The 121,896-nt window shown below is 50.8% G+C and overlaps 21 protein-coding genes and 13 pseudogenes across 21 annotated transcripts; 16 read left to right on the top strand and 18 right to left on the bottom strand.

Moving 5' to 3' along the window:
* Positions 1-3,292: 3,292 nt before the first annotated feature.
* Positions 3,293-3,739, bottom strand: SAPIO_CDS2446 (annotated as a pseudogene; the record flags this gene model as incomplete).
* A 7,346-nt stretch (positions 3,740-11,085) lies between these two features.
* SAPIO_CDS2445 (uncharacterized protein) lies at positions 11,086-13,167 on the bottom strand (the record flags this gene model as incomplete). Its single annotated transcript, XM_016785461.1, has 4 exons — positions 11,086-11,293; positions 11,620-11,756; positions 12,715-12,822; positions 12,892-13,167. The coding sequence occupies 4 exons, from the start codon at positions 13,165-13,167 to the stop codon at positions 11,086-11,088; spliced, it is 729 nt and encodes a 242-aa protein (XP_016644837.1).
* Positions 13,168-14,524: 1,357 nt separating this feature from the next.
* SAPIO_CDS2444 lies at positions 14,525-15,367 on the bottom strand (annotated as a pseudogene; the record flags this gene model as incomplete).
* Positions 15,368-15,886: 519 nt separating this feature from the next.
* On the bottom strand, positions 15,887-16,228 carry SAPIO_CDS2443 (annotated as a pseudogene; the record flags this gene model as incomplete).
* Positions 16,229-17,697: 1,469 nt separating this feature from the next.
* On the bottom strand, positions 17,698-18,968 carry SAPIO_CDS2442 (uncharacterized protein; the record flags this gene model as incomplete). Its single annotated transcript, XM_016785460.1, has 2 exons — positions 17,698-17,997; positions 18,198-18,968. The coding sequence occupies 2 exons, from the start codon at positions 18,966-18,968 to the stop codon at positions 17,698-17,700; spliced, it is 1,071 nt and encodes a 356-aa protein (XP_016644836.1).
* Positions 18,969-20,719: 1,751 nt separating this feature from the next.
* On the top strand, positions 20,720-21,559 carry SAPIO_CDS2441 (annotated as a pseudogene; the record flags this gene model as incomplete).
* A 1,250-nt stretch (positions 21,560-22,809) lies between these two features.
* On the top strand, positions 22,810-24,246 carry SAPIO_CDS2440 (annotated as a pseudogene; the record flags this gene model as incomplete).
* Positions 24,247-25,595: 1,349 nt separating this feature from the next.
* On the top strand, positions 25,596-27,188 carry SAPIO_CDS2439 (annotated as a pseudogene; the record flags this gene model as incomplete).
* A 541-nt stretch (positions 27,189-27,729) lies between these two features.
* Positions 27,730-29,034, bottom strand: SAPIO_CDS2438 (annotated as a pseudogene; the record flags this gene model as incomplete).
* A 1,361-nt stretch (positions 29,035-30,395) lies between these two features.
* On the top strand, positions 30,396-31,504 carry SAPIO_CDS2437 (Uncharacterized protein; the record flags this gene model as incomplete). The annotated part of the gene is made up of 4 exons (XM_016785459.1): positions 30,396-30,701; positions 30,758-30,878; positions 30,959-31,264; positions 31,323-31,504. 4 exons carry the CDS (start codon positions 30,396-30,398, stop codon positions 31,502-31,504), a joined length of 915 nt encoding a protein of 304 aa, XP_016644835.1.
* A 5,561-nt stretch (positions 31,505-37,065) lies between these two features.
* On the bottom strand, positions 37,066-38,621 carry SAPIO_CDS2436 (uncharacterized protein; the record flags this gene model as incomplete). Its single annotated transcript, XM_016785458.1, has 4 exons — positions 37,066-37,213; positions 37,324-37,499; positions 37,654-38,083; positions 38,191-38,621. 4 exons carry the CDS (start codon positions 38,619-38,621, stop codon positions 37,066-37,068), a joined length of 1,185 nt encoding a protein of 394 aa, XP_016644834.1.
* A 1,603-nt stretch (positions 38,622-40,224) lies between these two features.
* Positions 40,225-42,090, top strand: SAPIO_CDS2435 (uncharacterized protein; the record flags this gene model as incomplete). The annotated part of the gene is made up of 2 exons (XM_016785457.1): positions 40,225-40,402; positions 40,880-42,090. The coding sequence occupies 2 exons, from the start codon at positions 40,225-40,227 to the stop codon at positions 42,088-42,090; spliced, it is 1,389 nt and encodes a 462-aa protein (XP_016644833.1).
* A 352-nt stretch (positions 42,091-42,442) lies between these two features.
* SAPIO_CDS2434 (Pea pathogenicity protein 2) lies at positions 42,443-43,189 on the bottom strand (the record flags this gene model as incomplete). The annotated part of the gene is made up of 2 exons (XM_016785456.1): positions 42,443-42,989; positions 43,062-43,189. The coding sequence occupies 2 exons, from the start codon at positions 43,187-43,189 to the stop codon at positions 42,443-42,445; spliced, it is 675 nt and encodes a 224-aa protein (XP_016644832.1).
* Positions 43,190-44,445: 1,256 nt separating this feature from the next.
* Positions 44,446-46,131, bottom strand: SAPIO_CDS2433 (putative Cytochrome P450 oxidoreductase; the record flags this gene model as incomplete). Its single annotated transcript, XM_016785455.1, has 4 exons — positions 44,446-45,162; positions 45,275-45,377; positions 45,458-45,717; positions 45,814-46,131. The coding sequence occupies 4 exons, from the start codon at positions 46,129-46,131 to the stop codon at positions 44,446-44,448; spliced, it is 1,398 nt and encodes a 465-aa protein (XP_016644831.1).
* Positions 46,132-46,543: 412 nt separating this feature from the next.
* Positions 46,544-49,108, bottom strand: SAPIO_CDS2432 (uncharacterized protein; the record flags this gene model as incomplete). The annotated part of the gene is made up of 7 exons (XM_016785454.1): positions 46,544-47,184; positions 47,253-47,445; positions 47,524-47,607; positions 47,670-47,887; positions 47,944-47,977; positions 48,043-48,826; positions 48,924-49,108. The coding sequence occupies 7 exons, from the start codon at positions 49,106-49,108 to the stop codon at positions 46,544-46,546; spliced, it is 2,139 nt and encodes a 712-aa protein (XP_016644830.1).
* Positions 49,109-49,608: 500 nt separating this feature from the next.
* SAPIO_CDS2431 (uncharacterized protein) lies at positions 49,609-51,495 on the top strand (the record flags this gene model as incomplete). The annotated part of the gene is made up of 5 exons (XM_016785453.1): positions 49,609-49,832; positions 49,929-50,016; positions 50,100-50,729; positions 50,831-51,115; positions 51,178-51,495. The coding sequence occupies 5 exons, from the start codon at positions 49,609-49,611 to the stop codon at positions 51,493-51,495; spliced, it is 1,545 nt and encodes a 514-aa protein (XP_016644829.1).
* Positions 51,496-54,385: 2,890 nt separating this feature from the next.
* On the top strand, positions 54,386-56,852 carry SAPIO_CDS2430 (Beta-glucosidase; the record flags this gene model as incomplete). The annotated part of the gene is made up of 2 exons (XM_016785452.1): positions 54,386-54,602; positions 54,739-56,852. 2 exons carry the CDS (start codon positions 54,386-54,388, stop codon positions 56,850-56,852), a joined length of 2,331 nt encoding a protein of 776 aa, XP_016644828.1.
* A 333-nt stretch (positions 56,853-57,185) lies between these two features.
* Positions 57,186-59,129, bottom strand: SAPIO_CDS2429 (annotated as a pseudogene; the record flags this gene model as incomplete).
* Positions 59,130-60,942: 1,813 nt separating this feature from the next.
* SAPIO_CDS2428 lies at positions 60,943-62,589 on the bottom strand (annotated as a pseudogene; the record flags this gene model as incomplete).
* A 925-nt stretch (positions 62,590-63,514) lies between these two features.
* SAPIO_CDS2427 (uncharacterized protein) lies at positions 63,515-65,468 on the top strand (the record flags this gene model as incomplete). The annotated part of the gene is made up of 6 exons (XM_016785451.1): positions 63,515-63,710; positions 63,805-64,306; positions 64,379-64,500; positions 64,652-64,959; positions 65,039-65,270; positions 65,353-65,468. The coding sequence occupies 6 exons, from the start codon at positions 63,515-63,517 to the stop codon at positions 65,466-65,468; spliced, it is 1,476 nt and encodes a 491-aa protein (XP_016644827.1).
* Positions 65,469-66,062: 594 nt separating this feature from the next.
* On the bottom strand, positions 66,063-66,872 carry SAPIO_CDS2426 (annotated as a pseudogene; the record flags this gene model as incomplete).
* A 660-nt stretch (positions 66,873-67,532) lies between these two features.
* SAPIO_CDS2425 (uncharacterized protein) lies at positions 67,533-69,671 on the top strand (the record flags this gene model as incomplete). The annotated part of the gene is made up of 3 exons (XM_016785450.1): positions 67,533-67,889; positions 68,063-68,300; positions 68,950-69,671. The coding sequence occupies 3 exons, from the start codon at positions 67,533-67,535 to the stop codon at positions 69,669-69,671; spliced, it is 1,317 nt and encodes a 438-aa protein (XP_016644826.1).
* Positions 69,672-73,407: 3,736 nt separating this feature from the next.
* SAPIO_CDS2424 (uncharacterized protein) lies at positions 73,408-76,116 on the top strand (the record flags this gene model as incomplete). The annotated part of the gene is made up of 6 exons (XM_016785449.1): positions 73,408-73,831; positions 73,887-74,146; positions 74,373-75,009; positions 75,073-75,197; positions 75,268-75,385; positions 75,857-76,116. The coding sequence occupies 6 exons, from the start codon at positions 73,408-73,410 to the stop codon at positions 76,114-76,116; spliced, it is 1,824 nt and encodes a 607-aa protein (XP_016644825.1).
* A 589-nt stretch (positions 76,117-76,705) lies between these two features.
* Positions 76,706-78,704, bottom strand: SAPIO_CDS2423 (Oxidoreductase; the record flags this gene model as incomplete). The annotated part of the gene is made up of 6 exons (XM_016785448.1): positions 76,706-77,526; positions 77,587-77,946; positions 78,003-78,098; positions 78,158-78,287; positions 78,357-78,629; positions 78,693-78,704. The coding sequence occupies 6 exons, from the start codon at positions 78,702-78,704 to the stop codon at positions 76,706-76,708; spliced, it is 1,692 nt and encodes a 563-aa protein (XP_016644824.1).
* A 3,610-nt stretch (positions 78,705-82,314) lies between these two features.
* On the top strand, positions 82,315-83,106 carry SAPIO_CDS2422 (annotated as a pseudogene; the record flags this gene model as incomplete).
* A 4,362-nt stretch (positions 83,107-87,468) lies between these two features.
* On the top strand, positions 87,469-88,762 carry SAPIO_CDS2421 (uncharacterized protein; the record flags this gene model as incomplete). Its single annotated transcript, XM_016785447.1, has 2 exons — positions 87,469-87,477; positions 87,593-88,762. The coding sequence occupies 2 exons, from the start codon at positions 87,469-87,471 to the stop codon at positions 88,760-88,762; spliced, it is 1,179 nt and encodes a 392-aa protein (XP_016644823.1).
* A 1,983-nt stretch (positions 88,763-90,745) lies between these two features.
* On the top strand, positions 90,746-92,804 carry SAPIO_CDS2420 (uncharacterized protein; the record flags this gene model as incomplete). Its single annotated transcript, XM_016785446.1, has 7 exons — positions 90,746-90,919; positions 91,071-91,211; positions 91,325-91,595; positions 91,672-91,979; positions 92,042-92,191; positions 92,250-92,634; positions 92,689-92,804. The coding sequence occupies 7 exons, from the start codon at positions 90,746-90,748 to the stop codon at positions 92,802-92,804; spliced, it is 1,545 nt and encodes a 514-aa protein (XP_016644822.1).
* Positions 92,805-93,196: 392 nt separating this feature from the next.
* SAPIO_CDS2419 (uncharacterized protein) lies at positions 93,197-94,650 on the bottom strand (the record flags this gene model as incomplete). The annotated part of the gene is made up of 5 exons (XM_016785445.1): positions 93,197-93,516; positions 93,581-93,642; positions 93,729-93,846; positions 93,922-94,303; positions 94,429-94,650. 5 exons carry the CDS (start codon positions 94,648-94,650, stop codon positions 93,197-93,199), a joined length of 1,104 nt encoding a protein of 367 aa, XP_016644821.1.
* A 2,699-nt stretch (positions 94,651-97,349) lies between these two features.
* Positions 97,350-99,450, bottom strand: SAPIO_CDS2418 (1-alkyl-2-acetylglycerophosphocholine esterase; the record flags this gene model as incomplete). The annotated part of the gene is made up of 3 exons (XM_016785444.1): positions 97,350-97,387; positions 97,603-99,291; positions 99,357-99,450. The coding sequence occupies 3 exons, from the start codon at positions 99,448-99,450 to the stop codon at positions 97,350-97,352; spliced, it is 1,821 nt and encodes a 606-aa protein (XP_016644820.1).
* A 3,310-nt stretch (positions 99,451-102,760) lies between these two features.
* Positions 102,761-104,065, top strand: SAPIO_CDS2417 (Ribonuclease T2-like protein; the record flags this gene model as incomplete). The annotated part of the gene is made up of 2 exons (XM_016785443.1): positions 102,761-102,999; positions 103,078-104,065. The coding sequence occupies 2 exons, from the start codon at positions 102,761-102,763 to the stop codon at positions 104,063-104,065; spliced, it is 1,227 nt and encodes a 408-aa protein (XP_016644819.1).
* Positions 104,066-104,873: 808 nt separating this feature from the next.
* SAPIO_CDS2416 (uncharacterized protein) lies at positions 104,874-105,770 on the top strand (the record flags this gene model as incomplete). Its single annotated transcript, XM_016785442.1, has 5 exons — positions 104,874-104,912; positions 104,998-105,072; positions 105,142-105,235; positions 105,306-105,319; positions 105,387-105,770. 5 exons carry the CDS (start codon positions 104,874-104,876, stop codon positions 105,768-105,770), a joined length of 606 nt encoding a protein of 201 aa, XP_016644818.1.
* A 5,389-nt stretch (positions 105,771-111,159) lies between these two features.
* SAPIO_CDS2415 lies at positions 111,160-112,998 on the bottom strand (annotated as a pseudogene; the record flags this gene model as incomplete).
* Positions 112,999-113,612: 614 nt separating this feature from the next.
* On the top strand, positions 113,613-115,571 carry SAPIO_CDS2414 (annotated as a pseudogene; the record flags this gene model as incomplete).
* Positions 115,572-120,635: 5,064 nt separating this feature from the next.
* SAPIO_CDS2413 (uncharacterized protein) lies at positions 120,636-121,855 on the bottom strand (the record flags this gene model as incomplete). Its single annotated transcript, XM_016785441.1, has 8 exons — positions 120,636-120,658; positions 120,715-120,784; positions 120,850-120,930; positions 121,007-121,177; positions 121,378-121,412; positions 121,475-121,604; positions 121,664-121,701; positions 121,759-121,855. The coding sequence occupies 8 exons, from the start codon at positions 121,853-121,855 to the stop codon at positions 120,636-120,638; spliced, it is 645 nt and encodes a 214-aa protein (XP_016644817.1).
* Between the last annotated feature and the right edge of the window lie 41 nt (positions 121,856-121,896).

Below are 121,896 nucleotides of genomic sequence, written 5' to 3'. Positions count from 1 at the left end.
AGTTTCAAAACTTCATAGCATGAAGCACTAATTGATGGTCAGTCTAATCTAGTCGGAGAAACATTCTCCATGGCCCCAGATTCTCAGACCGGTATATGAAATATAAGGACCTCATAATCCTTTAGAACTCTCATAGTGCCGTTCGGGCCAATCACATGCATTGACAGTGGCTTGCTCGACAAGTCAAATCTAATACTCAGCCAAATGTCGACTCTGTCACCCGCGCTATTCCACCTGACATGAGCGCTGCCACGTCGACTCCAACCTCCAATCAGGACCCTTGCATCCATTTTCGGGAACAAGTCAACCCGCAGCTTGAATTCCAAGACTTCCCAGCCGGCTTTGGCTGGCCGAATGCCGCAAACCTCGGCCGTAAACTCGTACAATGGTGCGCACCCCCATGCGTAGCAGTCTGACCGCTGGTTCACATCATCTTCCACCTACATAGTCAAGCCGTGCTTTAACTGCTTTCTCCACGGTTCCCAGAAGACGTGAAAAAGGTCACTGTAAACGTTAATCATCGACATTGCACGGAGTATGTAAAAGGACATGGCTATTAAAGCTTTAGTAAACTTTAGAGGTGTCAGTTGCGAGCCGTTGATGTCGCCATTTATTGAAAACGATGCTTTCCGTGCTGGAGATGGCGATTCAAGGCATTGCAGCAGTATTCTGCTTGCCTCGCCTTCCTTTGTAGCACCGCACAGAACAGCCCAGATCTAAGTGTGCTGGCTATAATCCGTGTTGGGGTTTGCGCCCGAGAGAAGCCCGTCAGTGAAGAACTGGCCGTCAAAGCAACGCTCTCTCACAGCCTGGATAAGCTTCTCGGCTCTATCGTAGTACTCATTGCAGAATTGAGGTCGTCCGACAACTCTACAAAGATTTTCAAAGCGTTTTAGTATATAGGCATATAGGAAATTCATAAATATTTATACGCCTGTCCGCGTGCCTGCTGGTGGAGTTCCCATTGGCTGCCATTCAGGGGTCCAGTCAACGAAATTCCAGTATGTAGTTTCCCGCGAGACTGTCACCAGGTCCAAGTTTCCATCAATTTGTCAGCGAAAGGTCTCCAGTACGGCGTCACAAACCAGGATAAACTGACGAACAAATCTACTATCTGCATAGAACTCGTAATAGTCTGTAACTATACAGATCCAGTACAAAGAGAAGGTCGGAATGATTTGGCATTGATAGGATGGGGCTCGGCTTTCGATCAGTCCAAATATAGGTCGAAATAAGTTGTAAAACTAGACTATCACCTACCGGGCCATTTTATCATCATTAGAGACCATGTATGTGAATAGTGCAGAGCTCCGGGTATCCATGGCATATTACAACTGCTCGTAGAATGGACAATCCTCATAACAATCATACATACAGTTCTGGAGAGTCTTGATGCTTGTAGTCCAGAGAGAGTTATAGCGGCCGTCATCGTCGGACATTTTCAGGTCGAAATGAGCGCTAGGACTTAGAGTAGATACCACACTTCCACAAGATCAATAGTGTTAAACATCAATATAGCTGTAGGAGAGACATAAATATCTAACAACAGGAATCTCAGAGTGCAAAGGTAAAATAGAGCAAAAACAATTTCTTCAGTAGAGCCCTTATAATAGCGTAGAGTAGCCGCAGACTTCACATCTTCAACACCACCGAAGACGTACTCATCCTGGGGACCGAAGAGACTCTTGGCTGTGTCACAACGGTTTCCCTTGACATAAGAAAATGGGGTTGATATTGGCTTGTCCTCAAAGCATTCCGAATAGGTAACTTGCAGGATGCTGCCTCCTCGTAAGGGTCTCCTGAATCAGAAAGTAAGAAAAGCTGTTAAAAGGTAGCTTGCTTCTAGATCTAAATAATGTGAAGTCCCTGGCTACAATCGAACAGCGCAGCTGGATCGTCCATCTTCCGGACCTAGTAGAGCCTGCTACCACTCCTCTATACTTAATGTGCTTCTTACATTATACAGAGCAACGAAGTGATTCGGTTGGTGTTGAAGTTGTGGTATTATCTGAGGTGACAGGTTCCAAGGCAGAGCAAGCCCAAAGGAACTGGGAAATTTGAGGCGCTTCAAGGGAATCTAGCATAAACCCTCCGATCCCTCCGAGTTGTTGTTCACCATCTTATAAACATTTAAAAAAGTATCCTCAGCCTGATCCGTACACAAGTAGGAGGTATTGTCCAACGCCACTTCCCAGCTTTCATCAGTTTGGAAGTATTCAGCACATTTATCTTGCTTGCAATTATCTAAGATGCATATAAGAAGACCTAGAAAGGGAAGTCTCACAAAACTTAGCGCACATTACATGGCATAATAAAATCACATAACTCTGATAGCGATATAATTCACGCCCGCCGATAAGTAAGGCTACACATCGAGCTCATCATAAAACCATAGATTCTCATCGCCTTTAGCAGGCCCATAGTTGACAAATTCCCCATTAATATATAATTTATACCTTGTATCAGCGGTAATTTAAATAGAGATAGGAGTGCGCGGGATATTCTCAAGAATGAAAGACTTTCGAAAATGGACAAAGGCTCCAGCACAAGCCTCCCCTTGATCAATCCAGTCAGGGTGCCAAATCCAGATACTATCAAGCAGCGAAGACTTTATATCTATGTTAGCAGTTCAAACATCTCAGTAAATGAAGTATTTTAAATAACGCGGGCATAAGACAGACAGAGGAGAGATGTTCATACTGAGCTGAGGCATTCCCTGTTCATCCCCTGAGGGCTTGCTTTTTATATCACCTAATCCTGATGGTCCACGTCACTACAAAGTACGTAGACAACCTGTCTCGGTGTAAACATGGCCAAGAGTAAATCAAATTACAACAACAGGACGGGGATATACATTAAAAGTAGAAAAATTAGTCACAGCTAATATTTAATACTCTATCCTCTTTCAGTCTATGTTTCTTCCTACCGATTTGAGTCAATAGTGCACGACAACGTCTACTCTCAGAACAAGATTCTAGACCTCGAATTAGATACAGAACAGGTCTTTCCTAACTAGGAGATCAAGCCAACCCTCACCCAGCAGCCAGAGCCCAGGCTTAGCCCAGCCCAACACGATAGGTGCATACTAGCGCCGCCCTTAACCCAATAGAACTTATTAAATAGCAAAGTAGGCTGGCTTTTTAGTGTAGTTGGCCCACCAGAGATACGGGTCACCAAAACCGGGAACGCCGTCCCACACCCAGGAGAAACAATCATAGAACCCCCACAGCGTAACGCCAATGCACTTCTCAGTATTTAAGCATACATCGACTGTGTCCGCGTAAATATTTACCTACAACTGCGTCTGCTCCGGGCTATTGGGCATGTCAATAAAAACATCGAGCTCAGTATAAGCTACCTCAATATCAAGCTCCATGAACCAAGCAAGGTTTTCAATCTGCTGTTTGTATGTTGGGGCCTGGATAACGGGGAAATAGGCCTGCAGGCCGATACCATCTATCCTCACCCCTCGAGACTTCAGTTGTCGCACGAGATCTGTTACCGCCAGTGACTTTTCGTTTCGAAACTCGATACCGTAGTTGTTGTAGTAGAGCTTCGCCTTAGGGTCATGCTTAGCGGCCAGCTTAAAGGCAATATCAATATATTCAGGTCCAATAGCATCTAGCCAGATCGTCTGGCGGAGATTACCCGTATCGTGATCAATGGCCTCATTAACGACATCCCAGGCGTAACAGCGTCCACAGTAATGTGTCATCACTTTTTCAATATAGTCCTCCATGATTTAGAGGAGTTCTTCGCAACTCCATATTCCCGAAGTCAACCATTCTGGCAGACCATTATGCCAGATTAGATTGTGGCAGCATACTAAGTAACCTTGAGAATGTGACCAGTCCACCATCTTATCCCCATTCGTAAAATTGTAGACACCGCGTTCGGGCTGGACCGCATCGAACTGGGGAAGTCATTAGCTAGATCCTAAACTCACAACCGATTGCATTCTCTAATGTTCTATTCAGCCCTGAGCCTGTCAAGGTTCCAAACGCCATAAAGACCTACTTTCAGAAAGTTTTCTAGCGTGATTTGACCCCACTCCATGCGGTTAGAGACAATGCTGATATACTCCATCTCATTAAAGTATTTGGGGTCAGTGGCTATACTAAAGTACTTCTTCCCGCATGCACAGATAAGTGAGTTAAGACCGTACTTGCCAGGAGCCGCCCCTGCTAACGCTAGTATTACTAGACATAATATAGTAGGGAAGATTAAAGTAGAAAGGTTAGTAATCTTTATTGTTGCTATTACTGTTGCTGTAGTCAAAGAGGTTAATGCAATACAAAAGTAACAAAAGACTGGACTTACAGACGCCCTAGCCATGTTTATATAGGCATATTAAATACATCTATTAGCTTTAAAAGCACTCTCAACCTATAAATAAATACTAAAAGATGTCCCCAAAACATGGTAGCATCGGGTTCCTACCCCAGATTATCTACGTTTCGGTCTATAAACCTTGAGTGGAGCTGATATATTGAAATGTGCCCTAGTGTTTTACCAAAATCTAGACCGATTGTAATATGATAGGAGGGGCACTTCGGCTATTAAATTACCAAGAGGCGCGATAAAAGATACGCCCGGTAGCAACAATACCGACTGGCTTGCAAATCCTTCCGATACTAGTATTGCGAATAGCCCCGAAGCACCGAAAGGCAACAGTTGTCCATTTAAGCCCGCATACCTTCACCTTAGGAGAATCCTGCCCGACATTCCGCTTTCATTCTTCATAGCTCTCATCCTATAGCATGTCTAAGGTCTCGGGACTCGGCCCGTCGGATTTACATCTTATATTCTACTACCTATTTCCTACTACACGATCTTTAGAATATAAGCACTATTCACAGTTAAGCAACAGTACAATAAGTTATTCTCTTCAGTAGTCAATTCAAGTACTCTTGCTCTCCAGCACTTGTCTATGCATTACGGACTATTAACGCTGAGAGATTGCCTCACTGTTTCCGAGAACCAAATGGGAGCGCAGTCTAATATAATAGAAAGGACAGCCTACAAATAGGTACGAGTTTACATAATTCAGTTATGCCTTATTTGACTACTCCGAGTAAACCCCGCAAGGTCGGTCGAGTTTGTTCGATTACCCAAATAGGTCATCAAGATATAAACACGGAGTACTAAATTAAATATAGAAGGAAAATTATATAAATCTACAAGCACTACTTATATCTATCTAGTCAATATTTTCCTTGCTTCACAAGGCAGGTAGACCTAGGACACCATACTCGAACAATTATCAAGTATTACAGGGTCACCAATAAGATCTCGGTTACTAACTATTATTATATTAAAAATAATCGACAAAGGAGAGAAGAATAAGGAAAGAGAAAATGAGGCGGATTCATAAAATCCAGGTTTTTTTTCTTTATCTCCGAGATACCCTCATTCAATTGTCCAAGGCATGTTAGAGTTGCAGAGGTACAGTATTAGGCCCTCAAAGCTACCCTCATACTCTCCCTTAATCTACCCATTTCCCAAGAACAACTACATATAGCTGTCCATATACTTAGTATAGTAGTGTTCCTATCTTAGCGTCTTGATCATCTTCAAAAGTAGACAGACTAATAATATATAAAGTCAGCACAGGATACTCATTTGGCATGAACTTTATTTTTAACCTACCAAGCCTCCCCAGACAAGGACTTTCCCATCATATGTATTATTCTTGTACCAGCTGGGACATGGCTCGGGGAAGACACTCGTTCCCATCCAAGAATCAATATACTCATTCAATTAGTTCACGACACCCTCTCAAATATTTAGAGTTTTGATCTGATTACTCTGCATCTTCTTAGTAGTCTATATAATGTACTCTATCTCTATCTCGAGGCACAGGAGTACCATCCCGTTCGCGAGATTGCCACGCGGCCCATTCACAACAAAGTAGTTTGGGAACCCTGGAGCGGCCATACTAAGGTAGCACTTTAGCATCAGGGACTAGGTGTCCCTAATATTCTAGCTATTACAACTAGTAAGTTCGAAGTATAAGGTCCATACTACATCATAGCTAGTCCCTGCACTATATAGATATGAACCCCAAAAACTAGTTAACTTAATTTGATAACAATCAACCTCGTACTCGCTCCGAGTCTCAGGTCTCCACAGAGCTAGACACTAAAAAGGTTTCAAATCATGCCAATAGTAAAGCTAACTCTCCACAGAGCACCGGCGGTCAATATTACTAGATTACGCCCCTGCGATAGTGCCTCCACACTCCAATTCAATTTCAATTCCTACATAGCCCATTAAAAACCCCTTCTCTCAACTTACCCCCACCAATTTTCCCATCATTATCTCCCATTAGACCTAGAAGACGCATTGAGGAGCTAAGGACACTGAGAAATACGAGGCATTGCAGATCTTTAGTTAGCCTGGAGGGTCCCAGCACCAGATCTTTACTTTTTGTCCCCAACTATACCTCAGTAGAAACCGAAATCATCTTCCTGCTCATAAGCAAAATCGCCATTCCCTGACTGCATCTTCCTACTCAACCAGATACACTAGTTACTCTACCCACTACAGCCTAGCAACTACTCTAGCATACTCTCACCAGTCCTAATCCTAAGACCAAAAGAGGCATTTACACTATAGCTAATAATACCCGAGCAAATAAAAAAACTACCTATCACATAAGCTACTATACTTATAACATTATTTTTACTTCCCTAAACCACAACATCAGCAAAGTTATACCTCAGCAGCCTTCTCAATATACCACACAGCCACAGTATTTCGTCGTATTTCGTCTTTGCATCCCAGAATGCACCTTGGCTTCATCGGTTTAGGGACTATAGGCGCCCCTATAGCCTTAAACCTCTATCGGAAATTTCTAGTAACAGTCTAGAATCAGAGCCCTTCAAAATACTTAGCTTTAACAAAAGCAGGCACCACAGTCAGCAAAAATCCGTCAAAGTTAATTGAAAAGTCCAACATCATTTTCACTATACTCTTTAACAAATCTGCAATTCGATCCATACTTAACAACAATATCTAAAGAGCACTTCAGGGGAAAACACTAGTCAACACAAGCTCTATATCTATCAGCTTTAGTCATTCACTCGCAGCTCTGGTCTACCAGGCAGATAGTAATTTTATCAAGATGCTAGTTAGTAGTAGTTGCGATCCTGCTGAGAAGAGGCAACTCATTAGCATAGTTACTAGTAATCCTACTATTACTGAGCACATCAAGCCCTTTGTAGAACCGATAACCAGCACCACCATATACTATAGCCCTATTGGACAGGCCCTTAAGACTAAGTATACAGTCAACCTCTTTCTAATTACTATAACAGCTAGCATAGCTAAGTCCATAAACCTCACCCAAGCCTAGGGGTTAAACCTTAAGGCATTTAGATAGGTACTCAATAGCAGCCCTCTAGCTTCTACCTACTCTAAGCTTAAGTTAGTAAAGATATTAGAAGATAATTAGTCTACACAAACAGCTATTAAGGACTATTACAACAGTACTCAGCTCATCAGGGCAGCAGCAGATAAGGCAAACATTAGTATACCACTTATACAACTCTACAGTTCTCTATATAAACAGGCATATGAGTCTAGTCTTAGTAAGGAGGATATGATTGCTATTAGAAAGTTGTTCTCAGACCCTATACCCTCTAAGCAGTAGTATAGTTATAAGGGAGGCAAGCTAGTATAAGATCAGAAACTAATTAAATCGCTATGGTAAGTGCAGGCTATTAAGGAGTTCAAAGTGGTAGTAAATTAGACACTATAATAGAGGCCCGGGGAGAACTTCCTGTTAATTTATACAGATGGGGAGTTTCAGGAACTCTACCTGTAGGCTCGCTCGGAGTATCAGTTTCCATATCAAATAATATCAACACCAAAGAGATAGCATTTCCTCAACCAGGGTGTAAAAAGAATACCTTAGACAAGCAGCAGTATTTCTTCAGCCATTTAGGGATATTAATAATAGAAGACTAAGTCAACTCTTGATTGAGTTCACTCCCTTCATAAATCCATCAGGTCAGGTATACTAGGGAGTTCAGTATCTATCTCTACTCTCTTATATTTTTATAAAGTATTCACATACATCTATAAGTTCAGTAGTAATAAGTACCTAATACTCTTAAATTCGCCCAAGACCTTGTCTTAGGGAAGTTCTACATAATGACGACAGACAGGATATTTATCAACACTCCAATAATAACAATGATAACATCAACAGAGACAGGCATAGAGGGCGCTCATGGGCAGAAGTTCGATGTCGATGGAGGCAAAGGAGTATAGTTTGAGAAGGTCCTGGAGACGCCATTGCTTACTTCCCTTTCACATAATATATATTATATTGTTGCAAATTCTAGCCCTTGTGAGTCCCATGCCATATACCAACAAGAATATACAAGGGGGCTCACCACCAAGTGAGCTATTCCGATGGCAAATCCTGGCTGCGGAGTAAGCTAATCATCGCTATAGTACTCTGAGAGTTCAAAGGTGTCTCGAGAATGGCTGGTTGACTTGATAGCACCAGCGCAAGTTCTGGCCATCAACCAATATCAACACCGGCAAGCCATATAACATCAAGCCAACCAGGTCTGTCCTCGACCCACTTCCCTAATTGGGCGCAAATTCTAGCCTTAACCGGGGGTGTTGGTTGAAATAAAACACACCGTCATCAATGACATCCACTCCATCGAGTTCACATTGACTATATATACACGCAGTATCTTATTACACGGGTATATAATTTACTACCTTTCACACTACAAGGGTAACGAGCAGAAAACTCTTCAACCACCCAGCCATACCCGCCCCTCGCGAGATCCCGCAATCGGAATAGGAGTTTTACAGGACTCAGATATCTATTCTGTATCAAACTGAGAAAAAGACGATGAAGGAGGTTGTGAAACTCATGGAAGAGAATTACGGATTCCGTGATACGTCGGTTATAATACCCCTCCCGAGCTTCATCAAGAGTCAAGTTCTAGCCTCATAGCAGCCCGTCGCAATATACGCGGCATTTCGGGAAATGGGGAATGAAGAAGAATTCGACTCGCGAGGAATGGGAATTTGTTGGTCTCCAAGTCCAGAAACGTAAGCTGGAGGGGAGGGATACCGAAGTCCTGATCAATGGCTGCTTGATTTCAGCGAATTAGCTGAGGAATGAGTCCACGAGATACGCCAGCCAGTTATCCAGGGCTGGCGAAAAGTCGGGTAGGCTTTTCATTTGTCCCCGCTAAATTCACTCGTTGTATCACGCATGCTCACGCCCTATTTCTGTCAAAGGTGATGCCGCAATTGCTCCAGTTGTTGTCATCGCTCGGACGCCAACTCCGGGACCACCAACTGGGGTCCATCGTCTTAATATACTATGGTTTCAGTTCCAGGACCTACTAGAATCATTCAATAGGCCACAAAGCAGGATTTCATTACTAAATATCGACTCGGAGGCTGACCAAGGATAGTTGGACACTTAAGTCCCCTAAGCGTTTCTTCTTTTACGAGTATCCCGTCTGGCCCGATAGGTATGACGATAGGGGCTAGTATCATGGACTTTTCCGATGCCCTATCCTCGTCAACACGAATGGATGCGGTCACTAGTACTTTCGGCTATGCGGTCCACGGAATGGCCCAACCTTTTTTAGCCCGTGGCCAACTCTTCGATGGGAGCCAGGTGTTGTCTAGTCCAAGCCCAGCTATGGTGTTGTCGTCGGAAGAAGCTATCCGAGAAGCTAGACAGCTTTTCAGTGAATGCTTAGGGGAGAGGATGGTCGATCTCGACGACTCAGTGCACAAGTCACGACTTCCGTCCGATCTAGATAACATTACGATTGAGAAAGATAAAGGAGAAGTCGGCCGACACATCCGAGACTTCTACGCCAATTCTGGCTGCTCTGAGGCTTTCCGGTTGCTCGGCTATACGGTATACCTCTCCACTAATAATCTCCTTTCCGATGAGAGGCTTGACAAGGTAGTTGCGTGGTTGCTAAGGAGCGAAAGATTCTGGGCTCTCGGCTACTTCGTTAACATCAAGAGCCCAACGACGGAAACACATAGCAGAACTGCTAATCGACCACGGCGCGGATGTGAACGCTGTATGCAAGCCATCATACTACAACTACTCATTTTTCATCCCAGCACTCCAACATGCCACGAGAGCGGGTAACATCGAAATGGTTCAAGTTCTTTTAGAGGCAGGAGCAGATGTGAACGGCTTTCCGGGAAACATGTACTTCTCTCTGTGATTGGGGTGTACCCAGGCCGACAGCAGCGGGTCTGTGGGTGTTGGCGATCCGGACCCAGATGATGAGGATATGTTCTATGGGTGGGGCGAGAGAGGCAACCACCTTGCCACCGCACTGCAAGAGGCAGTATTGCTTAAAAACATAACCCTAGTCCGGTTGTTCCTAGATCTAAGAACTGACGTTAATGTTATGGAATCTAAAGGAACGGCGTTGCAGATTGCTGCTGGCGGCCCCAAGAAACTCAACATGGTAAGACTTTCGCCACGAAGCGCAACACATGTGAGTAGCCCCCCCCCCCCCCCCCCCCCCCCCCCCCCCCCCTACGGGGGAGGCTACACTGCTCTGCTGGCAGCAGCCAAATCGGGTAACGAGCTTCTCGTGAAGGTCTTGCTTGATGCTGGAGCTTATGTCAACTCCCGTCCCGCTCTCAGAGGCGGTCGAACCCCTCTTCAGGCAGCCGTCGAGTCCTGTGACATCGACCTAGTTCGCCTTCTTGTCAACGCCGGTAGCGACGTCAATGCAAGACCAGTTTTCAAGTATGGTAGAACTTGCCTTGAAATCGCATGTAAAAATGGGAATGCCGACATGGTCGACCTTCTTTTAGAACTAGGCGCCGATGTTAACGGCCCGGCTTTCAATGGATACACTCCTTTGCAGGTGGCAATTAGCTTCAGGACGTGTGCTCTCTCACGGCAGAACGCCGACGCGACGTCGATAAGCCACTCGAAAAAGGTGCAGATGTCAACGCTCTCGGTGGACTTTGTACGCTCAGTCATGCAATCGAGTACGAAGACTATAAACTAGTCCAACTGCTCCTTAAAAGTGGGGCCGATCCCAACGGCGAAAGGGCTTATTATTCATGGCCTCTAAGAAAGGCGCTGGTGCAGAAGGCGAGGAAAATCAGCGACCACACGTTGAAGTGGCGGCCCATTTCCTGCTTCTGGCCCAGCATGGCGAGGCGGGCTTCATCGTCGTTCTGCGGCTTCTCGACATTGAGGTCCATTTTGCCAAGGTTGTCGTAGTTGTGTTGGAATACTCGGATTTGCGTTGCCGGGGAGTTACTAAGAGAGTAAACAGCCGTGCAAGCCTAACGACAGGCAACGCGGGCAAAGGAGGCGAGTTCTCTGCAGACCCAGAATCAACGGGAGGACCGGCGGTCAACGTACTATACCCCGTTTCACAGCAGATGTTATTTTCGGGCGATATCAAGGACCCATCATAATGGTTATCGGTGGATGGGCGTATCGAACCCCGGTGAGGATGAGCCAATCAGGGAATTATCCAACAGCAACAACAACAATGCACGTTACCGAGATAGCAGCGTTGCGAGCGATGCCACCACCTGGGGAAGTGGAGACAGCAAGGCGCATGGTCAGGTAGATCTCACAATTCTGATGCTCTTATTGGCGTGGCGTATCTGGGGAAATGGCCTAGACTCGAGTCGGGAGACGGCTGTGTGCTCTCTGCCGTGAGGGAGGGCGAGTAAAGGAGACGAATCCAGTTGTTCATTCCGACATTTCCGAGCTACGTTTCAGGGTGTATTTTGTACCATTTGGGGGCTAAGCAAGGTATGGATGATAGTATCAAAGACGCCACGAGACATGCCATAAGATGCGTGAGGTTTACTCGTGGTGTTATTAGAGCACGTGCCATTTGGCGCCTTGATGAGGAGGTTGCTTGCACCTGGTGAGAACACCGTTGTAATACCTAAGGACGGCGCTGCAAATTTACGCCTCAACCGAGCTGCCATCCCTCCTCTGCACATAGGCCTTAAGTTTTGGCTCCAGAATTACATCGCTGCACTTCTTGATCCTGCAACTCCACTTTACTCGTGGGATCGTGGGTAGCACTGATCTACGTGGAACCAAATGCAGTAAAGTGAAAAGCAAACCTCAGGTTCTTGCTCATCTTTGTGGACCTCATCCGAACCTCATCTCGAAAAGAAAAAAATTATGACGGGAGCCGACCAAGTTAAGTGATGCAGCCGCATTTCCTCAAGTCCGGAGCAACGATACAATCCTGTTCGAGCTCCAGAGGCACTGGGAGGCCGGTTCCGCATTCGCGCAGGAGATCCCTCATTTCGAAATGGAACCTTCCCCCACAGCGAGGCGCATACGTCCTCACTCCTTCCCCACCGCGTCCACTGTTCAGCATCCGACGATGATAACCTCCATCTGAAATTCTACTTCTTCTGGGACATCACGCCGTTCAGCTGAGACCGCATCCCACCGGCATCGTATTCCATGCAAGAACTACTGGCATATTTTACGATTAAACCCTCATCACGGGCCTGAAAGAGCTCCTAATATTAGGTTCTTAATTTCCACTAGTCTAAATCTTTGCCACCCTACGGGAAGTGCTAATTTTATACCATATATGCAACTCTAGGCCGAACTATATCACGTCGAGCCTCCAGCTAGTTAGGTAAGTACGCCTGGACAGTGATTACTAGGCGCAGACTGGGGAAGACAAGACCCTTCACTGTAATACCAGTCCATGCGGGTCTAGTTGCTTTGAGGTATTTCCGAGCAATAGGCACAACAATACCGGCGATTCCTTGGCCATCCTTCTCAACCTCGTATGTAGTCATCTAGTTTTCCAGCTTACCGAGTCAGTTCTCTGTCCAAGTGCGGGGAATCCTCCCACACAAACAACTTACCGAGTAGACGTGCTCCCAGGCATCGTCACCTAGACCGGCCGCTTTCAGAGCCCTCTCGACATGGTCAAAAGCTTCCGCGACTTCCTCGGCCAAGTCTGACGGAACAGTTCCATCGTCCCTAACTCCCACTTGGCCACCAATAATCACGGTCCGCGTGTTGGCGGGAACGATGACGGCGTGGCTAAGGCCGAACTGGGCGGCGGCTTGCTCACCGGGGCCAGGCCAGTTGCGGAACTTGAAGCCGTGCGTTGTGAGCTTCGATTCCAGGCTCGTCATGTTGAAGCAGAGGCCACTATGTCTGCAGATAAATTTGTCTCGGTGATAGAGAAGACTAGAATATAGCTCTCTTGCGAATTTAGCTTCCAATGGCTTTGGCCTGTGCTACATATATTTATAGTAAAACCCGGGAGCACTAGCCGCACCGACGGAGTGGGACGGGTGCGGGAAATTACTCGATTAGCTATGGTAGATGGATCATGGGTCCTAGAAATTTGAGTGATGTGCGACCCATCCTGCAGGCCTTCGCCACTTCCTTGAATCCTGCAGGAAACTTCAGCGTTCTTTATAAGAGAGAATCTTATCCTGCTGGTTTGCGAAAGTATAACGCTCCCTTGTCCCTCCCTAATGTCAGTATTTGCTCGATCTAGATAGCCCACCTGGTTGAGAAGGTACGTATTCTTCCGCCAAGAAGGGTTGGACCGGGACTTCCGATCTCCGCAGCCAAGAAACCGCCCTGTCCATTCCACGACATATTGTAGCGGAAGCAGGTTAGGAATTCCGAGGTTATTAGTAATAATTATATCACAAGCCTACCGCGACTCACTCTAGTTTTATTCAGCTTGTAGATATGTAGACGGGCTTTCATTTACTAACTAGGAGCTTCGTGGGGTCAAGGGATTAGACTTGTTTGCCCGAGCTCATTTGACTAGGGTTCCTGGAGGTTTTCCCTTCACACTAATCTATTTGTAAGATACCCACGAACTATACGAGCATCCTTCAAAGTAGCGTGAATCATTTAGTCCATGGCCTGTTGATGGCCGACTGCCCATCCCCCATGATAAGACGAACACTTGAGAGCATTTTCTCAGCTGTCCTTATCAAAGCTATCAAGTTCCCAACTCCAGCGCCCTGAATCAAAACGGCAAGCCGTTAGTATGACTGCGCACGAAACTCCTCTCTGAAAGGACACTCGCGCACCCTATGCAATATCTCCTAAAAGTCCCCTGGGCGGCTTCCTCATCTACGTCTCGATCAATGAGCTCATACAAGGCAAAGCGCGTCTCCTCGGTATGGGAGGATCTTCGGGCATAAATCGCAGGCTCTGAGTTCTCGGCCCGATTTGAACACGTTCTATAGGGTATATCGATGATTCCTCCTTCCAGTACTTACAAGAACTAGCCTGGCATCTAGCCCAACGTTATTATGGACGAAGAGGCGAAGCTCCCGAACAACGAGTTGACCTCTATCAACTTGTTTATGCTTTCTGGTGGGTCGGATACATACAAGGGCCTTAATTCCCTAATTTCCGCATTTTCTTAAGATCCATCACTTGTATTAGGAGCACCTATTTGTCTTCTAATATTCAATGTTCATTTAGCCGGAAAAGTATATATTCCGACAGGCTTTCAGTGATTCATTCACCAACCTCAAAGGCTAGATCAGGAAGAATATGAATGCTTCGAGGACTGTCCTCGTTTCCAACAAGTCTAAGGCTAATATACCGCTCGTGGCGGGGGGTCACACTGAGAGACACCTGCTGTTTACCTTGTTTTGAACCTGCGTGAGCGACCCAACGCCATACTTTTACTTCAGAACCATTCTCTACTGCAGGCCCATGAATGCCGTTGTAAACTTTGCTAATCGAGGAAAATTCGTCTCCGGGTACAGACGCCACGATCTGAGAGACGCCCACGACGTGAGAAGGGTGATTCGTATATGAGGGCGCGGTCTCAGTTGCTTTTCCGCGGTTGGGTACCCGCAGATGCCGTGGAGTGATATCAAGGCACCAAAAAGGAGCGGTGCCGGGCCAAAGAGGAGCCTTTGAAGCATCCAGTACGGAGCTGATGGCCCACTTTAACTCTACCCCATCCGGCCGAATACGGCCGCCTGGAACTGGGTCGTGGTATCTGAATCCTGTCTCCGAGTTTGCATCCTCAACCCGTTTCTGCACGGCAGAAAATTCCTTCACATCGGCAAGTGTGTAGGCCCAGTCGACGATGGCACCCTCCTTTAAGGATCCCCACCGATGCTCCTTTCGACGTTCTGGGTCGAGGCCGTCCCGAAAGGCAATGAACTCGATATAACTTCCGTCAGAAAAGATGACGAGTTTGTTCACCGTACGGCCGTCGGCGTGAGAGCCACCTTCGATGACTGTGAGGGAGTTTTCCAAGATCTCGGGTAGCTCTTGGAGGGATTTGTAGGATACCAAGATAACGACATGGTCAAGAATGGGAAGAATACGGGACTCGGGTAACATCTTAATATGTAATACGTGAAGGTAAGCCTTATCGGTCTAGGTGGGATGGAAGCGGTCGGAATGCTTGAGACATATTGCATCGTAAGGTTTGCTGTAGAAACCTGCCCTATAAACTATGGGATGTGGCTCTTAGTCACATGGCCTGTTACCCCTCTTTGCCACGCCATTGAAATTGATGATTTCGTGACCGAGATCCGCTGTCTTGGAGTATTTTTGAGGCTCACCAGCCCAATAGAATTCATTCGTTATCCGTTGCTGGCATTTAATATGAACTACACTGTGGTCGATATGAGACTGACGAGTGAGTGATGGTAATAGGTTGTAGAAAAACTTACACCACTACGTTCGGAACAGCAGGACACGCAGTATTGAAATGATGCCTTCTTATAATTGCCTAAGTACCTAATACAAATTCCATGCCTTTGTTGACTTGCTGGGAACGAACGAATTCCTTCTCTCCCCATCTCCTCTCCTCACACTGCTTCCTGATCATTGCGGCGGCTCCAATTGCCGAGTATGTTAATATCGGCGGCGAGAAGCGGCGTAAGATGAGAAGTCATCGAGGAAGTCCTTCCATCTTGCCGTCACGGGGTGCACCTCGTCGAGTTCGCTTTGTCTGAAGAGTAGTATGGAGCCGGGTGCCGGCACTCCACCATTCATGCCGACAAACTCCCTGGCGCGCTGGAGGTCGATTTCGGCAAACGAGAGATTTGGGTATTCGGTGGAAACGATGTTGAAGATGGATCGGTCGTTGGCATCACCTTCATATCGTGGAACAGTGGCCTTTAGGACGACGAAGGGCCTCGCACTGACAAAATTGTGCAGCTCGGAGATGGTGTTCAAGGGCTGGACGCGAGACATGGTTGCTTCTGGGTTGGGTGGGGGTGTGGATGCGGTCGGATTTTCTATTGCGGAAGTGATACTTGGTGGTTCTGGGAATGAGATTGACTAGAGAGATGCCTCTTGGGAGATAAATGTCGATGAAAACCTGAGCAGGGTATCGAGGATTTATAGACCGAAACTCGAGATACCGGTCGGGCGCTTGGCGCCAAAAAGGCGCCGGGGCGTTTGTTTGGGCTCGCATCCTAAAGGCCAGAACAGGGCGGGTCGATACTTGGCATGATTGGGCGTAAATTGCGGCCAGCCCACAGCAAAACAAAGCTGTCAAGTCAAACACGTCGCCTCAGCTGCGCTGTCTGCCCTGCAATCGATGCCCAACACTTGAGTTCATGGATCAGATCTGTTGATTCATCATGCAGAGAGTTTGTGAGGCGACAAAGTAATGGCGCCCACTGGAGCTGGCGAAGGGCGAATCCCTTGAGCTGACGCGATAGCTTACGACTTGACAGATGGGCATAAACAATGAATAAAAGCCATATCATAACAAAATCATTAGATGTCGCGTGCCCTTCGGGCTAGAGACAGCCCAATGGCCAGAGGAGACAACATCCCTGATCGGCCTAAATCATGAATGTCGCACCCCAACCAACCAAACACCAAGGCAAGACAGACGGATAGAGTCACGCAACAAGATGGCCAATTAAAACAGGCACATACACTCATACTCAAAATTGTTCCAGGAAACAGAGTGTCCTGATCTGGTATTCCAATCCAAGGCGTGCTCGATTTGCCACTCAAGTCCTGAGATAAACCCAACATAGAACAGCGAGCACAACTCATGCCAGCGCTTCTGCAACAATGCCGTGGATCCTTCCCTTTTTTTAGATCTCTACTTTCTAGACTTGCTGGCGGAAAGACACATCATCTCCAGTCTTTATCATAAGTTTCCACTGGCCTGACAACGGTTATGCTTGGTAGAATGTGAGGCCCTCGTAGACCGAATTCAGTGCTGTTATTAGCTCGCATTGCTCCATATTATCACCTCGCCCCTAGGAGAGAAAACTGACTGGCTAAGAAAATCCCTCAGAGATGGGCTCGCTATTATGGACCGGGGTTAGTGACTCGCTTAGACGTCGGTTATTATCCTCTGATCTTCCAGGCTCGGTAAGTCGAAGTAAAGCGGCGTAAGACCGCCTAGATAGAGCCATGGATGAGCTTTCCTCTAGAACTTGGGAACACTAAGATCGAATTTCTCTACGTCCTGGCCCCGGAGGCAAGTAAAACTCACCTCAGGCACCTTGCGCGTCGATTCGACCGCCTCCTCGCTCCATCCCCACACAGTAGCAGTCAACGCGATTATCATCCCGCGATCTAGATCTAAGCGGTCTAAACGACGTGGCTAGCCTTCCCAAGCAAGAATTAGATGATGCGCAGGATGCACTGGAGGTACATCTTCGGCAACCCCATGGACAGCCTGCAATGCGCGCAGTTCAGCCACTCGCGTGGGCAGGACGGACTGGGAAGGTGATAAATCCTCTCTGGGCGACGATTTCAGCCCTGAAAGCGCTCCCTTCGCGGAGGAACTGGAGCTTCATCGCACTTTCTACCGTAAAGAGTTTTGCACCGATGGTTTTAAGTTCGTCCCGGAGACCTGCGCGGCGAATAGTGGAAAGCCGGACGGGGATCCGGTCGTTTGAATGTGTCAGTTGAGCGGCCAAGCTTGAGATATCCTCCTGGCAGTTAGTGCGAAGCCTGGCCAACATTTCGTTAAGTGGGCAGGTAAACTTGAGCTGGTTCGACATTACTGGTATTCCGGGTTAAAAAGAAGCTCACCAAGCTGTACAAGTCGTTCATCGAAAGCTTGTAGGGCTACAGAGCAGGGAACTAATCAATCGATTCTAGAGTATACAATCTGAAACTCAGGGGTTTGGAGTCCATGATCGCCGTGGCCATGAGGGCTGGTTGACCCATCGTGACCAACAGTACGTACCGAAGCATTCTCCATTTCTGCAAATGCCTCGACTTGCTCATCGTTTGCGTGCATCCTCCTCGTAGTCTCATCTTCCTTCTCCCTGAACCGAACCCCATCACTAAAAACTTGTATACGGCCTTTAGATTCTTGACGTAGCCTCTCCAGCCAGACCTCGGGAACATTCCCTTCAAAGCTGACCCATCTCAGGCTAGGCTGTCGAGCAACTTCCTCCAGCCAATTGGGCCATGCATAATGCTTTAAAATGAATGAGTCTCTCAATTCTTCCTCGCCATTCTGACGTCGCGTTTCCGCGGCCGGTAGCTCGCGTTCCACCTTCTCCCGGAACTCGTTCCTATGAAACTCAATATCCAGGTGATCGACGTTGGGGCTACGTTTAAGAAGGTTGAATAGGAAAAGTTCCCACGAGGGGGAGATGAAGTCGGGATTCTCGACGGCGACAACCATTGAGACACGGCGCAGTCGTTCGAATCGCAAAGTGCCGTGGCACTTGATGCCGGTGCGTGTGCCGGAGCCCTTGGTTGACTCGTGGACGATGATCTCGCTGAAGGCGACAGGGCTCATTTCCATGTACATCTTCTTGCAGGTGCACATGACTGGCGGTAGGGGTTGTTCGTATGTTCGGAAGAGAACTTCGGGGTATTGAGTGATTTCCGTCATCAAAAGATCGTTCTCATCCGGGGGGGCGAGGGCAAATCTCTGGATCTTCTCGCGGATCTCCGCAGGGAGGCGGAAGAAAAGAGACTCTGTCTGGGGGTGCATGGCCACCATGATGGAGAATATATAGTGATAGTGATGGTGATGGCGATGGCTGTCAACAAGATGTAGAGGAGACTCCTTGGATGCATACAGGAGAAGATTTTGCCGTTTTGAGGTTCATTTGGCCAGGTAGACAGCATCCCACCGCATCGTTGGGTGAGTGGAGCCGAACCTGAGCCGAGCCTGGGCAGTGCTGAATTTGTGCTGAGCAAAAGCGGGGTTATATTACAGAGTGTGCACATGTGGCCCGTAAATTGTAAGAAATTGACCAAGTGCGACAGGTGGTGTTGAAATGTCGTATAACATCATCTTGAGGCCCCCGGCATACCGACTATTTTAGAAGGAAAACTTTAATAGGTGACCGCTCCCTTGCCTATCAGGTAGTTCCGAAGTTGCTCGACATGAAAACGCAGTTAGGAAGGGGGGAAATAAATACTTTTAAAGTATAGTAGTTAACACTACAAAGCCATAGTATTCAAGTTCTGGGCTCCTTGTTAAAGTAGAACGCTTTTTAAGTCCTTAGTAAAGTTAGTAAGATTTAATAAGATATTAGAGCTATTTTATGGAGCGTGAGGGGGGTAGGAGAAGCACGGATATTTCAGCCTCTTCCTTCTTTCCCTAAGATGCACTAACAGTACCACAGGGGACCACGGGGCCGCATTGCTCTAATGCTGGCGCAGTCGAAGTGTCTTTGGCGGCCGGATATCTCTATACTTCAACCGGTCTCATCTCTCTCGTATTGCATTGCTGCCAACTTTTTCTGATCAACAGAGTCAGTAAAGACTTGCCGGCCGTTGAGACCAGGACCGAACCCTTCTCCCAGATTTTGTTCACAATGGTAATTTATACCAGCATAGCGGTAGGTCAAATGCGGGGAGGGGGGAGGATGGTCTAGGCCAATGGCATGTGGCTAATTCTGACACTTCCTAGTTGTGCAATGGTATGGACGAGAGCCTGCCTCCCCAACGCAGCTACTTGTCACGCATGGCGCCTGTTGAACTATCCCCCAGCGATCAAAGACGGCATGTTTGGCAAATTGGCAGCTGTGACACTGATGAGCAACGACACCAAGAACATGGCTTACTACGGGGATCTTTTCTAGGAGTTGTTGTCGCAGGTATTGGTTTGCGTCGGAATGTACATGTTAGTCGGGGAACCAGGGTGCGTAATGCATATTTGCGCGATCAACGCCGCCAGGGGGATTATTAATAGCGACAGAAGCAGCGGCACCGCGCTCCTGGTGTTGACGGCCCCCGGTGATGGACCCGGATGACGGCAAGAAGCCGCTACTGCTCGAATATGGGGAGTGGAAAATGGACCCTGTCTACTTGTACATAGTAATGGTCTCAGATCTGGTGCAACTTCTCCCCGTTAACCTACGAACTTATACCGGACCGTGACTCTTCCAGTGGCTACTATTGTCAGTTCAATATTACATCCGGGGTCATACAAAGAAGCTGGACAGGCGCAAAGCTGAAACTTTTTACGTTATCGATAACATAAAATGTGGAGACATTGTGGATTCTTGATCACGAGTCTATGCAGGTGAAATTAGACGCCCGAAGAGGTTGAATGGCTTTTTGATTTTTAGATTTGCCTTCCTCCCCGCTTCAGCTGCGGCGAAGTTTGATCGCGAAAAATCTTCTCGCCACCGCCCCGATAACATAAATCAATCGCTTGATATCTTCGACTTTACTCCCATCTCAGAATATATAGCAGCATCTATCCCGTAGCAGAAAAGTCTTCCACTTTCATTATTCACCATGCCGTCGACCTCAGGCCCACCCTCCGCGATCGTCTTCTATGACATCGCCATGCGTCCCCCAACAGAGAAAACCTGCTGCTCGCCAAACCCCTGGAAAACCCGGCTAGCACTCAACTTCAAAGGTCTTCCATACTCGACGTCGTGGGTGCCTTTACCCGACGTTGCGAAAGTCCGCCGCGGTCTCAAGGTACCGGCCTGTCGCAAGTTTGCCGATGGGACCGACTTCTTTACCCTGCCTATTATCGAGGATCCCGCCACGAATTCCTTTGTAGGGGACTCCTTCGATATCGCGGTCTACCTCCAGAAAACGTATCCTAACTCGGGCGCGGGCGACCTTTTCCCCCCTCAGACGCTCAACTACGTCCTTCCCAATGACTTTGCAATGCTCATACCATTGTCGGATTGCCGCGGTGGTGAGTATCCTGAATACTCCAAGTTCAATGTGAATGTCGACGCCACCTTCACCGCATATGTACAGCTTACGACCCATGGATTTCCATTCGATCCAGCTACTGCCGAGACCAGTAAGGCGGAATTTGTCCGGCGTGCGGGTGTTACGTGCTGGGACGACTTTGCCTTGGTTGGCGAGAAGCGAGACAAACTGAAGGATTCGTTCCGGAATACGCTGGGTGGCCTGGCTGAGCTCTTCTTGAGGGATACCAGTGGTCCCTTTCTACTCGGGACAAGGGCTAGCTATGCAGACATGATCGTTGGTGCGTGGTTGCGGATGATGCGCGTGACCCTACCGGAAAGTGAATGGGAGGAGCTGGCAAGCTGGCACAAGGGTGTCTTTGGGCGGTTGCATGATGCATTGGAGGTATATGCAGAGGTGAAGTAGGGTGCTTGGTCAAAAAAGGATATCTAGCTTTAACCACAAAGGCAACTGAACGACGAAGATCCAACTTGTTGATGGTGAAGATGCGAAATAAATTGTCGGACGATATCTCAGTCAAAATGACACATTGGCCTACTTACGGCTCGGCTAAATGAATGCAAAAAGATCCTCCTAGTATCCAAACCAGCGTCACTTTGCATAAGCAGCCTTGTTTAGCCACTGCGCTCAGCTGCCTTTACGCAATGACAGCGCCAACGTGACTGCGTATTATGGATTACGTTGTTGGAGATATCCTTTTTGCCTTGATCTTTTGGGCAGCAAGGGACCGTCTTCCTCCACTTTCTGATTAACGACAAACAAGATCGCTCACTCTAATTTTGCTTTCTTTGTCTCCGAGGAACCAACCGGCACTCACGAGAACCGCCGTGATCCAAAGATAGCAAAATGCAAGGGACGACAGCGCAAGGGAGGATAAGGGGCAATATTGTAAGGGGCAGCAGTGCAAGGGACAATATCTATTTCACTTTCAGCTTCTTGACGCTCCCATGACTCACGTCAAACAAACGTTTCAATATCACCTTCAGCGACGTCAACGTTCGACGGTTGACAGTCCCGAAATAGTTAATCCACTTCCATGCTCATCCTCTTAATCGCCGACAAGTTCAGGACCCCAACCTCCACTGTCTCTGACGTATCGATGACCTCAACAGTCCAATTAATGTTGCGGGCAACGACAATGGACAGGGTTAGCGCGTGGGGTAAAAGCTATTAACTCCGGCGGGGGCGGAAGTAAGCCCGCGATGATACCTCGGCAATCTGTCTCGGCAAGGGACCCTGTGCTCGTCGGGGTGGTCGTTCTCGGCCGAAAATCATTTCCCGTTGAGGTATCTCGCACGACTGATGACTATGGCGGAAAGGGATTTCAATGGGGGATACTATCGTATTGGCAAGGTATATTCTATTCCTGCTGCTGCCCCCAAGTCGACGATCCAATCTTTGAGGAGGCAGGGAGCCGACGACATCGACGATGCCCTTCACACGTTCTGCTCCACAACAGATATATATATGGACAGGGGTCCGTCACGGCCGAAGTCGGTTCGGGCCAAGCATTTGGAGCATGCGCTAGCGTCGGCGGGCATCAACTGATTACTCAACGCTACGGAACTTTTTTTCTGATTCTTGCTCTTTTTCTCATTCGATTTTTCTTGTTCTTTTTTCCCTTTTCCTGTCGTTTCGCTCCTGACGTCGTGAACATGTTCCGCCAGGACAAAGACAAGCGAAACTCGGATGTCGAAAGTGAACATACACAGGTAGCCGCCGTATCCGGCGAGCTTTTGGAGAACTCACCTGAAGCCGGCAAAAAGGGTGACGAACCCCCCAACGGCGGATACGGATGGGTTTGCGCTATCAGTTGCGCCGTCGTCAATGCACATACCTGGGGCCTCAATTCGAGTTATGGTGTCTTCCTTGCCCACTACCTTCGAACAGACACCTACCCGGGAGCGACCTCTCTGGAATTCGCTTTCATCGGGTCTCTCAGCATCGCCTGCGCGCTCCTCATCTCCCCCATCGCCACCGTTGCAGTCGGCAAAGTCGGCACAAAACCCACTCTTTTCCTTGGCGTCGCCCTCGAAACCGCAAGTCTCATCTGCGCAAGCTTAGCCAAGAAAATATGGCATCTCTTTCTTACCCAGGGCATTCTCTTCGGCCTCGGTATGGGCTTCATCTTCGTGCCTAGTGTCGCCATCGTGCCGCAATGGTTTACGACCCGCAGATCCTTGGCCAACGGAGTGGCGGCAGCGGGATCGGGATTGGGTGGTCTGGTCTACTCTCTCGCCAGCGGAGCCATGATTGAAAACCTAGGCGTCCAATGGGCCTACAGGATTCTCGGTATTATCGTTTTTGTGGTAAACGTCATCTGCACCATCTTAATAAAAGATCGCAACAAGATTATCGGCTCCCGCCAGGCGCCGTTCGACACCGCTCTTTTCAAGCGAACGGAATACATTCTTCTCCTCGGTTACGGGTGGTTCAGCATGCTTGGCTACGTCGTGCTCATATTCAGCCTGGCAAACTACGCCAACAGCATCGGACTATCTTCTTCCCATGCCTCGCTAGCAAGCGCCATATTCAACTTGGGCCAAGGCTTGGGTCGCCCTTTCATCGGCTATTTCAGTGACAGGACGGGTCGTATCAACATGGCCTGCTTGACGACGTTTATGGCAGCGACCTTCGTATTTGCCATTTGGGTCCCCGCCAAAAACCTGGGCGTGTTGCTATTGTTCACCGTTGTTGGAGGCGCCGTTGGAGGCACATATTGGGCCACTGTCGCACCTGTCACGGCTGAGGTTGTCGGCTTGCGCGACGTTCCAGCGGCGCTCAACCTCACGTGGCTCATCATTGCCCTCCCGTGCGCTTTCAGTGAGCCGATAGCGCTTGAGATCGTTGCCGGCACGAATAAATACATCGGTGCTCAAGTTTTCACCGGCTTCATGTATATTGTTGCCGGGTTGTCCCTGTTTATCTTGCGTGGGTGGAAGATTGAAGAAGTTGCGGCAGTCGTCCGAACCACAGCGCCAGATTGTGCCGAGACCGCGAGATCCGAAGAGATCCGAAGTGGCCACCACCCTGTCGAACGAATTTCGTGGGAGAGAATACTGGCTAAGTGCTGGAGGCCATCCCGTGTCTGATTGCGAGCGAGCCTCGTCTGGGGAGCTCGGAGCGTAGGAACAACTAACCACTAGTGTCCCGACACGAGAGCTGAAGAGTGTTTGAAAAGAACTACATGGTGTTAATAGAATGGCAATATATACTTAGTTCCAATGCCAGTTTATACTGCCTGTCCCGGAAGATGACTGCTCTGAGTATTTTATGTAACTTCTAGACAGAGGAAGGCAGGCAAACAGGTCCGAAGGCAGATAAACAGGCAATAATATCGCCGAATAACCCAGTTTCTGCCTTGCAATTATCCGAGTACTACGCCAAGTTAATAACATGAAGCTAACCCTGGTAATCTTTTCTGTCCAAATAACCAAATCATACTGATCGAAGGCTGGATGTCCCTTTGGTTCCGTTCAGAACAACGATCAATACTCGTCCTAGATGTTACAGCAATGGGAAGGGACCCTAGCTGCTGAGCAAGTAGCCTTCGCTGAAGATCTAGACGCAATCTTCTAGAAGGAGTATCGAGCATGACGCGAACACCGCCGAATCCAAATTTGAACGACTGACCCTGGCTTGTTGAAGATACAACCCACAGATGGGATCTAACGAGCATGCGCTTTTTCAGAGTTTGCAAGGGCAACCGTTTGTGCTCGCCGTGCTTTTTTCGAATTCCACCTCTCAACTAGCTTAGTACCCGCGTTCGTGTCGCATTATGGGGTATGTCTCGTGGCGAAGTTATGTGTATAATGGCTACTTATGTACCTGTCCTGGGAGAGAGCTCAATACTTGACTGTGCATTCATTTTCTGGGACGTCAATTTGAGCCCCCTGCTGTTAGGTGAGCGCCGAATCGATCACCCGAGTTTCTCAAACGCATGTGGCTTCACATCGAATGGCCAGCGGCATCTCCACGAGAGCGGAACCACGCTTAATTCTGAGATAGGCTGGGAAAGCAAAGTCCCCGAGAGGAATTCGAGGTTTAATTAGAAAAATATCCGGGAATAGATATCCTGAGAGCAATCTGTGCAATCTGTTCCCCCGAGTTAGGAAAACATGCTACGGATTATACGCAACGTCTAGATTGTATTAGAAATGTAACTCCTTCCAACTTTTCCAAATAAAGATTTAGCGTGGACAGGAACTTTGCCCAAGCCCATTCTTCTTTGAGTATCTCATATCATCCGCACGGAGCGGGAAATCCGATATTCCTCTGCCAGCGGAAACCTTGGCCGCTTTGTGTCGGCAGATCGAGCGGGGAAAGCAAGGCCACCCCTCCCTCGTGAAGCCATCTCTATATTAGGCGGAGATAAGATGCGACATTTGACAGGAGCGAGCATCTTTTACTCCTAAGAAAACCAACCCCTAAAGCTAATATCATGTCCTCGTCTTCGCCCACGAACTCCTACGATGCGGTCATCATCGGCGCCGGCCACAACGGACTCACTGCCGCTGCCTACCTAGCTAAGGCAGGGCGATCTGTCCTTGTTCTGGAGCGACTGGAATCTACGGGAGGCGCTGCCGTCAGTGCCTTCGCGTTTGACGGGATCGATGCTCGGCTCTCGCGCTACTCGTATCTTGTCAGTTTGATGCCGAGTAAAGTTATCGACGACCTTGGGTTAGATATCGAGTTGGCGCAACGTCGCTACTCATCGTATACGCCAGTTCCCGGGCACCCTGACGGTGCGGGGCTGCTCATTGACCGCGTCGACAAGGAAGCAACTCGCGCGTCCTTTAAGCGCATCGGTGCCGAGACAGATGCTGACGCACTGGAGAGCTTCTATCGTGATACAACGCGTTTGGCCCGGGCTTTGTGGCCTACCGTCACAGAGCCTCTCCTTAAGCGAAGCGAAGTTAAAGCGCGACTGAATGACGACAATTTGTGGAATGCCATTTTCGAGCGCCCGATTGGAGATTTTATCCAGGATAGGTTATCTGACGATGTCGTACGCGGGGTTGCCGTCACTGATGCTTTCATCGGAACGTTTGCAAGCGCTGATGACCCTGCCTTGCATCAGAATCGGTGTTTCCTGTATCATGTCATTGGTGGTGGCACCGGGGACTGGAACATTCCAATCGGTGGTATGGGCAACGTGACCAAGAAACTTGACGAAGCGGCACGCGCTGCCGGTGCTCGTATCATTACTGGGGCTGAGGTGACATCCATCGAGTTTGATGGCACCGTCCATTACAAAGTGGATGATCAGCAACACATCGCTCTCGGCGGTTATATAATTTCCAATGTCGCACCTTTCGTGTTGGACCAGCTTCTCGGAAAGCCGGAGGCTCAGCTTGCACGGCCCGAGGGAAGCCAAGTGAAGGTCAATCTGCTTCTATCACGACTGCCGAAGCTACGCGACAGCTCCACCTCGCCGGAGGCCGCATTCGGCGGAACGTTCCACATCAACGAGCGATACAGCCAATTCTCCGAAGCTTACAAGCAAGCACTAGGTGGCAAGATCCCCGAGATCCTGCCCTGCGAGATCTACTGCCATTCTCTTACCGACCCATCTATCCTTGGATCTGACTTGGTGGCGTCCGGAGCGCAAACTCTCACCGTCTTCGGCCTGCATGTCCCCGACAGACTCATTACAACTGAAAACAATGACAAGCAACGCGTACGACTTCAGAAAGCGGTGATAAACTCGATAAACTCTGTGCTCGCCGAGCCGATCGAAGAGGTGCTCATGACGGATGCCCATGGCAATCCCTGTATCGAAACCAAGACCACACTCGACATCGAGCGGGCCCTCAACATGCCTGGGGGCAACATCTTCCACGGACCGTTGTCATGGCCATTTGTCGAGGATGAAACCCCATTGGAGACACCTGCACAACGTTGGGGCGTAGCAACCGAGCATGGGGAGCGCATTCTATTGTGCGGCTCTGGTGCTGTGCGAGGCGGCGGGGTGAGCTGCATCGGTGGGCACAACGCAGCGATGGCTGTGTTGGAAGCCAGTGTGTCTCGTTGATCCAATCTTAGAGGTTTTGTTTGTTTTACGGTTTGCCTTCCATCCCTGTGCGTCTTTACTTTATAATGCATCTCGTATGTGAAATTAATTCCCGGAAAATTCATCTTAAACTTGTTTCTTAACCGCAATTGATACAAATTAGTAGTACTGTCGAGGAAAACGTTTACCTTCGTCGTGATTCCATTTCCTGTCCCCAAGGACCTTGCCGAGTTCCCAATGAAAAGTCACGTGATACTAATAGCTAAAATCACGGGACTCGAAGGTCATTTGGAAGAGACGAACTTCTGGGGGGTGAAGATCTTGAATATTTCACCGCCTTGTGCCAGTCTACCCCTTCGCATATATCTCTCCCTCTGAAAGCATATCGACTCCGATCTCATCACTCTGTAGTTGCCTCTTTTGTCTGCAACTAACATGGTAAGAAATTTGCTTATTAAAACTTCCTTCCCGGCCTCCTCCGCATTGCACATTCGCTCCTTCAGACATGGCCAGAGATGCCTCCCGCCTGACACCGTCACCCCCACCCCCCCAGTGCCATCGCCTACGAATGCAACTTGCACCCAGTACAAGGTGCTGCCGGCTCTTCGCTCTGATAGATCTCTGGTCTCGGTTCGCCGGACACGTTCAAGAAACCGACCGCTCCTTTGTCTAACCGAAACATAGCGTGATCCACCAGGGTGTATGTGCCAGGGACAACCAATTTCATGTCGAGGATAGTTGCAGCACCCGGTGGGACGGTCACGGTCTGTAGAAAGCGACCAGGAGGGCTGAGGACGTCGCCGTCACGATATACATTCTTAAAGTGTGTACCAATAACGTGGAAGGAGCTCGTCAAGTTCGGCCCAGCATTCCCAAAGAACAACCTCACAGACTCGCCCGTGCGGGCCTTGAGTGGTCGCTCCCTCGTTAGGGCAGCTTCACTACCATTGAAGACGACAACGTTTGGCTCTTCGCGCATCCCATTCGGATATGAAAATTCCACCAGTGTCGACCGTCTTCCGTCTTCCAGCACCTCTGGTGGTTCGTGATAAAACTCGCTCTGCATAACATAGTACTCCCGGTCCACTGGAGGAAGATCCCCTTCCGCTGGCTGTACGTATATGAGACCATACATGCCGTTTGCTATGTGCACAGGCACTGGTGCAGCAGCGCAGTGATACACGTACAGTCCAGGGCAGAGCAGCTTGAACCTTGCTTTCTTCGTCTCGTTCTCCTTTGCTGTAGTCAGTGCAGCCCCTCCTCCAGGCCCCGTGAATGCGTGGCAGTCGATATTATGTGGGTTTCCCGTTCGATCTTCATTTGTGAGTGTTAGATCCACCACGTCGCCGACTCGGGCTCGGATGAAAGGTCCAGGAACAGTATCGTTGAATGTCCACTGCTCATACTTGTACTGGTTCGTGAGTTGTGCTACCTTGGTAGTGGTTCGAAGCGGGACCCTTAGGAGGACGGGGTGGTCCCTGGTAATCCGTGGTGGGACACTCGGGGCGCTTGTCAGTATTGCGTCCTCTTTCGGGAGTGTTGACAGCTCCAGTGACTCTTCACCGATGGCCTCGTAGATGTCTTTTGGCGATTGACTATCCCCGGCGGATCCCATGGGCAGAAGGGACACTGAGCATTTGGAACATGGCTTCTCTGTATTCTTTGTCGCTGAGTCTGGCGCATTGGCGTCTCCATACACACCTCCATCCATGCGAATCGAGGCTTTGTTTACGCCATACAGGAGCGCGCCGATGGCTGCAGATGCCGAGAAGAATAGGAGTAAGGGGTTAGTCAATCTAGAGTTGGAAGCGTACGTCCATATTCCACCTGTTGGAGTCAACCTGGGGCCGCGATACTGGAAATGCATCTGCCGTGGTGGCGTAGTATGGAAGCTCTTCGAGACAAAACGTTGACCACTACCTAAAGCGGCCCGGGAATTGACAACTGCTGCAAGTCTCCGGCATGAGACCCGCGAGACGCGAGAACATCTCACAGCCGCACTAGTTGTCAAGGAAGAAGGGATGCTCAATAAAAATACCATTGTTCTTATGCCGTGTAAGGGATGAAAACTTAGAACAGTTGATAGAGGAAAGACAGGGTTTCACGGGAAAAAAATGGCCATGACGCCCTGTCAAGGACGTTCTTATATGCTAACTAACCGCAGGGTGGAGGCTGCTTGCTTTCGTCTATGTCCGGCCCGTTGGGCATTATTCATCATTCGTGCTGAAGTCGGGCCACTAGGACGTACCATGAGGGGTACCCCGGGCCGTACCCCGGGCCAAGGAGACCCCCCACAATTTCTCGACAGTCCATGATGTCGCCCGCAGCGCTGCCTCGGATCAATATCCGGCCATTTGTGGGCTGTACATGGGCTGACACGAAGGCCATACCTGCCCAGGCAGAGCTTTTTTCTCTTTTTTTTTTTTTTTTTTTTTTTTTTTTTTTTTCTCGATCGATATATCCTTAAGCAGAGAAAGCATACACGTGAACGAGGTTCTATCACTTCGATGGAGGGTTGATGTATCAAGCCCAACGGCTCGGCATGGAGGCCGAGCTGCCCAGTTGGCAGAATGACGCACTGAATGTCACTTTATTACGTCTCTGTTCACTTCGTATTGGCCGTTGAAATGATCAAGTGAGTAGATGTATTACCGTGTATCGCTGCATCGCCCCTTCCGAAGTGACTGGTCGCATCGGCGTTACTAACGGCAAATCCAACTAGTCTCATACACTCCGCAAGGTCGTAGTGATAGGAATGGAACTTCTCCGAAGTCTAATACATTACATGGTTGGATGGCAGCAGTTTCCTGTCATGAGATATCTCCCGATCAGATATCTGTCACCTCTGTCACCTCTGTCACCGCTCTCTCTTATGGCATGTTTAGAATGGCGAATTCTATCCTTTCTATCGGTCGGGTTATGGTACTACGCATCTAGATGGTATGATGGTGAGATGTTGGAAGGACCGCGGGATACGCCCTAGACTAGAAGTGATTCCGTTATTACTGAAAAAATCATGTTGTCCTTCGGGTCGAGGTGGTCAGGTAGCTGCTATTAGTGATCCCCGTGCATCTGACCGTGAGAAAGGGGATGAAATAAAATTTACTTAAGGTCTTGAGCGGACCGGACTTGCAGGACTTCATCCAAGCGAGAAGTTTTTCATCTGATCGAAACTGCTTGATCTCATGTGTTGAAATTCTGTCACCAGAAAAATCACTCATCGGAAAAATGGTTAATCCTACCTTGGTAAACGTCGTTAACATCGTGCCGTACACGCCGGCTGAGGCTATCGAGCTTGTCTCGAGGGCTGGCGTGAAAAAGGGGAACATGCGGGCCGACCTTGTGTTCCTTTCTGCCATCTCCGCGGGTTGTCTCCTAAGCTTCGGAGGCGCTGCATCTTTCGTTGCCAGTACGGCACCGTGGTTCCAGGAAAATGCGCCCGGGTTGATGAGGGTGACGGGTGCTCTGGTTTTCCCCGTCGGATTCGTCATGGTCGTGTTGACCAGTGCGGATCTGTTTACGGCGTCGAACATGGTAAGTTTAAAGTTTAGGCCGTAGCACCAAGACCGTTGCTTACCGTCCATCACTAGTTCACAACAGTTGCGGTCCTGCATCATCGACTGCCGGCGTGGAAGATGCTCCTCCACTGGTGTCTATGCTTTTGGGGAAATCTGGTAGGATCCCTATTCATGGCGGTCGTCATTTTTGGATGTAAGAGCCTTCAATCTCTCGTCCCTGAAGCCACGCTGGACATGAGAAATATGATAATGTTCTAAATGAGGGAAATATAGACGGCGGAGTCTTTGATGCTGCTCCGTTTCGAGAGAATGTCATCGCTTTCGCGACCAAGAAACAGATCACGCCTGATATGCATCAGATATTTCTGCGTGGCATTGGTTGCAACTGGCTTGTCTGTCTTTCCTGCTACTTGGGCCTACAGGCCAAAGACTTCCAATCGAAAATTATCGGTATGTGGTGTCCCATCTTTACGTTTGTCTCCCTTGGGCTCGACCATGTCATCGCAAATATGTTCTTTATCCCTCTCGGGATCTGGCTGCACACTCCCGGCCTATCGGTTGGCTTGTATATCTGGAAAGGTTTGTGTTTTCCTTACCATGGGTACTGTACACGAGCGAATTATTGACTCATTTCCAGGCATCATTCCTGCGGCACTCGGCAATATCATCGGCGGCTCATTGTTCTGTGGTGGATACTACTGGTATCTACACCTCTTCAGGGAAGCCCCAGTGCTTGTTGACGGCAAGGACTATGGGGACTCTATGCATAAGTTGAGTCTGGAAGAGAAGGGATCAAGTCATGGCCGGAGCGAAGTGTAGCAGGACAATTCAGAAAATGCGTTTTTCCGCGGTGGAGAGCGGAGGTTTTGGTGATCATAAATACTGTTCAAATTGATATAGTTTTCAAAAGGAAACGATATTTTACGCGACTGAAAGAATTATTTTCAGTCTACTCGCCTTGGGGACCGCGCCGAATAGCCGAATAGTCACTCACGCTGCAGGGCTGTCTGACAACTAACCTCGGGGCCGTGAGCAATCTCTCGTGCGCGCGCGCCATGGTTCGATCATCATCGCAGATTGTGGAGCTATCATCAGTGTCGGCCGACTGTCGGCAGTAGCGTAGACCCCAGGTGCAGCATGCCTCTGAGGACGTTCAGGCACCATTAATTGCGCGAAGAGAGAACATTTAAAAGCCGGGTAGCAAATGCGATACATTGACCATGCAACAAAAGGGCCTCGGGACAATTTTCGTATTGTCTAGTCTGAGCGTCGACTGGATCGGGGGCAAACAAATGCAGACGGCCTGATTAATTACCCGCAGAAATGGTCTCAAGGCGTGGGGAAAGGTTCTATTTAAATCCCGAGCACCTCTTTGGATAATGACTTGCACGTACGCAATGGATGCGACGTCGGGGACATTCGTGCATATCCGTCTGCGCTCTCCCGCCCATCGTTCCCGCTTATCGTCAGGTCTTTGCAGAACGCTTCTTGTTGTGATGTGTGTGCGTGCGTGGGGATACGCCAAGCAGATCAACGGCAGTTGGAGATATGTGCATGTTGTCATTAGAATACGGCAGATGTTATGGCAGAAGAAGATCGCCGGCATGTTATGGCCCGTCGCTGTGGAATCAAATCCCACGGAAAGCAATCCGACGGCGCCTACTGGCCAGATTCGGAGGGTGGACTTCTCCCTCCCGGATAGATCGGGAGCAACAGATTTGAGTTGGTTAATTGTTGGCAAGCGCGTCAATGTATGGGACTTTTTCTTGGCGGTCCCGGCCCAGCTTGGGATGGATGTGCTTTCTGAAGAGGTTAACTCATTTTTCAACACCTAGTCGTCGGACATTTTTGATAATCACCGAAGGGTGATACCCGATTTTGTCAAATTTATTATATGGTGAGACTCTCGGCCAGCAATGGTGTGAGCGCCTTGAGTCCGTCGTGATATTTATTTTTTTCTCTGTACCTTTTAAGAATTGCTTGGTTACTATCCCGAGATGGTTACTTCTCATACAAGAGAATAGTGTACTACACCTTCTAAAAATGGTAGATGCTCTTATCTCAAGAGACTGGTTCAGATGAAAGCGCCGAACGCTAGTATTCCCATACTCTGTATTCGATGTTTAGAGGAAACGAAGGTTTCAATGTACTTTTAGGCATTCCAAGTAATGCTAAACAACGAGGCCAAAACCTGGTCGGCGTTGCCTTCGAAGGAGACTCTTCAGGTTCGCTTCAATATTCGTTCATCCTCACTAGAGGCAAAGATCATGTCCATTATCGAATACTACGGTAAGCGTTGCCTTTATCATTTTCCTGTATGGATTACATCAACACTGAGACAGGAGACGTCTGGTATATGTATTCATACAATCATGGAACCTCATGATAGGCCAACGGAGTTTCTTAGTCTGGCCACAGAAGTAGGCATAAGACTGCCATCCCAGGCAGTTAAAGTCGTCCCCAGAGTTTTGGTTTTAGTTATCGAGCAGCCTCAACCAATAGCAGTTTCTCTCGCGGCGGAGAGATCGAGCGGGTGACTACTAAAATCAAGTGACTCCACTCAGGAGTGGTGTATGAAGTACTCCGTAGTGGCATTCTGAATGTCTAACCCCTCTGGATGCACTTGAAATAAACCGGTATCGGCCTTGACTTACTTAGTATCAGAGTTCCGGCTTCACCGATTCGAGGGTCGGGATGGAGCTGGCATACAGGGACTAGGGATTCAGACACTCTCCTTACTAGGCCGCCACAATCGGACGTTTCCCAATCTCATCATTCGATAAATGGAGTCTGGCAAAGGATGCTAGGGTGCCTAACGCGTGAGTAACTTGATCGTGCTATTAGTGGAGTGTCGAGCGAAATATCGCCAGAACGTGCTAACTGATTGGCGAGGATTACAATGACGCAAGGGCTTCGCGTTTAGCATCTCCGCGGAACTACCCCCATCGATGACGCAAGTCGTTGCTTGGGAAAAGCTAGCGAAAGGTATTTTCAGGTTGAATTAAGAGGTGAGTACGGTTAACTCCCAGGAAGATACCGACGTGGGATGAGTGTACCAGGCTATGGGTGAGCGGGCAAAGCTGTCCGGGTTCATGAAACTCGCGGGTCTCAAGTCGTCAAATTAATAAAGCCAGCCGGGGGCGAGTGGAATGACGGCATGGCATCGTCACATCTTCCGAGCATTTTATTCAGAGGACTGGAACGCTCTTTCAATTGCCAAATGGCTGTGGCCTCTCATCCTGGATACTGTCACTGCATTCTTTCATAGACGTGGTACTGTAAGTCTTGAGATGAGAGGAAATAATGAATGTAGCCTCTTAGCGATGAGTCGGGTGTGGTATTCGCAGTGCCATGAACTAGTCATCACTTGACATCTGAACAGCTAGATATAACACGTCCCTACCCAAGCCCCGTGTAATCTAGCAGGTCGCTTCTGGGGGTCCATGTAGCAAGGTGATGAATGGATCACGGAGCTTAGTGGCCTTGTTTCCGAGAACCTGAGAACAACGTGATACTGTTCATAGAGGTGACCATTATAATATCGTAACGCATTTTGATAGCTAATAACTCTTTCTCTAGCACCGCCTGAATCACTTAAACTTATAAAGATGCTTCACTCCTGACGATATATAACGCATTTCCGCGTAGTAGAACCACTTTAGAGATGTGACCCGGAGTGGTTATTCTGGTACAGTCTGCTACGATAGTCACAGGGTCTCTCAGTAGGCATGAGAAATGAAGGTTGAACTTGCTTATTATCCGACTAATTGATGAGAGGTCGTGGAGAGTGGAGTATTTAGGATATCTCCTGCACGCCGCAATCCAAGTCTAATAAACGGGCTCCACCATTTATGAACCCGATGAAGTCCAGCCCCAGGCTTGCTGGTTCCAAATAGTGACTGAAAGAACAAGGGGCATCTCATAAGGCCACCTTCCCGTTCGCCCAAGCTCGCCTCTGGGATCCTACATATAATTTCAATGGCGGAGTTATTCCCAAGATCTTTCCGACGTCTATGGAATAAGAGCTTCTCCCTACGAGCCAAATTGAGGTAAGTCAATGATGCACACTATATGTGATATTTGAGTAGACCGATGCAAATTTCGAGCCTACAAGAGCACGAGATATGTGGAGTTCTATCGAAATTGGCTGGTACTTCGAAGTTAAATTTTTTTTTTCGGGACCAACCTAAGATGTTGAATCTCTTTCATAAACGATTCTGAACGGCTCACATCGCTGGAGGACACATGATCAGTCGATGTGACATAGCGCTTCGTTTCTTCCTGTTATATTGACCTCGCCCGATGTTGCTAAATTGGCCCCTGTGCCTGTGTGCGAGAACACATGTTATCACGCGGCCCGATACATCATTGAGACAACATTCGCCAAGGGAATAAACCTCCTTGGTTGACGACAGTTATACTTGACTATGCCGGAACCAGATAGTATAAGCGACGGCACTCGTTTCCGTTTCCATCCACATACGCAACATCGCCTTTATCTTTATAAACTTGGAACTCTCGGAACCCGTTGTCCGCCTCACTAGATCACAGTTGTTAATATCCGTGGGTCGGTTGAAGTTTCTTCTATAAGCTTGCCCTCGGATGAGCATTTCTTGACGTACCCGACGTTGCTGCCTTCCTGCCACTCGGCAGCATCACTGTGCAATCTCCACGACAATGTTCCATGCGACCCAGGGAAGGAGCACTCTAGAGGACCCGAAGCCCAATCATACTCGCCTGCAGGGATCGGCAGACATGTATCCCCGGGACCTGGGTTCGCGTTGCAACTATCCGAATTCGGGCAATACTGGAGAAAAGCGGTCAGCTACGAGAACGATGATAATTTGATGGTATGAGAGAACACCAAGCGAGGGATGGATGTATGCCAGCGAGGGCTGTTGCTAGTAGGATCAAGGGGACCGCTTACATTTGCTGCTGAATAATTCCCGCAGTCAACAAAGATAAATCCCTCCTCCCTTTTCGCGAGTTGGGCGGGCTGCAGCTCCACTGGATTTGCAATCGGACTTGTGACCGCCCCACGCAGGAGGATCATCGCTGCAAGGAGCTGTTCAGCTCGGGGAAGCATCGTGTCAATAGTGGTTTTCAAGTATCAAGAAGTTAACTCGATAGTGCGGGATAACATGACAGTTCGGGGGGACACGCGGTGGTTATCGAAGCCTCCTGCGGAGCAGTGCCAACTTTATATTGCAAGATGTCGAACGGAAAGGAGTACCTACTGTACCCCTCTTCGCCGAAGGTCAACTAGATCTGCCATAGTACTAATCACAAGATTCGAGGCACCAGTTCGTGCCGGACGATATCGCCTAGTCGAAGGATTCATTAGGCAAATGTGAGAGCGTGTTCTCGAAACTCACGCATGCTGTTTAACGGCCTCTCAAGAATGAGTGGGTAAATACTTACGCGCGTATGTGGTTCTTGGTAGGACTCTATGCAGTATTAGTTCGTAGAGTGTTTCGATTGAGGGCGGGGATCCCTTGCTGTAGCTCAATAGATGTGAGAATGACTCAACCGAGAACTGCATTTACTGTATGGTAAATTGATCATCGACTTACAACTCTCACCCAGAACAATTTGCCTTACTTAGCCTGTTGTTCGTGAGTTACTCTAGACGGAATACTCCTAAGGATGCAAGTAATATAGGCATGCCGCTACAACCCGCACTCCATCAAAGGATCGCAGGCCGTCCCTGACCTCAATCAGGTGAACACGCGTTGCAGTTACACCCGAAGGTTTCCCCGCTCGGGGATCTGACGTGCATATATGAGATGACGATGTGATTATTCTATTTTTTTAACAAAGAAATTTTCGGCCGTAAACTACTAACGATGCTGACCACGGCATCGCACACTGGAGGCTCGATGCCGGTGTTCCGGAATAGTTGAATGACATGGGCGGCAACTCACCTCCGGTTAGCACAGGGCCGTGACTGGTACACTTGTTTCGCGAAGTTATTCACCCAGCCGAGGCCGGTATTCTCATTCATGGGATTGTCACTCATGTCCAACACGCGGATACTGACGCTCTCGACAGGATCTTCTTTACCTTCACCGACATTCCCATTCTTGGGCGGCATTATGGAGATGGAAGCTCGATCGCGAGTCGAGGCACCGCGATGGGGACACCCAGCGTGCTCTCTGCCCGGCTAAGGTAACTTTCCGAGGCCATGTAGTTATCGAAACCCGCGGTATCCAAAGTCTCCTTCCTCCCATCCAGGGACTCGCCTGATTCTCCGGATATGAAATGGAATGGAATACAACGAAGTACAGCGAGTTTCAGCAGTGTCCTGACCGATTCTAAGTTAGCATTGCAGGGTGAGGCGTAAGCATCTACCAAAGGGAAGCCAACAGCGACGTGTATGATCATGTCCATGGTGATGAGAAAGAAAGATCGGAGAGGCCAAGATGTGTCTCTAAAAGATCTCCCGAATCGAGCCTGATCTCAATGAGCTCCTCTTCGGCCACCTTGCTGTCTGTCTTCTTCTCATCGTCGGTGACAGGATTAGTATTGCTGAAAATGTGGATCGCTCCCACCTTGTTAGAGGCGGCCAGGGAATCTACTAGTTTCCGTTTCAGAAAGCCCGTCGCTCCTGTGAGAAGGACGTTGACGGGAGGACGCACAGTATTGCTTGATGGTACGGATGCAACAGATTGTTGGTGTGAGTTAGAAGGTCTTCGAAGTATTCTTTCTGCAAATGGGTCTTCTCTTCCCAATCAACCACGTCGGAAGCCGCCACTGCAGAAGTCTCGATCTTGGCTGCCAGGTCAATCAACGAAACAATACCGCCAAGCGAATGCTAATGAGCGTTTGAAGTTTGATAGGTAAAAGGGAATTGCCACCCAGCTCGAAGAAGCTGGTGTCGCTTTCCACCTGGATGGTGCCGGTTACGTTGTTGAATTCAGAGTCAATAATATCCTTCCGGACCTGCAACAATCCACCTTCAGTCTCACTGAGCACTTTTTCAGCTCGGCCACGTCACTAGCCACCCGGGGTAGGGTGAGATTGGAGGCGTTCCGATCCGTCTTGCCGTGAGCGTCCGTCGGCATCTGCTCGAAAGGCACGAAGAGAGCCGGGACCAGGTAAAGAGGCAGAGATAAAATGAAACGCAGCTGCCGTAGGAATGCCTTCTGTGTGGCCCCACCAGGATAGAAATCATTGCGGACGAACTGAGCGTGAGCAACCAGAAGATGGCTCTCCCAGAGACACCACAGCCTTACGAAGCGCGTCCTCAGCCGCTGCGATGGTGGCATTTCAGTCTCCTGGAGATCGACCCGCATACCACGCATCTTGATCATGATGTCTCCGGCCACGCGGCCTATGAAAACGAGGCTCCCGTCACTCTGTAGCCGGCCCACGTCACCTGTTCGGTAGACGACGCGACTGTGGTTTGCTGAGTTGGCGATCCTTGTATTTCCAGCGGCTGATGGAGGGGAGTCGTGCGTTCCTGATGAATTATTTTTTCGCTTAGCTTGTCGTCGTTCAGGTACCCGGCAGCAACACTTGGGCCATCGATGACAATTTGGCCCGCTGCACCCTGAGGCAAGAGGTCAAGATTATGGTCCACGATGAAGACGGAGTCGCCCGGCAAAAGAAAGCCTGCAGGTATCACCGCTGCCTCGCTACTGTGACTATCGTTTCTGCTGTCGTCGGCATCATTGGGATTCCCATCATCGCTACTGGCAGAGTTGTTTTCTGCCAGTCGAACTTCGGCTTTGGTGCAGGTGATAGTCTCTGCTGGCCCGTATGAGTTGTAAAGCTTAAGTTCGGGAAGCTCGAGTTCGCGGAGAGTCTGCGCCAGAGAAGGTGGTAGGACTTCCCTGCCCGCCCAAGCAAACTTCCAGTTCAAGGCCTTCACCAGACTACCACTGCCGTGGGCTAGCCAGCTGGCATATTCGGAGGGCGTTGCACGCGTAGACATGATGCCCTCTGTATCTATGATCCGCGATGGCTGATGGATCGCTTCGGTTCTGTTTCGACACCACTAAACGGTGCCAGCATTGGAAAGAGTCATGGTGATTTAGTCTAGTGAGAAGTTGAAGGTCAAGTCGCCCTGCTGTAGGACTTTTGCAGACGCTACGTGGTATTGTTTGGTCAAGCCCTCGAAAGTACTTTTGTTGCAAGATGACGCCCTTCAGTACGCCTGTTGTCCCACTGGTGAAGAGAACCGCCGCAGCAACTGTGCCCTTCGCTTTCGTAGCTGTAAAGTCCACTCTATTATTTCTTAGACCAGACACATTAATAACCTTGGCTGGGTAATTTAACTCGGGGGTTTTAGATTCGGTGGCGCCACGGCGAAGGATGGAAGAGGGTCGAGCAGCACTAGGAATCACTGCCAATCGGGACAGAGACTCGGTGACACGGAAATCCGGCGGTGTGTAAGTTGCTCCAAAGTGCCAGATTGCTAGAAGAGAACAAATCCAGTCCACCGTCGGTTCCTGGAAGACAGCGATCCGGGAGCCTTCTCGTAATATTCCAGTATTGATCAAGGCATTACTAATGTGCTACACGCGATGTTGCATTTTCTCATATGTGGGGGAATGGCCGCTATCGTCCTTGATGGCGTCAAGATTGGGGTTCCGAGAAGCGATTTCGGTTACGCGATGAGAGGCACTCTCCGGCCATTCCAAAACGTAGCTAGGCCCTAAAGGTAGGCATATAAAATATCCCATGCCAGTCAAATTTACCAGTCTGGTCTTATAGCCTGGATGTGGACTCACCGCGGCCTAACTTCTTTGCTCTTTCAACGAAAGATTTCGTTGGAGAATAAGGCTTCAAAAAATTGACATAGCAATGGGTCACGTCCGCGTCCCCTGGAGAACCCGAGAGTTGTCTGTTATCTTGGTTCTCGCACATCCCCAGAGTGAAGAGTGCCACGTACATGGTGCCGCGAAACAAGGCGGATGTGGCACTGCATGTCGCCCGCGCATCGTCGATAGAAGTAGGTCGGTTGGCGACTACTGAGTTATTAACTGTTGTGTCACCCATCGTGATATTTTTACTCTGTTCTTGGACCTTGCGGATAAGATTGAGCTATCGGATTTTCAATCGAGGTACGGCACGGATGGCGCGGTTCTTGACTTGGGAAAGTTGCAGAGGTGAGAGACACGACTGATTCGAGAGCGGTGCGGCGTACAGCATATGCCCATGTCTGACCGATATCTTTCCAGTTTGGTCCTTGGCCCGGCTTCTCCGCGAAGACGGCGCATGCGGTTATGAAGGAGAAGACGAACCGGCATTTCCCCGAGCCCGCATTACAAAAAAAGACTAGCCAAGCCTCGCTCGCGGACATCCCGGCGACCGGGATGGAGATGATTTCGGTAGTAGAGCTGGGCACAACGCCACTGGTTTTTAAGATCATAATGGGTGAGCATAGAATTCTGTAATCTACGTCGCTTCAGCTCGTCATCTTTACAATATTTCTTGAATAATTCCCATTGCTTCAAAGCGCGAACATCATCGTGTGCCGGCAAAACCGAAAGAAGGAAAGGAAAAAACCAAAAAGGGAAAAAAAGAAGACAAGAATGGGCAACCTGACAGAAACCACGCCGGGCGTCGTGCAGGCCGCTGTCCAGTATCTCAAGTCCAACACGCTGCTAGCCGTAACCTCTTCGGTGACCTTTTCGGCACTGCTCCTGATAGTCATCAGCTACCTGCATACTTCGAAACGGCCAGACGCAAAGCTTCTCCCAGGACCCAAGGGTGAGTTGTTCGCAGCAAATATCTTAGACCACACCCTATCGGGGCGGGGCCTTCCGTGTTTCTTATGGAGCCTCTTCAAATATTGCATTAAACTACTCCTGCTTGTCGTTCCCTTTCACTTACTCGGCTCTATACACAGGATACCCACTACTCGGCAATCTGCCCGACATACCCGACAAACATTCCTGGGTACAGTTCAAGCGGTGGGCAGACGAGTATGGTCCCATCTATCGATTGAGACTTGGAAATCGAAATCACGTCGTACTGTCGACGGAGAAAGTCGCCAATGAGCTACTACGAGAGCGTGGAAATTATTATTCTTCGAGGGAGCAGACGCCAATGGCCGCGGAGCTGCTGTCAGACAATCTCCGCCCTCTACTTCTGCCCTATAATGGTATTAAGCCCCGCTAATTCCTTAAATTTCTCTCGGGAGTGTCGTGCTTCCAATCATGGTCTAATACTGCGCTTTTTTCACAGATCGTTGGCGGCGCACGCGAAAGTTCATGCACCAGCTTACCATGCCTGCTGCGGCAACTTCCTATGAGCCCGCCCAGCTGCTCGAATCGACCCGCGTAGTCTACAACCTGCTTAAAGACCCGACGACCTACGAACATGTGTTTGAGCAGTACTCAGGCGGGCTCATCTTCCGCATCGGCTACGGCAAGAGAATCGTCACGGGCGAGGAAGACGCCCTTCGTCGTATCATACAGGTCAACCGTAACCTCGAACGCATCGCGTCCCCCGGATCCTACCTCGTCGACACAGTCCCTATGCTTAAATACTTGCCTGCATGGCTCGCGCCATTCAAGGCGGAAGCCGCGCGGTTGCATTCAGAAGAACTCTCCCTCTTCCGCGAGCTGCTCGACGAAGTCCGCCAGAGGGTACGCAACGGCACAGCGGCATCTTGCTTCGCCAGCCAGCTCGTTGTCCAGCAGGAGAAATTCGGGCTTAGCGATGACGAGGGTGCCTATGTAGTAGGGACCATGTTCGAGGCAGGCAGCGGTACTACTGCTGCCGTGATGATGAGCTTCTGTCTTGCTATGACACTGTATCCCCAGTGGCAGAGTCTCGTCTGGGAAGAGGTCGACCGCATATGCGGCGACAGAATGCCGGATTTCCAGGATATTCCTGAGATGCCGGCGGTGCGGGCTGTGATCAAGGAGGTGCTACGCTGGCGCCCTGTAACTGCAGGCGGCGTGCCGCACCTGCTGACCCGTGATGATGTCTATAGCGGGTTCTTCCTCCCAGAAGGCTCAATTGTGCATGCAAACCAGTGGGCCATCCACCGCGAGAAAGCCCTCTATCCCGACCCAGAGATATTCAATCCTAACCGCTGGTTGTTGCCGGAGTATCCCACTTACCGCGAGCCTCTATCCAAGTTTCCGAACCTACAGAACTATTCCGCCTTCGGGTTCGGTCGCCGCATCTGTCCCGGCATGAACATCGCAGAAAGGTCACTGCATATCTTGACAGCTCGGATATTATGGGCGGGCCGGTTCTCGAAGAAGAAAGGCCCTGATGGAGCGGAGATGGATGTACCAGACTATGACTACGGGTCGGGGTTCAATACACAGCCGAAGCCGTTCCCGTTTAGTTTTGTAGCGAGGAGCCCTGAGAGGATGAAGGCCGTGGAGGAATCATGGGAGAAGGCCCGGGCGGAGGATCCGCTAAGGGGGGATGGAGATTGACGGTAGCGAAGTCAGGGGTTGAAGGGAGGGAGGGCTTGGATGATTGGTTCGTAGGTCTGAATTGCAAACTGGAAGTTAAACGAGAAGCACCATTATACGTGTCGCGAAGTGAAGCCCAGTAGTCGTAGGACTTTCTATTATAGCAGAAATATTATTGCGATTGTGCGCGGTGCAGGGTTACCAACACCTTCCCACTACAAGCCGAGTCACTGATGAGGCGGAAGCAGGGCAAACACACTTCCCGCCGCTTCTACAACTATCGAGCAGACAACGGTAGATAGACGCAACATTGTACCAAATTTGCTAGAGACAAAAGCCTATAGGTAGTTAACGTTCATCCCGATACTCCCCATTACACATGGATATTTTCCCCGTCGAGCCACTGTTTGGCCTGCCAATACAGCCTATCATGCTCTGGCCCGCGATACCCAGGCATGGGAAGGGGCTTGAACCCCGGGATAGTCTGCATCTGACAATACGATAGGAACCGATAACCCTCGGGCAGGGACTGCAAAACGGCATCGTCCAGAGCGGGCACCTTGCGCGGGTCGACGGGGATCAACTTGTCCTTCTCGTAAAAGTGGCGCACGAAACATGCACCCCAGTGGTCGGCGCGCTTCTCGAAGAACATGCAGAAGCGGCAGTCGGCCTCAGCATCGACCTCGCAGCCGTCGATGACGAAGCGTTGGGTTATGGTAGCCTTCATTTTGGCGATGGCGCGGGCGCCCGCGATGTCGACGGTGGTGCCGTGCACGCGGTGCATGATGTGGCTGCCCTCGTCCATTCCGTCCTGCGAGAGCTTGATGAAGTCTTCGAGGGCTGTGCGGCCCGTCCAGGTCGTGTACACGAAGGCGCCCGGGTGGAAGATGGAGCGGAAGTTTTCCCACTCGAAGTGGTCCCTATTCCATGCTTTAGCAAGTTTCCTTGGGGAAACTCGGAGAAAATGGGGATGGTCGTGCGGGACTTGGCACCTGTAACATGGCCATCCTTCGGCCAATTCGCGGATTTTGAACCGCTCTAGAGCTAGGTTGTCGGGGCCATTATTGCGGGCGGCGTGGTCGGGGCGAGAGCCCTGTGGGTTCGAGTGAAAGTCTGGCATGCTGGGCGGCATGGGCGGAAGGAAGAGTGCTTGAAGACTCGAGGGTGCGCAGATCCAGGCATTCAGTCTTCATGGCAGGTGACATCGTTTGATATGCAAGACTGGGCAGGTCGGCTGATATAGTATCGAGCTCATGTGCCCCAGGGAGCGGTTCCAAGCTAGCGTCGGGATTTCCCCGACGGCTAGGATCAGAACAGAAGCAGGGAGGCCCACACAGTAGCGTTATCTCCCCCCCTTCTCCCCCCTCCCCCCCGGCATTTTGAAGGGGCACATCTCTTGACCAGACTCGTTTCCCCGCAGACGATGATCAATTTCAACCGAGGTGCTAGACTAGATAATTTTCGTATCCTTCCACAAGAAGTTAGGGTTATACTATTGATTAGACAAGGCATCCGGTTAACCGTCACAGCTTTGGAAGTGAGGCGGAGTACAGGTGATGGAGGATCGGGCGGGAGTGTAGGCGAGATTTCCATTTGATATTCTAGCTAGTGGGCTATGAACTATTTCCATAGGCTATACTACATAGTACTATGTTTTCAAAATAAACTATTGAACTAACTTCCGAAGCGTCAACTCCAACGCGGAATACATATTATCAGGATTAGGATTGTAGCAAGCACCATCTGCCGTCGAACCGGCGCCTCGGATGCGGATGTACAGTCCTCGATAATACTGTGTACGTGGATTGATATTAAATTCCGGATAATGAAATCGCTGTCTTACCGTGATTCTGTGAATTGATTACCTGCACCTGGATGCCTGCGTAATCTACCTTTGTTCCTCAAACACGGTCTAGCATTTGCAAGATTCAGATGTCAGATACAAAATACAGAACTGGTGTTCAATGTTGGCCAATTAGTGGTTTTACCCGTTCGTTAGACCTATTGATCGGCCATCATTTACCAAAGCACCGTAATCTCCCAAGCGCCGACAAGCCTTTAAAAGAACATATATGCTCCGCGACCCGGCCTCTTCCGTACAAACACGTTCAAGCCAGTCTGTTTTACAAACCAAAAATCGTTAAGTTCCCACGAGGCGGTGGGATCCGCAAGCTCGAACTTTTTCCGTCACCGTTGGTTAGCCGCGTAGGACAAGCTAAAAGCAGGGGTTGGGTGCGGACTCATGTCGTAGAACGGGTAGCGACTCACCTCGAAAGCCCATAGGAGTTGTGGAACAAGCTTCGACATTTCTAGCATAGATATGTGCCTGCCAATACACGTCCGTGCCCCAGCGCCAAACTGTGATAGCAACTGTCGTTAGTACGAGATGCTATCGACACTGACGAAGGACAGAGAGGAGAGAAGAGGGGGGAGATTATCCAATCCTACAGCCAAAAATGATCTATCCATGGCCTTCAGGGTCTCCGTGTCGGCCTCCAGCCACCTCTCGGGTCTGAACTCGTCGGCATCCTGGCCATACACCTCCTTATTCCGATGCAGGACCCACGGGTTGATGCCCACAATGGTCCCCTCCGGCAGATGAGCACCGGAAATGGTAAACCCCCCCTGAGGCACATAGCGTTCCAAAAGCATACCGACAGCTGGGTGGATACGCATTGCTTCCTTCAGCACCGCCTGCAAGTAGGGCAAGGTCCTGGACTCGGCAAAAGTGATAGGCTCCCGCACGCAGTTCCTGTCGCCGACGGCGGTGTCGATCTCAGCCACGAGCTTGCGCAGCATGGCCGGGTTCTTGAGCAGGTAGTAAAAGGCCGACCGGAGAGATATGGCGGTGGTGTCGCTGCCTGCGAACACGTTCGTGACGCTGTACGAGGTGACCTGGCGATCGTCCACGAGGCCAGGGTGCTCTTCCTTCGCCTTGAGGAACGCGCTTAGGAAGTCATGTCGATCGACGGGGGTGGCGAGCCGTTCGTTGACCAGGTCGAGCGTAAACCGGACGACGTGGTTCGAGGGCATTATGCGCCGCGCGATGGGGCTTTTGACCAGGAGTTTGTCGAGGATCGGGATTTGGCCGCACTGGGAGCGTCTTTCGTCAGTATCACCACGAGTGGGTAAGCGATCCCCCCCCCCCCCCCCCCCCCCCGGCCGGGGGGCCCGGGGGCGGGAGTTTCTTGTTTCCCCAACTTACCCAAGCGAAGTAGTTCAGGCGCCATTCGAGATCTTCGATGATGCCGCCCACGTCGCTCCCCGTCTCGAGGAATCCAAGGCGCTTGCTAAACGTCATTTCTCCGCTACAACACAACATATTAACGGAATGAACAAAAAGACTCAGGAAATGACTTTATGTGACAACGGAGGAAAGTGGCTATACATGACATCGAACGCGTAATACTGCAGCCATGTCCCCAAATCGCAGACATTCCTCGGCTCAGCAAACAGTTCATTGAGCCGTCTCACAAAGACCTTAGACGTCGTGTCGACGAAGGGCTCGTACTGGAGCAGGCTCGTCATGCTGTAGGCGTTGGCGACCGGCCGCCGGATGGCGGCGTGGAAGCCCTCGTGGAGGGTGTTGAATAGATTCTGGAGCGGCTTTCCCTGGTTTAGGTTCTGCTGGACTTCGTAAAAGTGTGTCTATTATCATTCTCGCACATTGGCCAGTTTCCCTGTAAGAATTATTCATGTTGCGACTGACGACAAGAGTTCTTTTTTTTGGACTTGAGCTCGAACCTTTTGGAAGCCGGATTTCAGGCCGTAGATGATTCGCACCGCATCCGGATCCGCGACGGAAACGGCATTGGGACCGATCCGAACAAGATTCGAACGATACTTTCGATGTAGCCCGAGGAGCGTGTCGTAGTGATGTCCCCGGGCCACGTTCACAAGCCGCCAGAGATTCGTGAAAGAGGCAATAAAGGGCCCTGGTAGACTTCGCAATCCGGGTTTGTACCGGGTCCAGAAGCTGCTTCCTACTAGGTAAACTAGGAGGAGGACGGTGACGGAGCCCACGATAGGGATGTCGGACACGTGACAGGCGTTTAGGATCATTTTTGTCATTGTTCTTCACTGTTGGGTAGCACTGGAAGGCGACGGCAACGTGCGGCAAGGAGATATAGCATGGTATTATGGTATGTTGTGCGGAGTAGTTGGGTTTTAGCCCTTGGCTAACACCGGGGAGTTAGGGCGTAATCGAACCCTGGAATTTGGGGAGGTCCTGAGAGCGGAGGTCCCGAGAGCGGGGAGATTCCGAGAGGGGTACGGAACGCAACGGCAGTCTTCGAGACGGCAGTCTGCATGTGCACACTGTCAATTCGGCTGTCCTCCCCGCTTTAATACTTTACCCTTTTCATCTCTCTAAACACTCTACGAGTGTCATGGGGCAAACGATTATCGGTAAGATGTCACTTCCACACTACTCATCTTAAGACTCCTCCCACCAGTGCACTTCCCCAGACTGGAGCTAAAAGGAGTCGGTGTTAAAAAGCGTACCGAGATCGGCACTAAATAACTCGTCTCCAGACACCCTCGTAGATAATTTCAGGACATCCTCAGCGGATTGATCCTTGAACGCGTCACCAAATATTTCAGAAGACAAAGAGAGGTCTGCTGGAAGGCCAAAATACCGAGCATCAACTTCGCACTTCTCGGTGATCCCTCGATCCTGAGGGGGAGGCGGTTGCCGGCTCATGGGCGTTCTGTTAGGCGCAGAATTCGACAATCTAATACCCGGGTCTAGCGCGTGGCCCAGTCTCGCGAGCACGGCTTTAACGAGCGGTACGCATTTCCTCGACGGCTCCGAATCTATAGCCTCGAATACCTCGATGCTGCGGTAGCAGACCTGAAGGTAACCGTCGGCTTCGTGCTCCGGGCACTCGCAGATGCGCATGAGCAGGAAGAGCGTCGCCGACAGGCAGTAGTAACAATAATACGCCCAACGCTGCATGCTCGTGTCCTCGGTGAGAACGTGATGAATGAGCATGACGTTGTCCTGAGCTGCGCCCAGGCAGATGGGGACAGACATGTTGGAGGAACGAGGAGACGACACGGTGGAAAATTTGCGGAACAAGGGCCGATGCAAGAAAGTCATGAGGTGGTTGAAGTCTGGCGGGGTTTGTCAGTATTATTAACGCGTTAAGCAAATCAGAGGATAAGAAAGGATGGCCACTTACGAACTTCCACACTTTGGCGTTGGCGTTTCACCCATTTCGTCGCCACCCAGGCGTGTTCGTTGTAGCGCCCCAAGTCCCGGCCGAACTTGAGGTGTAGCGGGAGAGCCTCCCGCCAGGCACTCAGCTCGACATGTAGGTTCATGAGCCGTCCTTCAAACCCTTGTGTGCCGGGATTATCACCGATGGATGAAACCTAGAGAGTGAAGGAGAGGGGCGGAGGGAATTTAGTCTTAGACCTTGATTATTTCCGCATCGGATCACTTTCACTTACTAGGTTGATAACTTTTCGCATGATGGTGCTAAATTTTGCCATGACAGTGATGAAGGTGACCCGACTGACGCCGGTAGAAAAATCCTTGTGTCGTCATTAGCACCCCTTATGGCAAAAGCGGCCAAAGAGCACATGATATCGCATACTGGAGGATCTCTCGGGAATGGAGCTTTCGCATCCGCTTCTTGTATTGATGTCGGTCGCCCCGAGTCCAGGCACTGCTCGGCCTCGACGCCGTAGAGCATCCACCAGCTCCTCAAACCCGCTTGGGCGTGGGCGTGGCTCCCGGAGACTTGTTGGCGACATCTATGAAGACCGATCGAGTAGGCGAATCGGATAGCGAGGCCAATATAGTTATAAGCTACTACGCATAGTTAGAAAGAAGCAGAGATACACATTTGTAGTGGAGCTATCACCTACAATTCGGTTTTATTGCGTGCTGAGCATAGCAGCCCTTAGAAAAACTTTGTCAGCTCCGTCGCGCACCAAACAGGGGAAATGCAGGATAACAAGCCTCACTATGAACAGCGCGGCCTGCACTGTCTCAACGCTAACAGCGTCAAAGAGCCTTCCCAGCAGATCCTGCGCTCTGGAGAAATAGCTCGCCGCCGACTCGGCATTGTCCGAGCCCGAGTCAGAATACAACGCTCCCATGGCTAGGACGGAGTAGATCAGGCATTCGGCCTGTCGGGCAGCCACACATTCTACATCCGCTGGCGGGGCGGTCCAGAATTGCCGATACGCCGCCATGAAAACGTCGACGTCAAGAACGGGCAAGTAATCGTGGATGGTGTTAAAAAAGCTCTGGACGTGGCCATCCGCCACATCTTTCCTTAGTTGCCACCGGTTACCCGGCTGCCAGGCGGCGGGAACGAAGTCGTTATGCTCGAAGAGGCCCTCGAGGTCGACCTCTAGGCCCCTGGTCGTGGTGCGGGACTTCTTGAGCAGGGTTTGGAACCCGCGGTGCTCCCCCTCGAATTCCCTGAGTCTGTTGTCCAAACTCCGCGCGAGGGCCAGGATGGACGTGCTGCCGTAAAACTCCACCGAGCCAGTGGAGGTGTTGAGAGTCGTGACGGCGTCGAATTGAATTTCAGCCTGATGTATCTGCGTTGAGCCGTCGAAACTCAACGACCCAGCCGCATCAGGGATGGTAATGGTGGGTTTTTTTCGTTGACTGTCGCTAATGACCAGATTCTCCTCGCCAACCCAGGGTGAGGTTGATACGCTGGAGGGAAGTGCGCTGAACACAATGCGTTCAAGTTCGAGTAGCCTCTTGTTGAACTCGTCAAACTCTCTATGCAAACTAGTATATAATCTGTGTCAGGTTCTCCCCTATTACGCATCTCCAGCTTCATGGTAATCAGGCGCTAGTAGGCAGTCGCGATGATATCAAAACGTACCCAGTTAACCTATCCGTAGATGTCGATGAGTCGTAATAGCAGTGATGATTGCCGCGAATGCATGATTTGCAAGGAAGCGCCCCGTCGCACTTGGACTTGCGCGCACGACACGGATTACAGGCCTCTACCGTCTTCTTACGCTGGCTCGCCGGCGCGAGGAGTTTCCGCGGTTCAGACGTGGACATTGATCTTTTTTGGCACAGGCTTATGGTTGTCGCGAAAGGTTAGCAGCTGCACACTCACTGTCTGTGGAGTAAGGACATGGCAAGGACACGCCAAGGGGGTGTGAAGATAATAGAAGGGACATGTCGGCCCCGGATTTTGATTAGGGTCGACGGTTGGCCCCCCGCGTTTACCCCATATTTACCCCGCAAAAATATGTCGGCAACAAAACCAAGTTTGCATCGGACTAGCGCCGAACCCCCCAATCGGCATCTCCGCGCCGGGATGAAGCTTAGATGTTCTGTTTCGGCACTCGTCGAGTAGCATTGAAAGTGGAAGACGGTTGGCTGCCAGAGCATCCTACCGTGATAGAAATAAAATAACGACCACTTCGCCAGCCTCTTTATATCTTTCGTGAGATGCATGCAGCGGTTCTCCTGTCGCCCTTTTTGTTTTCCTTCTCCAACACCTGGCAACCAGTCTGATTGTCTAGCTCGAGCCTCGGCTTTTTTTATTAATCAAAATGGCGCAGAGCGATATTGCCCAGGACACCAAAAAAACCCGCGATAGCTGTGAACATGTCGAAAAGACTGTCCTCGTGGACCACCACAAAAAAGCGGAAGCTTTCATCACCCTCGAGAACCTGCCGCCTCTCGATCCGGCTGTAGAGAAGTCGCTAAATAGAAAGCTGGACATCTGGATCATGCCTCTGCTCACGCTCAACTTCATGTTTGCATTTATTGATAGGTACGCCTTGTTTTCCCATTGTGATGACCTGCTTGGGAGGTCGGTGACCCTATGCGGCAGTATTAGCTTAATACCCAACCTCTCTCTCACTATTAGGGCGAACCTCGGGAATACCAAGATTATCGGTTTGGAGAAGGATCTTGGCATGCAGGGCTACGATTTCAACTGGGCGTCGACGGCTTTTGTGAGTCCTCGTGGCCATTAACGGCGCCCATGAAACTTCTTATCGCGCCGACAAGGCTAACAAGGTATATTCCCTCATCTTAGTATTTTACGTATATTCTTGTGGAGTTACCCTCCAACATGGTCCTGAAGAGGGTTGGAGCGAAAATCTTCCTCCCCGGCCTCTGTTTCATCTTCGGCATCATCACCATTTCCACCGCCTTCATTCAAAACTTCCAAAGCATAGTCGCCATGCGTTTGCTCCTCGGCCTCGCGGAGGGCGGACTGCTCCCCGGCTACGCTTTTTATCTCTCATGCCTCTACCCACGCTACGAGCTTGGCGGCCGCATCGCGGGGATGATGACGTCGTCCCTCTCCTCCGGATTCGTCGGCGGCTTTTTGGCCCTCGCCTTCGGTAATCTTGCGCCATTGGCAAATGGTAGGCTCCACACGTGGCGCAACGTCTACTTTTTCGAGGGAATCATCTCCCTCGTCCTCGCCGTGGTGTCCTTCATTATTTTCCCCAACGGCATCGACGACGCCTGGTTCTTGACCAAGGCGGAGAAGGAGGTTGGCCGCGAACGTCTGAGGCGCCAGGAGTTGGCCGAACATTCGCCGAAAATCAACAAGAGACATATAAAGCAGGGCGTGTTTAACCTGGGCAACTGGATGGCCGCTGGTGTCTACGCAATAATAAACGTGCCTGTGCAGGCGTGCATCCTATTCCTCCCCACGGTGCGCTCCCCCGCCCCCTACCCCGTCTCCAGTTGCACGACCAACCAGATCCCCAGCATCGTCATAGCTATTAGAAGGCCTAATCTTAACATATTGTACAGATCATCCATGCCATGGGATACACATCTAGTAGGGCCCAAATCATGTCTGGTGCCCCATTCCTCGTGGGTACCGTTACCCTGGCCGTTCAGGGCTACCTCTCGGACAGGTTCCGTCGTCGAGGATTAATCGTACTTGTCTTCATGCCCTTCATGGCGCTATGCTTCATGCTGCTCCTCATCTTCACCCTGAGCGGACCCGAGCTTCTGAAGCGCACGGAGCTCCGATACATGGCTTTATTCTTGGGCGTTTCTTTGGGCACTTGTGGAGGGCCGATTTGCTTAGCTGTATGTATCCCATTTTCCTTGCTCTTCGCTTTCCGCTAACGTTCGCTGTCTCTCCTCTCAAGTGGGCAACCAACAACACCCCCAACCCGGGTGTACGTGCGGTGTCCACGGCGCTCATCGTCGGCGTCGGCACGGCCGGCGCATTCATTGCATCCTGGACATACACTAACAAGGAAGCCCCCCTGTACGTCACGGGACACTCGATCAACATGGGTTTCTCAACCGTCGCCATCGGCATCGTCATTCTCTACTGGTGGTATTGTAGCTGGGAGAACCGTCAGCGTGACCTAGGCCGGCGAGACCATCGCCTGATCAATCTAACGCAGGAGGAAATTGATGACCTTGGTCATCGGCATCCCAACTTCCGATATGCTTCTTAAAGTGTATGTTGATGGCGTGCTGTGGCAACAGAGCGTATGCTCCTACGTTCCTCTTTCGCTTCTCTCGCATGACTCGGGCCGTAGTCGTGTCAAGTTGGATGGCCTGTATAGTAATACTCCTAAAGAGTTGAAAAGTCGTTTGTTTATTAACTGGCCAGGCTAGACGACCCTTGTAACTGGTGTCGGGAGCATATTACTAGCTTATCCACTTCTGGGTTTCTGCTTTAGAACTTCTCCGTCCCCACAGAGGATTTTTAGATGTGGGTGCTGCTGAAACGAAGCGGTGGTTTCGTAACGTGGCGTGGGTCGAGGAAAGGTCAATTCTCTGCTCTTCACCCATCTCAGCTAAGAAGCCGTGGACAGTTTAGGCGTAGGCAACGCGGCCTATAAGGCACCCCTGTCTCCTCACCTCATTGTTCATAATAACGCGCATCATGGTTTCCCTCATCCACGAACCGAGCCGAGATCTTTCGAGAAATGCAAACCTACATTTTTTGTCATTCGTAAAAGAGGCTCTCGGCATCCTCCCCTACCCTTTCCGCGCTCAATGACGAACGTCCTCCACAAGACAGCCTTCATCGTCCTCCTCGGTGTCTCTGCTAGCGTGGCCTGCCCCACAGTTTGCCTTGCGGCCAAGAATCCCATCATCAGCCCCCTTTCTTCCGCCGATCCGATCTAGAAGTAGGACCCACACTACTCCCTCAACCCGTCGGGGAACCCTGTGACCCAGGATGACTGCATCAGGCGCATTCCCATGAGCAAGATTCTGCCCGAGCTCCTTGAAAAAGAGGGTAACTTGGCCTTTGAATTTTTCCGTGGCGTTTGGAGTGGACGGAGTTAGTGTCGATCTACTGTACAATGCTCTCCCCCTCACGCGACGTGCATACCAACTGTTGATACGGGTAGGTTTTGCAATTAAGCGCATGTGCTTGGCGCGTAGGTGGCAAGTTCCTAAGATAGACGGGGTCCTGGAGGTTGTTGAAGTACTTTAATTATTTAGATGCCCAACTTTGCATATCAAGACAACGTCACAGCTATTTGCAAAATGATGCACGAAAGCTAATCATAACGTACCGTCCCAACACTCATAGGGAGTGAGAACGCCGGCCGCATTACACCCCTTCACTAACCTAGGCTGGACATTTGACATTTCTTGGCCTAGATCGAGTGATCGAGCCCCGCGCGTCGCCTGCCGGCCTCGCCTGTATTGAGCCGGCACTAGAACGCCATGACTATAGATAAGATAACGATCACGATCGGGAACAAAGCTATAAGTAGGTCCCAAGCATCTTTCCTGGAGCTCTGAAGGGAAGTTTTATTCGCTTTTGCGACCGCTCGGCGTAGTCCCCGAAGGGTTCGACCTGCGCGAAGGTGAATGCGGGGAAGAAAATGGCAAAAGGTGCAGAAAGCGTATTAACTTGACCAACAGCGTATGATATAAATCGATAAATTCAACCATTCAATTCAATTCCAGTCCCTGAGCCGGACTTCTCAAGTCTGAGTTCAACTCCCGTTGCCAACTAACTCTTTACCTCCTCGAATCCTATCCTTCCTTCTTTCGCAGCATTTCTGCTCATACCGGGTGGGAATTTACGAAATACCATGGCCCATTTCCCTCCTGGAGCTTTCTGTAGGAGTACAGTTTCTCTTTCTCTTTCTCTTTCTCTTTCTATGGAGTTCACACGGAACAACCTTGGAAACAGTCTCGGCAGTCGATTCAAGCGGACATGCCCTACAGATGATCTCAATCATGCCATCGAGGCTATGACTAGAGCAGTAGATGCCATACCTCAAGATCACCCAAATCGCGTTGGCCAACTAAGAAACTTTAGTGGATTGTTCCACAATGAAGTGGACTGGCTCTATGGATTACCTTAATCGTTTCATCGACGCTGCCTCGGCATCCGGCTCTCGCGATGCGTACGGCGTACACGAATCACAAACTACTCGGGAAAGTAGCTTGGCAAGCATATCGAGACTGTTTCTCCCCGTCACCCGAAATTCGACGACTTCGTCCTGTGGCCCGGTCGGACATGGGTCAACGACACAAATTCGATAGTCCCAAGCGCGTATACTCACTTCGACACCGAACAGCCACACGACAAATGCGACATCGATTATGATAAGCTTGACGGGTCTTCCGGCGCCCGCATATGGGTATTGATGGGCTAAGCCACCGTTGAGAGCACAGCCGCGGAATAGAAGGAGATGAGGAGTCGTGGGCTGTGCGAGGAGGAGTTCGCCACCTTCGCCAAAGAGACTTCTTCAAATAGGGCGGGGAAGGGAAACCGAAGCCCTCGGAACTGTTGTGGATCATAATTTGGTCCCGTGGCCTACAGCTCGGTGATGGTGAAAGCAATTGCCGAATTCAGCTCGATCTACTGTGGTGTGCTAATGTCCGACAATGCGGGGTGCAGAATCCCGGGATGAGGGCAGTTGTGGTCTGCCCTGACTGACTACGCCAATTTGGGGAACCCCGGCCGATCCGACCGATAGCCGAAGATGTCTATTCCAGATGTGTACATTCCCGCGTTGAGGAGGTGACTTTTTTGGTAATTGCACTCTTTGGGACATTAGGGCCGGCCCCACTAAGGTGGATGTTTGGATAGCGTGCTACGATGCAACAAAGGCGATGAAGAAGTGTTCCCCGAAGGCTTGGATATGGCATTGAGGCGAATTAGGAGTTCTATAAAGCTAAAAGGGCTCAAGCTCGCTACGTCATAGAGACGTTGTAAACTTTGGACTCGTGTAAGCGAAAAAGCCAACCCTCGTTCACGTGGGCATCATCAGTAGCTTTCAAGAAACCCTCAGGATCGGCCGTGTTAACATGACTGCCCTACAACGTGTAGGGTGCGCCGGATTGGCGATCTGGCTACATATCACCAGCACGATGGCAGCCGCCGTTAATCCCCGTGATGTGGCTCCATACTTGAATCCTTCCCTCCCTCCCCCGGAGCGTGCTGCCGATCTCTTGGATCGCATGACCTGGGAAGAGAAGATTGGCCAGTTAGGTGGAGTGAGGAGAGCCTTCGGTACATCTACGGGGAAGCCAACGTTTAACAGGTCATCGTTTGAGACGGTACACGCTACCCAGAACGGCCAGGTCGGTGCGTCAGTATCTGTTCCTCTAATTAACTCAAATGAAACTAGGAAGGCACATACCCTTCCAATCGTGTCTATTAACCTTGTCATCGAAATGCGGCGAAAAGACTGCCAGCAATAGCTAACCAACGAATGTTCCAGGCTACGGTCCCCAAGCGAATTGGGCCCACGATCTACTGCCAATGATGAACGGCCTGCGGGCCGAGCAGCTTAATTCTTCGCGTCTCGGCATCCCGTATATCGTGATAGCTGATTCGGTGAATGGATTATGGTTTTCCGGTGGCACACTTTTCCCCGGTACAGTATCCATGGCCTCGTCATGGAATCTCCCACTCTACGGCGATGTTGTCGCCGCCATTCGCGACGAAAATCTTGCCATGGGCGTGAATTGGGTTCTTTCCCCCGAAGTGGACATAACTAGGGACCCTCGGAATGGCCGCAATGGCGAGATGTATGGTGAGGATACCTATCTCGTTGGTGAGTTCGCAACGCGCTACGTCCAGACGATGCAGGAAAAGGACGATGGTGGCTGGGTCAAAATCGCCACCACCATCAAGCACTTTGTTTTCGGCGCAGGCAGTGGCGGCGTCAACCGTGCTAGCATGGAAGGTGGTATCAACCACATCCTCAACGATCTCGCACCTCCTTACCGCAAGGTTATCCCGGAAGCTCAGCCCATGTCACTGATGGCATCTTACTCGACTGTTGACGGAGTGCCCATGTCTATCAACAAGTATCTCCTCCAGGATGTCCTTCGCAGTATCCTTGGTTTTGAAGGCCTTATCATGTCAGATGCCAATGCCATCGAGTATCTATTCACAGAGGCCAAAGTGGCCTCCTCACGAGAGGACGCTGCGTTGAAAGCGTTGGCCGCGGGGCTAGAGCACGAGCTACACCCAGGCGGTCACGGCCTGTTCTCGGATTTGATAGACCCTGCGCACGGAGGCGACCCGTCCATTGCGTCTCTGGTTAACGAGTCGGTCCGAGCATTTCTTGAAATCAAATTTGCAACTGGCATGTTCGATCGGCCTTTGCCAACCGTCGAGAATATGAAAGCCACTCTCCGTAACAAGCGCCACTTGGGGCTCAATCGGAACATTACGCGCGAGTCGCTCGTCATGCTCAAGAACGACGGTTTCCTTCCGATCAGCCGCGACCAAATATCATCATCAGAGGGCAAGATTGCTGTCATCGGGCCCTATGCTGATATTATTAATGCCGGTAACTACGCCCCGGCTGACCCTCTTGACCGACGTTACGGCGATTCGATTCGCCGCAGCTTTGAAAGGGAGCTGGGGAGAGACAAGATTGTCTACGCCAAGGGGACTAGCACCATCCTTCCGAATTACGATGACGATGGATCCGCAGATGATGAGGCTATCGCCGAAGCCGTTGACGTAGCCAAGGGCGCCGATCTGGCCGTCATCGTGCTCGGCTCGGGCTTCGGCAACTTCGATACCAGCTTCATCAATAACGACCGCACGGATACCGAGGGCTTTGCACACGCGGATCTCGGATTCCCGGGGAAACAACAGCACCTTCTAGACGCCGTCCTTGACACCGGTGTACCGACTGTCCTCATTATGAATTCGGGCCAGACTTTCGTCATAAACGACTCTACCATGTCGCGTTGCCGCGCCATCTTCCACGCCTGGCTGGCGGGAGAGTTCACTGGAGACGCCGTTGTCGAGACGCTGCTGGGCCAAGTTAATCCCAGCGGTAAACTCACCGTCACGATGCCTCAACACAACGGGGCTTTCCCGGCCGCATACGATTTTCTGCCCTCGGACGCAGTCGGCGGGTTCGGAGGAGCGACTCTTTATGACTGGCACTGGCCACAGCTGACGCGCAAGGCGCCGCTCGCCTTCGGGTTCGGGTTGAGCTATACGACGTTCAACTTCTCTAGGGCTTCGATCTCGACACAACAACAACGCAGGGGGAACGATACCAGTGCCGTGTCGGTTTCCGTAACCGTCACTAACTCGGGGGACGTCGCTGGGAAGGAGGTCGTTCAGTTGTATTACCGTCCTCAGCACACCATCATCGAGTTCCCTGTGATGAAGCTGATTCGGTTTGTCAAAATCACACTAGAGCCGGGTGAGTCGAAGGAGGTTGTCCTCAACACGGTTCCTATCAAGGAATTAGGTTATTTCGTGAACGGCAAGTGGAATGTAGACCGAGGCAATTACTCTTTCTGGGTGGGCAGCAGCTCTAGAGGGGAAGATTTGACATGTCTCGACGTCTATATATTCTAAACCTAAGAAAGTTCGAGCCTGGGATGTGAGGCTCCGGCGTTTACGTGTCTCCCCGTGTCCACCAGCATCCGCCAGCAATAGCTCAACGTGGATGCAAGTGGGAAGAGAGCTCTCTCCTTCTACGGTTGTCCTACATGGAATATATTGAATATAGTTATAAAACATGTATGACTCATTTATTGATGACGCATTTCAGCTGTAAAAGGGGGGGGGGGCAAGTGTGCACATATGCCAGCAGTGCGAGAGGGATGGAACTAACTCATTGTTCTCAAAATTCCACCTAAATGTGATACAATGTATTACATCTTGTACAAAGGAGATCAACTCGTGATGCTAAGGTAGACTACCATCGGCGTCAAAAAGCCAGTCCCAGTCCTGTGGACCCCACCAGGCAAACATTGACTGTTGGGTTTCCCCAGACAACCCTGCCATGAAGTCCGTCTCTTGGTAGGTCGTTGTGGAGGGAGTGCCGGTGAATTCCCATTCTTGGATAGTACCCACGTTAATACCAGAAAAGGTCATGCTGTCCGTTTCAACTGCAGTTTTGAGGCCGCCGTCAATCCTCCTGGAGCTGAGTTCTGTCGCCAGCGGCTGTTGCAAATCTAATTTGTCGCCAATAGATTGAGCCGGCGCAGCGTTTGCCGGAATAGGCGCACCACCCCCTTGCCTCGACGAGTCATCTGGGTGTTTTTGTTCCTGCACTCGTTCTGGTCGGTGGATCTGGATGGGAATGGAAGGCGATGTGGCAGTAATTCCCGGCCGATCATTGTCCATAGCCCCGTCGTTTTCGTCATCCGTGTCATTGCTCGAAAAATCGGCTCTACGGAGTAGACTATGAATCGCCAACCTCTGGCGGGCCTGAACTGCCATCGAAAGCTGTTTTTCCGGAGAATGGCCTTCGTCTTGTTGTTGTGTTAGGCCGTCCTCCGGTCTTTCGGGTGACGATAATACTGCATGCGTGGACAGGGTGCCATGGGACGGCTGTCGGCCCTGATTTGAATACAAAGAATAATACTGGGCGCCACCACTTATGTCTCGCTGCTGTTCCGAGAATACCTTCAATGACCGTTCTAGTTCCTGGATGATGGGTGCAACTAGGGCAGAAGATGGGAAAAAGCGTTTTAGGGCAGCAAGGCATAAATCTCCGCGGCTGGCGGCGAATCCGGGAGCAGGGCGGGAGGAACTCCTGCCGAAGCGGGAGATGAACAAGATGAGACGTGTAGCGTGATACGCACATATTGCGGTGTCGAACTCGAGCAAGTGGTGTTCCGTGCTGTGCTGGTTCAGGGACGTGATGATTTGTATGATGCGCATCGCATGTTGCAGACACTGTTCCTCGGCAGCAACCACGGCAAACTCGGAAACTCCATTTAGTACCGGGGCAGGGGCAGCTTCGGGGTATCCAGCGAGTAGGAGGCGGTTAAGGTCACAGTGAGCTTGATGCCATGAAACGTGAGCAAGCACGCGTCTTGGGAGCCATCGATCTCGGCTGGAGTCAACCAAGCCCGCGGTAGCAAAGTTCGTCAGGATGTCACCCCCTGGAAGAGTGTCCGGTGGCTCAACGGTGGAGAGGGTGTGCGCGTGGTGATGAAGGAGGTCGCCAAGGGATGGGAGCTCATTCTCGACAAGAGCGACGCTCCGAGTCAGTTTCATAATATCCCTTCGAGCCGATTCGAGCTGCATAAGCAGCCTATAGGCACCTCCCTCCTCACTAGAGACGTTCCCGTCACCCTCCTTGTGGTTAGCGACCTCGTCGCCAGACTCTTCCCCTGGTCTAGGGATAGGAGCGAAGCTCTCTTCGGCGTGCGGAAAGTCGATATATATGACTTCCAGGGGAAACAGATCAAATTCCGCGAGACCAGAAGAGAAGTATCTCTCAACAATTTTTAGAGACCAGAGAATGCGCCGGCGGGCCTCGCGCGCGACGGGGTCCAGGTCTGGCCGCTCGTGATTCAGACGCATGGCGGCAGCAAAGCGAGCCGCGGTGGCTGTAAGCATGAATGCTCGCTGGAAACATCCGGTTTCCATACGATGATGAATGATCAAGAGCAATGTCTGCAAGCGGGGAATGTTTGGGCTTTCTAAATTCACCCAGACACTCTGCTCGGCGGCTTGTACCCAGGAGGCGGTCGTCGCTGCCGGCAACGAAATGTCATTTCCGCTCCCCAAGTGCAAGGTGGTTATGGCGCAGATCGCCGAGACCAGGTCACCATAGAGGCGGCCATTACCGCAGCGCCTCTTAGTAGTTTGGGGGTGGAGAAAAGAATACGAAGGCATGGGGTAGATCCTATCAAAGAAAATGTCGACGAGACGTAACTGAAGCTCGTGAAGGCTATTCCCGGAAATTTTACTCGTACCAGTGCCTGAGCAGGAATGGCCCGATCTTTCCAGACGTAAACTTGAAGGTTGTGGTGAATACGGATCAGAGGCCAGAGCCATGGGCGATGGCGCTGAGGGCGGTACAGTAGGAGTCTCCGGACTCGACTTTGCGGCTTCACCAGGACAGGAATAACTAGGTATCCGGTCTTTACTCTGGTCGGTATCGTCGCGGGGGACTTGATTACCTCGTTTTGGGGGCAGGTAAACACACTCGCTTCCACGTTGGCGGCAACTCGTACAGGATGGCCGAGTCGCGGAGCACCTGGTCTTCTTCTCCCGGCAAGCAGCACACGCGCGTAATCCACGGAGCCGCCTAGGCCTGCCTGTGACCTGTGAGAAGGCGGTAACTGACTCGATCTGCACTTCTGAAGGCGTAATGGGAGTGTCACGGTCGTCCACATTCACCGTAGCCGACATAGGAGTCGAGAGTGAACACGGGAAACCTAGTCGCCTGCAATTGGAACAGATGCCTCGCCGCTTATCACAGCGGACCTTGAACGGGTCAATCATTAGCAAAGAGGACAGTCCAACGATTCGGATGTCATGGGACATCTAGCTTTGTACCTTGCGCCATCGACATTGAGCACATGTTTGCGCCCCATTGGCCAAACCGGTCGACTTGAAGCACCCGATAAAATATTGACCATCCATAATGAAGCCGACGGAGGTCAGTCGATGAAAGTTGCTAGATCAACTCCATGCACCGACGGAGTGTTAACGAGCTGCCTCGGACAAGGGGGGAGCAGGATGCGGAAATGGTTCTGTGGGAATGGGAAAGGAGGGCGAGGTGGAGAAGAGCAATTTACTGACGCTTCTACAGAGCTAGCCGGAACAGTCCTAGTTACCCCAAATACTCAAAAATGTATCTCATTTTGGGGAGGTCAAAGGGTCTGTCCAGGTGGGGAACAGAACCTGGGTTTTGTGGGGTTTGTGGGGGACTGGCTGGGGACATCCGGCAACAGACGGTCCCCAAATCGCGTCACCCCAACCTCCATGGCTCGATAAACTACAACTATCGAGGATCTGAAATGTGAAGTCATGGTCCAAGCCCCTGTCAGAACTCCAATACAAACGAGTATGTGTTTTACACACGGGGCTAATTCCTATTCTGAAATGGGTTTTCCTAATCCTAGTCAAATGCCGTACCAATTTAGCGTTTCAAACCCTCGGGGAGGTGTAATTTTCGGGGAGTAAATCAAGGATAACACATTATAACGCGACCCAAAGATGTCGCCCAAGTGCTGATAGGCACAACGGCCCTAACACATTTTTTTTCTCCATTTCATTTAGGACATAGGCGGCGGTGGTGCCTATTTCTTGAATGAAATGAGGCCTCGTATTCAGGCACCCGAGATGTGGATAAAACGGCGAAGCCCATGGGCCAAGCAAGGCGCGGCCTTGGCTCGAAGATGTTGTACAAGACATGTCGCCATTCGGGAAACATCACGGGATCAATTGATGCTGACACTGAAACTAGTGCGCTCGGTATATTCTCGACGATTTCACCGCTCTTCTAGTGACCCACCACTTTTGCAGGAGGCTCATTGTAATTTAGGAATATTGATGTCTTTTTTTGCTCAAAATAAAATAAAATGCCCGAGACCGTGGAGTAGTTTAGCCATACGCCCCGAGGTTAGGCTCTACTACATTGTATACGGACTCTAATCTATCCTCCCCGCTAATAATTCCCAGAGTCTCCATTCACCCTGGTCTAGGTTGCAGAAGCCTCTCGCCTAATGCCGTTCTGAGCGTTGTTTTTAACGCCATTGGGGATCTTCGCACTCGGTCCGGTAAGCCTGAGATGAATAGGGTCATCGCCGATCTGCTCCATCTTATCCTCGAGGAGCTTTTTCATCTTCTGCGCGACTTCCTGATAGTTTGGGTCCTCATAGACATTAAACAGCTCGAGTGGATCCTGTTGGCAGTCAAATAATTCCCATTCCTTCTCTTCCTCCAGGGTAGGGTCTTCCGCGCTGCCGGGCCTCGCTCCGGCCATGCCGAGAGCCTCGTTATACCAGTAAATGAGTTTGTATCGGTGGTCGCGCACGCCGTAATGAGCATATGCTTGGTGGATGATGTCGTTGTGCATCCAGTACCGATGGTAGGCGACCTGCTGCCAATCATCGGGTGTTTGTGCCCGAAATAGAGGCCGCATCGAAACTCCTTGCATATAGTTAGGAATCTTCAAGCCCGCAAAGTCTAGGAAAGTCGGCGAAAAGTCCACATTACACGCGATATCGTCGCAGATGGTTCCGGGGGCGATCTCGGCAGGGTATCGCACGAGGAACGGCATCTGGAAAGATTCCTCGTACATAAACCGCTTATCAAACCAGCCATGCTCACCGAGGAAGAAGCCCTGGTCTGACGTGTAGATCACTAACGTGTTCTCCGCAAGGCCCTCCTTGTCGAGATATTCAAGCATCCTACCCATGTTATCGTCGACTGACTGGATGACGCGGAGGTACCGCTGCATATAGCGCTGGAACTTGAACGCGGATAGCTCGGCCTCGGAAGTGAAGGTGAACGCGGCACCAGTATCCTTGTCGATAAGCTTGATATTCGGATCCGTGGGTACTTTGCGCTGCGCGGATCCCGACTCCTGAGTCACACGCGTGCCGACACGGTTGCCACCGTCTGGCTGTACGAGCCCCAAGTCTTGATACGTGAGGTCTTCCGCCACCCGCATCTTGGCCACTCGGGCCGCCTTGGCCCTGTTCTTGTAGTCGTCGTTGTACGTCTCAGGGACCCGGATTGGCTTATCGGCGTAGAGCTGCTTGTGCTTGTCGTCGCACTCCCAAGACCTGTGGGGAGCCTTATGGTGGCACATGATGAAAAAAGGCTTGCCTGAATCTTTCGTCTGGGTGATCCAGTCTAGGCACTTGTCCGTGATAATATCTGTAACGTATCCGCTTTCATTTTTCGAGACGGAGGGTCCGTTCGGATCCGACTTTGACATCTCGATGAACTCGGGATCCCAGTAGTCCCCCTGACCTGGCAGAACCGACCAATAGTCAAAGCCGGTGGGCTCATGCCCTTTGCCCTCGCCAAGATGCCACTTTCCCACCATGGCCGTGCGGTAGCCGCCCGTTCGCAGGTGTTTCGCTACATTAGGGAGTTTTTGGTTGATGTGGTCGTCGAGGGTCATGACACCGTTAACGTGGTTGTACGTGCCAGTCAAAATGGCCGCTCGCGAAGGAGTGCAGATCGAGTTCGTTACATAGCAGTGGTTGAACTTCATGCCTTCCTTCGCCAGCCTATCGAGATTTGGCGTCTGGTTTATGCCGGCCCCGTAGCAACTAATGGCTTTCGAGGCATGGTCATCAGCCATGACGAACAGAATATTGGGTCGTGAGGCCATGTTGGTAAACAAGGCGGAATGATGTCGCAGGAGAAGTTCCGCTTCGGTGTTTTCTCAAGGAGAAAAAGAGGGAGGGAAAAAAAAAAGAGGGGGGGGGGGGGGGGGGGGGGGGGAGGAGGGGGGCTTCGTGTTGATTCGCACCAAGAACGATTTTGACAAGGCGTTGGAGAAAGGAGAAAGGGTCACGATGAATTCTTGGCAGAATTAAGGGAGATGGAGAGAAGAAGAGAGGACATGCACACTGCTGGACTCATGGCTTGCGGCTTTCCCTCGGCTCGGCTTATAAAGCTTGGATGCATTATGACATGTAGGGAATCCTCGCGCCTGATCGAGCGTCGGCGTCGTGCGGCATGATTAGAAAGACCATCTTATTCGCAAACGACTTCTGGGTTCCATCGCCTTTGAAGCCATGCTTGGCTAGCTAGAGTGCGTGTGGAGGTCGTGGACTCGGCTGTCGGACTCGCTTAACCATCAGTGGACAGGGCTTCAAGGTTTTTCACCCTCAGCACCCGCCGCGTGCAGATGATTGGTGGGTTTCATCTCCGTGTTAAGCCCCAGCCTTCGGCAGTCGGCCGGGACTTCTATACTCGGACTAGTTCGGCCATAAATTACGCTAGATCTTTTTCCCGACACAGAAAACCCAGTTTGCCTCCAGGAAACTACCCCCGCCCGATCCAAATTACCCACGGGGTAGCTTACCTTTCGTTGGCAAGCTCGGCATTCAAGTCCCAAGCATGGTTTCGTTACCACGAAATGCAGCTTTGTTCGAGCCCCCAGAAGATGAGGCGGGGCGTTGATTGCTTTGAAGACATGAACGCGTGATCAGCTCTCCTTCCCTATTATATATAACCTTGCCTTTTACCAACTTCGCTATTACCCGGCATTGCCATATCCTCGAATGCTGCGCTCTAACTCCTGAGACAAAATGTCGAAGACATTAGGAACCTTCCGAGCGGTGTACCTCGTAGCCCTTTGCTGCGTAGGCTCGTTCTTATTTGCCTATGATACAGGTATTATCGGCGGCATTCTCACGTTTAAAAGTTTTCAGAGAGATTTCCGTTACACAGAGGATCAGAGGGCGACCGTTGGATCTAACTCCACAAGTCTCCTTCAAGCTGGAGGTACGTCGACCAACCCGGGAAGATGGTCTTTGAAGGGGCACTCGGCCCCTTTTCTATCACAATAAGCCTACTAACGACTTGTGCCACGCTACAGCTTTCTTCGCTTGTTTCTTCATTTGGCCCTTCACTGCCAAGTACGGTCGTCGATGGTCCCTCATCCTCGCCTCCGCCATCTTCAATGTCGGCGCGGTCATTCAGACCATAAATACACACTCGCTCGCTGCTTTCTACGTCGCCCGCGTCATCAGCGGTATTGGTGTCGGAATGGCCACTGTTATTGTTCCCATGTACTCCGCAGAGATGGCACCAAAGCACATCCGCGGCATGCTTGGCAGCATGTTCCAATTCTTCTTTACAATGGGCGTGATGACTTCATACTGGATAGACTACGCCTCAGACCTCCATATTGCCGACAATAACAGCGCACAGTGGCAGGTGCCTGTCAGTATTCAACTTGTCCCCGGCGCCATCCTTGGCTTCGGCATGCTACTAACCAAAGAGAGCACGAGATGGCTGGCGAAGAAAGGTCGACGTGAGGAGGCCTTGGCCTCGCTGGCATGGGTCCGAGGAGGGGACAGCCCCGAAGTACAGGAAGAGTCAGTTTTTGTTTATGCTCAGCGATCAATACCGATGGAGGTACCCCCATGAAAGACTAACTTGGTCTGCAGGTTTGTGGAGATCATCGCCAGCATTGAAGAAGAAAATCGCATCAAATCAGGCATCACATGGAAGGAGCTTCTCGAACCTATCAACAGATACCGCCTGTTCCTCATTATTGCTCTGCAGATTGGTACGCACTCATGATTAAAAGACTCCTCTAGAGCCTGCAGGTCTAATACACTCTAGGTGTCCAACTTACCGGCAACACTTCAATGGCGTACTGTATGCCTTCCCCCTCTCCTCTTCTCTCTCGACAGCGTCGGTCTAATTTAGTATCGCAGATGCTCCTCAAATCTTTTCCCTGGTTGGCGCTAGTCAAGATAAGCTTCTCCTCACCGGCTTCTTTGGCCTGGTCAAGGTGGTAGCTTGCTTGTTCTTCCTCCTCTTCCTTGTTGAGCGCATAGGCCGCCGTGGGTCTCTCCTGGCGGGTGCATTTCTCATGGGAGCCTACATGCTCATCGTGGCGATTTTGACGGTCAAATTCCCCCCGGACCCGGATGCTGGACTCACACCCGCCTCTATTGCTTCCTTGACCATGATCTACCTGGAAGCCATGAGCTATAACATTTCATGGGGTCCCGTACCTTGGGTAAGTACAGACCCTGTCCGCCGCCGCCTCGAGGACGACCGCTTCAGAATTTTTCTAACTTTGGTCCGCTGCTCTACAGGTATACATGGGTGAGATTTTCCCAACACGTATTCGTGAAGCTGGTATCGCCATCGGAACCTCGACGCAGTGGCTGTTCAACTTTGTCTTCTCCCAGGCAACACCCCATGCCGTCAAGAACCTAGGGTGGAGGACTTTCCTGATGTTCTCCATTTTCAACTGGGCGCTTGCGGTTTTCGTCTGGTTCTTTATTAAGGAGACAAAAGGAAAATCCCTTGAAGAAATGGAAGATCGTGAGTTCCACCCCACTTCTGGGCCTCTTTGCAGTGGGGCTACGCTTTCTGCTCTGTGCTATGGTACTAATGGATACTTCAGTGTTCGCTCAGAGTCTCGGCGTTCACAGGGATACCGAGGCTACAATAGCCGAGGCTCAGTTGAAGAAAGGAGGCGAGGATTTGCGAGTTTCGCAGGTTGAGGAGAAGCCGAACTGAGCCTTTTATTGATTGAATGCATCCCTCTTTCGTGACTGGGTCGTGGTCTCCATGTACAGCGGATTTAGCAGGACCGAACGATGACACTTTCACGAATCAGCCCCCGGAGTTTAACCGGAAAAGGGGCTTGACATCCATGATCCGAACAATCCGATATCAATAGAGATGGACTACAATTTGTATCTATAGTACTCGAGTTTCCGTAGAAAAACGAAGAGCGTAGTTTCGACTCTAGAATCACCAAAGAGGACGGACGGCAATTGATTAATATCCGGAGGAAGGATTAGATGGAGCGGCCTGTCCTTGACAAGGTCATGGCACGAGCAGTAGTAGCATTGCAGAGGTGAAGCGGTCTGGGTCCTGTTCTGGATATGTATGTCTCCGGCGGTCCTGACAAGACAGGGCACGCTAGACACCATAGAAGATAGAAGGGCGCCTGGACGGAGCCTATGTACTCCTGAAGTTGGAGAAATAAGCTACTGTCATTATGAAGCCTAAGTGTAATAAGCCGTAAGTTAGTGGGGAAGTAGGTGTTTATGTGTGGGTGGATTGAAATTATGGTGTAGGTCTTAGGGGGCCTAATTCTGCATGTCGTTAAATTTCGCGACATTCTCTGCCAAAGACAAGTTCCTTCGCTATCGCTCCCTCCCTATTTTCCAACTCGTCCCACCAGGGCAGCTCCTGGAACCTCCTATACCAGTCCGCAAGCGGTTTCAGCTTCTCATCCTCTAAGATCTCCCACCCGTAAGACAGCTCCGTATACCGGCATAGAGCGGCCAAGGAGAAGTCAACTAGTCCAGGCCCGTTAATACCCGGCGTCAGCCAGCCCGTGATATCCAGGCTGCCCTCAGCCCACCCTTGCACCTTGCCAAAGGCTACGACCATGGTCGCCAATCCATTGCGCGCGGCACTGAGACTGCGGTCTTCGTTCTTCAGTCCTGACCAGAAGGCCGTTTGCGGAATAGCGTGTTTCATGTAGACGGCTCCATGGGCAAATCCATCGTTGATCGCAAGTAAACGGTCGTTCATGCGTGCGCGGTCGAGTGCGGATTTCGGCTGCATATCTGGCCCGGAATTGGCGTAGACTTCGTCAAGATAGCACATAATTGCGGTACTCTCGTGGATCCATTTTTCATCTCCGGTTGTTAGGTCGGCGACCCTGAGACAAGGCGTGCTAGTACCGGGCTTAAGTGTGTCTTGGGCGGGGTTGAATATCCATCGAGCTCCCGACCCCGACAAGTTAGGTTCCATGAAGACAATTCGCAGGTTGGGCTCGGTTGTCCTTCCGGCTAGCAGGTCGGCTGGGGAGCGGACGAGGCCTTTGGAGAGGAGGAGGTAGTCAATGCGGCGTGGGAACATGCCTTCCACCCATAGCCAAAGAGTATGTTGATACCTGACGGACATAGTTGGCTCACGGAGATGAAGCTTTTCTGAATACGGGATTTTTGCGAAGATATTGTTTGGAAGACTTATGCATGGTCATCTAGTGGAGAGAACGGAGGTAGTCACCACTCTTATATGCAGTTTTCGGTGACTTGTACCCCGGCTCGCTAAAGGAGGGCGTCTTAAATGTCTCCGAGATCCAGTTTCCTCGCCTTCCTATTGGAGACGCCGGAGCCTTTTCAAATGTCACCGCGCCAACCCCCACCAGCCAATAGACGTTGTAACCGTAGCGAATGAATGGAATGAGTTGTCGGCTGTGCTGCAATCCTAACACTAGCCCACTGACTGGTATCAAGCAGATACAACTGGTGAAAGGGTTATAGGTTATCTGTTATAAAGTAAATTATAAGGCAGTCAAGCAGTATTCACAAGATATCAATAAGAAGTGCGTATTCAAGGGCTTGGTAGACGTCGATCTCCAGCCGTCGATTTTCCGCATGACCCTGGACTCGGCTACCGAGGTGTTGTTGGGTCGCTCCTTTAAGTCGCAGCTAGAGGCAGCTGGCTCTCCATCGCGGCGTTTCGTGGAAGCGTGCGTTTGCCTACGCGTAGCTCAAGATCCACGCTCGCTACCTCATGGATAGAGACCTGACGAAGCCATTAGGTTTGTTGCTGAGATTCATGAATCCCACCATCTGGAAGGAGTTCGACACGTCATGCGAGACGGTGCATCGCATTGTCGATGAGATTGTTGCCGAGTTCTTATTGTCCCTGGATCACAAGGCGCTTCATGAATCAGGCGAAGAGAGATACGAAAAGCAGGATCGAAACGATGACGACCCAGAGCCCAACAATTGCAAGAAGTACGTCTTTCTTGAGGAGTTGGCGAAGGAGACTCGCAATCTGATCGAGCTGCGCGACGAGACTCTCAACGTGCTCGTAGCGGGTCGGGACGGCCTCGCTATTAAGCATCGCCCTTTTCGTTCTGGATCAACGGCCCGGTATCTGGGACAGCGTGCGGATGGAGGTCATCAAGACGTTCAGAGACAGCCTGCCGGAGAACAAACCTCTGCGAAACATCAGAAAAATGAGAAACCTACGAAGCGAATCTAAGTCCTCTTTGTTTGTCTATGCTTAAATTGTGATTGGAAATCCGGTCAAGGAGTATTTCGACAGGATCTAAACTGATCCTTCCTGCGATTGCATCTCAGGTTTACGCCTCTGGCCTCCAGTTCCGCGAAACTCCCGCAAGGCGAACACAAACACGAATCTGCCATGAGGCGGCAGCCCAGACGGGCAGTCCCCAGTGTTCACCCGAGCTGGCCAGTCTGTCAACTACCATGTGTACTCCATGCATCGACTCACATCCATCTTTGGCGAAGACGGCCACGTCTTCCGTCCGGACCTCTGAGACGATCCAAGCCTTCGGCCCGGATGGGGCTACATCCCGTAAGTTGACTCCTCCCAAAGCCGGCGACATAGCAAACCACGCGGCTGAAGGAAGGATTTTCTGACTAGATGTCTCTGTTTGTTTACAGCTTAAATGGTGGGCCGCGCACCTGCCCGGGGCAGCAATTCGCTCTGACCGAGGCTGCTTATGTCCTCACTCGTCTGATGCAAAGTGTAGAGTCCATTGAGCGACACGTTTTCGAGATAGAGTGGGCCGAGCATTTGGCTCTGGTCACAAAGGGTCGCAATGGTGTAAAGGTTGCCCTGAAAATGACCGACGAGAATTACCATGACTCGTGATCACCGATAAAGGCCCCGTTACAATTGTAATTAGCGAAAAATGCAAAACTGTGTATGATAATATTCACAAATGGAATAGGGTAAACGAAGGTACATCAGACTTGGTATGAGATATCCCGTGACTTGGCATTCCAACGTACCGAGGTATTAGGTAACAACAACCGATGTTACGTCAACACAAAGCTACACAGGAGAAGCACCACCAAAAACCAGCCCAGACCATCCTAAACCCTTAAATCCTCCCCGTTTTCAATTTTTCCAAACTGCTCCTGTTTCTAGTCGATCTACAACTAGGCAATACCTGCGCAAGTCCCAAGGTCTCCTGGTCTCAGAAAAGTCGGGATGTTAGGAAAGTTGCAATTTATTCAGCCTCCATATCACCCCCTCATTGGGGCCAAATTCCGCGTCCTCGAGACGACTCAGGAAAACTTCAAGTATGCCGAAGCGGCGCTCAACAAATCAGCCATGGACGCTGGTTACAGACTCTGTATCTTCCGGAAATATCCCAATAGCACCGATCCGAGCCGGGTCACTTTTTGCTGCAGCAAGGGCGGCGCATACAAGCCTTCCAGAGGACGTGAGGTAAACGAGGACGACCCTCCCAAGAAGAAGAGGAAGACATCCACCAAAAAGACCAGCTGCCCCTTCCAGATCGCTCTCAGGAGAGTATGTACTGCTTGGGTTGTCGAGGGCATCAGAGGTCATGAGGCGCACAACCATCCAATGGTTGATGCCTCGGCTATCCCGGAGTATAGGACGGCAATTGTCAAGAGCAGGGAGGAGCAGATTATCAGGTTTGGGAACGAGAAGAGGCCACCAAGAGAGATTTTGGAATTCTTGAGGGATGAGGATGAGGCTTTCAAGAAGGTCAATGCTCAAGACATCTCAAACTTTCTTGCCGCCTACCGCCGCCAGGCAAATGCTACGGATGAGGATACTAGAGACAAGGATTCCGGGGATGGGGCGAGGGATGGGAATGCAAGGGATGAGGGTGCAAGGAATCAGGACATGAGGGATGAGGAGACTCAGGAGAACAAAGAGGTGGCAGACCCTCCAAAGGAGGGGGCTTAATGAATTTGGTGGTGGGCCTGGGTGATTTGGGGTGAAGGATAGTGATTTTGGGACGGGGGTTATTGGGTGAATGATTCATGTAGTGCCTTCATGTAGTGCTTTCGCTTGGAGCGGTATCAACATTGTTGTTTTCGATCTCTTTAGAGACGAGGTTTAGCGCAGGGCGTTCCAGACAATTGGTGACTACGGCTTGAAGCTTGAGGCCCAGCATTACTCTGACATGGTCCCTCTCAACGAAGTGTCCTTCGTCGATACCACCTGCGCGTGACACAACCTCGTGAGAGAATTAATCTCGTCCGCCATAGTCACGGTCACTCTTCTCGATAGCAGCCAGACTCATTTTTTGACTTCGGGTCGGGTGGTACGTCGTTGATCGGCATGGCTTTGGGGGTGGCTGACATTTAGTAGAATGTCCGAACTTTCTACCGTTGAGGCGTGTCACTCTTTCTAACGACGCATACAGTAGAGGAGGCGAGCAGCGGTCTACCCAGCTGACACCGACTAAATCGAGCTCCAGCCTGAGATGAAAGCAGGGCTAATGATTAAGTACATACTTGCTCGGATATTATTATGTACTGACGCAATGCGAAGGAAATTGCAAGCCTCGCCCCGTAGTTATATCAACGGATTACTCCGTGTATTCAAGTGCTTCGCGTCAGAGACGAGCCATACAATCCACCCACCCCAACCTCCGGAACTCCAGCCGCTCCACGCGATTCCTTGAACAATCTATCATGACAGAGCCTAGAACCACTGCATGATGTCTTCCCCTCCTAAGCCTGTTCGGGGCTTCGAGACTCTTCAAATCCATGCGGGGTACGGGAGAGCCTATTCAACCACTGTGATGAGCCTAGGAGACGGAAGAAGCTAACCATTTGGAAGGCAGACCCCGCAACCAATTCGAGTGCCGTTCCCATCTATGCCACCACTGTTCACGTACCCCAACTCGATAATATCACAATTTTTTGGCTTCTAACTGACAGGAACGTTATTGTAGAGCTACACGTTCAATGACTCTGCTCACGGGGCGAGACTATTCGCGCTCACAGAGTTTGGCAACATCTATAGCGGTGTCATGAACGTAAGTCGGAAGAAGTTCCAGGTGTGTACTGGGAGTCATTGAGGTTTCCTCGGTCTTGGGTCTATCTTGGTCTTCTCTTTTTCTTCTTCTTCTGATTGCAAATTGTCCCTCCTAAAGCCGACTGTCGCATCTTCAAGAAGCGAATCGCAGCTCCGGAAGGCAGCGTCACGGCGCTCGCCGCTTCATCTGGTCATGCCGCATAAATCATGACGATCCTGACCCTCGCTCGGGCCGGTGACAATATTATATCAATGTCGACCCTTTATAGCGGTACCTATAACTAATTTAAGGTGTTGATGCCCCGATTTGGCATCACGATCAAGTTCATTTATCCTGGCGCGATAGTCCCGAAGACTATGAGGCCGCAATCGATGACAGGACTAAAGCTATATACCTAGAGTCTATTGGCAATCTCAGTAATAGTGTGTCGGATTTCGAGCCATTGCAGAAGTTGCGCACCGTCATGGAATCTATTTGATTGTAAGTCGAAAATTAGATATCCGCCTGGCGGGACGGGGTGGCGGTAGTAACTCATTTGTGATAACAAGGCCGATAATACGTTCGGTGCTGGTGGATACTTCCTCCGATCGATCGAACACGGCGCTGACATAGTGGTTCATTCGGCAGCCAAGTGGATTGGCCGCCACGGAACTGCCATGGGCGGCGTCATCGTCGACACGTTCGCTATATTCCTACCCCAAGAGCACAATAGCTATCGTCACGGACACAGGCAAGAACTGAATCCTCACTAACAATATCTCGCCTCTTCTTCAAGAAGCTGCCGGCTTGAATGGGGTAAGAATGTAGCTAGGTTCCCGGATATTGTCGAGCCTGCCCCAGGCTGCCATGGACTCAAATTTGGGAGACCTCACCTTCATCGTCCGAGCACGGATTGAAATCCTCCGCGACGTGGGGGCCTGACTCAATCCATTTGGCGCCCAACAGGTTATCCTGGGTCTGGAGACCCTCAGCCTACGCGCCGAAAGTCATGCTTCAAATGTGCTGGCCCTTGCGCGTTTCCTTGAGGCATCCCCTCATGTGAGCTGGTATGCAACCTACAAGGCATTCCGGATCATTCTCGTATCCAGGCTTTCTGGCCTCCGCCAGCACAGAAGCGTGGCTGACCCTACCCCCCCGTGGAATAATAGGGTTTCGTATCCTGGACTGGAGAACCACCCAAGTCACTAGGTCTGCAGCGGCCGTGGCTTTGTCGTGCCAGCCACCGATATTGATCTGGAAGATGTGCTGTTTACGAAAGTAATGCCTTTGGCGTCGTGGCAATGGTACAATCATTTGGAAGCCTCTTGATCCCCGCGCGAGGCCTTATGATAAACGTTTCGCCAGCATCGGCAGCTGTGCCTTACGTTTTTGGATCCGTATACGCGAGTAGCAAGGCCACCACACTAGCAAACTATTCCCGTATATTACGGCAGGAACTTCGGCCTCTCGGCGCCCGCCGTGCGCAGTAACATGGGCAATGTAGACGTGATTAAGGGTTTCCTTCCGGAGGATAGTCTGTACGCCCCAGTCCAGCACTTGTACGAGGCACGCCGTGGTTATTCAAAGAAGACGGCGGGTCCCATTCCTGCGGAGGTTTTTGCCCGCAGGTTGGTGGGAATCGTGCTTAGTCCTGAGGTACCACTATTTTGGAGGACATGGTTCGGACGTCATGATTGGATCTGGCTTGGTGGTATGGCACTTCTACTTTACTGGGCTACGTTTCTGGGCGAATGGCTTTTAGACTGGAGTTCTTGGAGGAGATTAGGGCTACGTGAGCTGGAAGAAATGGTCATAAAATTCGCAGCTTGGAAGTAGGTGGTGCATCGGGAAGGCAAACACAGAAGCGTCCACACGAGATTCCTTGGAAGCAAATATATTGAACGGCCCTTGATTCTCCTAGGCTACCCCTGTCCTTGGAATGGGTTTTATACGTCGCCAGGCGCCCCGGCTGAATTAATGGCTAGTTATAGCAGGCATCCACAACCCCAATACCAGCTGCACCCACCTAATCTACCAAGAGCCAGTGTTGGGATCGTAAGAGTCAGCACCTTTACCCGTCTCACAGGATCCCTGGGCACATTTGTCTTTCGGAATCATCAATAGAACCTGTGGCATTGCCTCTGTCGGATGGCCTGATGTAATAAAAATACTCGATAAATTATAAGCAACTCGACGCGGGCTACCGAGGTACGGTACACCCAAACTCTCGGGTTCTCACCACCTGCCGTCGTCAGTTTCGTTCGTTTGGCTTTGGCCGGCCCCATGGCCGTCTTGGCGTGAGCGCTGCGCCGCATCCAAATAACGTAATTTCCGCAACTATTACCCCTATCAGCGGCTCATCTCAACGCCGATCCGGAACGAGATACGGCTAGGACGCGTATAGCCAAGACCAGATTCTGCCTCACTCGACCATAAGTATTTACAGGTCGAATGGATGAGAATAGTGTATCAGCCCTAGATATTGACCCGTCACCGCATAGACATCATTGCATTGCACTCCATCCTGGCAATCCTAGATTTCCGATCCTTCCGTTCAAGACGTATATATCAAGCACAGTCAGTAGATTATTTTAAAGATTAGCATCCTTTTCCCCTTCAGAATACCATCAATTTACCATCATTCTTCCTGCGTCTAGTAAACAGTTATCGACCGTCATGTCTCCTCTACTCTATCTCCATTTCGTTTCCCTGCTCCTCGCTCTAATATCCCCGACGAATCAGTCCAGACCGTCAACCCGCCCGCAATGCAAGGTCATTCCCGGCGATGCCGGCTGGCCCACCGAGCGAGAATGGAATCATCTTCAGAATGGACTCGGAGGACGGCTCCTGCAGCCAACTCCTCCCGGTGCTGTTTGTCATGCAGAACAGCCCGTTTATGACCCCGAGAAGTGCTCCAACATCACCGCCGAATGGGGCCAATATGAGACGCATGTCTCCGACCCCGTCTCGGTGGTCTGGAATCAGTACACAAATGATACCTGCCTGCCTAATCCCTCGTTTCCTTGCAGCTCTGACGGTTACCCCTCCTTCGTCATTAATGCGACGATGCCTGAACACGTAAAGCTCGGTATTGATTTTGGTGCGTGACGAGTTCCGTCGAGATTCTTAGGCATGATGCTAACTACATATATCAGCTCGCAAGCACAACATTCGGCTGATAGTCAAAAACACCGGACACGACTACCTGGGTCGCTCCATTGCTCCCAACGCGCTGTCGATATGGACCCATCATATGCAGTCGGTCAAGACGCATCCGGACGGCTTCAAGCCCAAAGGCTGCTGGGACACCATCCCCGGCACCGCAGTCACGGTGGGCGTCGGAGCACAGATGCACATGTTATTCACATACCTCAATGCTCTCAATCAAACCATGATTGGCGGATCTGGGAAGACTGTTGGTTTGGGAGGATATATAACCGGTGGCGGACACTCACCATTATCCCCGAGATACGGTTTAGCGGCCGACAATGTGTTGGAAATGGAAATGGTAACTCCGGCCGGCGAAATCGTGACTGTGAATGAATGCCGTTACCCAGACCTCTTCTGGGCCTCGAGAGGCGCAAGTCCCATCCTGTTGGTTTCCCTATTTTACTTTTCCTGTGTTGCTAACGGCTGAGTAGGGCGGCGGCTCAACGTTTGGTGTCCTTACATCTGTCACAGTTCGAACCTATCCCAGCCCAAAGGTTCTCGGGATGGAGTTTGTGTTCATGATGGAGGCGGATCAGACCGCGATTTTCGATGTTGGCGCCTATATCCTGAGCCAGTTACCTGAACTAGGCGACAACGGATTGTCGGGTTATGTCTACGTCGCGCCGAGGATGGAGAACCCAGTGCCTACTCCCGGCGCACCGGAGGAGATTGCCGCAGTCTTTGGTGTCCTCGTACTCCAAGACACGAGCGACGACGACGACATCTTGAAACTCTGGAGCCCCGTAAACAATACAGTCCATTCACGATGGCCGGGAATGGTTGAAAACATCCAGCGACTCACGGCCTTCGGCTCTTACAGTGATTGGCTTGAATTATATTACGACAACCGCGGCTCGGGTGTTAACTCATATGTTTCCTCTCGACTTCTAGATAATCTGGCCCTTACCAGCAACTTATCTGCCCTTGCAGATGCAATCAAGTCAACCACTGATGTGGCCGGTCGCTTCACTGGATTCCTCGTATCAGGACAGGGAGTTAGGGACGCTCCGATCCGAGGAGGAGGGAATGCAGTCCCTCCCGCATGGCGAGACGCTTATGTCCTCACGTGTACGCGCTTGAACACTTGTCTTCTTGTCGTTGGTGCGCTAAGCTGACCACCCTCCCCTTAAGTCACTTCCTCAGAGTTTGCGCCGCTCAACGATACAGCAGAGGCACAGGCCCTTCAGAAACTCAAGGACGCTGCCATCAACCCGTTGCGAGAGATTGCGCCAAATACCGGAGCATACCTGAACGAGGTAAGATCCCTCTCATGTATTATTAGGAGATTGATTGAGATTCTCATGCGAATAACAATATTTATTAAAGGCGTCTCCCTACGAGCCCGACTGGCAACAAGAATTCTGGGGCGTGAATTACAAGCGCCTCGTAGATATTAAGCGCCGTGTCGACCCTCAAGATGTGTTCTGGTGTTCTGTCTGTGTGGGTAATGAACGCTGGCGCGAAACAAATGGCAGACTTTGCCACGTCTGAGACTCGAAAGCTCACGTCTTGAGGTACCTATGCAATTTTTTTTTTTTTAAGTTAGATCAATAGTAAATGTATCACTCTTCTGCACTATCTCTCGTTTTACACCCCTCTTGAATAGACTTACTTCTGATAGATGTTACGACAGAAGTCTCAGTGGGAGAACTACCGTTGCTAGAAGTCACGATGTCAGTTCTGGCAGTCGTGAGAAGTGCCAATGTATGGTCCAGTATTAAGAGTGTAAGAAGTGATTGATTCACTACCTCATTTCTGCATGGGAGAAGTTCTTCTATAACTCTTTTATATGGGGTTCTGTCCCTAGTAGAACTGGCGCTGCCAGTTCTCACCTGTGCCTGGTTAGTTCTGTCGGCTGGTTCTCAGCTGGCAGTTCCTTTTTGCGTGACAATAGACTTATTGCTAGTACAACTAGCCTTCTCTCATCTGTCCCGCTTCATCGCTTCCGACGAGATTATTAGAGGGAAGAACGTGGCTGGCTTCATTTGTCACGGAATCGCCGGTTTCCCCCGGAGCCAGCGCATCAGGAGCCGTCCCGACAAACTCGACATTCGTTGGGGGCTTGTCCTGGTAAGGCTGCGCTTCAGGGAGATGGGCTGGTTCCTGCACGACCTCGAGCCCCCCTTTCAGCGGGAGTTATGGACCGATCGGCATACCTCGGAGGAAATCCGTTAGCCGGCCTTGCAACAGTGCAGTGTTTGACTGTTGAAAAGAATTTGGAGTCGGGTTTGATCTAAATCAGAATATATCTGATATCAGATGAAGAGGAAGACCAGCGCCTGCATGGAACAGTTCCTACGAAGGGGAGACAATGGTGCGACCGGAAGGACAGCAGTTCATTATTTCTCAAAGACTAACCTTAAGAACGCACCTCGGGCCGACCGTGGGACTTTCACCTGCAGTCGCGATTCTAGAGATCTTGAGATTTGCCCGGAAGTAGAACTCTCGGTACTAGGAAGAGTACGCTATGATAGAGGGTCCACGTCCACCAGTCTTGAATTTCACGTTGTGCGACCTTGGAAGCGTTCATTTCTGCGGCATTGTTACCAGCATCAGGCTTCGGAGCGGTCTGGCGCTCCAGTCTGATAAAATAGGTTGATTGCGTTGACCAGCTCCCGACAGACTCGAAATTCCCATAGCTTCCTTCACCACCTCCGCACCTAGTCGATGGCTGGCTACTGGACATGTTGCTCAATGCCATGCCGGCGCTCCAAACTTGACAGATGCACCAGGATCCTCTGCATCCCCCACCGCGGCGCCGTAGCTAGTCAGAGCCATTGCTCCAGTCTCTCTTGATCAAGTCCGCAGCCTTCTCGGCAATAGCATAAACGGGCCCGCATATATTGGAGCCGACAATGATGCTCATAACACTAGCATCAACGACTCGTAGGCCGTCAACACCATAAACCCTAAGATCCTCATCCACCACTCCCCCTAGTTCCAACGGGAGCATGGCACACGTACCGGAGGGATGCATCGCGCTCGGTTCCGTATTGTCGCGCAGGTACTCGATTAGGTCTTCTCGCGATGTGATATTGGTACCCGGGGCCACTTCAACCGGGTCGAATTGGACGAGAATAGGAGACTCAAGATTGACGCGCCGGTGGAAGCGCATCATCTCGATTGTGAGGTCCAGGTCGACGGGGTTGCTATACGTGCGGTAGTCGACGACCGGCTCGGATGCTGGAGAGGAAACGTTAATGTTGACGGTTCCGGTGCTGAGGGGGTGCTCGAACGTGAAGTAGAACACAGGCTCATCGCCTGAGAAGTAATGGCTGTAGAAGATGGTATTCTCAGATCGGATCGCGTCTGCGAGTCGCGCCAATCGCGCCTGGTAGCCTGCGACCACTGTCGGATGGGTGCCCTCGGGTAGGTAGTCCGCTGCGTTTTGCGCGTCGGCCTTGGCCGCAATAGCTTCAAATTCGGACGGCGATACAGCTGGCATCCCAAGCCAAGCTCCAGCGTTCCAAAGTCCGATGGACCAGGGCCCGGTTCGATTAGCCTCCCAGAGTTCATCGGCCCATGCACGGAATCCAGGGTCATTGAAGTCGTCTCTGTGGTTGGGACGAAGAGTATAATTCCTGTCTACCAAAATCTCAACTACCAATCAAGCTTGAATTCACAGGCAACCTGAAGGGTACTTACACTCAATGGGCTGGCGGACTGCGGTGTGGTCGTGGAAATTCTGTCCGACGCCGGGTAGGTCAATCTTGGTCTCTATACCGGCCTCTTTGAGTAGTTTGCGAGGTCCAATACCGCTAAGCTGTAGGATTTGCGGGCTATGGATCGAACCGGCCGAGAGGATGACTTCCCTCCTTGCCCTGACTGTAGTTAGCTCTGCCTCCTCCTCATCCCTTGGGCGGAACGCGACGCCGACTGCTTTGTTCTCTTCTAGCACAATGTTGGTAACCTTTGACCCGGTGATAAGGTCATAGTTGTCGCGGTCTAGATTATCCCAGTGGCCAGTTCGCGCGTAAGACCTGTTGACGGACACTTCGCCGTCCACTAGCATTTCAGTCAGCTCACTCTCCTTGACGTGAATTGGACTAAGAGTTACGCACTAAACGTGGGATACCAATACACGCCGGCCTTTCCAACCCCACTGTCACTGGGGACCTCGACTCCGGGTAGGGCCGTGAAAGCCTCAAACTGATATTCTGAGGCGCAGTCAGCGGAATGGAACCATACTTTTGGGTTCTACGAAGGTATGACGAACTGATTCCAGGCCACTGGAATGAAGGCCATCCTGCATAAATTTTAGAAGTCATGCCCCAGTAACTTTCGTCATATTGCAATCCCGGCATATCATCTAGGACCTGCTTCGGAGGGTGCTGGAAATGCAAAGCCTACGTTGGGTCATGTTAGTATACGCAGACCGGCCTTAGCCCGCCTCTGGCCCCAAAGTGTTGTCTTACTTTTTTGAAATATGGTAGCATTCCCTCCCAACTCCACGTCGAACTCTCGCCAAAGAAGCTGCCCCAGCGATCGTAGTCCTCGCTGGTGCCGCGTATAGACTGCATGCCGTTCACGGCAGAGCTCCCGCCAACCATGCTGCCAAGGTAGAGAGGGACTTGTGCATTGTTCAGCTCCTTGTTGGGGGCGGATGTGATGTTGTAGAGCCACCACGGTTCCAATTCCCAGACGTGGTCCCGGACCAGATCGATCTGTTCTGAGTTGACTTTGAAGAGCTGCGTGAGTAAACATCCCATGTACATCACGAGCCGGGGGAATTGAATGAGTGAGATGCTTACCGAGCTCGCCATTCTCTATGACGAGTACAGTTACTACATAGTATTTTAGGTTAACAGCTGCGGATGGTAGAGTGACAGCAGATGAAGATACCTTCCGCATCCTCACTCAATCTGTCACCCATAGTTAGCCCGGCGGTTCCACCTCCGACAATAACGTAGTCGTAGACTTCATCAATGCTGCTAGGCTCCTTCAACACACGAACAAAGTTGTTTCGAGGTTTAAATGCGGAGGGTTTAGCGGAGTGTATACCTGGGGCGAAACAAGCACCGAGGAGAATTCTCGAAATCTTCGCCATCTCTAACTCAATCTAGACTATCAAAGCAACTTGATTGAGACCGACGATGATGAGGGTCGCGCAACTCTCCGCGTAAATAAAGTCGAAGATCACTCAAAATTACTAATCTCATCTTGGATGTAACTTCACATTCGAACAAAAGGACCGGAGATAATTCTACGTCATTCCGACCTGTGGGTGAGACTTGGCTGCATCAATTCCTCGGGCCGTTGCTCAAAACGCGGGTCCAAAACCGGTTTTATGCTAGGCAGGCCAAGCAAGTCTCAGTGGTGCTTGCTTCCGCCCAGCAGAAGGGCACAATCGCATTTAACCCGAGGCGATGCTCCTGTCACGACATCTTCAGTAGGTTTGGCTTGGAGAGAGACAGCAAGGACCGCAGGGACCCCGGCCCCCAACAATACCAAGCAACGCGGAGAAAGTGCAGGCTATGGCTGAAGAGGTGAACCAAGGGGGAAGGAAGAGGCGCCTTCCGGCGAGGAAAACATTACGTGGGCGCATCTTCCCAGCTGCGTACCATATTAGCCAGGATGTGATACGGTGCTTATGGGAATGGGGATGTATAAGGGAATGCAGTGGCCAGTGATGCATCAACCCCGCTCAGGAGTTGCATAAACCCCAGTATCTCCGTCCATTCCATGCGGCGGTGCTGCCAACTTCGGCAACAGCCCAATTTCTCCCGACTTGGACGTACTTCCAACCTCCAACGTGCCCTGATTAGCAACCTCGGTAATTGCAAGCGGGAGACCCTGCCATGAACGGATATGAACATATTCGTGGAACATTAACCGCTGACATTTATGCTGACTGTCGTTCAAGCAGTAATAAAATTTGCCGACTTGGCTGACGATCTCGGTCAATGAGTTGGATGTCGTCAAGTCCAAGCAAAGAGTAGACGAAATTCGCCCACGTTTCTTCAACTCTCGGCTATCTGCAGGGTGAAAGTTCTGTATCCGTGTGTTTAGTTGCGGCATCGTCTAGGAACGCTGCCTGTCCAGCACCGCACACCGCTGGCTTCAACGAATTACGATCTATCATTCCCTGAATGTAATCACTGAGGCTCCTATCTATCAAATGGACCGCGGAAGGCTAGGTGATGAAACAAGTGCGCCGGTTAATAATCCCTATCCCTTTTCTTGGAGACCGAAGATGGGGGCGGTCGTCATTGAACAAGGGCTGCCAGGTCGCGTCATTCATGTTTGTTGCTAACTCAGACGAAAGCGGGGAGTGGTATCTGGGTATTAGTTGAGGAGACGTCAAGGAGAGAGCAGTATTGCGGTTGCCAAACTCAATCGGCAATGCGAAGAAGGTGAAGTCTCTGCGGGAGACTACAAGTGTATATTAATGTTTAATCATCACCTGCCATCCTCCGCGGGAGCCGCGCCTCATCATATCACCACACAATTACGATACCCAACCATCTCAAGGCCATATCATACCCAGACATCCAAGATGTAATTTGCGGCGGTGATACTCTCCTTGGACGGTGTTAGTTGCAGTTCCCGGAGCAAAGACAGTCCTCCGTCGTGAGACACGCGAACGTTACGCTCAAGCTGGAGGCCTGCGTAGATACCTGTCCCAGCAGTGACTGGGGATGCTCTCTGAATTAGTCAGTCAGTCTGGATTTTGTTCGGATAACACTTTTAGATAACACCTAAGAGGGATTCCAAACCTACTGGCTGACATTTATACAGCTCGCTTGTCGCTGCGGGAGAATATATCACCTGCAATGGATGTCCATAGATTCATCATCCAAGGTGTCATATTTGCTGATAGAGGGTATCAGCACTTACTCTGTATCGTCCTGGCTTCACCCATTACCATTTGCTATTCCTCGGTATGGGACATATGGTTTTCCGTCTTCGAGCCACAAACTCGGAGGCCAGTTGACCGCCTCTGCCTGCCTAAGGCTCCGAAGTTTCTTGCTGTCAGCCACATTCAATGCGAGCTGACAACATCAATCTTACGGATCATATCGCGCTATATGTCAGCTATGCGTAGCGCGAGGAAAACACCTTCGAGTATGGGTTACTCGGCACAGCTTAGCCCGCAGCGCCGAGGGCATGGCGCCGAAAGCAACTCGGCAGAAGCAAGTGAGCCTCGTCCGAGCAATCTCACTAGGATACGTTCATGGAATATGGCTTGAGCTCCAATAATTGATCTTCTTCTCCTTGGAACCAACGGTTGGTTGTAACTTGCAAGTTCTCATTACCGAAAACACGAAAAGAGTAAGAGCTGTGACTGGTGAGTAGGCCGAGGTTTACAGACATCCATCCGTCTACGGTTGGAATTCTTGCGAGTGTCCTACGGCTTATTTTCATGAAGAATATTGGTAGGAATTAGTTTAACCACCACACGGGTAACTGAAGAGCTTCAACAGTCTAAGAGGAGGACAAAGCCTTATGGAAGTATTGCAAAGTTGTGTTACTGAATTTCTGCCGGCATCATTCCAGTTTAAGGACAACCATAAGTTGAAAGAATAATTCTCGACTACGAACCGAAATAGACCATCTCAAGAGCGTCCTCTTGAACCATCTTAAGTTCCTGCCCCCGAGACGGAGATAAGCTAGTATGCGGGGCTACAACTTGAGCATTCCCAGAATTCGACCAGCACTGGCTGGTTTTCCCCACGCACTACAGTATCGACTTGGCCTTCATAAATGCTCCGAGGAGGTTTCTTTGGTTAACTAGTGTACGTTGCAGGAATCGACTGGGGCGTTTGGTGAAAGAATTATCAAGGCGAGAGTTCCGGAGCTTTTGGCCCGTAAAACGTTAAAGAGCTCCAGCGTACTAAAGAGGTCTCGGGTATTATCTGGGCTAGTGAGATAGATAAGCAGCAAACCTGAAGAGGCGGAGGAGTGGCTTGCCATGCCAGATGTCTGGTAATTATACTCAATACGCGGTTGCCACTGTGGCACTGGAATGGTGCCTCTTGCCTGGTGGTTTGCTTTCTTGGTGTGAGGGGACCGCCGGCTGATGCAACCCTGGTGCAATGCTGAGCCAAGGTCCAATGTTGAGCCAAGGACCGCTCTTCGGGCTTGGAGTCTTGGGCATTGCAACGAGAAGTTATTTTGCTAACTTTTTCTGGCCATGATCCATGATGTTTAATTTCACGACACGTGACGAGGCCTATGAAAACAAACCGGTCCTGGTTATTGTGTAGCACTCCTAAAAATCACCAGACTCGGCCAGGCCAGGGGTGTAAGACGCGGCGCAACAAATGCCCGACTTCTCTTCATGGTGCGAACGGTGAAGAAGACGCCTTCCCCACAACGCTAACCTCAACTCCTGCGAAACCTCACCCGATCCGGAATCCAGTCCCCTTCGAGATGCGACGACTCAAAGCGTTGGCCCAACTTCTGCTCGCCGGGGCGGTCTCCACCCTCGAATACCCCGCAACGGTTGAGCTCGACCTCGTTTTCCCTCGAAACGACACCTACAATAATCTAACATCCTTCCCTGTCGTCCTTGCGGTCCAAAACGCTGAAGCAGCCTTTGACTGGGGCTACACGTTTTCTTGGGATATTAGGGGACCTGGCAGCAATAATCTTGCCGCGACGGGAACAGTCTATCAGAGCGGCGACAGCCCCGTGCCTCCCGATTCCGTCGACAATGTGTGGGTCGTGTCGGACACTGCGGTCAATGTGACAGTTTTGAGAGCGGGGACGTACCGATTCGAATGGGAGTGGTCGTCGACGAGCTGTCTTGAGTCCGGAAACCGCATAACTATTCAAAGCGGCGTGTCAGCGAGCGGTAAAATGCATTTTAGCGTCGTCACCGACGGCAGCGGCGCCAACTTCACCCAGGCGGCTTTGACAGGCGAATGCCCAGTTTACCAAGATCGTTTCACATCTGGCCGGTCTACGGATGCCGGATGCCCTATCAGGACAGCTAAGGAACCCGACGAGGAGCCAGATCCGTGTCGAGCGAGGCTGGACGGCACGATGGCCGCATGCGTCGTGGCCAATTTGACAGGTGAAGGAGATGGCAGTGCATGTGTGAAACTGCAGGCTGGAGGTGGAAATGGAGCCGATAAGGATAATATGGGCTCAAGGCAGATTGGCTGGGATATTCTTACCCTCGCGGGAGCAGCCTTTGCCGCTGGACTTTACATTTTATAGCAAGCGCCTTGGCCTTTCATCACCCTTGGATGGATATCTCTGGTAGGCATATGAGCCGTATCATCTGGGTCCTGGATGGAAGCCAGGAGGTTTCTGCCCAACTGTGTGGATCAGTGTGGTGCTCAGGGATTTCGGGGACCAGTTTGGATTGTCCGACCGGGGAGCTGAGGGAAACGGGTCGAGACCTCGACCGAGGCCGATTGCGTGCGACATGTACTCGCTGCTGGTTGTGAACTATTCTTTAGGCTTGCATTTTAATATTACATGACTTATTCAAAAGAAATACATACACAGCCGTTCTCCGTCCGCCTATCCATGAGGTGGCCCGACTCCGACAGCACCCAATTACGGCCCCCTAAATATTGGGAATGTAATATTAGAGACGCAACGCCTTTCACCAGCACATTGCTTTGTATCCTCGGGGGTGGTGCGCCGGGTCGGGAGCGAGCTGGAAAGTAAAATCGAAAATCGAATTTCTCTCCCTTTAAATGTTGAATGGAACATCTCCCTTACGTGGGAGTGTGCTCGGAGTTCCAATCACATTACGAACAAGGTTGGAGACTGATTAAACGGCAGGGATGGTATGCCTTTTAACTTAGGTGGCGTTGGAAGTGAAGAACCAGTCAATATCAGCACGGAAACCATATCTATCAGAATGAGGCATCCTGATATTCAAACTCTTCTTCTGCACATGCCTGAATAGCCCGGGGTCCCTTGAAAGTATTGACGTGGCACTATGACCGTCCATTTGGCGACCTGGGATGGCCCAGTACATAATTGGGCATGAGCCTAACCCAATATTGTATTAGGTGTGGGACTACTAATCCAGTATACCGTTAGACATGACTTGTAACAGAATGTTGATTACTGACAGGGTGCCATAATTGCGAACGGAGAGGGCTCTCACTCACGTTCGGGATTTCATGGGGATTAAACCACAACCTCGACAACCCCGGAATACCTCTTCAGACAGACCCATGAACCAGGGCTATACCGACTCCGTGTTAGAAAAACGTGCATGACACATCACCCATCACCCATCGCCCATCGCCATTTGCTCTCAGAACTATGACACACGCACCTCTGCAGCCGCCCCTTTCTCGTAGTCTCGGAAACGGTTACCGCTAGTACAGGGGTTGTGTTCGACTTGAAAGTGGATTCTATCGGGGCCCGGACCGTAGCAGACGGGGAGATGAGTGAAGTTGCCATAAAACGTGTTCCACCAGCTTCCACGCACAATCTTGTATCCAGAGCGGGGATGAGGCCAGCCACCTGGTTCCTTGACGTTTTCGCCTCCATGATGCGCTTCGACATTCCAAAGATACTCTATCAGGAAATGTGAATAAAAGTCCTTTGGGTTATCATCGAGGGACTCTAGACACATCGGAGTTCAGGATCACTACTGCTCGTCTGGTCCAGCTAGCCACGATTAATGATGTGGGCCCTAGAGATGCCTAGGAACCACCAGAAACTCAACGAATTTGGTCCAACGAGCCCGCAAGTTGCGATCTTCATGCATGCAAAGTCTCCAACGACAGCTCACCACGAGGCCTACCAAGCAGAGCAGATCGGCGAATACCCAAACTATCTTCAAGCAAGTTTTTTCTTGCATGCTACTACGGCCTTTTCCCGCAACGTACAGGAGCAAGATGTGATACAAGTCGCAATGGATATCTTATCCCGCACAAGAGGTCGGCGAAGTCGCCGGGATCTACCCATTCCAACACACCGCTGCAGCAGGGGGGCCCACTACAGCGAACTCACTTGCCTTTAGCGTCATTGCTTCAGCTGATTTTGTAATTCCCTTACCACGAGATCTTGAATCGAGGTTGAAGCAACAACGTTAATAGGACAAAATAATCTCTCCGAGAGCCCGCGTTCTCTCAGTGGGCCCGCCGGTTGCGTGGGCTACAAAAACGAGACGGCCATACGAGTCGTTTTTCAGGTGCCAATGAAGCCGCCACTCGGGAAGTACTTAATGAAGGATTCCTTCGCGTTTGTCGGCGTGTAGCATAATACCATACCCGAGAGTCCCACCCCGGTCGACTTGAGAGAGTGTAGGGAGTGGGGACTTCGTCAAGTCCAGCGCGAATCCGAGGATCATTGCTTCGGGATCTGCAGTGTGTATGAGTATACACAAGCCGGTACTGCCGGGTCAACCATGACGATTTCTTTGCTCCCTCTTTTTACGGGGGCACCTGCATGCGACCAACCTATCGTGCTAGTTAGAACATAGAGAAACACTCTCCACTGTCGGGTTTACGTCACATGGCCTTCCAAGTACTAGGAGCAACATGGAATAGGCTTGCAAGGTAATTTTACTTTTGGAGGGTAATTCGGGGAGGATGACCTGCATCCTTTGGTAAAGGGGGAGGGAACAAAATACGTAAGGCCATATGCGTAAGATCCTTCTCCGTTTCATCTTTGTACGCATTTGTCGACGCCATGCAACATTGCATCACACCGCTATCAGATCTAACTGCAGGGAGTCCCTCTAACGCCTCACAGCACGGGCCGCCAGAGGGCACCAGTGGACCGAGGGGGTCTCGGGACCGGCCGCAGAAGACCGAAACTAACACGGTATGGCATGTGTTGCAACTGCCGGGCAAGCGAAGACTGACTCAAAGTCAACTAGAGAATGCCTGCAGAAGTGAGTGAATCCCGTCCCAGCTGAAAAGGAATGGACTGGTAGTGGGGACTAGTAAGGGAGCCCAATAGGAGTCTTCCAGTAGGGACCTACTGGGGCTAAGCGAGCCGAGGAAAAAGCACAGTGAAGCTGGGCAAAAGGAAGGGGCAAAGAGGAGCTCTATAATAGAGGCGGTAGGGCACTATTATTATTACTCGAGGACTAAAGTAGGCCATAATGGAAGGATTCCCAGGAGGAGTCAAGAGGAGATGAATCAGTGATTAGTGACACTCCAATACTACACTGCCTTCAGCTATACCTGTTTTACTGTTGCCCCATAGTCTTTGGCACGACCGCGTTTACACGACGATACCATGCTTCTTGTTAGTCGCCCCGGAGTTAATTATTTCCAGGACTGACCTCAAACCCACTGGCCCCTACGTCACTACTGAGGCACCAGCCCATCCGTGCCGTTTCCATGGCATGGCCCAGAGAAATATTAAGAGATTAATCAGGCTTTGTATGTCAATCAAGAAGACTAATGACAAGGTTCTCAGTCACCTTTGGGTTTCGACTGCGTTACATGTAAGATTTGACCGTTAGGCCAGAAATCGAGCAACATGCCAATCTTCCATAGAAGCTCACAATTTGGTGCTAAATCTGTCATTTCCGACCTTCCAACATTACACTCCTACTGCATCGTAGATATTCCCAGCTCTGGCGTTGAAAAAGGGAACCTAAATAACAATGTTCAATCTAATGCGACCACTGTTAAGAGCCCGGTCCTCGCAAAGGTCGGTCAGGGGCATCGCCCAAGCCTGGTGCAAGAATAGATGCCTGGCATTTGTCGAGATCTCTGGGCGTAATTCAATGATTGATGATGAATAAGATGGTCGCTTAGCTTCCCGGGGTTTATCCGGACTCTGCCTCATATCTCAGGTTTACAACGAGCGCTATGTTTACGACCTGGCGTGGTTAGCCGCCGAGCTTGTTCCATGGTTGGGTTGGGTCATCAAAGCAAAACCAGCAGCCGATTATGGCTTCCGCCCGTGAGGAGGTAAGAAGCACACTGGCTGTGATTGAAAGCCTTCAGCTGCCGCACCCCTCAAATCTATTACTCTCTTCGTTTGTCTCCGAGGCGCTAGATCCTCTCGTGGCAGCCCGCTATGTGAAGGATAGACTCTCGACGGACGGAGGTCGTTCCCTAGTTTCCGATTGGGTCTACATTGTTGAATCGAGTATGTCTTACGCCTTGGACTATTGCTATTTAAAGCTCGTTGGTGTGGGGTCGACGTGACGCTAACTTCACCAGTCACGCTAAATGCCACCCCGCCGCCACAACCGTCGGCCAGTACCACCAAGGAAATCACTCGACGCGATGGGCAAAGGTGTTGCGTGAGCGGAGGTGCTGGAAGTCTTTTAGACCCTCTCATAGTTGGTCCTATTTTATGTGTTCCTCGAGGGTGGCTGACGGAGAAGGTAATATGTTTGCTTGCTTCCTTTGACGAATCATCAAAGCGACTCTGGTGTCAGTCAGCACTGACGATGCTGGGCCGAAGCGCGAAATTCTTGATATGCTTCGGGCCTTTTTTAGCCCACCGTACCTGGACTGGTGGCTTGATTACGCCGAAAATCCTGCTAGGGTGCCGTCTTTTCGCAACCACTGGTTAATTCGGAAGTCCGTTTCTGCCGCATATGCGCGGGGACTCCTTCGGCTCGACAGATTGTTGCCATCAATGGTCGAGGTGAGTTGAATAGTTGAAACTTATTGCATCCCCCAATCCCACCCCCAGAAGCTTGGCCCCTTAATGATGCTTCAATGGGTCCCCATTCGATTTCCTCAACTGATACACTACATAGTATGAGGTTCATCATGTCTCCTTAGGCCCAGAGGAGCCCATTAACTTGGAGGGATCCTACCCACTATTAGGCGATCATTCGCGATCCGGCCTTGCAAAAGTCGACCCTCGGTTTGTCGACACCCATGCTCGGCTGAGCCGTAGCATGCGGCTTATCGAACTTGCCGGGAAGATAGCGCCAGAGATTCTGTCGAAATCACCGGAACAGCCAGATGATTCGCTACCGCAGGCGCCTCCTCGGGAACAACGAAGGTCTCTATCCCCTGGACTTCAGCCGGAGAAGAATCGACGCTTCTCTGTGGCGAACGTCCTAGGTTCCTGCCTTCTCCCCCTTTGGCTCGTGTTTCCGAACAAGGTTCGAGCGATTGTCTATAACGCATTACGAAATCTCGGAAAATACCTCTACGGGCGCAGTGATTCCTTGACGGTCCAGCGGTTGCCGTTTGGCCTTTACTTGAAGTACCATGGTGATCTTCCGCTGTACGATAACGAAAGGAAGGCGTTACAGACCGTTCGCCAGCATACGACAATACCGGTTCCGGCACCGCTTGATGTGGTTGAGGTCACGCCTGAGGACCCCAATGACCGATACTCCTTTTCCAACGGCTACATGCTCATTACTCGGGTCCCAGGAATTCCGTTATCCTCATGCCAGGACATCTTATCTGACCAAGACTTTGAGCACATCGGTTACCAAATGAAGGACTACCTGTCTCAGCTACGAGATATCCCCAAGACGGTCAATCCCGGGATGGCCATCTGCAACACCCTTGGCGAAGCGTGTAGGGACGCCCGTGTCTGCGGAGACGCGCCTGTTGGGCCGTTTGCGGATGAAGCCGCTTTCAGCCAAGTCCTCCGTTTCTCCGATGATCCGAGCCGTCGTGGGCATCGAATTTTCTTCACGCACGCTGATCTTAACCCGCGAAATATCCTGGTCGACAGGGTCGTTCGTCGGGACGGAAGACCCGGGTGGCAGATATCCGGAATTGTGGATTGGGAGATGGCGGGCTACTATCCCGAGTACTGGGACTATACTAAGGCGCTCTTCGAAGGTTTCAGGTGGGGGAATCGGTATACAAATTGGGTTACTGCGGTGTTCTCGGCCTTTGGAGACTATTCCAGAGAGCTTGATGTTGAAAGGCGAAGTTGGGAATCCGGGGATGGTGTTTGAGGCTTGAACTGATTCGTTTCCCACGTCATGTTACGTAGTCACTTAGCAAAATACCCGACATCGATAGTTAGTGTTTATTGTTTATGATCACCGCTGCGGACATGAAGGAGTGATAGTTAGATTAGCAGTTTAACTTGTTCCAATCTGGGGCAAAGGATCTGGTGCCAAGCGTATTCCCGACATCGGGACGAAGGGGTATACAGTGCGCGTTTCTTCATTTAATGTCACTGCAAGGGCGCAGTGCAATTGCGGTCCCTTGCAGAGGAAGAGACTCTTGCTAAACCGAATCTGCCCGAAGCCCGAAGAGGCGATGCGATCGGAAGTTGAAAACGCCCATCCTGACTATCCCACATGAGTTATAACGTCGCGGTTCGGTTCAGTGCCGGCCCGTTTGCGGCCCGTACTCACATGGTAACATTCCATTCCTCCACAGCCGCGGCGATGACGTGGAACCCTTCGCCGTATCCCTCGCAAATCCTCGCGGCTCTCGCAGCTAGGCTTTGTTTGAGGCTTTCGCCTTCTTTCGCTAAGGGTTCCCCGAGGCACAAACACAGAAATGTGCGAGCTCGGGCAACATCTAGTCCCACTAGTTCGACGTGGAGCACGTTCGTGTCTTCCTCGAGAACAAATCAATCCCAGCTGGGAACTTGCCAGTGATGGTTAGCTACTAATATCCACAGTATTTTGACACACGAGGCCGGTCTAACCGTCGGACGTAGGGATCGAACCGGCTAGTGGGAGCGTCGGGGGACCTCACAAAACGGCCACATGCTAATCAAACTAAACCTGCCTGGAGGCCCTGCTGGGGGACTGTCGTCCAAGCCGAATTTATCTCTTGTGCCGCATGCTATGCATATGTGATCTTGACCTCACAAAGCTGAGCCTACTCCTCCGTGGCACCAGAACTCCAGCATAACTCATCCGCATCCAGGAACTCGAAAATCGAGTCAAGAACGATCTGGGTTGATTCGTTATATAAATTATGTCGCCGAACCTTAGAACAAACCCTTTTAGGCGTAACCTGACAAAGCCCCAACTCGAGGCTTCTGTTCTCCAATTTGAAGTGATATTGTTCTATCAAGTTGTCTAACCCCAGCATAAGAGGCACAAGGATAGGGGAGGTCTCGCTGCATAGTGATCGAAGTGAAAGTTTGGCTTACTGGCTGCCAGATTGCATTGGCACTTATCCCTCTTTGGAATCGCTCACCTTCCTTGCGATATTTCAGGATTTTCCCGTAAACGTTAATAGTAGGCAGCGGCTTCCCTTTCTGGGTTCCTAGTGAAATGGTGCCTCTGATCAACGGCTCCGGCCGTTTTTGCGCCTGCGGAAACAGACCTCCCAACGACGCCCGATCGGTTATTTTTATGGTCTCGAAGGAGGTGGTTCGTTTCCAAGTCACCGTCGCCTTACTAGAGGTGTCCTGATTCGGGCTAGCTTACCTCCCGGGCCGAGCACGGAGTGCTGATAAGGATCGGCATCGTGCCTCGGAAGCGGGGTAAGCGAGTACTAATAGTTCGCCATCTCCGGGCCGGCGGAGCTTTGTCACGGACATGATCTCCAATACCTTGCGTTATCCTACCTTGTTTGGATCGAGCTAAGTTACTAGGCCGTGATGCTTATGGTTCGAGTGGGGACTTTTGAGAGGACTTCATTTCTTATTCATGGGGTAAGAGGGGTAGCCACCGCCGTGCCAGAGCCGGACGAGTAGTTTCTCGTTTCCAGGCAGTTGGGAGGCTTGGCGGCGGGGTTGTCTAACAATACAAAAGGTCCTGTGAACAGAGGACGCGGGTATATTTAGTTGTCCTATCATCCATCACTTCTTATCTACGAAGTAGTTATCTGACCCCACGCCTCTTATCTCGCCCCCTGAGAAGATATAAGTTTGGCCTGCGAGCCTGTGTCGCTCAGGACTTGTTTTGTCCACCTGCATCAAAATCCAACATCTCGTCGTTATTCAACTTACATACCTACCCGTGGGAAAAATGACTTGGGAGAGTTTGGCCGCCAAGAAAAGGGCAAGTGTCGTTGACGCCATTCCACCAGAATGGCGGTTAAAGGAAGTTCCCTCTGGAGACTCTGTAATGTCGGTACCCAAGGAGAGCGGCATCCTGAGTTCAGAGGAGTTAACCATCACCGAATCCTCTGCTACCGACCTTGTACGAGACCTAGCTGCCGGAAATCGTACATCGGTAGCTGTTGCAACAGCATTCTGTAAGAGGGCTGCCCTAGCACAGCAGACGGTGAGATCCCATTAGCTTCTCGGCGATGAAAACTTCGGATTCCTAAATGTATTCTGACAACGAACAGGTCAACTGCCTTCATGACTTCTTCCCAGACTATGCGCTTGCTAGGGCAAAATACCTGGATGATTACCTCGCCAAACACAAGAGACCGCTGGGGCCCTTGCATGGGTTGCCTGTCTCCCTCAAGGACCAGTGTCGTATCAAAGTTAGTCCGCACCTCATCTTTCACTTGCCCGCATTTCTCTCTTTTCCCAGACATGGCACAAGGAAAGTGGAAAAAAAAAAAAAAAAAAAAAAAAAACTGACGATGAACTTCAGGGATTCGAGACAACAATGGGATACGCCGCGTGGATCGGTAAGACGGACGAGGAGAACTCGGTTCTTGTATCCCTTCTCGAGAACGCGGGTGCTGTGTTCTACGTCAAGACTAGTGTACCGCAGAGCTTGATGACATGCGAAACAATAAATAACGTGTTTGGTCGGACTGTGAATCCGCGAAATAAAAACTGGGCCCCCGGGGGTAGCTCTGGTGGAGAGGGTGCCATTCTGGGCTTCCGAGGAAGCGTACTCGGCGTGGGAACTGATATTGGTATGTCAGATATACCCACGATGTTCCATCCACTGAGGGATGACGTATGCTCAATGTTGCGTCAATATGAATATAGGTGGATCCATCCGTGTACCGGCAGCCTTCAACTTTTTGTACGGCGTTCGTCCCAGCCATGGTCGCTTGCCATACGCCAAGATGGCCAACAGTATGGAAGGGCAGGAGACAATTCACAGTGTTTGCGGACCTCTTGGACACTCCGTCGAGGACTTGAGGCTCCTGATCAAGGCCGTTCTCGCAGAACAGCCGTGGAACTTCGATTCCAAAGTGGTGCCTATGCCATGGCGTGGAGCCGAGGAAGACGCGGTCAAGGCAAAAATTGCATCCGGCGGCTTGACGCTAGGATTTTATTCATGCGACGGCAATGTACGCCCCGCCCTATCTTCCCCCGCTTTTAGGTGCAAGTCATTCTTAACTGGTATCACTAGGTCGTTCCCCATCCACCTATCCTTCGAGCGGTCCAAACCGTCGTTGAAAAGTTTAGGGGCGCGGGACATACCGTTTTGCCTTGGGAACCATACAGGCACCCATACGCGGTCAACCTAGCGAACAGAATTTACGCTGCAGATGGCGGAGCAGTAAGTTAATACGAGCCGACTTGGCGCCTCGGGCCACGAACTAAGAAGTTGAAACCAGGATATATTCGCAACGCTCAAGCTCTCTGGCGAACCTTCAATTCCCCACATTGCCGCGCTCGTTGATCCGAACATGAAGAAGGCTGATCTCAACGAAGTGTGGGATATCCAGCTCGAGAAGTGGAATTACCAAATGGAATATCTCGCTCGGATCCGAGAATTCGAGGCGAGCACCGGACGAGAGCTTGATGCTATCATCGCCCCTATCACCTGCACTGCCGCCATTCGACATGACCAGTTCAAATACTACGGATATGCCACTGCAATCAACGTCCTCGATTTCACCAGCGTTGTTGTCCCTGTCACATTTGCCGACAAGGCCGTCGATGTGAAGCCGAGCGATTTCGAACCGTTGACAAAGATTGATGCCGCTGTTCACGCAGAGTGTAGGTATTTTTATCCTCATATCATAACAACTTTCGCTGATATTTAATCGCCAGATGATGCCGCCGCGTATCATGGAGCTCCAGCTGCTGTGCAGATCATTGGGCGACGCTTTACGGAAGAGAAGATCATGGCCATTGCTGAGGAATTAGGTCGACTCTTAAACCAATAGTGGAACCAATTCCGTCTGCGGATATTAGCGAGTATCAGGAGGGTTGGGGAAAATGCTACAGGTAGACTTAGTTGAGACGGATTGTTAAGCGGGCTTGCTCATGTCATGCCGGTCTCGAGATTGGAGAACAGAGTACTTGGACCAATGCAGTTTTACAAGCTTACGAGATAGCTTTGGAGGTAGTTCTTTAGCCGTGGAAGAGCCAAGGACGTTGTCATAGAGACGAGCTTTACATATACCATCACCAGTCAGGCTTGACAAGTCGCATTCGTATCATCCGGCCGTGAAACCTTCTGCGTTGTAAATCATTAAGATAACCAGAAACTAGAAACATCAATGCCCTCAAACCATGAGGCACTGAGACTTAGCGACAGATTCCTCCCAGACTAATATTAATACTGCCACGCCTCATCCCTTGGTGAACCCAAGTCCGACCTCGACTTAGGGTGCTCGCTCGAGTCTTTTATCTCACTGGTGACCTGAACAACAGTTGTAAGCTTGATCTTGTCACTTTCGACGTCTAGAACTTCGTAGTCTCGCAAGCCTTGTGAGATGTTGGTCTTGTTGTTAGTGCTGCGAAGATATCCGCCCTGAGATCTGGCCTTTGAGGCATTTGGACTGCCCAGAAGGGCACGCAAGACAGGGATTGATGCGGCGATAATACACACCGCTCCTTCGGCGATTCCGAGGATGTTGAGTGGGGGAGTATTGACTGCACACAGCAGGTTAGTTGGGAGAGTTTTGACGTTCGTCCATGGACTCCTTGTGTCACTTACTCAGATCGTCGCTGGTAATGGCTCGCATGGTAATCACTTTTACAATAGATGTGAGGCCGGCGCTATTTATTATCTTAGAATGACCGGGCTGGATTGGGTTACGGCTCGGCGCCCTTGGCAGAACCGGGTGGCAGCGATGTTGACTTACAATACACCCAAACTCATGCAGATTAAAAGGCCAATCTGTTCCTTGTAGTTCATGGATTGGCGGGAAATCACCCACCAAGGGATGATGGCAAGAACGATATCGGCGAGACCAGACCAGACTATATAGACAAGCAGTTATTTAGCAGGCGCAATCCAAAAGTCAGTTACAGAAGAGCCAAGGAGCTCTAACACACCTGATATCCAACTGTTGTAGGCAACGATGACCTTTGCATCCCAACACGTCCCCTCCACTTGCGTGTCCCAGACCTTTCTGGGCGGGTTGCACTGTGTCCACATGAAGATGGCCGCAAGAGTCAAGCCAACATTAACAGTGACAATGATGAACCAAATGAGCCCCTTGATTTTCGCTGTTGCGGCGGTCGCAATTCGGAGAAGGGTGATAGCGAAAGCGGTCTTGCTCCAGGCTGCGGCCCAGATAGACCAGAAGCCCGTCATGTACATGATGAAGAGGGTTTTGGGCCAGTCTGGACTTGTCATGTCGATATCCCAGCTATGTTTGCCAAAGCCCATGGTGGTGGAGATGGAACCGAAAATGCAGGAGATGAGAATGGTGATCTAGTTTATAACATCGACATTATTAGGTCAGTTTGAACTGTTCAAGAATGGGTTCTCTCTTGCAAGTCGAACGCAACTGATGGAAAGGGGAAGAGCCTCGCATGTTGGAAATATTGAGAACATACCCAGGAGGCACCCATGACATAGTCATCCCACCACAGCCCCCGCTGCCTCGTAATCTTACAGTATACCCTCAGGAAGAAGAAGAACCCCGAAAGGCCGGCCAGGACCCAGATGACGGCATTGAAAGTGGTAATCAAGTCATCATGAGGGTGGTTATCCTCAGGCGACGAGGAAGTGGTTGTGGTAGTAACCGACACCTCCGCGGTTGCGGTAGACGAAGCCATAGAGACAGAGAAGGCTCTGTTGTGGAGTTGGAATGTTGGAGTCTTCGTGGTTCAGCGATAGCTTTGTGGACCCTCATTCACGGTACTAGGCCGGTATTTAAGCTCAAGCTTGCTCAAGGCCCAGGGGTCATTGAATACCGGCTTTGCCGGGGAAAGAAGGGGGGGAAAACGTCGAACGGCAAATGATACATGCTTCAATGTATTTTTTGGGCCCGCCATCTTGGGAGAAAATCCACGCGTCTATCCCCTTTTTGTACGGCCTCGTTTAAGCGAGCGATTTGGTGAAGGGAGGGACGGCTCGAGCTGAGGGAACTTGCTCGATTTGGGCTGGTCCGGACGAGGTCTGAAGCTTGCTGGAAGCCCAAGCGTTGATTTTCGTGCCCTCCCTCGCTTGCCTGCCAAACCACACAAACCCAACAACTCCCCTGCTAGGTCGTCGCACAGACATCCCGTTCTCGCCTTCGTGCATCTTCCCCGCAATCCTATACATCTCTTTTCCCTTCTTGTGATTGATGGGATCGCGGGCCTCTAACCCGATTGAGAGCGAGATTGGCGATTTTCAAGGTGTCATGAATTTGCACCACACACACCTGTCTTGCTATAACGGAAGGTTCCTTTTTGTACCGCTGAGTATTCCAAGAAAGGGGACCAATATAAATGAGAAGAAGGTTGGTAGAGTTATGTGCGAGTGCAGAAGTCTACCCTTGAGGCCGTACCTGCAGCAGATTTCCATAAATGTTTTACTTTTTTTGGCAGTTCTTCACGCCAAGTTGGGTGAAAGGTGGGATAGCGGGTTCCTGATTCCAGTCTACCAAGCCCAAAGGCAAGGCACCAAACGCCATGAGCCGTGATGATTTGGGCGGGAGTGCTACCGTGCCGTCTCTCGTCCCATCGCGGCCAGCAAAGATCTGGGGTAAATCGTAGGAGTACCAAGTACAAATTAAAGGTATTGATCGTTCTCCCTCTCTGGATAGAAACCCATGAACCAGGTTGGGCCACGTATTGAAGAGTTACACTACACTACGAAGTACCGAGTAGACTCATGCCGTAACTTCAACTGCTCGGCCGATGGGTGTTCTATCGCGCCGCCAGCCCCCCCGGCGAGGATCGATGATCGGTACCTGGATGTACGAATTCCTTCCAAGAGACCCAAACCATCATTTCTCCCTCTGGGCAACGTGCTCGGACGTTTTGGAAATGAAAAACCGGGGTTGATCGATTGGTGTACGTACCGAACTAAGCCACAAAAGAATTAGCGAGTTTAAGGAGCATTGGGCGAGAACACCCAAACTTCGCTTCGCGCAATTTGATGGGTGATACCTCAGTATTGACGAAGTACCGAGCTCAAGTCGGCGCACAGAAGACGGAACCGAACTTATACAGGGAACCTGGTCGATCACAGCTCGAGCCCCTGATTCCCGCGGCTGGCGGCGTTCTTGATATCGATGATTCTATCGTTGAAGTGCGAAGTCGATGGACATCATTTGCGTAACAGTGGTATCATATCGACATTTCCGTGTCGTTCAGGCGATCCCGAGTGAATGGCTCGAGCAGTGTCCGGGCGGGAGGTTCAGGGTCGTTTACGAAGCGCTCTTGCGCCACCCCGGGCACTAATACATTCCCAATCCTCATGCATCCGATTTGCTGGTGTACACTGTAAGGAAATGAAATCGCCAGTAAATTATTGATGGCACTAGTCCCAACCCCGACATGATCATCCGAGCCTAGCTATGCAAACTTGGAAGCAGTACGTGCGACAGGAGCCCCGCTGCGGCGAGAGGTGTTCTAACGTTTCGCCATTGCCAAGTTTACTCCTGTCTAGTGCAACTGTTTGAACCAAACATGATGTAAAATACACGCTACGTCAATTTGAACACCAAGCAAGGCGGGGAACTGAACTAAAAAGTGAATTCAGACGGAGTCTCCCAAGTAATAAAGCCCTGATTCTCTGTATCATATAATCTTCACCAGTATGTCGCACTTTCGCTTTGGCCCAGATTCGCGTCGTATTATCAGAGTCCTCTTGAGGGGAAACTAATAAAGCTCCCACTCCGGCACACTGGCGAGCATAAATAATCAAGATTCAGCGCGGAAAAAAAAAAAAAAACAAGTTAATGTACAGATGCCCCGGCTGTAATAGAACACCATGTCAAGATCCCTGCACCGGATCTACGGGGCCTACTTATGGTTAGGGTTGTAAGGTGCCTACGGAGTATTATGGAGCAAGGGAGGCAGTCGATCAGTCACTAATACTCCGTAGGCACCTTGCAACCCTAACCATAAGTAGGAGGGTATGAAGACAATTAGCCACTAAAGAATCTTGGACGGCAAACTAGATACAGAGGTAAAAACTGTGATGTATCAATTGATGCGTTTGCCTTCGAACCCAGTCATCAGACCGATGGTTCTCGGGCTGTCTCCTCGGAACGTGGCTATGCTGGACCAGCCCTCTTCCATCCCTCCTGCCAAATAATGTAGAGACAAGGTTTCCACGGCAGGGTATACTGCATAACGTTTCGCTAAGGTGATCTAGGATCAAAGTGCTTCGTATGATAAATAGAGTCTCAAAAAATACAGTGTCTTGCTAACTTTTGTCGGTCCCAGCCATCCTACTAAAATCCAATACCCTTTAACAACTCATGAAAGTCTCGTCACTCCCGGCCCCCAGATACCCAGGTGTTTCTCTGCCATGTGCCCGTTCACTTGGTTCGTTCAAAGCGCCTAAAGTCGGAAATACCTGATGGGGGGAAGGCAGTGGCCATTGGGACGGCGACTCTGTTCCCAGCACCGACAAGGCTGCATGAGATGTTTCGGTGGAAACGCCTGGCCCGGGGTCGCATGTGGCCAGCCAGCGAACTGGAACGTTAGCCAGCAGGTTTGCATCCTCAGGTTCAGCCATCACCGGCCAAGAGTGGGAAGGGATCAATTGCAGCCCGGAGATCAAACTTGGACCTTTCATTTTGCACTTCTGGAGAGCGTCATCGCCGGTGGCTTCGGTGGCATTCCAATTTTCGTCGTTTCCTCTAACAAACCCAGTGAAGAATCCACCGGGGGATTTCCGTTCGCTTGCCGAGTACAGAGCGTGAGTCCTAGAGGGTTTAGCCCTAAGGGCTCCGTGAAGGGCATCCACAACCAACAGATCCTCCAAAGCTTCAGCCTTGGAGAAGGGTGTCTCTCCTTCATTTGTTTCCGATAGCGGATCCACGTTGTTTGTGGCCAGAAGGAGAATCACCGCATTCAGCCGACGGCGAGAGACTGCATAATACAGAGGCGTGCGCCCAAATTCATCCTTCCTGTCAGGGTCAACAGGGTGGAGAGTAGGTTGACGTGACCTGCCTAAAAGCACTCGGATGACCTCCTCGTGTCCGTTCTCTGCTGCCCATGACAATGGCGTCCTGCCAGAGTTGTCTTGAGAATCTGGGTCCACTTCGGTGGTTTGGAGAAATACCTGCAAAACCTCGACGTGTCCTCTCTCCGCGGCAAGGGATAGTGGAGTTCGGCCAGACTTGCTATAGCAGTCGAAGGGACGAAAGTGGGCATCAAGCAACCACGTAGCTGCCGTACTGCGATTTTGAATGGCGGAGAGGTGCAAAAGACCCCATCCTTCATGCTCTTTACAGCTGCCTCTCCTGTGGGTACACCAAAGATTATGCAACCTTGACGAAGCCTCCATCGAAAAGTCGTCCCCCAATTCACATAGCGTTAAGACCAATGATAACGGCGTTGAAGAGGTCGAATCAGCCCGATGTAGGAGGCATTGTCGGTTCTCCGTTTCGCAAAACGATTCCAAGGCCTTGCCGCAGCGCTCGAGGAGGGCCCAGTGAAGTGGAATCCTGCCGATGGAGTCACTCAAGTCGAAGCTCGCACCAGCTTGAGCAAGTGAGCGAGCGGCGGAATCGAGACCCTTTGAACAAGCTATATGCAGAGCTGTGCGTCCAAGGGCGTCCTGAGTGTTTACACCACTCCGCTTGTAGAGCCCTTGAAGTCTTTGATCGTTGGACTGACTGAAGGCCCAGAGTGGAGAGTCCGAGCTGGGCATTTCATCCAGTATAACGTGGAGGAGTGGGCGGCCAAAGCCGTCGGCTGTGGAGGATATACCGTCAGCAACTCCGTCTAAGAGAGTCTGCCAGCCTATGCCGAAGGTTGAAAGAACTGGGAAGGCGTTTTGGCCCGATGAAAACTCGGAAGGAAGTTGACATTTTCCACTAGCAGCGGCGGCTCTTGTTAGACTTTGACAATCGTTGTAGTATTCGAATATATTCCGACGCAAGCTATCACCGGGCTTCTCCTCCTTGGACTTCTCATGCTGCCGGCGCAGTATGAATTTCCTCAGGGAGCAGGCAGCGCCAAAGTTCCCAATTTGCCTTGCCATCTCCACAAGAGACGGCAAAATGAGATCCAGGTATCCGTCGTCCTTGTTCCCTGCTACAGGCAGGAGCAGCACTACCGTAGCGAGCAGCGATAGCGTGGCAAATTTGATAAAAGAGGACCGGGAGGTGAGAATTAGGTGATGCGCCACATGGATGATACTTTCTCTTTCACTGTATTGGGCGCGATGCAGTTCGTCGAGGATCCTTTGGTACGGGGCGCTGTACCCGTCATGAGGTGACAGGGCCATTCCATTTGTATTGATGAGATTCACTTGTCGCTCAGACCTTTTTGTGTCAGTGACTTGCTGACCTTGGATACGCGTTAAGACGACTTACAATTCCATGAACTCTTGGAATTCCTCGTCTGTGGTGCTGTCACCTGAGCGATGGAGAGAGACGACATGTGGAAGGCGTCCACGAGCTCGCACATTTTCGGAGCAGGGAAAGCCTCTCTTCACACATCGATCACACTTCTCATCCGGCCAGACCCGGTTGACAGGAACACACTAGTAGGGGGTTAGCGGGAAATAATATAGGAGGTTCGTTGGAGACATGAGGGTTGCTCTCACTTTCTGCTTGTCCTTCCGGCATTGAATACACTTGACGTAGTTCAGCTGACGGCTCTCCTGCGACATCGCGAACCGTCACTGAGCAGACCATTTGAAACGAAATGACGAGAAGAAGAAAGAATAGTTGCGTGTGCGTGATTGCCGTGGGGAACCTGATTAGCATGCTCTTTTGAAATCATGGACCACAGAAGCTGCCTTGACCTCCGCACATATATATGACCGAGGATCGAGTCGCCATTTCGAATTTCTTGACGTCGTGAGAAGGATTCTTCACACACTTCACATCGCAATTCACCCCACGCTCACCCCACGCGTCGCACTTCAATCGCATTCATCTCGCACTTCCCTCGAAGCTTATTGGTTCTGGAACTCCCAGTCCAGCACATCCCGCCCACCCCCTGTCCAGTTTGGGAAATTGTGCCCCTTGACAACGCAGCTTAACAATAGAGCGCACGTTAACATTGTATTTTGCCTCAGGCGAACCCATGGGAATGGCGTCAGGAGTTATGCAATGTGGCCTCGCCTTGTTTTCCCTCCTCGAATCAATCGCACTGCATTATCGGGCCTGCATTACGAAGTATGCTCTGCGGAATGTCGGTGACGAGGACTGATCTAGAACTCAGCCCCTTGGTCCCTTGGCCTTCTCCACATGGACTCGCCGGTCCACCCCACGTCCAATAAACTATGTATTTGTTCATTGGACTACTAATCCACCCCACACGTGCGTCTTAGCCATCTACAGACTATCAATACACTTTGAAACTTTGAGTGCTACATACATCGTAGGCGTACATCCGGGAAGACGCTCTAGTAGGAAACAGAATTATTTCGAAAATTCGGCAGCTGTCACTCAATTGTTGTGCGTTAGTAGTCTACGGTGAGCCCTCATAAATGATCAACCACATCTGGCTTTAATGACTGATATCTCACAAACTCATGGAGATCAACTGATATAGGCTGATTCTAGCTCATCTGGATATTGGCTAGGGCCGGAACAGAGAGTTCAACATTCTCACCAACGATCTGAAGTCGCCACCGTCACTGCTAGCATATGACTCCGCATACGCCAACCAGCAGATAGAATACGGAGTACACAGGCGTCCTCATCGTCATCACTTATTATTAAAATATTACACTCTGACATGTGCAGTGTAGGTGACTGACTGTATCTATAAAAAATGCGTAACAAAAACACTTGAAAGGCCACGAAGTCGGTCTGCACTTGTCTGCCGGCTCACCAGCTGCACGTCATAAGGGCGCTACCTTGCGGTAGTAAGGTCTCCATCTGACCCCGGTTGCTCATTCGAGGTTGCAACAGAACTACTCCACTAACGGAAGAAGACTCGGCAAGACGGGTGAGCCAACTCACGAGGAAGAGAACAGTCTAAAACATGGCCATCCCACACGGAATACACAGTCCCGAATAGTAGACCATGCTTGTTAAAAGCTCTGTATGGGTCCGATGTAAATAACAACGCAGCAAGTTCAAGGCGGTCTTGGGTGAGACTTGGTAATGCGATCTCCCACCAGCAACTACTTGATATGAAACACCTTTATCCACCACAAATCGCCCCCAAGTCCGCCGAAAGCCTCACGAGTCACCGGAAGCTTCCTTTTCCAGGTCCTCTCGGCATTCGTTTGGAGCCCTCTTTTTCACCCAGAGCACCTCCTGCACACGCGATAAAAGAAGTCCATAAAGTTAGCTCTAATACGTCTTTGGGTGTTTGCGGGAGCGAGTAGAGACTTGTACCAGAAGCGAACCAGATATTGAGAAGCTCTGTATTCTGGGGCCTATGCTTTGAGATTCTGGAGAGAAAGGCTAAAAGTACGATTGGACCGGGCGCGTCTACTATTACGTGCAAAGGGGGTTTGGGGATGGAGAGAGAGTGGCCTCAGAGCTCTGAAAGTGAAACGGATCATGAGATTCACGCGCACAGTAGACCGTGTAGCCGGACCCTTCTACCGTAGCCGCTGCGGACCTTGTTAAGCGGATTTACGGTCGAGTACAATAAGGAGTTTCCACAATCTCGCGAGCCCTTTCTTGCATCTGGCGCTCGCTCCGGTCGGGTTGCGACTTCAACCGCAACGATGCGGCGGCTGGAAAGAAAACTGCAAATTCTGATTCGGAGTTCTACTCGCAGCTAAAGAAATCGCTCTAATGTGACGACGTCTTGGTCGCAAGAGTAGAGCGGCTAATGGTAATCTGCATCCGGGGCACAAGAGGCGCAAGCATAATAATTAATATTCAAGTTAATAAAGCAGTTAGAAACGCGGAGTTGCTGGAGGTAGCCTTTGTGAAGGCACTAAACATGCTATACCTTGTAGCTCGCAACTTGTACGGGGACAAATGTGAAAGTACAAGTTGAGTGCCGCTTTATATTTCTATTTCATCGGACGCCGGTTCTCCTGCATCCATGTGCCGAAGCAACAATCCTCTCAACGCCTCGGCGCGGGACCCAGTTACTGCATCGAGCGATGAAGTTAGCGACATCGGGATTAAACGTAAGCGGTAGCAAGGGTGGGGAGGGGATAAAAAAGAAAAGAAAAGAAGAAGAAGAAAAAGATGGTTCGTTGTTGGCATTCAGCGCCTCGATGAACTCGCTTGACAGTCAAGTTGATGATTGGATGATTGATTCGTTTGCAACACGCGGGTCCAACTATCCTAATGCAGGAACAATTCCATCTTCCATTTTAACCATAATTGGAAGGACGGGCGGTAACGACTGCACGTGGGTGAGCGCTGCTTCCTTTATAGGTGTGCTTTTCGCAACCCTCCTGCCGGTCGATCCGGGGGGACAAGGGTCCCGGTGCAACGTTGTGGTTAATATAGCGTCTGGGTCCATGGACGGAACCAAACAGGACTACGATTGACATCAACACGTGCTGCACCAGCTTACTCCCTTCGGTGAGCCAGTTAGGCATGAAAACACATCGCGGTATGCAAGTCATTCCTTGTGGTCGAATTCTAAGATTAATCATAGAACTTTTGTTCCCGGTCTTACATGGCTGGTCCTACGATCTCGAGAAGGCCAAAACGATCATTCAATTCGATGTCAGATATTTAGAGGCAACAATGTCCCGGCGCCACGACTATGTGTGTCATCCTGGGCAGCTCCCAGTGCGATCAGACGGAGATAGAATCCAACTTTGTCGAAATCAGCTTTGCCGAAAATGCAGTTGCGACACCTTATCGTCGGAGCAGCCTTGGCTGTTGGCCCTTCTCTGGCCGCCAAGTTGAAGTCCAGGTCCGTCTCTTGCCCCGCAGACGCTCCCCTTAGCTGCCAGAACACCACCGCCTACGACAATACCTGCTGCTTCAATTATCCCGGTGGTCAGATCCTCTTGACCCAATTCTGGGACACCAATCCTCCTACGGGACCCGAGGACTCTTGGACGATCCACGGACTTTGGTATGACATTTTTTTTTTTTTTTCTTCCACCGGTCGCAAGACTCTGATTGCGATGTAACACCATTGACACGAGAATAGGCCTGACAACTGCGATGGAACTTGGGAGCAGTACTGCGATCAGAACAGGCAGTACAGGAACCTTACTGCCCTCCTGAACGCCAGCGCACCATGCACTCTCAGCTACATGCAGACCTACTGGAAGGATTACCAGGGAGACGACGAGAGCTTCTGGGAGCACGAGTTCGACAAGCACGGTACTTGCATGAGCACGCTCGACCCGTCCTGCTATCCCAACTACCAGCCGGGCCAGGAGGCTGTCGACTACTTCAAGCGAACTGTGAAGCTGTTCCAGACCCTTCCCTCGTACGATTGGCTCGCCCAGGCTGGCATTGTGCCCTCTGACACGAAGACGTACACGCTTGCCGAGATCCAGGCGGCGCTCACGGCTCACCATGGACATAATGTCATCATCAACTGCAGTAGCGGCAAGCTTAACGAGCTTTGGTATCACTTCAACGTTCGAGGCTCCATTCAGTCCGGTGAATATGTCCCTGTGGACACTGTTGGCTCGCCATCGACCTGCCCCAAGACGGGAATCAAGTACCTCCCCAAGAAGATCTCCACTTCGCCCGGTACTTCTACGACTACGAGCAAGACGTCCACGGCTCCCGCACCCACCGGAACTGGCTCCTCCAGCGCACTCTCCGGCAAGGGCTACTTCTACGTCAGAACCGCGAGTTCGTCCAGCGACGGCTTCCTCATCAGCGGCGGCAAGTGGTACAGGAATGGCGGCACCCCGGCCACGTACACCGCCACGCCCAACGCCGACGGTTCTAGCTTTACCCTCACCACTAGCAAGGGTAAATGTGCCATCCAAAGCGATTCGTCGTTGACTTGTGCTTCAACCGTTTCCAGTGCCTCTTCTTTCGGTTACGATGGCACCTATCTGACCTACGAGGGTTCGTCAGCTTTCTACGCGACTGAAACTCCGAGCGGCACCGCTCAAGGCACGGTTTACACCACTCCCAAGGACGTTTCTTTCCAGGCTTACTGGTCTGCTCTATAGGGGTTGAGTATAATAAGCTGAGCCGTAGGAAAAGCAAATCGTGGGACCGAGGGTTGGGGTTAGCGCCGATTACCCTACTTTTTCTTCTAACTCATAAATCATTATCGTTAATTATATTGCCGTTTATGCAATTCATATTTTCTTCCAAATGGACCTCTTAATGGTGTCAGATCGTTCAACTTTGGCCTTTCGTGGACATAGATTTAGAACAGCTTTCAGAACCCGTCAACCCCAGGCGCCGAGAAAAGCCATAAAACCATGGCTCAACTTTGGAACAGGAGCGACATCTATAAATGCCAGTCGCGCGTGCCGGTTGGAAAAACCTAATACCAACCCACCACTACGCAACTGCCTTCAGACAATGCCACCGCCGAACGCGCAGCTTCACTCAGCTGGGTAGGGTAAGGAATGGGTCGATTTCTGCTGACAATGCGAGTGAGAAATGGGGATTGACCTGGTTTAAAGGTGGAGACCGGAAAGAGGTCGTAATCTCCGCTCTCCCCACATCCAACCCCTTTCGGCCAGTCTCCGATTCTCAGGGAAGCCTCCAGCCACATACAGACAGTCGACTAAGGTGGTCCAGGCCTGGAGATGCGGGAAGTTATGTTATGGAGCACAGGCGCTGTTTTCTCCATAATTAAAGGATGAGGATTTCTCCGCCACTTCGTATTTGACGTGGCGAGATGCTGAACTCCTTATCGCTTTTCGTCTTCCCTTTTACTACATATCAACCTGGAGATAATTCATAATAATTAACAACACGATGCTTGCGTATGCTTCGGCTGCTGCCCTTGCGGCGATAGTCACCATGCTTGTCCCCCAAGCAGCTGCGGAGCAGACAACCATGGTAATTGACGCGACATCTACAACTTCCAGCTTCCAGGGGTGCTTGACGACCTCTTCCGGTTTTCGTACGCTGACGTTTGTCGTAGCAAGTATGGATTCCTATGGTACCCCCGGGCAGCCCGGATTTTTACGATGAGGTGGAAGGTGTTGTCGAGACTGTTGTGAGCAATTACCCCCTGCAGACCTCTGGCTCTACGGTATTGTCTTGCTCACTAAAGAATAATGCATAGACAAACGGCCAAACGGTACTCGGTATACGATACAAGGCGAGCGCGGCGCCAGCGGACTATTACCCTACCCAGACCATCACCGTTGGGCAGAACAGTAAGAAAGATCCTTATAGACCTCTTTAACTGAAGTCAAATTAGCTAGTAATCCTAATGGTTGCCCATAGCTTTCAGATACTCAGTGAGCGAAGACATGGAGAACTATATCTCGTAAGCCCCCTATCTGCCACGCAATAGACGTTTATCAGCTAACAAGACCCTACGGGGCCTCCATTGTTGACTGCACCATGACCGGCTGCCCCACGGCTACGACGGCGACGTGCGTCCTTATCGAAAGCGAGTCAGGGAAAGGCCTTTCCACGGCCACTCAAACGGTCGATGCTACCGACATATCCTTTGGCCCTCTTTCTCTCGCCACGCCTCTGCCCGACAGCACCACTCCCGAGTGCGGCGCCGAAAACGCCGACAAGACCAAGACCCCGAGCAACACTGAGACTGGCACTGGCACGGGCGCGAGTGCGAGCGCGACCGGAACTGGTGGGGCCGGCTCCGATAGTGCGGGACTGAAGGTTGTTGGTTCGTGGAGGGCGATCGCTGCGGCTGCCGCGCTGGCCCTTGCCGCTACAATTTAAGCAATGGGCAGGAAGCATGGACCAGAAGAGGCTCGCCCGGAGATGCTGTACGATATGGAGTGCGCTCAGTAGAGGATGATGGGAAAAGCATCAGCGTTTCCTCAATGAATATTTCGATAGCGTCGCACACTCTCGTCCCAACAGCAAGGCGGACAACTAAGTCCGGCAGCTTGCCTGCATCAAAATTGGTGGAAACGAAGCCGAGAATCTCCGCCAGTTCAGCCATCCGGCTCAATACTTCCACAGGCGGCTTCGAAGCAGAGTGAGATCTTCGAGGCTTAGAAGTTCTAGGTGAATGTGATCCCAAGCGCGGAAAGGGGCTCCACTCAGAGTCCCAGGAGGAGCGGCTTCAACTACTCTGGCGAAAAATTATAGTACCCTGTCAAGTTATAGTTCGAGCGGGCCTTTGAGGATCTGTTAATTCGGTGTCGATTCTCCGCAAATAGAGCCCGGGGTCATAAGACGGTTCCAAGCCAAGGAATCGACGAGTGACATTCCGAGCATGTAGTTACCTATGCGCTGCGCCAACAGTTGCGACAACGGTTGCTCTCTGGGGTAGTCTTTGCAGCTTGACGTGGTATGGATTGCACGGGTAACACATCTAAGGCTGAACTACCTCAGCCGAGCGCCGGTATCAACATGCCAATATTGATCAATAACCTCATAAGCTATCAAATACGTAAACCTTGTAGCACTAATGCATGGTTGAACCGAAGATACACTTTAATACATAAAGAAGCAGCCACATAGCGATCTCCAAATTCAAGTCGTTCAATCACACAACAACAGTCACATAACCGCGCAACAGCCCCCACAGTCGTCGTCCTCATGTCCTCTTCCATCCACCTGGGTTTGTGTGGGAGGTATGTAGTTACTACTCCCGTCACGGTATATATGCAGCGTGAATGGCAGGCGTTCGCCGTTTGCGTCAAATGGTTGTACGGTAACATGGGGAGGGTCTGGCCGAGTTTGCCCTGGGCGTGAGCTAGAGTCATGAAACCCCTTTCTGTTAGAGTTTCGTACCGCTCGTGTTAGTAAAACAGCCCTTTCGACTTCAGTATGAGTATTTGGAGGTACGGGTGCCGAACGTGATTTGACAGGTTGAAACCTGCGATCCAGGCATTCGAACAATATTGTCCATCCCTAACTGAGCGATGGCAATGTCCCTACCCTGTTTGGCTTTCTTCTTCGTCTCATATTGAGGGCTAAATCCGACAAGCGAGTAGGACAGAGACATAGTGTAAGGAGTGGAGAGATTCAAAGATCCGAACGTAAAGGAGTAGTGGAATAGATTATTCAGAACTATTGCTTCGAGCAATGTCAAGACTTAGAAACTGCAGAGCTGGGGTTGAATAAGTTGGCTGCTGTTTTAGAAAATCGACGCAGGAAGGGATAGTTTATATGATCGATTGCACTCTCAACGGAGATGGCCCGGCGTGGCGTTTGTTCCTTAAACAATAACCCCCTCCCCAGGAGCCGCCCAGAACCGAGCTCCTGACCTATCTTTGGACAACATATTTCGTACCCTCCGAGCACCTAAGATCTACTTGGTAAGTTCTGATATGTGATTTGATGTTCGGAACATCGTTAGCGCTGAAGGGTCCTATATATAGCTCGGAAAAGCGACGTTGCGGTGGGTAGGACAACATGGTTATCATCTTATCCTTCGCCGTATGTTTCAAACTAGGAATACTTTTCGGTATTACTACTGGACTTGGTCTATCGGTGAGAAATGAAATATGTTGGTACCATCGCATGCTGCTGCGAAACGCGAGTGTCTCCTTTAGTCTGGTGTGCTTGGATTCAACGCGGTTGAGGATCAGCTCTGAAACGGATTTCGTAGATGGTCCAGAGATCTCCCGCCTGGCAGGTCACTGCAAGCGCCGGTGGAACGTCGAAGGCTACTTGTCCAAAAATAGAGGATGCAGGCAGTCGTCAGGTCGTAATACGCTGTGAGATGAGAGTACCAACACCGAACATGTCGTCACATTCCCGGTGTACGATGGCACGTGATAGAAATATACGGGCCATTCGTCTGAACTTCTGCCATTGGCTAGGCAAAGGTCCGGGAATCACAATTGCGTGTCTCATTATGTGTGATATTTGATCTGGACGCCCGGCGGCGGCAGGAACGGGTGCATGCTACCCGACTGCTCAAACCACCTTCTCCCCCGATCCCCCAATCTAGGTGCTTAAAGCAGGACGGATTCGCCTTTGACGCATTTTTTCCAGTCATTGATATCCTAATATACACCGAGTTTATCCCATTTGTCTTCATGTCCATTTCCAACAACGACCGTCTTTGAAGTTCCACCCACTTTATGCTACGCCATGGCAACTATCAGACAGTTTGCAACACACTTTGAACGCACACCTGGAAATGCTGAATCCCCAGCTTATTATCATATCGGTGGTTTTCTGCCGGTCCACCTTGGAGATAAGATCCACGGCCAATATACGGTTCTGCGAAAGTTAGGCAGGGGAACTTGTTCCACTGTTTGGCTGGCCCGAGATGAGAGGTAATGTCCATTGGCTGGAGAACCTACCGCGACCTTTTCATGACGCTAATGAATCGCTAGAGCGAAGCGGTACGTCGCACTGAAGATTTGCGCAGCCATCGGCGCACGCGGCCAGCAGGAGGTGGCATTCCTTCGTCAACTCGCCGTGCCTGGAGATATCATAAACGAGTCTACAGCATGTCAACGGGAAAGGCTACGTGTCGAACAACTCCTTGATGCCTTCGAGTGCCGGAGCACAAATGGAACCCATCAAGTCCTTGTCCTCGAACCAATGGGCAGAACACTTGAGCACTACCTTACCTTCGTGGAGGCGCCAGATCAGTTGGTTTTCCTCCGTGAGGCTGTGAAGCAGATGATTCAAGGTTTAGCTTTCATCCACGAGAAGGGTATTGTACATCGAGGTGAGTTGCATCGATATCCTTGGTCACTCCTACTATAAACTTGGATAAAACGATATCAACCTAATCTACAGATCTCCAGCCAGGCAATGTTTTTTTTGCACTTCCTGAGAGGTTTCTAGATTCCCAACCCCCCCAGAACTTGGTCCAGAATGTCAAGAAGGACGTCTGCGATATATATTATTTAAAAAGGATCGATGGCAAACGTCTCGATAGCACATCTCCGAAGTATACAGTTGAACCACGGCCACTGGATGCTCCTATCCCACCATCGTCACCACGCCGTGATTTTCGACTCATTATTGGAGATTTTGGAGCAGGTAAATGCCCTCGTTACCCCCCGTTGATCTCCCCTCCACCAGACACCCCTTCGACGATGTTAACGGCCCCCCACAGCCTCAACGATTGAAAATGTCAACGATGGCTTTCACGCCTTTCCCGTTGCGCTGCGGCCGCCAGAGCTCCTTCTTGGCCTATCCCTATCGGGGACGGCGGTTGATATTTGGGGTCTGGGATGCGTGGTAGGTCTATTTGCACATCCACATTATTAGGCTCCAGTGCTCTAAGAAAAGCAAACTCAGATCTATCAACTCGTGACTCGTCGTAATTTACTTTCCATCGATGGCTTTGCAACACGCGAAGAACAAGATGATGAGCATCTTCAGGGAATCACAGAGATTCTCGGCCCCTTGCCTCCAGACCTGCTCGCCCTGTGGCCCAACCGAGCGGGCTTCGTCACAGACTCTGGCGAGCTTCTTCCAGATGTCGTTGAAGAAGGTATAAGCGAGCCTTTGGATGAGCTAATTGACTTGTACTGCCCTGAGTCAATGCGTGGGGAAGAATTGGACAAAAGACGGGAGCGGGAGGAGTTTCTGAGTCTGCTTCGCGGAATGTTGAAGGTTCGGCCAGAAGAACGGAAGAGCGCAGCGGAGTTGTTGAAAAGTGAATGGTTGAACAGAGCTTGAGGAGTTTTTGACCTTCCTAATTTCTCCAGCGAGGTTCTGGGGAACCATCTCACACCTCGTGAAGGCTCCACGTTAGCGTCTTCGGCAAAAACGTGCGAGCCAATATGCGTTAAAGAAGTCTAGGCATGTAGCCAGCTCCCTTAGTCGAACAATACGAGGGCTTGTCTATTTTCGAATAAGACCCTGCGTTCTTCGAGAACTTCAAATACGGCGCTCGCATCTCGCTGGAGATGATGCGTGTCCCTCTCGGAGCTTCTAACGATGTCGTTCACTCGTTTCAAAAAGTCCCAGCAGACTTTTGACCGAAACAGCTTAACCTCTGGATCGGGGCAATAGAAGGGGTAATCTCCCTCCGCCAAGGCGGTCTTTATCCCAAGCAAGACACCGAGAAAAAGCACAGTGACGACGTCCGCGTTAAAAAGAGCAGAAAAACCATCGGTGGTGGCGTTTGGCACCGGGAAAGAGCCACTCTGTCGTGTAAAGCCCCGTGCCCGTGCTTTCTGCGAACCCATCAACGGAAAGTTCTGCCAAATTTTGCTTCGTTGGCATAGGCCCAAGAGGGAGTCACAGATTAGGCCCTTTTGTCCTGAGCCTGGTTGCGCCCATTGCGACCCGACCGACCGCGGCTTTTCCGAGTCTAAGTGCATCCCACGTACAATAAGTAAGCGAGCTCAGAAGGATCGGGTGGATCTTACTTGCCCTGATCCTCATAGAAAGGATTTAGCTTCAGTAGATTATACCTAACACATGGAATTCTAGATTTCAAGCAAGCCTCGCATACCGCGAGATAGTCTGGAGCATTGCACTGTTCATTGTTAGCCTTAGAGCAACGAGTGAAGCAGCCGTTGGACGGAAAGCATCTCCTCATGCGCTAACTTACCCGCACCCCCATCATTCTACACTGAAGACATGCCCCCAACGGCCTGACAGGGCACCCATCCCTATTTCGCTTCAATCCGATTTTGACAATGTTTGTTTCCGAGTCCATTTCTCTGCTTTATGATTGTGAGATGAAATCAAAGTGCGATCCAGCGAAAGCATCTCAGACCGACCCAGCAGTTCCTTGGAGAACAATTGCGCCGAAGTTGTGCGAGAAGGTCTGGCTCGGCTTGACGCGGTTGGATCCCGACGCGTCGCGTTCTCGTGGGCGAGGAACTTGCGCAACTTCGAAAAGAACGACTCACCACCCTGCTGTAGGGCCCAACGCAGCCCGTCCCAGATAAAAGCGGCGAATCCGCTGTGGTTTCTAGGATTGCGTCTCGCAGTCGGGTCTTGGATCGCGAGATGGAGGTTATAGTGAGCCAGCAACGTTGAGACGTCGAACTGTGACTCTCGGATTTTCAGGCACGCAAGATTTGCACTTTCTGATCGTTAAGGAATTCAAATACAGTCCGGTGCATGAACAGAATCCTCGGCCTCGGGTTCGACTCAAATGCTGGATCTATAGGCTCGTCGGTCTTGGGTGGAGTCTTATGATCCAGCTCAAGCAAACCCCCGCATCGGCTTCTTAGCCTCCCTTGCATTTCCGCGTAGAGGTCTTCTTTCTCTGAGTCGTTAAGGCGATTGAATTGAAACAGATCATTGCGATGCCAAGTGCATAGATATCCTTAGTCGCATCTGGCCAAGGAGCCTTTTGATGCATGTAGCATAGCCGCAGCAATCGTGATCCTTCTTCACGGTGACGCTCGTTGATTTTATAAAGCATATGCTGGAACATGTCTTCCAGCTCCGGTGGGAGTTCGTCTACACGCCGACGAAGTTCTGGCAGCCGATCGTGGTCGGCGAAACCACTCAGGAGCGCCCTACACGCCAAAATGACCCAGAGAAACACACCTGACGATTTGGCAATGATATCCGTGATGATGCTGTCACCCTCTTCTCCGTTTCTAGCGATGAGCGTTCTCAAGTAGTCGTGACTTCCAACTGTGTCATATACGTATGAAGCGATATCCCCTAGATTCAAATCATGGAGCGCGAGTGTTGGCAGGCCGTCGAAGGCAGCCACACAAGCGGGGATAGGTCGGCTGGATACGATGGCTTTTATGCTGCTGTTAACGGTAAGGCTTTTAATAAAAGCAATACCGCTGGCGAGGTCACCGTTGAATTCGTCCAGACCATCAACAAACAAACACACTTTACCAAGGCGCTCGGTGCTATTGGAGATGATCCGGAAGGCATATTTTATCTCTGCGAGGGAAGGGAGCTCGATTGCGCATTCATCCTTGTGCATGTTATTGTAGAGCTCTCTCCACATATTGGGGAGTGCCTCGGGGATAAGCGATGGGTTGAAGGAAAGGATCTGATAAAGGAGGGTCCTTGCCAAACCTTCCTGGGTTTTTTGATCGGCCGTTCCAAGGGTCATGAAAAAGAAATGCCCTACGTGGATAGGTTCTTCGCCAGCCCACTCCTTGAGGAGGTCGTGCGTCCGTTGAGTAGAGTAGATGTGCTTCATGAGTGTGGACTTCCCGCTCCCAGCCTTCCCGGATACCCAATAGATCCCGGTCTCATGTGATAACCACTCTACGAGGTCATCCCATGGGTAGTCGAGAGTTGGGGGTTCAAAAACCCATTGCAAGGTCTGAAAATGGGCCTCTGAGATGGACTCTCTCCGCTCGTCAATCCTCCGGAACCAAAGTGTTGCAAGAATCCGATCCCCCAGAGTCTTTGTGATGGCTTGTTGCGCTGATTCGGCAATGCTATTCTGAGAGCCCCTAGAGGCGTCTAGGAGCATATTTAGTTTTGGCAAGCCCTTGACATACCGGACATCTTCATCGTCCATCATCCTGTTAAAGCATGAACCGTTGGGAATAGGCACGAGTTCATTCAGTTTGACCCGGAAATTTTCCAACTCTCCAACTAGTTTTCCAAATTCCTCCCTATCACGAACGACCCAGCGAATTCGTCGATGTATTGGTATCGTTGGCTTATGGCGAATCGGAACCTGGAGTGAGAGAGCCTGGTATCTTTGAAGGAAGCGATCACAGCGACGCTGGCTGTAGACTGGCTCCACTGCCATGCTGCTCTCGGTAGGCGCTTCTGCTAGTCCATACAGACACCTCAAGTTCGGTTCACTGGTCAAGAGTTCTGCTATGGATGACAGGATCCTGACGACGAGAACCTGCATATTTGTGTCGTCGAGTCTCCGATCGTAATCGTCGCTCAGGAGATTCAACCCGTCGGCCCACCGAAGGAGGAGCATTTTCTCAACATCTAGTTTTGTCTCGAGTATTCTGTGTTCTCGTCCCTGGTTGCATGCATCCGCGAGGAGGTTAAAGAGGTCGACTGTGCCCTTGAACGAGGCGATGATGCCTGCAACACCGAGAGCCAACCCGGCTGCCTCTGCCATTGTCGTCTAGTCAAACGTAGAAATCGGATAAAGGCTTATTTTCACTTTAGGATGCCCTCATGGCGGCTGAGGTACGATTAGATGAAGGAGATGCGAGGAGAGATTCGTATGCTGCCTGAGCCCATATTTCAGCTGGGGCTGTGTGCACCATCTTTGCAACATCATGCAGGTGCTCGATCCTCTTCGATTGGCTGATTTTATTTCGCACACAAGTCATTAGTCAGATCGAATTTTGGATGAATTGAAATCCGGATTGCCCTCTCGAGTTGCGTGGGCGATTCACAATCTGCCTCCTCATGAGCCTGCTGGAATTGCATCCAGTGGTCAAGACTAGAGATGGAAGAGTAGATGGCCGGGATGGAACAAAACGCAGCGAAGAAGAAGCAATCGACAAGGTGCTGCTCTTCTCGTTCCAGCATCAGTGCAGTAGCGACTTGAGGAATCGGTGGCGCTCAAATCGGCCTTAAGATTGGCTCACTGTCGTACTTCTTTGATCCCAATCGAGTCTAGCCACGTGAGGTTCATCCTCTTAGCTCCTCACCTCCGAGTCTCGTTGGGATAAACAACCACAACTTCTGCATGGTGCCGGTTGATCTACTGCCTCCTGCCCTCTCATGGCTTCTCCACCACCGCTTTCTACTCTAGAGAGTCTCCCCTCCGGTATTTTAGGGGAGATATGCGGACTCTTGGCTACAGACAAGATCGGGCGGCGCGGATTGTTCGCGTTATCTCTGACCAGTGCGGAGCTTTCTCATGAAACCCTAAGATTCCGCCTCCGCTCGATCCGCCTCAAGGTGCAGGATGCTGCAAAGCTTCGCCGTGACCTCGAGGACTGGAGGGAAATTTTCCAAGTTAGTGGGAATGCGGAATACGTTCGACAGCTGAGGATAGACGGGTACATGCCCCAACGCGGGCTGGATCGCCCTAGGTCGTGGTCGGAGCAACTGTACCCTAGCATCTACGATACCGATAATGGGCTGTGGGAAGACGACGGTAGTTTCTGGGGCCACCGCGATTTCCTCAAGCCAACGTTCTTCCGCTTCGCTGAGGCCGTGCTCACGGAAGAAGAGAAAGTGAAGCATGAGAAGGAGTGGTCGCCCCTTGTCAGCTTCATCGCCAAGTTTCCTCACCTGAAAGAGGTTGTGTACACCTGCGAAAACCAGATTCTTCCCTCTTTCCTCGCGGCTTTGCACAGCCATCCGCAGAAACCCCGCCTACACGTTCATTCATTCAGTTTACGCAGTTTATTTCATGACAGATCTGCGCGTCAGGACATTGACGCCGACGAGTACCTCCTTGCTTCTTCGCCCTGCTTAACCAGCATCCGAGCTAGAGATTCTTGGACGAGTGATGATGGAGTGAGCTTGTGGGGTTTCAATCATGAGGCCATCTTGCGCATGGCGGCTGGAGTTTCGCCAAATCTTAAATCCGTGTCGATACATTGGAGTCCACCGGGCATGCGGCCTGATGATCTTTCCCCGCCTAATCTCGCCTGGCCGGGTTTCTTCCCCAGCAATTCCGTCGACTCCGATTCGCAAGCTAGCAAAGGATGCCTAGAGACGTTGGCTTTTAGCGGGAGCGGAATAATATCCTCCCTGACCATCATGAATTGGCACCACCATATCGACTTCACAGTCCTCCGCTCGCTTCACTTGCGTTCTAGAGCTATACGCTTCGCTGCTCTGGAAGCCCTGGCCGAGATCTGCAAGGCTGGTGCCTTCAAGTCACTAGAATGTCTTGTGATGTTACTGAACCAGACCATGGGTGAAAGGCCTGAGCAGTTTTACCACGTTGTCGCGGAAGTCCTGGCGTCAATGCCTCCGCTTACACAGTTAAAGCTTAGCGGCGCCTTTTCCGCCGAGGCCTTTAATGCCGCCATCCATACTCATGGCCGCTCTTTGCGCAGGCTTAGCCTCAACCCAGGGCGAGGATACGGATACGGAGACATCTTCGTCCTCACGAGCAGTCGGGTCGAGGCATTAAGCCAGGGATGTCCCAATGTTGAAGACCTCGAACTTCTCACCCCGCGAACCCACAGCGACGAGGAGGAAGCCCGAATTTACCGTGCGATAGGCGAGATGCGTCATCTAGATTCCGTAAGCTTATTTCTTGACTGCTCCAGACCGGTACGGCAGGAGGATTACGACGACGATGACGACGACGCCGGGGCTCTTCCTCTCCCCGCCCATTGTTTCCGAGATCCATTCATCAATGCCGCTGTAGACGCCGACCTCGCGAGCGACATTATGGATTGTCTTTCCCTGCACAGGTCACCCCGGGTTATCATGCTTAACACACAGGGGATAGATGAATTTCAAACTGACGAGGCTTTGGACGACGATTTCTCCGTTGTCGAGTCGTGCTTGGGGTCCGGTTGGCTCCGGGTCAAGGACACAAGACCGGGGCGTGAAGGAGAGTTCTGCGTCACAGAATTGCGGCGGGAGGAGCGGCTTCATGGCGAAGAGTGTTTGAAAGAACCTAACTGTTACAAGGCGATCTTGCGAAGCATTTGGCCAGATGCCAAAGCCTATACGAAGGCCGAGATGAAAAGTTTTCGTCTTTGGAAAGGTTAAGGATGAACCTTGAATTAACTTCCCTTCGCCACTAGTTTCATGTTGGAAAAAGGTTACGAATTAATTCTGAAACACCCCCCACGAGGACCTAGTGCTTCGGCCAGGGGATGTTTAGAATGGTAGCCGAATGGAACAAGCGTCAGAGAGCTCCATCCGATTTGACGTGGTTGCGGGAAGTCCAGTCATCCCGCTCTCTGCTGTGTTCACATCTAATACTACTTGTGATCTCGACTGCTGTTGCTGCAAATTTCCCGACACACCCAGGCAGCGAGTAAACTTTGATAAGGCGACAAATACGCATTGGCTTGGTACAACGCTCGACAGGATGAACGTTTATTCAGCACTGGCCAACCGTCCGCTGCGATCCGTTCTCGTACTCTAGCAGGATGCCCATATAGAATCCGGTTTGATCATCATAGTAGGCGCCGGCACTGTGGACGTTCTCCAGAGGGGCCGAGGAGGAGCATGCAGCAAAAAATGGCTTCTGCTTATATCCGAAATGAGGTGGGAGTGGCATTAGGTTGTTTGCTCTGCCGTCATTACTTTCACTGTACGCTCCGATTGCGCAGACGGGCCACACCTCGGTTACATGGTGGATCAATGCGGATGGTGACGACCTCACTTGAAATTTGATGTTCTCTTTGGTTTTCTGTGCAGGGCCGAAACCGATGAAGACATCGCCGGCAAGTCTGAAGCGAAACTAAATAGGATTAGATTGGGTGCCCTCTAAAAGCAGCCTGGTTGCAGTCAATCGAGGAAACTTACAAACAGGCACATGTTATATTGGTACGGATTGGGTTGCATGTTTGGGATACCAACAGCAATGATGGGACCAATGGGTGGCGTGGGCACATACACCCAAAGAGCAAGTTGTTGATGTTGACGGCGGAGTTGAGAGTACGTTGTCGTACCACATGGAGCAGTGTCTGCATGAGCGTGGAGGCCGTAGATCTTGCCCACAAAGAAGAAGAAAGTGAATCCGGTCGTGCGGCGGAGCTCAATTGTACGGAAATATCTCGTCTGGATGGAGTATGTAGACAAGAGACACTACTTGGGAGGCGAAGGTGTGTTCCATATTGATAGCCAGTTGCATCTCGGCGGCAGCTCTAATTGTAAAGTCCCGAACTAAGACAAAGTCAGAACGCATATCGTATGTTAATATGATGGGGTTGACTACTTTGAAGAGTGCAGTAGCACCTGGCATGTCTTCCAGGATGGTGAACGCGAGGCGGTCGGTTTGATGTTGATCAAATTGAGGTTCCATCGAAAGCCTCTCAATCTGCCTTATCCCGTAGGTGTCAAGTGTCAAATGCATGACTGGGAGGAGACTAGAAGTTTCCTCGACTACAGGCGGACATTCACGTTGCTATGTCGAGATCGTGGACAAAGGAACTAAGAGGTCATCTGGCCAAGGGAATATAAGATTCGAGCGACATTACCGACCGCCGCACTGCAACGCCAAAATGCGCTTGTGGACGAGTACTCGTAGATCATGCGAACCAGCTCCGGAGGCAGCAACCTCATGCGCTCGATACCAAGGCTGTCGGCCGAGAAGAAATCCGGCATGATATCCCCTACATCCAGCCAGGAGCTGGGGGTTAATTTCCATGGGGTTCGCCACGTAGTGTAAACCCATAGGGCATCATCTGACGAGATTTTATATCGGCAGCAAATAACGGCGAGACAATCCAAGTGTACGGTCGGGGTTTCGACCGACTTACCATGCCTTCTACAACCAGAACGTCGACATAGAGATCTGCCGTTCAGGGGTCGGGTGTCTTCGCCATATTCGGGAAATTTGAACCTCGCCGTACTAGTGCGGAAGGTGGTAGACTCCATATTTCCTACCACTGCGACAGTCAGACTGGAAGGCAGACCAATGTTAACCCATTATCGCCGGGTGTCTGCTTCTGAAGGTACTTACGCGCGGTGCATCGCTCACCGTGAAGGATATATCTTCCGCAAAGAGCGTAGTGCGGCCTTGGTTTAACGTGGTTTGACACTGGCAGGGCTTTGACATCGCACTATCTGTCATTGCTAACACTGTGAGAGCAAGTTTTCGCTGGCTTGTGACTGAGAAGGAGATAAGATGACGGAGATGGAGAGGGCGTTTCCCATTGAAAATAGAATGAATACCTGGAAGAGATCCTACCCTGCTGGTGGGAATTTCAATGTTGTTGATTATCGAATAATACGACTGCTCCTCGCTTCGTAGCCACTGGACAGTGGCCCGACCAGCCGAGCGGCAGGGTGGTGCCGGGCGGGCGGGTTCCGATGTTCCATGTCCTAGAAGGAGACCGATGAGAGCCATTATGGGCCGGAGTTGAACTAGGTAAGGATGTAGAAGATTGCACCAAGTAATACCAAGTGATGTAATTAACGTAATAATTTAGTCCGACATTGGAGCGGAGATATCGTACAGCGGGAGTGCCGGCGTGTAAGACTGCCCAAAAAAAGGTATTAAGCCCATGTTCTCCGAAGCTATGCTACCGAGAGTCTCTGGAAGTGCCGCTTGTCATCAGCAACGCCCCCGAGAACCCCCTCGCCGACAGTAGCCGCGCCTGCACCCTTCGCAAAAGTCTTCTTCATGAGGCAGGCCAGGCTTTTCGTGGTAGAAGGGCCGCTCGACCTGGACGCCCGCCCATTTTTTCAGCCGATAGGCAACCCTATCGACATACGACTCTTTGTCAAGTGTCGGCCAGCCGAGCCAGTTGCATGACTTGCACCGCTGGTTGAATACAACGGCGTTGTACCCGTTGTCGGTGTACCCTCTAATCACAATCCCTATCATCTTACTACGCCAGCCAGTTCCGGAGCAGTTATTGTTGATGCATTGGAATCTTCCCATGATGTTGGTCGAGTATTCGTTGTCGTACGTTTTGTCGTCGGGTATTTCGTTGAACCAGGGTATGGGCATCGAGCCTGAGACTGCGTCGCAGACGCTGTGGTGGAGTGTCGGATATATGAACGAGGAGATTGCCTCAGATGTGTTCTTCTTTCTTTTGGAGGATTTCTTTCTTGCCATTGTGTAGTCGTGGTAGGACTAGAGGCTTTGGTAAGGATCGGTTGCTGCAACTCTCGTCGATCAGAACTGGTGGTGATGAGAGAGTCGGGGTGAAATCAGAGTTGGGCCTAAGAGGGGGGGACCCAAACGCTTTAGGTATTGAAGCCCTTCCGGTCCCCGTTTCCTCTTCTCATTTCCTTTGGGCTTCCTTCTCGCCCAATCAGCGATTTTAAGTTACACAACAGCAGTCACTCGCAGGAGACTGGCTCCACTGCACGGACTTGTTGTGAGACTACTCTAATCTGCAGCGAGGTGCCAATCCGACCTAGACGACGTGCAACGGATTCATGTTAATAAATGGAGGGACCGTGTACTGTACAGTACGAAATGCCAGCAGTGGGGCACGGCATCATGGAAGATGATCCGTGTCATAAAGCTTTACCTTTATGCCTTCTTACATTGTTGTACTATGGCGTTGTAACTCGTCGTTCCCTGAGTCGTGTTCAGCTGAAGGTGTGATGGGGGTATGAGCTCAAGTTGACCCCCTCTAGATACGCTTCGGTCTCCGTTTTATTGGAGTCTCCTGCTAGTTATCCATTCGACACGCTCCCAGTTGTGGCTCAAATGATGCGAGTTGACAAAAGAGGGATATCTCGACAACTTTTGGAGTCATCACGCCACATACCTGCACCACCAGTGACCACTCAACTTTGGAAGCAAATGACCAGCGGGCGTGATGGGCTTGCCTGCCATCGGGGGGTGTCATTGGCTAGATTATCTGCCATTGTATGCCGCTTCAGGCTCTCGCATGCACCTTGTTGGCATCGCGACTTGGGGGGTTGGGGGGGAGGTTCACCCGGCTACTTGCACAGAGGAGCTTGACCGCCAGTTCTTCGAACTAGAGTGTCAGGCAGGTTTGCTAGCTCGAATCCCGCCTAGCATTTAGCACATGCGGGCGCCAGCCCCTTGGTGAAAGCTCGTCTATCCTCGATCCTAGGTCGGCGGGTCGCCGTGAGCCTCCAACGGCACCTACTTAGCTTTGCTAGTTTGAAAGGCAGTTACAACTCTCGTAAATTCATACTCGGCAACAAACAGCATGGTAGTTAAGTTAGGGGTCGATGTCGGTATCGAACACGCGGAGACCGGAACGAAACACCTTCCGTGGGCGGAGCGAAGAATCGAGCGACTTCAAGCATTATGAAAAGGATGGGGGAAAAAAATGAGAGAGAAAAATGGCCGATCGACAACATAGCCAAAACAAGGCAGAGTGACCAATATTTGCGATGTTCCTCGGGCACCAGCGCCACCTTCCGCCTCTTGCAGCAATTTCAGGCGTGGGATCCCTACAGCAGATGTTTTTCTCCATATCGTCTCCGTGAATAACACCAATAGCGCTCGCGAAAGACAATAAACACGTCAGGTCGGAGTGGGGATGAAAATGTTGAGATGCGGGAGGCCAACCTCTTCTGCCCAATTTCGATGCCCAGCGTAGACCCCAGGAAGGGAAGTGTGTCCGCGGCTAGTACGGGAATCTAATGTTGGCTGAGCTTTTGGCCGAACTTGAAATAGGGTATCTGCGTCTGAAGTCCTTGTCCTCATTCATTCACGTAGGGTTGGAAGATTACATGTTCTAGTTCATATCAACCTCGGGGTGGAATTCCGATAAAATGTTGCAGATGCTTTCTTTGTGTGCGGGGCTTCCTGGTGCTTTGGGTAGCCCGGACTTTACAGGAGTATAACGTTTACCATGATGACAACCATATGAACTATGTAAACGGGATCATTCTCCACGGAAATGATGTCGGTGTTTGTCATGATCGCGCTAGTTATATCAAATGCTGGAGAACAGTAATCCATGGACAGCGCTAGACCATCAACCGAGGGCAAACCATCATTTGAGAGACCTCATCCAACTTCCCCAGCCGAACAAACGTCAGTGCCTACTTAACCACCCTGATTGTCTGCCGAGTTAGAATTCCTGCATGAAAGCCTCGCACAGTTGGTGCGTGGTGAGGATAGCTGCTATCTATGTTTCGCTTTCCCGAGTCGACATGCTCACTCTAGCAGGTGAAGGCATCCGGTCCTGTGATATGGTTAGCAAACAGTTTTTCAATTGATTCATAGAGAACAAAGACTTACCAGGAACAGTGTACGCTTTTTGATTCAAGTTGGTGTTGTAAATGTCGATCATGACGCCAGGGTCGTTGGCCTGACTCCTCATTAGAACTGCAACAGAACGGCCCTGAAGCTATTGAGAAAGATCATTGACAATACCTTGTATATTCCGGGGATGCTGTAAGTCTGAGGCTTTGCGGTGCCCGTGCCGCCCGTTACCTCAATCTGGGCACATTCCATCTAGTGTTCCGCAGGTGCTGATTAGCTTCCGCTGCCCGTCACAAACTAAAGGATCGTCATTTATCGACGGACTCACGTAAAACTGTGCGCCGCTCGGAGACCGAGCTCCATGCAGGGCGAGCATCTCGGCTCTGAGAAGGTATTGCCCGTCTTCAAGACATTCAGGGATATGGATCACCTGCTTGCCTTGGTTGTTGATCACGATGTCTGTTCCCCAAGTCCCGGAGTTGTAGCCAATACCAGAAATCTTGAACCTATTCCAATAAGAAGCGTCAGTTTCGTACTACGACTTAGCAACTAGAGCGAATAGGGAGACATGCCAGCCGTCACCGACGCCAGTGTCAGTCTTTGCATCGGAAACCTTTCGCAAATATGCCATCGTCGGGCCCTACAGCAATTAATATGAGCTTGAGATGTGACCAAGTGATTTAGTGAGATTGTGCGAACCTTGTGGCCGGGGTCCATCACGTCGGCAGGTCCAGCTGGACATGCCGTCAGTCAAGAGCGAAAAAGAAGTCAGAAATACCCAGTATCACTTCCTCACATTCCAAAGTATGTCTCCAAATGGCAGTGACATTGCTACCAGCTTTGACAGGGATGATCTTATCCGAAGGACGCGTGGGGTTTGGTGGTCCGTTGCATGCCATGGTCGCTGCGCCGACGTTGGTTTGGGGCTAATCTAGGCATGAGTGTCTTTAGAATCCAAAATAGAATCGAAACAAAGGAGTCATACACCGTCGTAAGTCGGGACGCGGATTCCATGGCCGACAGCTATTGTAACGGTAAGTAATGGGTTGGCTCCCAGGGGTTAGAAGAAATTATTCCTACGGTAGGTTGTGCCCTCGGATTCTAGCTGACAAAAGATTGTATGTGCATAGGCTAGGTGACTGAGGCCGGCGACCAGACAGAGTGTCGAGATCTTCATCGTGCTAGACTGAATGGATTCGGATGACAACGCGCGGCGTG

The sequence above is a fragment of the Scedosporium apiospermum genome (genome assembly GCF_000732125.1).
Source record: "Scedosporium apiospermum strain IHEM 14462 chromosome Unknown SEQ_SAPIO_0086, whole genome shotgun sequence".
NCBI classification, from domain to species: Eukaryota; Fungi; Ascomycota; class Sordariomycetes; order Microascales; family Microascaceae; genus Scedosporium; species Scedosporium apiospermum.
This window is presented reverse-complemented; position numbering and strand designations above follow the sequence as displayed.